Source organism: Populus alba, chromosome 1 (genome assembly GCF_005239225.2).
Source record: "Populus alba chromosome 1, ASM523922v2, whole genome shotgun sequence".
Taxonomy (NCBI): Eukaryota; Viridiplantae; Streptophyta; class Magnoliopsida; order Malpighiales; family Salicaceae; genus Populus; species Populus alba.
Genome location: NC_133284.1, coordinates 11,286,763 through 11,430,941, shown reverse-complemented (window position 1 = coordinate 11,430,941; position 144,179 = coordinate 11,286,763). Strand labels below are relative to the sequence as shown.

Below are 144,179 nucleotides of genomic sequence, written 5' to 3'. Positions count from 1 at the left end.
TACTGCTATTCTAGTTTCATAATTAAAAAATTATTTATAATTTACTATAAACTAAAAAAAATAGGGTGGTTTTCCTTTACTCATTCTAGAAAAATATTATTTATTGGAATAATGTATATTGTTTTTTTTTTATTTTATCCTTTAATAATTGAAAATTAAATTTTCTTATTTTTTTTAATTTTTTTTCTATTCTATTATTTTGACTATTTTACTTCGAGTCTATTTGTTTTTGTATTTTAAAAGCGTTTTAAAAAAATTTAAATTTTTTTTATTAACTTTAAATTAATATATTTTTAGTGTTTTTAAATTATTTGGATGTGTTGATGTCAAAATAATTTTTTTAAAAATAAAAAATATATATTAATATATATTTTAATATAAAAATCATTTAAAAAACAACTATAACCGTCACGTATTCAATATGAGTTTCTGAACTCGGGGAATGTAGGGTTAGACTAACGATAGCTTCTTGAAGGAACAGGACAGCAGGGTGGTTATCATCTCAAGATTGTCGACTCCGACCCAGACAAATCTTAGTTAGTTGTAATAACACAGTACGTAGCCCTATTTCAAAAATCAAGGAAAAAAGTGGAAGCACCATGTCTTAGAAAGTTTGAACAATCAAGCTTTAATAAATACATGCTCAAATCCCCAAGAGAAGTTTCGATGAAGAACACATGCAAAGTGACAAATGAACTTGTGATAGTGAAGAAAATCACATCAAACTACAAACATCGGAGATGGAATTAGCATGCCGTAATTTACTCGAGCTAGACATGCCACAGTAAATCTTGGGGGTTGCGACCAAATCATGCTGCCATTTCAAGAGACAATAATCTTGGGGGTTGCGACCAAATTATGCTGCCATTTCAAGAGACAATGCCACCATTAATCGTGACTTGTAAGCTCACTGAACCAGAAGAGTTTTCTTGTGTGATACATGAATCTTCTCGAGGATACCTTACTCTAGCTAGGAACGGTATTGGGTGGCGCAAATCATGCCACTGAGATTCAAATTCTTGCATGCATGTTCGTGAGAATTTAAATTAGTTGATATAATTAATGAGTCTTAATACACTATCATCAGCTATTATATATAATAAATTTACATGATGTGATTGGTTTGATTCATACGAATCTGGTGTATATTAATGATTTATATATAAGAAATGTATTCTGAGAAATACACTTAATTCAACCCAAGATGAAGGGTTTTTTTTTTTTTTTTTCTCTCCCATTAATGCACAAATAAACACGTGAAAGGCAAGAATAAAGTTGGACAAAGAGGATAAAGATGGTTAGTTTAATGTTTAAACTAACTAGTTTGTTAATAAGTCATCTACAACTAATTAATCTACAGGATGAAACTATTTGTTAGAATTTATGGACAGCAATTAGGGATAGCAATGAACAAATTTTGGACGGACAATTCATTTCCTAACTTTTTTTTGTAATATATAAGCCTCCAATGATTTTATTAATTCAACCATAAAGCCCAAACTTAAGATCACGGGAAAAATAAATTTTTTTATCCCAAACTCTTACTACTAACTATCATATTAGCTAGCTTAGTGGTTAATTTTCTAACTTCAAATCCCATAACATACTTGGAGAAATTGCTCGAAAGAGTTTTAAGTTCTACATTAGATTCTGAATAGAATAGAATACAATTAATTCATTGTCAATAACTGTAAATATTAATTATAACCAAAATATGTGTGTGTGAACGCGTGATGTGGCTGTAAAAAAGTTTTAGTTGTGTAAAATCAAAATAAATATTTTTTTTAGTGTGTAATTAGTTTTAATTGAAATTATCTTTTTGAAATTAGCAATTAAATGATATAAAAATAGTTAAAAAAAAAAATATTAATTTTGAAAATGATAACAAAATGTAATTTTTTAAGGAGTAATCAAGAAAGAATAAACAAGTTTCATCTCGTCTTGTTCGCCCTAGATGCTTTAGGTTAATTATAGATAAGAAATAGAAAAATCAATTTCAGTTTTCGTTAAAATCTCTTCAGCTTTCGTTACTCCCATTCTAGATTAGAAATAAAAAAATCAATTTCATGGCATCAATATTCTTTTTTTTTTTTTAAAAAAAAAATAGCAACAGTATTTATTTTAATTTTAGGCAAGCCCATGTACTTTCCAAGTTCTGGCCCGGCCACCTCTTTTTAACGCAAAAAATCAATTGCTATACAAGATAGTTTTTTGGAATGGAGTTATAATTATTTTTTAAAATATTTTTATATTAAAAAATATTAAAATTTATTTTTAAAAAATTATTTTTAAAATTAACGTATCAAAATAATTTAAAATATAAAAAGAATTAACAAAACTTAAATTAATATTTTTATGAAATCCCAAACGTTCTCGAGTTTAATAGATATTAATTTGAATGAATATTTCACACATATACATATATCATACATATATACATTATGTGTGTGTAATATTTATAATTTTTTAGATAATGATATGTATGTAGATACATAAAATCCAATAAATATAATATGAATATTTAATTTGTTATCTGTTAAATAATAAAATATGAATAAGGGAGAAACCCGACCCGGTGCTATCCGCCCTACCTTCCAACCTCATGATAATAAAGGCCTGCCTTTCCCTTTTATCAAAGTGTTGGATATGTTAATAAACTTGGGAGCCCATGGCCCAATGGCCAGTCCCAAGAACTGGACCTCAAGCCTCTGAGTGGGTCGCTGGCAAATCTAAAACAAAACATTCAACTATTCAAGAGAAAGTGCAGTCTTAAATAACAAAACATATGTATATATCATATTGTACTAAAAAAAACATTAAATATTCTATAAATATATCTATATAATATAAATATATATTTATTGGAGCGATTTCAAGTTAGATTTGACAATATTAATGCTATATTCATTACTTATCGGACAAAATTACTATCTAAAAAGTACTATTATTAAAGTTCATCGAGATTCGTATCAAATTGCCATTAATGCTACTTACCGACTGCATCAGCCTGAGCAGAGTAGAAACAACAAAAGAGACGGGCATGGTGCTGCAACATAGTGGATCGTAGCCCTTAGGGCTGCAGTACATGTTGCAGGCACATGGTGGGACTCGCCACAAACAATCGACGGCCTTCCACATTTTGTTCTTGGGGTTTTATAATTTCAGCTCTCCCACTCCTGTTTAAATGGGCCTGGTGAAAAGGACTTGTTGTTTTTCTTTAGGGTTAAAGTTAAAGTTTTGCTAACAATATTCCAGCTGGACATTAAAGTTGTTTATTTCTTAAGGGAAAAAAAAAAAAAAAGGAGAAGAAAAAAACAGAGAGCGATGACGAGAAGAACATCAGAGAGTTGACTGGATCCTGGTTTATACACGTATTGATCTTGACTTGTATAATAATGGCACATGTACATTGTACAGAGCACTTCAAGTAAAACAGTGGTTTTGGACAGAACACGCAGACATCGAATCAAAGGTTCTAGATCGACATATACAATAGATATAAAAAAAAAAAACCTTACTAAGCTAAACCTGTTAATTCGTTAAATATTTAGGTCTTGAGAAACGGTCCAAATCTGCATATCATAAATAAGTGCTTATAAGAAATAACCTTTGTATCACCTAATAAATTGAGTCCTAATCATGGATTGATTAATTGTTTTTTAATGTGTAATTATATATATACACAAGTTCTTTTTCAAATGTCAAATGCTATCTATTTGCTATTCATCTAAAATATTCATTTTGCAAGTGTCTAATGGATCCACGGTGAGAGAGGGTGCGATTTGATTGAAGCAGAATTTGTCAATTCCCTCCTCCTGAAAGTTACAGTAATGTTAAAAAAAATGATGATATTATTTTTTAAAATATTTTTTATTTAAATTTATACTTAAATAATATTTATTTTTTAAAAAATGATTTTTAACAGCAAGATATTAAAACATTCTAAAAACTTGAAAAATTATTTAAAAAATAAATATCATTTCTAAGGCAATTACAAACTTTGAAGATTGCAACCTTGCGTATATATTATAGGATATTCGAATCCAGGCCGCCCGCCTTCATTCATAAATCTAATTGTTCCTAGGACGCAAGAGTATGAAAGTGAATGGTCATATTATTTTCTGTCTATAATAATTAAACTCATGTTGGTCTTTAAAACCGTAATTTGAAGGTTTATTATATATATATTGTGTGTGTGTGTGTCATGTATCTCTCGTTCTCTCTTTTCCTTTATTTAATATTTGTAATTCTATGGTGTTTGGCCCTGTGGTTAAATAGAAATATTCTCTTCTTTGATTTTTTAGTTTAGATTTTAAGATAAGTAGTTATTTTTATTAATTTATTAACTAAATTAGAACTTTAATACATAATATTTATTCCTTTTATGCTCCATAACTGAACCGGGCCTCAAGCCTCTAAGTAGGTCGCTGGCAGATCTAAAACAAAACATTCAAGGGAAAGTGCTGTCTTAAATAACAAATTGTGCAACTGGTTTCTTTTATGTTCTATAACTGAAATTTTTAGCTTCTAATGTATATATTATATATATATATATCATGTTAGATTTGTGGCAGGATTCGGGACAAATTTAATAATATTTATATTCTATTTATTATTTATGAAGTAAAATTATTATCTAAAAAGTAATTTCAGAATTAAATTGCCATTCCTACGCTACTTACTGCAGCAGCCAGAGCTGAGTAGAAACAAGAAAGAGATGCACTTGAGGTCTTGGTTCAGTAGTGGAAAGAACTTGTTTTTTTTCTCTGTATCCTGTGTTCAAATCTTACCATGCACGTCTGTCACCCCCGCAGTGCTTACATGTTCACTGGATTTGTAGGATTTCAGTGAGCCGTGGAATTAAGTCGTGGTGCGCGCAAAGCTGGACCCGGATACCCATATAAATAAATAAAAAAAGAGAGACGGGCATGGGTGCTGCAACCGTCTTCAAAACCAACTTCATAACGTACCAGTTCTGCTGTCTTAATTCATTTAATTTAAACGGATTGGTCTGAAGGAATTCAGTGATATATAGTGGTTTTACCAACCATAACTAGAGGATCGTAGCCCTTACGGCTCCAGTACATGTTGCAGGCACATGGTGGGCCTCACCACATACAATCAATGGCCTTCCACATTTTGTTCTTGGGGTTATATAATTTTCATCTCTCCCACTCTTGTTTAAATGGGCCTCTGGTGAAAAGGACTTGTTGTTTTTCTTGAGGGTTAAAGTTAAAGTTTTGCTACCAGTATTCCTCGCTGGATATTATTAGGGTGGGTTTGTTTTTTGAAGTTAATTTTTAAATTTTTATTTATTTATTTTTTTATTAGAAAAATAGGGTAATAAAAAGTAATTTTTGGTCAACAGAAAATATTTTTCTATAAGATAATTTGATTTTATTTTTATAAATGTGTTTTTTTTTTATTTTGAGCAGAAAATACTTTTTAAAAGTTACGAAAAAAATAAAAATTTAATATTATTTATTGATTATGTGTTTATTATTCATTGTAATAATTTTTTTTTTCTTTGGTTTCTATTTTTAATCTATGTTTTATTATTATTATTATTATTATTATTATTATATCTTTCAACATTTAGCTTATTAGAGATTGAGTTTCCATGATTTGTTGCGCTCTATTTTGTATATAGTTACTTTAGTCTCGTGACTCGTATTTGCTAATTTAACGGGTTAACTTGCCAACTTGGTTTTTTTCATTTTTTAATTGTTATGTTTTTCAACTTTATTCTTCAAAATTAGATTGATCATGAAATAGATTTTGTGATTTTTTTAAATTTATTTTCTATTAGGTTATCTTAGTTTTATAATCCAAATCACAAGTTTTTAATAATTAATTTCAGTTAATTCAAGTTGTTATATTTGCATTTTTTTTTTAGATTAATTTGTTTTTCAATTTAATTTTTTATAAATAAATTAATTGAAAATAGTGTTTCCTGTATATTATTTACATAAGCTATCCTAGTTTCCTTGATATTTGCAAAAGTTTTGGAAGTTTTTTTTTAAAAAATTAAATAAATATGCTTTTCAAAATCTTAATTAGAGTAGAAAACAACACCTTTCTGGATTAGATCTGATTCATTATTTTTTTTAATAATCTATTAAACATCTAAAAAAAATAATAATAATAATTTCAGGCAGTCCCGCGACGACGCGCTGCCACGTTTTCTAGTTTTCGTTAAAAAAAACAAATCGTAGCAACCGCGAGCCAATAAAATATTGGACGAGAGGATGTAATGCATCCTCAAATTACATGTTGACAACTCAGCCACTCATTGCCACATTGAATCTCGGAAAAAGGAAAAAGATCATGTCCTCGTCTCCACTCTACAGAGCCGCAGAGATGACGATAACCATTATAATATACATCTCAGGCGCCGGCAGACAGGATGCACATTCAACAAGATAAGTTCACACCTCCATGCATCATGCCAGACAGGCACCCATGTTGTCTCTTAGCTCAAATTAGCCATCAATAAAAGCAGCGTTATTGGCTTTTCTGACCCACCAAAAAATTATGATATCACAGAAAGGAGGCCGTGGCCGAGTAACGTTTCACCTCTAGAACTATAAATGATTTTTGAAAGAACGTCTATCGTTTTCTCTAGGACATATAGGACATATACTGTATTCATAATGTAATTGTAGTTGTTTTTTATATAAATTTTTATGTTAAAATACATGTTAATAATATTTTTTATTATTTAAAAATTACTTTTAATATCAGCACATCAAAATGATTTGAAAACACTAAAATCATATTAATTTAAAATTAATAAAAAATTTTAATTTTTTTCAAAAACTTTTTTAAAACGCAGAAACAAACAAACCCACTAAAAACGTACTCGATCGGAGTTGCCACCACACTAGCTCTTTTTTCAAGTTTTTTTCCTCTACATTTTGAATTTTATGGACATCCATCTTCTATTTTAGGAGGTGATATTCTTTATTGTCATGATAGTGTTCACGTTAAAAATAATAAAATTTCTTTTAATCACAACTAATACCTTAAAACTTGTAGTGATAAAAGATGTAATGGATAAAAATTTTATAAAATAGCCTAGCTCTCGGTTTAGCTTTAGTGTGGTTAGAACTTGTGTGATAAGCACCTTTGTATGGCTGACTTATGATATGATTTTTTATTGTTATCTTTGTGTGGCTAAGGATGAGATCTAGGTAAACAAGTGTATCTATATATCATATCTTAAACTTTTTTTTATGGAAAAAAAAGATATATCATTAATAAAGAAATTGGTGTATTATAATAAGCTAGCCATGGTATTTATATTGGTTATTGTATCATGTTATAATTATCCTGTCAAGTGTATTATTGTGAAAATAACCGTTAATGTAGAAAATAGTGCATACAATGCACATAAAAACATGTATATATATAGAAAATTATGTACATTAAAAGTTTGTGTGTGTGACTCCTAAAATTTTAGTCATTCAACCTAAATGGATGGAAAATTTCCAGTTATTTAGGTAATTCCCGAACAACTAGAATTTTTTTTTTATTCTGCCCTAGAATTATAAATTAGAAAGCTAAATAGAATTATATAAAAATTTAAAAAGTTGCGTGAGAGATGGATTGAATTGTTAATTAATTGCCAAATTTAATACTCACTTCCTTTTCTTTGGATGCGTGGGCAATTTGACAATATTTAATCAAGTTTGGAAGCCTAAAATCTTACAACTACTGCACAATGCAACGATCCATCTTTTGTCCCCGTTTTTTCTCTCTTCCCTCATCCATAAATTTCTTATGATAAAATAAATATTTACTTTATCATCGTTAAAGTTCCCTTGGCAGTAAAGAGATACAAAATGAAAAGTATCAGTTTTTTTTCTTTATCAAAAGTATTAGGCAGCCATAAATTAAGGATCTCGTTTACACAAAACATATGTATTAAACATCGATTTTGGAGCTTTAATTTTCATTTTTTTTTTCAGTGTATTAAGAGGTTGAATAATAAAATTATATACCATAAATAAATACAACAAACATCAATGTTCCAACTAATCATTATATATATATTATATATATATATATATATGAGTTTTAAAAAACTTCATACTAGATTTAGGTTTTTCACGATTGTATCTTGAGTTGAGACAACTGGTGTAAATCTTGTCTAATGAGTGTTTATTTGAAAAACATATACCTTGTTAAAATATGGAATTCTCTTGTTTTTAAGTTAGTAAATGTAAAAGGAGTGAAATGTGTATAAAAAGAAAGTATATGGAACATGAGAGCAAAGGTGTTTTAGGCACAAAAATAATGGAGTGATGCAGCATGAGTCTACTTGTATGTGCCTCTATTCTTGTTTGGTGATATGTGTTATTTATAGATACTTGGGTTCATATAAACCTACCTAACATGATGGAGAATATTTAATTTTTAAAAAAGTTAAGTTATTAGTTAGTGTACCATATTTATTGGTAGTTATGTTGGTACTTGAGAGTAAGTTATTGTTGATAAAGATGGTAGATCATGAAAGTTGGTGCAAAGTCAAGCTTAAAGGTTGTTACTATTGGACATGATGAGATTTATTTTCAAGAGTAAATTTTATACAACCAATCATTCTTGATAGAGAAGTGTCTTTTAATTGCTTTAATAATGTTGGGCTACTTAAATTTAGATTGGCAATGTAAAAATAAGTAAAATTTTTAATGTTATCAGTATTAGCCCATGGGTCAACTTTGAGCTCAAATTTACATTTCTTTATTGCATGGGAGAATAAATTTATCTTATATGGTTGTCAATTTTAGAATATGATCTTTTTAGATTATCCAACCATATATACATTAGAGTTATGTGTAAGAAGTTATGGTTGCTTTAGTTTTCAAACTTTTTTTATATATGTTTGTGTTTCTAATAGGTCAAAAATGTGTTAATTATTTATCTAGTTTTATGTCAAAGCTAGTTATTTTTATCTCAATTTTATCATTTTGGGCTTTTCACTTTAAATTATGAGTGAAAACTATATATTTATGGGAGTGAAATGTTTTTAATATTCTTACGATCCTGTATCATTTCAAGTTGCAAGCTTAAGGACATCCATATGATTAATTTCTTTATTGGAGCATCCAAACAAAATAATAAGAAAATTAACAAAAAAGAAATAAAATAATCAAAGGAATACTTTTCTATAGATCACCGTTTTAAGACATTATATTAATTTGGATATTCAAAAAAACCACAAATATCTACCCTAAAAATGTAAGAAATAAGCATTACATGTTGGAACTAATACATACCTGCTCGCTGTTGATTTACTTTTTTTCACAATGGTTCTTCTTTTTTTTTAGGTCATTTGTACGTGAAAAAATGACAAAAATATGTCATAAGAAACCTAAAAGCAAGAATAGCAAGCACGAATAAGACATTTTCATAATTATATTGATGTAGCTCGGAAAAAAAAAAACAAATATTGGCTGATATTCGGATTTTTTACATTCCTTTAGGCATGTCCGAAATTCTCAAATGGCCAACAATTCGTAACTCTTTTTTTTTTTTTAATTACCTTATTCCTAGTAGAAATACTAGTGTGGAAAATTAAAAATAATTTTAAAAAAATTAAAAAATTATTATTTTGATATATTTTTTAAGAAAAGTATTTTTAAAAACAATAATAATATAAATTTGATACATGCATGGAGAATAGCAGGCCTCCGAGAGGAAGAGCATGGAACAGGATATTAACTTGATTGAAAATTAATTACAAGGCTATAATTATGCCCTTTATGCACACAGTATAGTTCCTGTTATTGTGTATCAAAAGTACATCGTATCGTTCGAACTCCATTAGTGGGCAATGTTTTCTTTCTGTGTCTTGGATTTGGTAGAAGAGTGGATTGGGCAATTAGATTATATGACGGCCATTAGGACCACTAGCTCCACCATTGTGCACCACAAAAAGTCGGGGAGGCCACCAAGCAGGGCGGTGGTCCTCTCATAAGTCATAACAGACTGATATGCTGCTAATAATCTTAGCTGCGTTGACAATGAGAGTGGGAGGGGCCATCACCATTTATACCCAACCTCTATCTGGACGTCCAACTAATTAGTAATTATTATCGATGATAACGCAAGGATGTGGATGCCTCTTACCTCCTTTTCTTTACCGTTTTACTCTCTCTCTCTCCCTCCCTCCCCTCTTTTCAAGTAGTTTTTACCTCTTGGTGCTTTAACTTAATTGGTCATGCCGAACGAAGAAGCACTAATTGAGTAGCGGAATTCACCGTTCATCTCCACCCATATCACAATATTTTTTAATTGATTTTATCAGCTACATCCTTGATTATAAATTTTATATTTATAATTTATTTTTTATAAGATTATTCTCGTCTCATGGGTTTAGCAAGTTAATTTAAATTAACACGAGTCATTTTTTTTGTTCTGTTTTAAATTAACTTTTTTAAAATATATATTTATAATTCAACGTTGGATTGATTGTAAATTTTAATTTATAATTTATTTATATTTTTTATAAAATTATTACGATCTTATGATTCAGGTTGAGGATTTAACGGATTAACTTGAATTGACCCAAGTCAATCTAATGTGTTGCTAACTTAGTATTAAAAAAAATAGATGTTATGTTTTATTTTTTTATATATATAATCAAAAAATATTTTTATCAGTTATTCAATTTGTTTTTTTAACGAAGTTGTGTTGTAAAACTTGTCGTCGGCTTGCAATTTGTGCGCGTGTTTATTTATTCCGTTATTATTATTGTATAATTTTTATTTTAATGATATTGTTAAAATTGAAGGTAAATATTAAGATAAAATTATTATGGGGTCATTTTACTTTACTTTTGCATCGTTGTAGTCCTCCGATTGTTGCTGGAAAACCTCTTTGAGGATTTCAACAACAACATTATTAGGAATTGCATCAAATAGATTTTCAGCATTTGATGTTGATTAGTTCTTTAATTTGACATTTTTTCCCTCTTTCTTCATTTTGCGACTTCTTATGTAGTTTGGTATGAAGTTTTTGTGAAAATGGTATGGAATGCAATGTTTTAATATTCTTTTTTATAGTGTCATGGATATACTAGGTTAATGGAAATCATCGTGAGAGATTTTATATACTTGTACATGTTTAACATTCCTTTTCCTTTAGTTTTTGTTTGACTATTAATTTGTTTTATGAAATCAAGAAGGTTTAATATACAAAAGTAAGAGAATTTAAAATTAACTATGGAAAACATTGTAGCTCCACACTAAAAATTAGTGATCACTAGAATAATATAATGATAATTTTGTCTCTTCACCTATAAAATTTAACATTGATTTCCAAAAGCATTAAAGTGGCTCGTTATACTTATTACCACATTGACCATAAACAAATAAGTTTTTTTTTTTTCATTGAATTATATAGTGAAATGACCACAATGCTTTTGAAAGAAAAAAAATCTGAACTGATATAAAGGGATATTTTTGTGTTTGTACATTGATTTTTTAGTTATTATAATTTATTATTCTTGTAAAAGTTATAACTTTATCTCGTAAAAGTTATTATTATTATTTTTTAATTTTATCTTTTAATTCAAATTGATAGTATTATATTTTTTATTTTAGTTCTTATTGTTTTGATATCTAATATTTTTCTTGGTTTTCTTATAAAATTTATTATTCTTTTTAATTTCATCTTTCATTTAAAAACTTGTTTTTATTTTTTATGTCAATTTTTATCTTCATCCTTTTGATTTTTTTAAGGTTAGTTTTCTAAATTGATTTTTTTCTTTTCAATTTACCCCTTCAATCAAATATAAAATTTATTTTATATATAGATTTTGATTCTCATTCTTTTAATTGTTATTTTTCAATCCTTTTGTATAATTGAATTTTATTTTTTAATTTCATCCTTCAATATTTGATTTATTGGGATTTGAACTTCATGGTTTTTTTTAAATATGATGCTTCAAACTAAAGACCCAGGTCACATGTTTAAAGTGTTAAAATGAGTTTTTTTTTTTTTTTTATTTTAAAAAAACTTTATAATTCTCTTAAATTTTTTATTGGGTTATTACAATCTCATGATCTCGGTTGCGTGTTTGACGAGATATTTCAGGTTGGCTCAACCCTGATTACTGAGGTTACAGGTTTGTAATGCTAATTTAGGTTGATCATAACTGATTTTTTGATATCCTTTTCTTATCTTATTTTATTCTTCAGTTTTTAATGGGGTTGAAATCGAGATATTTTGTTTGTTCTCTTTTAAGGAAAATGTTTTTTCTCAAGTTATTCTAATAGCGTTTCTTTTCAAACTTGATCCATTTATTGTTATTTCTTTTCTTTTTATCTAATTTTAAATAAATCTAAGCTTATTCGATCTAGTCGGGTTCATGATTCAAGCCACACATTTGTCATTTTCTTTTAAAACACATTTACAACAGCTAAGCATCTGTTTTTATACAAAAAAAAAATTAGTCTGGCTCCTCGGCAAAATATAACCACCAAGATTAGGATATACTGTTTTATGTTTATATTTTTTTTTATTTTCTTATCCAATCATAACTCTATTTTTTATCCCCTTCATGTTGCTTTTTTCTTTTATCCAATTTCATGTACAAATACAAATTCATTGTAAATATTTTTTTACTTCTCTTTCTCTTTGTGAAAGTTTATATATATTTTTTCTAAAATTTAAAAAAATCCTCGAAACTTTATCAAATATCTCAATACCTTTTCTTATGAACTTTCTTTTCCTCCCAACTTTGTACATTTTTTTCCCCATGACATTAAAGCTTGGACATAAATCCTAAAAAGATTCATTGATGTTTTATTTCTTTTTTATTTTTTATATGCACAAATGACATGGAAAAAAAACATCAATCATGAGTTATCAAACACGTTATAGAAAAAAAAACATATAATTTGATACGAAACTTGTGATCACACAACCCATAATTAAGATTGAGATCTGATCCCGGAAAGCTGAAATAGGTTTGATATGAGTGTGACACAATGAAAAACTACCACAAGGCACCAACACTATTTGAATGAGTAGAATAACACCACGAAGTCAGTTAATCTTCGATAAGTCAGATTCAGTTTGTTCAAAAACTGAAGAATGCAAGAATCACGCTCACACGTTAAAACTGAAAAATTCAAAAGTAATAATTATCAGAGCTGCTAAAATTTTGGCTTACATGAGTTTAAATAGTTCTTGAAAAATTAATCCTAATGGATCTACCCTTGTGGGTTGAACTAACCTCATACAAAACTAACCCCAAAACCCTAAACTAAAAGGCCCATAATCTGATCCAAACAAGCCTTGGACCCTAGCTCAAAATAAAGTTTTAATTAAGCCCAAACATGAAATAAAATAATAAAAATAACTAATTTTTCATTAAATACCACCAGTCCTTCTTTCCTTATGTAACTATGATGAATAAGGAATCTTTATAAGAAAATGATTCTGAAACATTAACGAATTCTTGCCACATTTGTAGATTATATTGCAGCTCATTAAAGATCTTTGTGGAACTAGAAAATTTTCAAAACCAGCTAACACATCCTTGTAGGAAAAGAATCATAACAAAATAGAAAGTGTACAAGTCAAATGAAAGTAAAGAACAAAATGCGTATAGCCTCTGTTGACCAATATTGCGGTGCCTTCTCGAATTTTGATTGATTTGTATTTTTAACCTAGGGTAGGCAAACATGTTTAGAGAGTCCACATAAATTATTACCCTGATCCAATGATCGGATTGAAAATTGTGATTGTTGCTGTGAATCTGAAGTGTTGCACTTTTTATACTAAAATCTAAATTTAACTTTAGTTGGATTGTATCATAAAATTTACTTAGATTGTATCACAAGGCTTAACCGTATAATAATCATTTGAGAATCAGCATAACAATTTCTAATTTTAGGTTTGCCTTTCCTGTAGCTATTTTTCATTCAAAACTAAGTCTTCCTAGTAAGTTTTATTCAATTTTATGGGTGCAATTATACTTTTTTAGCAATTAAAAACACGTCAAAACTCCTGAATGCCTGCCCCCCACCGCGAGAAATAAAGTTTGAGGCTTGAGAATTTGAAAGTCAACAAAGTACAAGTCACTTGTACTTACCCTTCAGAACTTTCCCCCCCTCCTAGAGGCTAAGCACCTAGCAATTAAAGAACATTTTAGAGGAGGATTGGAAAGAAACAAGTTTCATCGATTTTTTTGACATTCTAGTTTACTGAGTAAAGTTTAGAAGTCAACACATAAAAGACACGTGCACTTACGCTTTTAAAATGGATGAAAACTTAAAACAATCAATTTCAAATAAAAAATAAGACGGAAGGGAATCCAATTCAAAATTGAAAAATTAGTTTGCAAGTAAAAAATGTTTTTTATTTAGATATATATTAAAATAATATTTTTAAAAATTTATTTTTAATATCAGCATAATAGAACGATTTAAAAATTAAAAAATAAATATAAATAAAAAAGTTAAATTTTGACAAACTTTTATTCAACCTACTTCCAAGTAGCCGGATCTGTTTGGGAGTATGGTTATGGTTGTTTTTTAAATTAGTTTTTATTTAAAAATATTAAAAAAATATATTTTTTTTTTCAAAAATAATTTTAAAATATAAAAATAAACAGGACATAAATGCTGTGTCATCTGACATTTTCATGGCTAATCTGCCTTGAAATATGAAGTGAAAGCACGTGAGGGTCTGAAGATTCTGAATATCTAACCTAAAAACAAACAAATCGATGGATATTATTCATGAAATTAAGTGCCTTTCTTAACCGGCTTGGTTTTACACACCGTATAAAAAAATTTGGTCTTGCATATGATTTTGCTCGCAATACTGATGCATCTTACTTACAGGGCTCCATGTTTCTACTGATTACCAACTTATAATTAATTTCCCAATCACCAGCATCGATTTCAAGGAGAAGACAAGGGATACAGGTCATACAGATTTAATACCTCACGGTCTATAAATACTATGATATATAATAAACCAAAAAATATGATCGTTCACCTACCAATTCTACTCGTTAATATTTAAAAATAAAAGCCAATAACATATAGTCTGATCTTGGATCGAGTTCTTCAATAAAAAATGACGAGCATATATTATTATTAAATATAAATCTTATCACAGCCCCATAAATATGTTCACATGTAAAAAAAATGCGTTCATGTATGGCAAATGATTCAATACAGCTCAATTAATATAAAAAAATTAATATAATATAACCAAACATAATTCACAACTCACAAATTAAATTATGACAATATTCAACACGCATTAACGAATCAAAACCCAAAAAAATCACAAATTAGGCTCAAAACTAACCTTCATGAATCGCAAGAGATGACCGGAATGAGAAGAAAGTTGATGGAAAAATAGAAAAAAAAAAAAAAAACACTAGGACGTGGGATGAACGCACAATGAAGCTATCGGTGTTGTGGCATGTTTTTCTCGTGCTCCAATGAGTCTACGGCTGTCTGAGCTGGTCCACCGGTTGCTCCTCTCCGTTTTACTTCATACATTGGCGATGTTTAGTGTGTGAGATCAGTGGCTACAAGGTTCTGGTTTCTTCTTTTTCAACGGTGCACTATTTTTTGTTGTTGTGTTTTTAATGCCTTTATGTTGCTCTTGTTTCCACTGCTGGCTGATGGGAGTAATTGCCATGAGTGGTGCTTAGTGGCTGCGTGGAGGTTGGCCGGGAATGGTGGAGTTTTTTTGGTTGGAATCTTGTTGGGTTTATCGCTTGATAGGGATGGTTGGGAGTGTTTAGTAATTGCCTTTTAAAGTATTTTTTATTTAAAAAAAATACTAAAATAATATATATTTTTATTTTGTTATAAAATTTTATTTTAGATATTAACACATCAAAATAATTCAAAAACACTAAAAAAATAATTTAAAATAATTTTTTTTAATAAAAAAAATTTAAATTCACTTCAAAACACCTAATATAGACTAGTTTGTTTAGCAAGCCGTGGGAAAATATTGAACAATTAGTTTTTTTTCCTTTACTTTTTTTAGCTAGGGTTTTTGCGAGTATTTCCTTCTTTAATTTGTACATGCCTCTTTTATTTATATTGGCTAGGATTATTTGCAAAACAAAAAAAAATTAAAAAAACAATGTTATATTGTTTTATTCTTAACTATAGATTTCTAATTAATTGAATTTTTTTAACGGATAGGATCTCTTTCAATTTACTTAATTTCTTTTTTTATTTTTATTTCTCTCTTTAATTTGTATAATACCCTATTATTATTTTTTAGTCCATAATAACATCACTCTGTGGACACAATTTTCAAAATTTGTGTTTCTACACGCTCTTTTTGGTCTCCTTTTCCTTTTATCTCCCTCCCTAAACTCTCCTTTTTTTATTATCATCATGATAGAAATTAAATTAAATACCAAAAATAAAATTATATTGAAAATATAACTTTTAAGAACACATAGAAAAACTAACCTGTTATTATGGTTTTGTTCTTTTATAATACTTGTGACATAAAGTCAAAAACTAACAGGTCATCATGACAGTGGTATTCTTTTTATAATTCTTATGATATAAAATCATTGAAAAATCTATATATATTTTTATTTTATATAGTAAGTGTATAAATAAAAATAATAATAGAATTTTTTTAAAAAAATGAAACAGTCTTCTCACTAACCTCGAAACAATTTTAAAAAATCAGAACATGAAATATTTAAACACCTCTTTTTTGTTAGTATATTCTGTAATTGTAATGTACTTTCACTTTTTATAATTTTGACGTACTCTTTATTTTATATATCAAAAGGCGTGATGTCCAATGTACGTGTGATCTCGTCATCAGATTAATTTCTGTGGACTAGTTCTGATTAGTTTAAAGCACGCAAATCATGGTACAATCGAACTTAAGCGTTTCCTCCGACCGTCGTATTAACGGTGGTATTTAATAATAATAATAAAACCGCATGTGGTCATTAAACTAATGGTTATGGAGGTATCATTTCTGGGTTATGCATTTGATAAATATTAATTGCACGGAAATCTATAATTTTCATATCATTGCTCGTTGCTTGATGCTTGGATCTATGCCGTTAGTACGATAATGATTATTAATTAATTACTTGGTACAGTTTTTTTAAAAAAATATATTAAAATAATATTTATTTTATTTTTTAGAATTTAAAATATTTTCTTAAAAAAACAGTTCAACCATAATTGATTTTGTTTGTTTTTATATTTTAAAAATATTTTTTTTCTTTAAAATAATATTTTATAAGTATTTTCAGATCATTTTAATATCTTAATATTAACAACAATTTTTAAAAAATAAAATAAAAAAATTATTTTAATATATTTTAAAATAAAAAATACTTTTAAAACTAATTATAACAATAATACGAAACACCACCTGAATGCTTGAAATGACAGCGCGATCACGTTGCAAGATGTTTTCGAGGAACTTTTATCTTTTTCTTCCTGGGAAAAAAATCTTCCTTGACTTTCGTTCTCCTTGCTCGATCTATCGAGATCACAAACAGTGATAGCAAGAGGTTGGCATTATCTTTTTTTTAAAGCTCTTAAGTTGCCGAGTAATGGTGTTCCATTTAGTCTATCAGTTCTACACTTGTCAACGGTTTCACGATGGAATATGCAGTCCCGGCGAGCATAGACAGAGTAAAGAAATTTAGAGAAGATGATATAATTCAAGTGAAATCTACATCCTTAAAAAAGAAAAAAAAAACCCTAAGTTACAAATTATTGATAATAATAAATTCAACTTTGAATATAAATGATTAAATTCTAGTTTATCACGAAAAAAAATTGTCTATAGAAACTTTGAAATTTACAAATTATTAAAATTGGATTATAAAACATGTAGACGGAATTATATATGAAGTTTACTCATACCGGATATTTTAAATGATGTTAAGTTTTGTAATTCAAAATGAATATTTTAACATGAAATATTAACATATTTTAAAAAACCAATAAAAAATGAATGGAAAATTATTTTCAAAAGACAATTTATAATTCAAAACAGTTTTTGTGAATTAGATGATGGATTTGCAAGCTCATGAGTCTAGGCTTGTGTTTGATTAACAAAAAAATATTTGCTATTAAGTTCTTGTTTGATCAATAGTATTTTTTAGTTATTAAAAATAATCAATACACCAATAAATACATTAATTATGTGGTGAGAATGAATGTTATCATGGATAATTCATTAACTATAAACACTCATTAATATTTTTCATGAAAGATATGAATATTTATCATAATTAACAAAAGATCATGAACTATAAAGATAGATGAATGATGAGAAATTACTATTTTGATTCTCAGTCTTATAAATAAATGTTTTGGATATGTAAAAAGTTATATAAAATCAATTTAGTTTTTCTTGTACATGCTTTTCTATTATTTTCTTTATTTGAGTTTATCAAATTTTATTTAAAAGTGTTTATAAATAAGTTAATGCAGCTTAGATAGTTAAAAAAAGTAATTTTGTAAAATTCATCTACTGAAATTGATGGATTCCAAGAGAAATGTAAAACAAAACAGTAAGTATTTGTTCTAGGGGATTGAAATATTAGTAATAATAATAATAATAAGTATTTATTCTAGGGGATTGAGATATAAGTAATAATAATAATAATAATATTAATAATAAAAAAAAGATGAGAGTCTAAAATGTGAAGGGAAGCAAAATCCTGAATTTTATTTTTTTTCCGTGTCCTTTTCCCTTGGTTGGATAATTAATGTTTAATGGATACTAATGCCTGTAAAATCTGGCTTGATGCGACGGATCAATCAATCCACAGCATATCAATCCGAAACCGGAAACCCAATCTACAGGTCATCTTGCACCTACGGATACCGGGGGACAGAAAGCTCTGGCGCGGCCAATTTTTGTGGACCCATCAGCATTGATAATCACCATCCAGGCTTCCATCACGCGCCCATAAAAGTATCTTCAGGCCACGTTGAAGCAAGTAGGGGGAATAGTGCGTGGAGGGTGGGAGGCTGAGTTATAAATCGTAGATCTGCGCGTGGGATGTTATCGCGGCCGAAATTCCAGAAAAGGCAAACGGCACTCGAAAAACGCCAGGTCGTTTTCCAAGTAGGAATTCTCGTTGCAATGGCAACTGGGTTCCGGCCGAAATGCTCGGAATATTCTTTTCAAGTCGCAATTATTCTGACTGAAATTTGATAAACTCCAAAGTTTTGGCGCTCAATTTTCTCTTCAATTCTCTGCCATCTTAATCATATCTCTATCATCATCTCTGCTCAATAACTTTTAGCGGCACAGAAACGTGATTTCTTTTAAGAGTGATCTCTTGAAAATCATATTTCAATCCCTATCGTGTTTATTTACTGCTAGGAAAAAAGATTATAATTTTTTTAATATATACAAGCATTTTTTAGCAATGTAAAAGATTAAGAACATTTTTTTTATTTTATATTTAGCTACTGTCATAAATTTAATATAAAGATCTTTAAGTTAAAATTATAATTGTTTTCATGATAATTTTCAATTCAAATGAAATAAAATTAATTTTTTATAGCTATATTACCACAAATATAGCATATTAAAATGGCTATTATAAATCATGATTTTTTTTTAATAAAAAATAATTATAATCTTGACGCATTTTTAATTTTTTTTAGTGAGGAAATTCGTTTTTGTTTTTTTACAAATAAACATGTTTTCAATTTCTTATTAGAAAAGGAAAAGAAAAACTAAAAATTAAAAAGGAAAATAGATTTTTTAGTTCCTTAAGCATATCCTATATATCTAGAAATTATCTATTTATGTTCAAGAGCAAACAAGGCTAGATTGTTGATTGAAAAAATAGTGATTTCAAATTTGACTGTCATTAAAAGATGCTTGGAAAGACGGTTTAAGATGTTCTCACAAAACTCATGTATTATGAAAAGCACTAAAAATAAAATAAATAATGTAATTAATTTTTATTAAAAAATGTTTTTTTATTCGAATGACAGGAAATTTTATCTTGACATATGAACACAACCTGCGTGCTAGTGACTTGGTATCAGTCAATCGTTTCATGCCATATATGAAAACTTTAAGGGAAAAGTGTTTTATAGCATCAAGAATATATGTCAAGGGGGTGAATTTTTTTATTGACAAAGAAAAAGGGAAAAAAAATAGAGGGAATTGATGCCTTTTTATTTGGAATTGTGGGAATAGATTAAAAAAAAAAACAAAATACAATAAACTTAAGGGATAAGTTAGAAAAGTGTTTAAAGGGGCAATCAAACAAATTTTTATGTGGACTTATGTGGAAAAAAAAGTACAAGGACTAAAAGAGAGCTTGCAATTACCCCCTTCTTCACATATATTAAAATTGATTGAAGAGCTATAAAAACTAAATCAGAAAAAATATATTAAACTTAACCGTAAAACAAATTTGATAAAGTTTATAATGTGAATGGTGAATAGAAGAGTTTAAATATACAATATTTTTCAAATAAAAATAAAAGACTAGTTACTTGAATAAAATGAGAGGATATTTACTGTAAGTTATTTTTAACTTTTTTATTTAAAGTAAAAGAGAAGATGTACTAATATTAAAAATATTTTTTTAAAAATAAAAATAATATTATTTTGATATATTTTTAAGTGAAAAATAACCGCAACTATACTTTTAAATAGGCTTTTAAATTAAATGATAGTATAAAATAATTATTACAAATTCTAAAAAAAAAGGGGGAGGGGAATCATATGAGAGTACTTAAAAATAGCAAATTTCTTACCTAAGGTTTTTGGCTGTTAATCAGTTCTTATGCCCCACTGATTAACTTGAAATATACTAATCCATGTAACTCCGTCAGACAACTCAGAAAGAACCTTCCCCAGATACTTATTATGTCATCATTCCCTTTGATTTCCTTTTTTTCTTCAATTTTGCTATGCAAAACTCCTTCAATCATTCAGTAATAATCAGTTAAAAATAACAAGAACCAAATAATCAAGAGAAAAGAAAGGTCATAGCCAATCTTCCAAATACAGACAGAAAAGGATAAAAGCTCGTTGCTTATGCAGCAAAAACTCTCCTTTTATTCGACTTCTTTCTACACAGTCCAGAACGGCACCTAAATTTTTGTTTTTTCTCTCTGCGTGTAGTAAATAAGCTAACAGCAAAAAAAAAAAAAAAAACCATTGGCAACTGCATCTAAAGCACTTCTTCCCTGGCTCTCTTTTTTCTGTCTTGTTACAGAGTCCCTTCGTCTCCATCTCTCCGCCTCTGTACCTCAAAACCCGACTTGGGTTTGTCAGTCTCTGGTCTTCACTTCATGGGTTTATGGTAGATTTTTATTACGGGTTTTCTTGGTTCCTGTGGCTGAGATTGAAGTGACCCCACTTGAAATTTAAAGCGACAAAGCTAAGAAATTTATCTCTGCTCTCATCACTTCTTTTGTTGTATGAGATGTTTTTGAGCTGCTCTGTCCTGAATTGAGTGTCCCTGTTTCGTTGGATAATTGGATTTTGCTTCATTCACAGCTCTCTTTCGTTCTAAAGTCTGTAGTCTTGTTTTCTTTTCAACTTCTTGATGCATGTCGATTTCACAGCTTAACTTTGGTTTTGAATAAATCAAGTAAATATTACTTGTTTATTTTATACCGAGTTACTTTTCTTTTCTTTTCTTTTTTCTCTATAGTTTAGTGGTGAGTTTGAATTCTTTATTGGATTTGGGATGGATTTCAAGTAAAGAGTGGATTTTTAAACTTGTTTTCAATTTTCTTCTTTTAAAAAATCGTATTAGTTCTCGTTTTTTGAGATTCGGAATATTGGTGCCGGCTGGAGATTCTTGCGTGGACTTTATGGTTTTTAGTAGAGAGAGAGAAAGATAGAGATTGGATTGTTTGGTGAAAGATAGAGAATTCATATGGAATTGAGTATGGGAATGACTTCAAGAGTGGAGGTCGAGGAAGACAGTGACAACAATAAAGGAAGTATGTGGGATTTAGATCAGAAACTTGATCAACCCATGGATGAGGAAGCTGGAAGGCTCAGAAATACGTACAGAGAAAAGGTACTGTAGTATTACAATTTCCCTTCTCTCTCCCTCAAACTGCAAACTAATAAATGGAGTTCAATTGTGCTTGTTGACGTCGGACAACACATGCTCCTTGTTAATGCCATTTCCCCTTCCTGGGATGAACTGATTTAGAGACCAAAACACTTATATCTGCTTGAATTTCCATTTGCAGACCCGTTTAACCTTTTCCTTAAATCACAAATGAATGAATTTAATCAGCTATAATCTCGTAACAAGGATGCTGACATTTTTGGATATATACGATATTTCTAATTTATAGATGCATCAATTATTGTTTAATTAATTAAGTTGATTTTGGTGATTTGATGCTGATTTCTATTTTGTTTGCTAATACAATTTGGTTACTTTCAGAAGTTCTCAGCGCTTTTGCTTCTACGGCTTGCCTTCCAGAGTCTTGGAGTGGTTTATGGTGACTTGGGAACTTCTCCCTTGTACGTGTTCTACAATACATTCCCTCATGGAATCAAAGATCCAGAGGATGTGATTGGAGCTCTTTCATTGATCATTTACTCGATCACTCTTATCCCACTCCTTAAGTATGTCTTCATTGTGTGTAGAGCAAATGACAATGGTCAAGGTAAACCAGTTTCAATGCATATGACTTAGGAGTTGTGTGTTGTGCTGATTGCACGTAGCTCTGATTTTGTGGATTTATGATTTTGATTAGTGAATTTGTGGTGCTATACCTAATGATGTACTGGGATGATTTCTTCCATTTTTGCTTACCTCCGAATCCCAATCATAAAGAAAATACTTTTAGAAGCGTGGATGCTATCTTGCTATTTTCTCCTTTTTGTTGCTCGAATAGTAGTGGTCTTCATCATTTTTCTTTGTTTTTGTAGTTCTCCTTGCATTGCTACAGACTTTGATAGTTAACCATGCCTGTTCCCAAGTGATCAATTGTTTCCTTCATAATTTTTTCAGTGGGTTTTGTCTGATATAGCCCAGTGAACTGAAAGAAAACATTTTGACCTCATTTTAAACATGCACAGTATAGTGATGTTCTCGTAAAAACTCATGTAAGAATGTCAGGTTTCAACAGTATATGTAAAAACTCATGTAAGAATGTCAGGTTTCAACAGTATATTTTAATTTGAATGTGTGCCTAGCGGAGCTTGCATTTGAAATTTTTTCCTGCCTCGGCTATGATGAGGGACACAGTACTCGAACTTATCCTCTTCATGGAACAGGTGGAACATTTGCTCTATATTCATTACTTTGTCGGCATGCTAACGTAAGAACTATTCCAAATCAACATCGGACAGATGAAGAGCTTACAACATACAGTCGTTCCACTTTCCATGCACAATCTTTTGCTGCTAAGACTAAGCGATGGTTGGAGAGATATGCATTCCGAAGGAATGCGCTTCTTATTCTTGTCCTTGTTGGCACTTGCATGGTGATTGGGGATGGGATTCTCACTCCAGCAATATCTGGTACCTTGATGCCTAACTCGTAAATTTTGTTTGTGTTTGTCTGTCCATATATAAAATGCTTATTGCTTTGACATAAAATGGATGGGTGTGATTGCAGGTTTGTGCATATGTAAAAACCTTTCAAAAATTAGCAAGATATCTAGTTCTTATCCTGAGAAGAAATCATAGTGGTTTGTTTAATGTGTATTTTACAATTAATTTTAGTAAGTGTTCTCCAAGTGCTTCAATGTTACAACATATTTTTATACATTAGAATGTTTTTGATTTATTATTATGAAAATGTCTTTGGATGCTTGGGTTACTAATGGGATCTGTTGGTAAAGAAATCCAATTGATGTATTTACACCTGAAGAGCGATTAAAGGATAAAAGTTTCATGCGATAATCTGGCTATTAGCATGTACTTGTGGTATATCTGGGGTTAGCCTGTGTTTCTTTACCCATCAGTTCATAATAGTTTTTATTTATTTCAATTCCCTTGGAAATGCTTAACTACACTTCTATGACAGTTCTTTCAGCATCGGGCGGGATCAAGGTAAACCAACCCAAACTGAGTAATGGTATCTTTCTACTCCTGACAGTCAACAAAACCTTGTCTTTACTTTTGCCTCTCTGCAACAAATTGTGTTGTTTCTTTGCCTTGATTTTCTAGCAATTTTGAAGTTTTGAATCTTTAAACCAATTTGTTTTCTTTGGTGCAGATGTAGTCACAGTTGTTGCTGTTGTAATATTGGTGGGTTTGTTTAGCATGCAACACTATGGGACGGATAAAGTAGGATGGCTCTTTGCCCCAATCGTGCTGCTTTGGTTTCTGTTAATTGGGGGTATCGGCCTGTTCAACATCTGGAAATATGATACTAGTGTTCTGAAAGCCTTTTCACCTGTATATATTTACCGGTATTTAAGAAGGGGAGGTAGAGATGGTTGGACCTCCCTTGGAGGGATTTTGCTCAGTATAACTGGTAATTATCAAAATGAATTGGTGGCTCCATACTTGTTTGAAGTTTAAGTACACAAATCCTTTTCTGCCCTAATGTTTAAACCTTTTAACATTTGTTAAAATAAAATCTAAGATTATGGCTGCATACTGATTTTTATTCTGAACTGTTACAGGTATAGAGGCGCTTTTTGCTGACCTCGCCCATTTTCCGGTTTTAGCTGTACAGATTGCTTTTACAGTAGTTGTTTTTCCTTGCCTTCTTTTAGCATATTCTGGACAAGCTGCTTATCTTATGAAAAACAAGGAACACGTGGTTGATGCATTCTATCGTTCTATACCAGGTAAAAATTCTTTCACAGTTGAATTTCCTAGACTTCTATTGTTGCTTCTCTTTTTCTCTGATTACTTTTCATCTGTCTCCTGATATCTTGCTTCATTTCCCGCAACTTCTTATAGTGAGTTATTTTTTATGTAAGCATTTTACTGATATGCAATTCAAAAATAGAGCAAGATGAGTAATGAGTGCACAGAGTAACAGAAGAAGTTCTCTTGTGGGCTGTGAATTTTGAGGCCTGCACTTATTATATGTAAGAAATGAAAATTTATAAGTTCTCCTTCAAAGAGAGATCTTGGGGATTAAGAATACCTTGCAACTCAAGAGAGAATGGGAAATCCAGTGTTTAAACTCAAAATTTTCAATTTACAAAATTTTATATGTTGGGCTCACTGTTAGGCTGTGGTGAAACTCTCAGATATGATATGATAAAAAATGATTCATGGTCACAGAAAATCATTGTTTGAAAATTTATTATCCCGGTTGTTTGAACAAATTGCTAGAATAACTTTCATTTGGAGAAGCACAAAACATGTATGAGAATTATAAGTCCCGTTTTGATTTTGAGATTCATGAAAAGTGGCTAATGTGGGAATTTCAGATCTCGTTTATCTGAAATAAAACCTTAGTAGTTATTCAAGGATCTCAGAAAAGGAAAAGTCCATCAAGAGCATCCAGCTTTATGGAATCCTCATGGATTTGCATGAAGTTATCCTAAATGCGTGTAATATGGAATTAAAAAAATCCACACGGCGTACTTTACCACAAACATATGGTTCGACCATAAAAATTTTGGGGCCAAGCTCAAAGAACAATTTCCTGTGTTGGCCACAGTTTTTTTTTAATACTCGTGACTGTTCAGGCCTTTGTAGCTCCACTCCCCGATGAATTTCTTATTGTAGCTTGAAGTTCTTAGTAAGGTTGTGATACCATCCTCACAATAGTCTTGCTCTTCCCAAAGATACAAAATTTTGATGAAGGTGTGTCAATGGACAGATGCTAATTCACACTTCTTTCTTTGCAGATAGTATATATTGGCCAGTGTTCATTGTTGCAACTGCAGCTGCTGTGGTCGCAAGTCAGGCCACCATATCCGCAACTTTTTCAATAATCAAGCAAGCCCTTGCACTTGGATGCTTCCCAAGGGTCAAAGTTGTACATACATCAAAAAAGTTCTTGGGCCAGATATATATTCCAGATATGAATTGGATCCTTATGATTCTTTGCATCTGTGTCACTGCTGGTTTCCAGAACCAAAGTCAAATTGGTAATGCTTATGGTAAGTTTATTAAAGAGTGTGATTTCTGTGTGGGTGGACAAGTGGTATGAAACTAGCCTGATCCTGTGTGATTTCGTTCTGGATTTTTTTTTTTAAAAAAACATGAAATCATCTTTTGTTTTGCTAACCTTTTAACCATTGCTATGGCGCTTTTCCTAACTTTTTTGGAACGAGTTCCAAGAGCTTCATAAAATGAGTTGTGGAGAGTAACAGGCTGTCCTTTTCCAAGTCTCTTGCTTAAAGTAGCTCGTGATTACTTAAGAAGCAGATCCAAGCCAAATTTCTCTGGCCAGATTTTGCTCATATATTTTGTTTCATTAAAGTGTTTCTACAATATGCTGGTACATTTCAATTTATTGTTTATGACGCATTGCTCTAAATTGAAAAAAAAATCTGTGCAACAACAGGGACAGCAGTTGTGATAGTCATGCTGGTAACCACTTTGCTAATGATTCTAGTCATGTTATTGGTATGGCGCTGCCATTGGATTCTTGTCATGCTCTTCACTGGCTTATCACTGTTGGTAGAATGCACCTACTTCTCTGCTGTGCTCTTCAAGATTGATCAAGGTGGCTGGGTTCCCCTTGTGATTGCAGCGGCCTTTCTTGTCATCATGTATGTTTGGCATTATGGTACATTGAAACGCTACGAGTTTGAGATGCACAGTAAGGTTTCCATGGCATGGATTGTAGGGCTTGGCCCCAGTTTAGGACTGGTGAGAGTCCCCGGGATAGGACTTGTGTACACCGAGCTTGCAAGTGGGGTCCCCCACATCTTTTCTCACTTCATCACAAATCTACCTGCCATACATTCTGTTGTTGTTTTTGTCTGTGTGAAGTACCTCCCTGTCTACACGGTCCCTGAAGAAGAGAGATTTCTTGTCAAGCGAATTGGACCAAAGAATTTTCACATGTTCCGTTGTGTTGCAAGGTATGGATATAAAGACCTTCACAAGAAAGATGAAGATTTTGAGACAAAACTTTTTGATAGCCTCTTCTTGTTTGTTCGTCTCGAGTCAATGATGGAGGGATGCTCAGACTCAGACGAGTATAGTTTATATGGTCAGCAAACTGAGCGGTCAAGAGAAGCCCTTATTAATAATAATGGAAATATAACCTCATCACTTGCAGATCCCACTATTTCATCCATTGACTCGATCGTGCAGATCAAGTCTCCATCACATGTAAATTTTACCGTGAGGTCGTCTGGTCAAACGAGCGGCCAGACCGAGGTTGACGAGAGAGAATTTTTGAATAATTGCAGGGATGCTGGGGTGGTGCACATAATGGGGAATACAGTGGTGAGAGCTAGGAGGGATTCAAGATTCTACAAGAAGATAGCTGTTGATTACATATATGCATTTCTTAGGAAAATTTGTAGGGAAAACAGTGTGATTTTTAATGTTCCTCATGAGAGTCTCTTGAATGTCGGACAGATATTCTATGTATAAATATTTTTTTTCTTGTAAAACAGTAATAAGAGCAAGTATGCCGTCTCGTATTTTGAAGGAAACAGGCAATATGCCGTCTTTGATGCCTTTTAAATCTTGAGAAATACTGAATATTAGCTGCGTGATAGAGTGCAATGAGAAATGTTTTTTTTTTTTGCAAAAAAACAAAGGCGTCCTGGAGTTTTCGCTACAAATTTGGACTAAAACGAATAAATCAATATTGATAACCAGTCTCGTATGTTCAGCAGAAAGCCTTCCTTGCCCTCAAGTAACTTAGGACCAGAGACAAGTGAGAAAAACATCAAATGAAGATCTTATTTATTTGTTTTTACGTTGAGAGATTTTTATGTTCTTTTGGGAGAGGGGTCGTGAGTGCCGTTGTCTCTGTTCCCAAACAACATGAAACAGGTTTTAAGTGGCTACAATTTGAGATCCTAAACCTGTGGGTTGGTCTCGAGTCGACTTAAGCATTTCCCATTATGATAGTTGCAAGGTAAGGCTAAAGCTGATGCAGTTAATTTAAGAACAAGGCAAGCTTTTATGGAGAGAAAGGAAAAGGAGAACAAGAGGAAGCTGAGGTTGACAAAGAGAAAGAGAAACGCAGACACAGATTGTTAAAATTCATTTCATTTTTTCATCATTCTGTTTACGTACTTGTATATATACTTTACTAGTCTCTAAAGAGCACAACTCAGAGTCTAAGTCCACTCTAAAATAGGCCTATATCTTCTATTCTAGACATTTAACTACATGCGTCCATGAACATGCATCAAAAGCTTCTTAGATAATAGTCCTGCCCTGCCCAATCTTGCATTATCTGCAGCTTTGCACCTTTATAAGACGAAGATTTCTTTTCCTTTTCTTCTTCTTCTTCTTCTGACAAGATTATAACACAGGCAAATATGTTAAAAATATATTTTTTATATAATTTTTTTTGACTTATTTTAGAAGAAATCAACAAGAGAAAATAGCTCAAAAACATAAAATAGGTATTTGAATAATCAAAATGCACCAAAAACATTTTTTATTATTTTTTTTTTGAAAATTTTAAAAATAAAGGGTCAAAATTGGTCCCAAAAGGATCGCTTCTTGTGTAGTTAATAATCTCATTAGGCTGAATCGAGGCCTACAAGACATAAAAAGTATAAATAAGAGCAATGCCACATCGGCTACTAATCACAACTAAGTAGATTATTCAAGAAAGTTTGGTGATTTCATAAGTATTATCCAGGTTATAGACTCTCAGGACACCATTAGTTTCTCATGTTAACTTAAAACAATGTGTGTCAGAAGAGTGTTGTGTAGTGGGTATATGAGTGTAACTTCATATCCAATTTGGACGAATCAATAAAAAGAAACAATGCATGAAATGAAAGCACACAAAAATTAATCAAATAAGTATATATATATATATATATATATATATATATATATATATACACACACAAATATCAAATCAAATAATAACAAGCAACAAACACACATTAATTAGTTTAGGAAGATAAGTACAACAAAGGTATTCAAAGAATGCATCAAAGCACAACTACCACACTATCATTGAAAAACAAACAAACAAACAAACAAATTTTAGCCCTAAACCAGGTCCCTAGTAAAGTCTCTATTCTATTGTAAGGGGTATCTTAACCAATTATATGTAAAAAGAGTAATTTTAAAAAAATAAATTGTTACCATCTAGTTTTATGATAATCAAAAAATCCTAACTAATCTTTAGAGGTTCTAGATAAGGGGTTGATTATATAACAAAGAAGATAACAATCATCTTATTTATTCTACCCTAAGATAAGCTACTTTATAATTGTTTTCAATGATAAAAGGTACTTATTGTGCTTATATGCTAAGAATTTACCTTCACTCTTATATGTGGTTTTATTATTAAGAAGTTAAATATTATTATGACCTATGATAGTGATTAATGACTTCAATTTACCTTAAAATTATATTTACAAACCATGGTTTAGAACAATATTTACAAAATGTTTATTATATGTAATTTTTTAAAAAATAAATACATAAATGTTGTTACTTTCAAAGTGATCCCTCCGATAGGTCAGTGGTTGATTGGATAGTCGAGAAAGTAGATCAAAAGTATATTATCGAGAGCACTCTAGAACTACGGGATCTAAATTCACACATTCAATAAAAATAATATATTTTAAAAATAATATCATGTATCAACCATTCCCATTTTTCTTTCAAGATCCGTGGACAAGATCAATTTAAAGATCATGACATCCCTAGGTTGAATTTTAGATTAAAAAAAAAAAAAGGAGCAATTAATATATAAAATTGGAGAAATAAATCCCATCATAGGAATCCAATGGCCTTGAAATGAATACTTTAGTCATGTATCAACCACTTATATTATTTGTTAGACAACATAAAAAAAAAAGGGAAATATAGTGGAAATAGTTAAGGATATTTATATTAAAAGAGAAGTCTAATTTGACACCCATGAAATTTGAGACGTAATAAGAATTGGTGGAGCCGATTGAACCATGTACGTGATGTTTGTTTAAGTCCATAAAAAGATTCATGAAGTTTGCATACAAAAGAAATGTGAGGATCAACAAAACCTAAAGGCTACTACATATCCAACTAATAAATAAACTAACTTTTAGAAATAGCAATATCCAAAAACCTAATTTGATAAATCTTGTCAAAATCAATATCCTTTTTAAGAAAGTTGTGCAAGGAAAACAAAAGTCTTCAATACCTATAAGCCCGTCTGTTTGAGCTTGATAATTATTGCTGCAAGTAAATTTGGTTGCTTGTTCAGTGTGGTACTAAATCAATATCTCATTTCTCTAGTTGATTAAGGGTTTCATTGGGATTCATCGTTAAAATCAATTTGCCAAAAGCTAAAAACACCGACACCCTTCATCTCAAGCCTTTATCTCCTTGATCTATCAATCTCTAGCACCGACAACCTTCATATTTAGTTTGTGCTTCTTTCCTCTTTCTTCCTTTTCGATCTTTTGCAATTACTTATAAGAAAGAACTTTTGAGATTTATGCTAACAAGCCTTTTTCTCTCTCCTTGTTATGCATGTTATGATTATGGTTATAGATAAAAAATAATTTGTGGTTATGAATTAGGCTGAAGTTTGTAAGTAGGAATTTATATAACTTGTTTCTTTTTTTTTTTGTTTGATTATAATAAACAAAGCATACACATTTTTTATTGGTCAACTAAGTTCTCATCACTTTCTATTTCTTTGTTATCAAGGATGGGAACAAAGAGCTTTTTGATATATATATATATATATATATATATATATATATATATATATATATAGACCTGACATTGGTGTTGTGTTTTAATGGATGTTTATGGATGTCAGTTATCTAAGAAACCATTTAATATCTGTTGATTGGGTTCGATCGAACATTCATCATATCCTAAAGATATTTATTTTGTTGGCTAGGTTGTTAAATCATATATGCTTCCTAGAACTAAGAGTAATATTTTGTTTACTTTTGGCACGGACAATACCACTGACTAATGGCAAGAACCCAAATAGGCTATGTTTATAATTATGGAAGGAAATTTCTTCAGTTTTGTTTAAGATACTTTTGTTTAACATGATTTATCTTTATCATTCGTGATCAGAAATAAATGTATTTATTTTGTGTTTTTTAATGTCTATTTATTGTCGAGAAATATGCCTTATGTTCTTCATGTTTATATTTGTAAGAGATAACTAGATGTCAATTAATATTTTGGAGATTTAAACTAGCAAATTTGATCTATTATTGTTGATATTTGGATTTAAAGGTTGAGCTGGTTTGGTTTAAAAAGCTCAATACAAAATATTTGTTAATAGAACTTTTTAAAAAATCCAAGCCAATAAAAAATTGTTAAAGACTAATTTAAAACAGGCATATTAAAAACAAAATAAAAAAAAAAACATTAGGTTTTCTGGTTTTCAAAGGAAAAAAAAGTCAAACTAAGTTGAATCAGTTCAATTTAAATTGATTTTCGTTCGATTTGAATCAAGATTTCCGAAATTTAAAAAAACTAGTTTAGCTAAATTATTTTTATCTCAAACCGAATTGTACCAAAATATGAACACCTCAGTCTTATTATAGATACCTTTCACTAACCATGTCCTTACTTTGTGTCTATTCCGTGTATGGGTTAGAAACCCAAGTTATTTTATTTGATGTAACTTGACTTCAAGTCGTTTTATTTATTTTTTTAATATATTTTTTCTTTTAATTAGAAATTCTTGTGTTTTTTTAGTCGGTTATTAACCATTTTCAAAATTTACTATATAAATTTTAGAAGAATATTTTATTTTTTAATGTGGGATTTAATTTAATATATATATTTTATGTTTCACAAGAAAAAAATTATTTTTAAATGTAAGATTTGAAATCCTGTAATATATATACTATACATTCACAATAAAAAAAAGTTATATTTTTTTAATATGGGGTAAAAAGTCTTTTTATTTTAAATAGTTCAACTTAAAAAGATAATACAATATCTTTTTAATATGGATAAAAAAAACCTTTTAAAATAAATTTTAAACTTTATTATTTATAATATATATATATATATATATAACTTATATTTACATGTATTATTTTTTATTTTTTTATATAAAATATTAAAATATTAAATATATTTTTTTTAATTTTTTAGATTAATTCAGATTTATCCATATCATGTAACATGAAATTCAATTCCTTATCGATTCAATCTCTAACTATGAAATTTACTCGAAAAAAAAAAGTTGATGCATTTGTAGCAAGTTCACTTCGGTTAAAAATAAATGAATATCTACATTGGAGGAATTGCATTGGTGCACTCGCTAACAATTCAATGCTCCTCCACAGAGTTCTTCCCACTCTCATTATTACTTCCAGTTCCAGTACAGTTATGGAAAAATTTCTTACACCCCGAACATGGAATTCTCCGTACCAAATGAGCTGTTTCACCAGTAAAAAATTAAATACTTGAAGTGGATCGTTGGATTGGAACCCTTTTTTTACCCATTCAAACCGTACACTGCAGAGAAGTCATCATCAACTTTTGAGATGCTGAATTTATTATATATAAAAAAAAGAAGCCATCTCAAAATTACTAGATGATGCCGTCATTCACGAAGATGTTACAGATTTGTGTAAATATTATATGCTGTTGATAAAGAAGTATGTGGAAGCTGTTCCGACATCTATATTAATAACAAAAAAATGCTGATGCTTCTCTAGCAAAATACAAAAAGGCCTGATGGGATGTTGTGCAAAGCCTTTGCTGAAGTTACAGGAACCTTTATAAAATACATTACACCTACAACGTTTTTTGCACTGGAGCACCAACAAAACTAGACACTGAAATTTTTCTTCCTTCCCTTGCGAAAACTAGGGTTGAGTTGTCTTCATTTCCTCCTTTTGCTTCATGGGTTTTTGGATTTTTGTTGAATTTTTAGTATCTTCACCTTGTTGGCACTGAATTAATTAAAGATTTGAACTTTGGCTCTGAAGAAAAACTGAATTTAGTGAACTCGGTTCTAGTTATCTGTTTTCAAGGTTTGAATATCTTGCTTTATTTGCTGAAATGGGCCCATTTTGTTTACTCTATAGATATGTGATTGCTCTTTTGTTTATATATCAATTGGGATTTCATTGGTTTATTTGAACTGAAGAAGCAACTGCATCTTGGATTTGGTTTATGCATTGTATCTTGTAGTTGAGGAAATAAGAATTTTGGGTCCTTGTATCATTTTCTTCATGTTGAATTCATTCTTGTCTGATTTGCGGATTTTGAGTTGTGATTGGCTCAGGTATAAGCATGAGGAACAGACAGTGACAGTATTGGACTTGGGGGTTGGTGTAAGTGTAAGGACCGTTTAATTTCTGCTGCGAATGGCTACTGGAGGAAAGAGTAATGAAGAAATTGATTATAAAAGTAGAATCTGGGTTTTGGATCAGAAGCTTGATCAACCCATGGACGCAGAAGCTGAGAAGCTTAGGAACAAGTATGAGGATAAGGTATAATGTCACCGTTTGTTCTTTTCAATACCTTGCCAAGCGAACTGTTTCAAAAGCCAACAATATATTAAAAAAAAACAGTTTACCGAATTAGCTTGTTTATTATTAATGTAATAACAACAGATGAAACTGTAGGAATGATATTATACATGTTGTTGAATTAAAGTTTGCATTGGAGTCGATGGCATGCTATACAGGCAGGCCAGCCTGCACTATGAAAATAAGAAGACTGACAATGTGGTTGATTTGCACCCACCCTGCTTTTATTCTTTGTGCTAATTCTGCTTTATTTCTTTCAGAAATTCTCTCGATTACTGCTTATGCAGCTTGCTTTCCAAAGCCTTGGAGTGGTCTATGGAGATTTAGGCACGTCTCCTTTGTATGTCTTCTACAATACATTCCCAGATGGAATTGAAGATCCAGAGGATTTAATTGGAGCTCTATCATTGATCATATATTCCCTTACTCTTATCCCGCTCCTGAAGTATGTTTTCATTGTTTGTAGAGCAAATGACAATGGCCAAGGTAAATCATTAACTTGTTTTTATTGAAATTCAATTATAGCAGTAAAAAGAGATGAAAAAATTTGCTTACATTACAATGTTGACTTTAGTTTAGTATGCAATGACAGGATATTTTTGGAACTATGAATATTGTTATGGTCCCGGCTTGTGTATATAGTGGAAACGATCATTAATAAAAACAAAAGTACTTTTATTTGGTACATCTCTTTATTTAGCTGGAGGAGTGTTGATCTTTTACCACCATTTTAGAAATTGGTGGCAATTGCCTTCATGGTAACTCTAACCCCAGACAGTTCAAGGAAACCTTAGTTTGAGGAAGAAAGAAAGTGGAGGGACACAGTCAAAGATGTGAAACTTAACATGCTCAAACATGTCAACATGCAATATAAAACCAAATGCGCATGATTAATCAATACAGGGTGCTTTAGACTTCCGCTTGTATGTATGCACAAAAAAGAAAAGAATAATATCCAACCAGCCATCTTGAAGGCAATGATGTTCTCACATTTTTTTTTCTGGTTATGTAAATAAAATGTATAGAATATTAGATGACTTTTAAAAATCTTAATGTAAAGGAAAGTTACGTATCTTCATACATCTTGCTGTGATCTGACAAAAGGTCCAATTTTCCAGACTGGTTGGACTGATTTTCTGTAACTTTCTATTTTCTCTGATATTACCATGTATTCAACGATTTCACTTCCTGCCTAAAAAGTGAAGCATAATGCAGCAGTATCCTTCTTTTAGTGAGGAATGTATTTGTATCTGAAGCCAGTAAAGAACTAGTAAGTTTCTTGGAACTTATCCCGTTCATCATGCAGGTGGGACATTTGCTCTTTATTCGCTACTATGTCGACATGCAAAAGTGAAGACTATCCCTAATCAAGATCATACAGATGAGCAGCTAACTACTTATAGTCGTTCTACATTCAATGACAAATCTTTTGCTGGAAAGACCAAGAGATGGTTGGAGGAACATCCCTTCAGGAAGAATGCGCTTCTTGTTCTTGTTCTTGTTGGCTCTTCCATGGTAATTGGTGATGGGATTCTTACACCAGCTATATCAGGTTTCCTTCCCTTAGAACCACTATCTGTCCTCCTATCTTTTTACCAGAGATGTTTGTTTCATGGAATTGTGATAGATAAGCACAGTGTATCTATAATCAAACACATGTATATGCCATGAAAATACAAGCAATGAATTGCAGGGTGTGGGATGGTTCCTGGATGAGAGAAGAAAAATTCATTGTCTCTGATAACAATTTTTCACCGATAGTTTAACATATGGATTTTGGTCAGTGGTTAGAGTAAATTAACTTCTTTAGTATTTGCAGAGATACGTAGTCATGTTTGTTTAAATAACTCAGCAGAGCACAAACAAATTGTCATATAGTTTCAGATTTCACCACCTTTGAAAATATATAAAACTCAAAGTACCATCAAATGTGACAAAATTACTTAACCATCCATCAAAGTCATCCAAGGCAAACATAATGCAGGTGCTTATGTATGTGCGTCAAAGGTTTAAAATAAAGGTGGATTAGAAGTCCTTTGCTTTAATTAAAATAACTAAATGATGCAAAATTTTCATTTGTAAGAACACATTTCAAACTGTGATAAATTTATTTGCATCATGTCTGGTTGCAAAACATAATAGGAGTGCCATGCTAAAAACCAATGGAGTGATGAAGAGTGCATATGCTCAAATACCCTGGTTTATGTTCTGGACTAATTGAAACGTTGCTGTCTTTTAGTGCTTATGCATATAAGTCCACATATGGAAAACTTCATTCCAACTGTGATAAATCAACGACAATTATGTGGCTAATACATGTATCTTTCTTTCTTTGCTACATGTGGCAGTGCTGTCTGCTGTTCAAGGAATCAAGTTAGACCACCCCAAGATGAGTAGTGGTATCTTCCTACTGAAATTGAACAATTTCCTGCATTTACATCAACTTTAACATTTGTCCACTAATATTATGTTTTAAAGTATCAATCAGTTACTATTTCTCTGTGCATCAGATGTAGTCGTGCTTGTTGCTGTTGTCATATTAGTAGGCTTGTTCAGCATGCAACACCATGGCTTGGATAGGGTTAGTTGGCTCTTTGCACCAATTGTGCTCCTTTGGTTTCTCTTGATTGGAGGAATTGGCTTATTCAACATTTGGAAATATGATACGGGTGTTCTGAAAGCCATTTCACCGGTGTACATATATCGTTATTTCAGAAGGGGAGGGAGAGACAGTTGGCTGTCCCTCGGAGGTATCATGCTTAGCATAACAGGTGAACTCTGAGTTTTCATTTGATTTATTTTTGCTTTCATACTTTTTAACCCATTTGACATTCATCAAATTTGTGTACAATAAACTGGTGACTTGTCCTGAAATATTACAGGAACCGAGGCCCTCTTTGCCGACCTATCTCATTTTCCTGTACCGTCTATACAGATTGCTTTCACAACAGTTGTTTTTCCCTGCCTACTTTTTGCCTATTCTGGACAAGCTGCCTACCTCATGAAGAACACAAGTCATGTAGCTGATGCATTTTACAGCTCTATTCCAGGTTTACAATGACTTCCTCCATTTCTGTTTTCCTAGGGTGCCTGACTATTGTGACTGGAATGGCATGGAAATGAGAAAGAAAATTAGGACCATCAAATAATATGTAAACATGATTTTTGTCATCAAAAGTCAGAAAAAACTGTCGGCAAATGGTGCTTACATGGATAGAAAGCACTGGGAACAGAGAACAATTAAATCCATTGCTGTGAAAATATTTACACCTAAATCTGTTGGAAAATTGCGAGCTTATACAAGAATCTCTCTTATAAACACTAACAATTATTACCTCCAAGAAGAGTACATGCGTTAATGACAAACAGCAAATCACTCACTAATGATAGGTACATCTTCTCCAAAACTCTGAGAGAAGTAATTCTATAAATTTTTGAAGAGGTTTAATGGAGCTGGTTCTGTTTATTAACTGAATTACTTCAACATGTTTACTATGTATTTTAATAATTTCCTCTTTAGTAATTGACAAATTGAATAAATGAATGGGCCCAGCACTTTGTGTAACAAAAACCCAAGAAAGCAGTCTCTGATAGTATGGTTTAGTTATTAATCCAAAAACATCTTTTCCTGTTCTGTTTTTACATAGATTTTTTTTTTCGTGAAAATCTACAGAATTTTGTCAAATATGATTGATGGAATTTTTATAATTTAAATCTGGTAACATTTATCATTCTGCAGATAGCATTTATTGGCCAGTACTTCTAGTTGCAACTGCAGCTGCTGTTGTTGCAAGCCAAGCCACCATATGTGCAACTTTTTCATTAATCAAGCAGGCCCTTGCACTTGATTGTTTTCCAAGGGTTAAAATTGTACATACATCAAAAAGGTTTCTAAACCACATATATATTCCAGACATTAATTGGATCCTTATGATTCTCTGTGTTAGTGTGACAGCTGGTTTTAAGAATCAAAGCCAAATTGGAAATGCTTCTGGTATGTTCATGCTTTGTTAAATGTTATGAAGTTAATCAGATCTTTTATATCTTTGGTTAAAAATTTGATAAACTCTGTATATTATTTCATGTCATAACAGGGACTGCAGTCGTCATAGTCATGCTGGTGACCACATTGCTAATGATTCTAGTCATGCTATTAATATGGCGTTGCCATTGGATTCTTGTCCTGATATTCACGGGTTTATCACTGGTAGTGGAGATTACTTACTTTTCTTCTGTGCTCTGTAAGGTCAATCAAGGTGGTTGGGTTCCTCTTGTGATCGCCTTAGCATTTTTTATCATCATGTATGTGTGGCATTATGGTACCAAGAAACGTTATGAGTTTGAGGTGCACAGTAAGGTTTCATTGGCATGGATTCTTGGGCTTGGTCCCAGTTTAGGACTAGTTCGTGTCCCTGGAATCGGACTTGTATACACTGAACTAGCAAGAGGAGTGCCACACATTTTTTCCCATTTCATCACAAACCTACCCGCCATCCATTCAGTAGTTGTATTTGTCTGTGTGAAGTTCCTTCCTGTCCACACAGTTCCTGAAGGAGAGAGATTCCTTGTGAGGCGAATAGGACCCATTAATTTCCGTATGTTCCGTTGTGTTGTAAGATATGGGTATAAAGACCTCCATAAAAGAGATGAAAGTTTTGAGAAGAAACTCTTTGAAGTTCTCCACACATTTGTCCGGCTTGAGTCCATGATGGACGGGTGTTCAGACTCGGACGACTACAGTATATGTGACCAGGAAACTGAGCAGCCGAATGATGTTCCTCTGAATCACCCCAGCAACACACTGCCATTGAACATGGATGGAACGATTTCATCAGGAGATTCAATCGTGTCTCTTAATGACCATATGCATAATAACACTGCCATCGAATCTTCTGGTCTTCTAAGCAACCCAGCTGAGGTAAATGAGTTAGAATTTTTGGGTGTCTGTAGAGATGCCGGTGTTGTGCACATCCTGGGGAATACAGAGATTCTGGCACGCAGGGATTCAAAGTTCTTTAAGAAAATAGCAATCGATCATATATATGCTTTTCTTAGGAAGATATGCAGAAAGAACAGTGCAGCTCTCAATGTTCCTCATGAAAGTCTCTTAAATGTAGGACAAGTCATTCATGTATAGCCATTTTGTAGGGTAGTAAAAGAAGTGTGATTCATGTTTGCTATCTTCAACTGGAATTGTTTTCTTGGAGCATAAATTTTGAACCCGAATTTGTTCTTTCATTGGACGGGAGCCAATTGAAGGTGTCTCGCAACTTTAACAGGCGTTGACACTAGCTTCCATGATTCCATAATTGACTCTCTTTTATGATTGGATTGATAGCTCTCAAAATTAATTAATCAAAAGCTAAAGAAGACAAGAGAAGGCTGGTGACTAGCTATCACCTGAGCCAACAGTAATGTTGATCGCCGATGTGGTAGTGTTTGGCTTCCCCCATGATGATTGTATATATAATATGACCTCGGACAAATAAACAATTGAAAGATTAATACCTGTCATTTTAAATACAAATAGTTTCAGATAGTAATCACTACCAGGAAATTCTGGGGAAGAAAGAAATCCGTATTTTCAGGAAACAAATCTGTATATATACATAACCTTAGTTTCTGTGTTCTTGTTTGAAAGCATTTTTCCTCGTCCAGGTCAGGTGATTTTCATGTTTTAACGTTGCTCTGACAGATTGATACAATGGTTTTCATGTTTGGAAATATCCTTAAGTTGCACATATGTCAAGTAGAATTTTTAAAATTTTAAATTAAGAGAGAATTAAAACTTAGAGTTCAATGTACTCTAGTTAGTGAGTGCATCACAAGAATTAGGTTATATATAAAAAATTCCTATTCTGGTTAAAAAAGATATGAATTTTTTTTGTGTTTTTCATTATACATTAACCCTAAAGTTTGACATAGATTAGAAGACTCTTTATTCTTGACAACACAAAATTTTCTAGACAGATTACTTGAACATTTAATTAATCATGGCAGAAAATATATATCCTGTTAATTTTCTATTGTGTTTATATGTTTATATGCTTTGTATATTGAAATTATCTTACATGATTTTCTTTACTGTTAGAAGTAATACAGTTAGCATAAGCATGTATAAATTGTTTACGTATTTTGATATTGCGATTCTTTGTGAAGAAAGAATAAATATTTTGGGATCGATTAATATATTTATTTGTAGAAAATTGGTAAAGAAAAAAATCAAGATGCAGTTTATATAATTATTAAAGTATATCAACTTTGAATTTTTTAGTCGATAACTAAATATGTTAGGATAAGATTGTGATGTTAATTAATTAAAAAATAACCATAACATCTTAAGTTATTTTGATTATCACATTAAAATTTATTAAATTAATGTGCTCATAAGTTACATAACTTGATTGCAATTATTTTATAAAAGTAATGACTTTAACCAATAGAGAGGTTGTTATTTTTATGATTTAATTGAAATAGAATAATAAATAGACATTAAAGAATAAATTTTATTCTAGGCCTTCAGGTGTGAATAAATTTTATTCTTGATATTTTAATTTATTAGTATTATTATTATTATTAAATAATTAGTAAGTTCTACGTATGATGCAACCTTTACTCACAGGGAGGTTAGAATTTACTACAAAATTGACATTGATTAATTCATATAAAGTATATGTTTTATATCATTAGTGTATTTTTCTTGATTATTACAACCTTTCTACTATTTTTATTGACACATCTAGTATTCCAATGTTATATGGTGATAATGTTGTTTACTGTAAGAAAAGTATTTATTTTTCATTAGGGTGTGTGGATTTGGCTTTACATGTGGATGAACCACATATCCTCATGAAATAAAGAAATGCTTAGAAAAAGATTGATTATGAGCTATGAAAGCGATCTAATCGCTTAAGTTTAATGCTCATAAAATCTTGTATAAGTAAGAATATTTCAAGTTTCATCTCTCAATGCTCTCAAGCAAAAGATTTCTTGAAAACTTATAGATGAACAATTTATTCATTCCTGATTAAAAATTGGCCTAACACCTTAATGAAGAAGTTTTTAGATAAGTTATTTGACTATTACAAGGGTGTGTGCGAACACATTATGAAAATGAAAAACAGTGCTAACATTGTTGATTTTAGTATTTGTGTAGATTGCATAAAAGAAAAGTAAAATAAAAGACCACTAAATGTGTCACAAGGAGCTCAAAAATTTTAAAAATCATACATACTGATATTGATAGAGCATTTAATACTTTATGCTTGAATGGTCAGAGATATTTTATCTCATTATTTGTGGATCATTTAATATTTTATGCTTAAATGGTCAGAGATATTTTATTTCATTTATTGATGATCATTCTAAATTTATGTATCTTTATCTCTTATTTGATAAGACTAAAGTGTTGATGTTTTTAAGACCTATAAGGTTGAGGTAGAGAAATAAAAGAAAAAAGACCATAAAGATTGTAAGGTCAGATAAAGGTGGAGGGTATTATGGTAGGTACACATAAAAAGAAACAAATGTTAGGTCAATTTGCAAAGTTTCTTGAATGAGAGGATATTATTGCATAATATACAATGTACGTCACACTACAATAAAATAATGTAGTTGAAAGAAGGAATCGTACATTTATGGACATGGTAAGAAGCATGATTAATAATTCTAGTATACCATTACCTTTATGGAGCATGCACTAAAGATTGTTTTGTATATTTTAAATAGGGTTTCTTTCAAAGCTATGTCCAGGACATCTTTTTAATTCTAGAATGTATGGAAACCCAATTTAAATCATACATATATATAGGGTTACCTTGTTGAGGTAAGGATTTATAATTTTCAATTAAAGAAATTGAACCCAAAAATAACTAGTAGATATTTTATTTGTTATACAGTGAGCTCTAAAAAATATAGATTTTATTCTCCTTATAATACAAGAATAGTAGAAGAGGCAAGAAATGCTAAATTCTTTAAGGATCTCAATTTCAGTGGGAGTAATTTTTCTAGAATGATAGAATTTGAAAAAACATAAAATTCAATTGAGTTGTGTAAAGATAAAATATTTTGGTTATTGTTTAAGAAAATCATTTAGATAATTTTGAACAATAATCAATTCAAGGGCAACCAGTTCAAGAACAAGTAGCTCTTGATGATGTAAACCCAATGAAAAAAATGAATTAAGAAGATCTCCAAGAACAAAGAGACCAACAATTTCTAATGATTATGTTATGTACCTTCAAGAGTCTGACTTTGATGGTATGCCTAAAGATGATTCAAATTCAATTTTATAAGCCATTAATGGAGAAAATTATACCTATGGTATAATGCCATGAAGAAAAAAAATAGAGTATGAGTCTAAAATCAAGTTCGGGACCTTATCGAATTACTTGAAAGTTTTAAAATTGTTAGTTGTAATTGGGTTTATAAAACTAAAAAAGATGTTTTTGGTAATATTGAGTAATATAAAGCTAGACTTATGTATAAGGTTTATACTCAAAAGAAATGCATAGACTACCATGAAACCTTCTCTCTAGTTTCTAAGAAGGATTCATTTAAAATAATAATAATAATAATATCATTAGTAGCTCATTATGATTTAGAGCTACATTAGATGGATGTCAAAACAACATTTCTAAATAAAAATTTGGATGAAGAGGTCTATATGAATCAGCTTGAAGGTTTTTGTGATTATACAAATAGTCACTTATTTTATAAGTTAAAGAAATCAATATATGAACTAAAACAAGCCTCCCGACAATGATATATTAAATCTCACAATATTATATTCTCATACAGTTTTATTGAGAATATTATTGATCAATGTATATACTTTAAGGTTAGTAGGAGTAGATATATCTTTCTTATCCTATATGTAAATGATATTTTGCTTACAAGCAACAACTTGGGTTTGCTATATGATACAAAGCAAATCTTTAAAAAAAAAAATTGATATGAAGAATTTAGATGAAGCATCTTATATCATTAACATAGAGATTGACAGAAGACATGTCTCAAAGGTCAATATTGAAAGGGTTTTGGAAAAATTCATGATGTCAAACCGAGTACTTTTAGTAGCACCCATTGTTAAATAGAACAAGTTCAATCATAATTAATGCCCATAAAATGCATTGAAAAAGAAGTAAAAGAGTAACATTCTCTATGTATTTACAATTGATAGTTTGATGCATATATAAGTTTGTACAAGACCTAACTCTACAACAAACCAAGGATTATAAGTTGATTTACAAACATACTGATTATCTTGGGGTGATTAGTATACTTTAGGGTATATTTTTCTTTTTGCTATAAAAGTTGCATGTTGGAGAAGTACTAAGAAAAATATTGTTACTTTATCTACTATGAAAGTAAAATTCTTTGCATGTTATGAAGTAACGACACAAGCAATTTGGTTAAGGAATTTTATTTTTGGTCTTAAAGTTGTTGATTCCATGTCAAGACTAGTAAATATATATTGTAATAATTCAATTGCAGTATTTTCCTTAAGAATAATAAGAGTGGAAGCTGAAACTAACACATTGATATAAAATATTTTATTATAAGAGAGAAAATGAAAGAACATGTAAAGCTTATTGAGCATATTAGCATTGAGTTAATGGTTGTAGATCTCACAACTAAAGCGCTGACAAAATAATATAGAGATCGTGTGAATTGTATGGGTTTATCTAACCCATTTTGTATTTGACTTCATTTTGTTTAGTTGATTGTCTAAACAATTTTCTTTATATTATTTTTAGGTATTAAAGTGATATTTTATTCATATAAAATATTATTTTTTATATTTTTGGGATATAAAAACTTAGACCTAAATGAATTATTGAAAGTTCATTCATAAAGTTTTTTTTTTTTTGCTAATTAAATGCTTATTTTGAGGATACAATATATTATAGAGTATGATCTTATGATTTATATGTTGTATTCTTGATCTAAGTGAGTGTTTCCACTTATTACATATTTCTAAAATCAAACTAGACATCCCTATTTATTCTAGTTCTAGATCTAGAATCCTTTTATAGAAAAATAATTTCTAATTAAAACTTACATAACTAATAAATCCATTAAGCATTAAGATTCTTAAAGAGTAAAATACTAATTAAATTAAAAGTCATAATCTAAATAGGAAAATTAGTTCAAATACAACAAGATAAATAAAGATCATCTCACAGGATAACTTCTAGGCCTTATTTGAAGCTTTTTATTATTATTATTATCTTCAATCATCATGAAATTTTTAACACAATAAATAAAAGGGCCTTTAGAATTTTTTATATAAATTTCAACTCGATTCAATGGTAGGATTAAAAGTTATATTTAATTTACCAAACTCCATCTTGGGCTTTTCTTAAACTCCTCAAAATCTAAAAATCTTAACCATTAATGAAATAATACAATAAATAATATTATTCCAATAATATTGAAGAAAGTGTCTCACGTCAATCCTCTTTATTTTTGAAAAACTTACTCTCGAGTTATTTGTCAAGAATTGAACTCTTCCACTCCAAGAAAACAAATACTTTAAATACAACATTATAGCCAAAATATTCACAAAGTAGCATGTCTTTGACCTATGAGCTTTAAAATTTAATTTATGATGTGTATATGCTAAAGAAGAATACATATCTAATGTTATACTTTTCGTTTCTATAAAGTCAACTTGTAATTCCTTCACGCATTCTTTTTCTTTAAACTTGAGCTCATCATCATCTATGACTTCCAATACTTCAACCTTTGTATATAAAGAAACTTCAAGATAATATTTCATAATATCTTTAAGAGAATTGTTAGAAATTATCATGTCATTCTTGTCCTTGTTAGCAAGATTTTTATTCTTAAATAAAATGTCATTGTTAGCCATTTTATTTTCTAACTTAAGGCCAAAAGACTGAAATTGTTTGTCAACACCCTATTTGATCATGTTATCTTCAACATGATTAGATAACTTTGAAATTTTGCTTTCACAAAACTCCTTTTTATTTTTCCTCCTTACCTCTTAAGAAAGTTGAACATAAAAGCAAATAATAACAATCTATTTGTTTATCTAACCAATATAAAATCTTCTCATCTTGTATAAACTTCAAAATTAATGATTGTCTCAAATCTTTCAATGATGGAATTAAAAGCTTATCAGCACGAGTTATATATATTTTGAAACTTTGAACCACCATTCTCTAGTACTACAAAAAAGTATATATGATAAGCCATATTTTCTAATAACAAGGAAACTTGTTGAAATAAAGCAAACTTTCAACTATATCATTCAGTTAACAAATTTTTTTTACAAAAAAATTTCATCTTAAAAAAAAATCTCATCGAATCCATAAATAGATATAGAGTTCAGCTTAACTTAAGATAAATCTCCAAACATGTTCCTTTTTTTTTTCACGATCATTGTTTGTGCTTTCCATCAACCGAAGGACTCGTTCCATTCTTATAGACAACAAGGACAATATGCAATAATCATGCCATAATTTGCTCCAACTAATTATACAACATTTTTTAAGACCACACAACACCTCAAATAATCTTCACTCGGGATATGTTGCTACTGTCTCTGTCAATCAAATAAACCAACTTACTCTAATACCAATTGACATGACGTATAGCATGGATAACACTAGTTCTCAAACCCTAAGATTACATACTTAAGTTGTAGAGAAATTTAAAGAAAAAGCTTTAATATTTTATAAAATTTAAATCTTAATAATAGTATAAATCTTCTAAAAATATACTAAACATTCTTATTTATTCTAGTTCTAAATCTAGAATTATTTATAGAAAAAAAATTCCTAACTAAATCTTAGCTAACTAGAATTCATCTAACATTAGTATTTTTAAATAGTAAAATACTAAGTAAATTAAAAATTTAAATTTAAATTAAAAACAAATACAACAAGATAAATTAAAAAAATATACAAAGTAACATCAAGATTTTTTTTTTAAGGCCTTTTCAATTTCCAATCATCATGAAATTTTAACTTAAGAGGAAACAAGCCTTCAATCAATATCAGCTCGATTCTGCTTGATTTATCAATATATATCCTAAAATCTTAACCCATTAATAAAATAATACAATAAATATTATTATAACAAGAATATTGAAGAAAGTGCCCCACGGCATATTCCAAAACTGATTGATCCAAATCTGATCGAACTAATGAATATTACTATAACAGTAGACTTAGTCGTCAAAAAAAAAAAACCCTTGGGGCTTGTGTAAGGAATACAGGGGCATATGCTTTTATGGATATCTTCTCCTATTCAGCTGTCTTGCTGGCCTTGTAGGTGTTTACCAATTGCATTTGCACATCCTGAGAAACAGGTGAATGTTCTTTATATTCCATTGTGAATTCCCCTTTCCCCTGTAAAAATGAAAAAGATCAGTATGCACAGACAAATATTGAGCAAGGAAACACTTCGCACTTCCAAAAGGAAAGAAACTTGAATCTCCCATTCAGGTCACCTGCGTCATTGAACGTAGAGCAGTCGAGTAACCAAACATATTGTTCAAAGGCACCTGAAAAGTCAATCACAGGAACTCCTCAGAATCAATTAGTTTGGGGTTAAATTATCACCAAAGATCTCATGATCATAGGATACGCTTCCACTCATCCTTGACTTTTTTTCTTTTATCAAAGTAGGCCTCAGATACTAAAAAATAAAGGGGAGAAAGCTATGCTTACATGGGCTGTTATGATAGAGTCATCCCCATCCTGATCATTTCCAACAATCACACCTTTCCTCCTATCACACGACAAGACAAGCAATTTGAGTACTATAAAAAGCAAAGAGAGAAACAATGATAATGCATAGTAAAAAAAGTCACTCACTTGTTAATGTCACCTGCAACTGTACCCTGAAACTCTGTTGGTACTTTCAGTTCCACCAGCATTACAGGTTCCAGTATCACAGGTTTTGCAGCAGTGTAACACTGTTTAATAGAATTTTGAAAAAAAAAAAAAGAAAAAGAGAGAGAATCAGAACTAGAAGCCTCCAAATACAGCCAGCCCATGTATAAAGAAATTCACCAATAAACACAGGATAAGGGAAGTACCTGTCTAAAGGCATATATTGCTGCTAATTTAAATGCAAGTTCGCTAGAATCCACAGCATGGGCAGCACCATCAGTCAAAGCAATTCGAAGATTTTCTACCGGGTGCCCTATTAAAGAACCACTGTACATGCAAGTGCAAAGAGGTCACAACTTTATCATCTGAAATCACACATGGTGCAAACCTTTATATTACAAATGGAACGAAAAAGTAGCATCAACCTAGTTCTCAAAACAAACAATTCTAACACCATATGTTAAGACTTCAAATAACTGTAGTTATAAAGTTCTCATTTAAGTTTTCAGCATGAATTTTTGTTGTGACCCGAGGGAGGGACTAAAAAGAGGGAACTTCTAAAACATTTCCAGGATAAAACAGGAACCTTCTCATAAATTACAAAACAATGATCATTATTCTTGCCAAAAGCTACTCACGAATTGGCAGCTTCTTTGAAGCCCTTCTCGATTGCAGGAATAAAATTTGATGGTATAACCTGTCCCACGATCATGTTATCAAACTCGAACTTAGTCATTGACCCTTGTGGAATTGGCTCGATGTACCTGTACATGGAAAAATACAGCAAGGCAATCCCAGGGATCACAATTATAAAGTTGGTACTTCGGTTGAAATTGATCATATAGTTCTGGAAAAAACAAAGTAAATCCAAACAATTAGCACATTTAACTAGGCAATAACAGGAGTGCCTAGGAAGCAGCTTGACACTGTCCATACATAACTACTGCATGGATAGATATACTGCCAAAAGGTGGCTGAAGCAGATAACTTTTTTATTATAATATCATTAGGCCAAATTAGATACCACAACAATTGGATTTCAACATGGGAAATTAATACTGAACACTCACCCGCATACTCGTCCATATTGTCCTTGCCCTCCACTTTGCTTCTTATGTAAATAATCAAATTCAGCACGCTGAGTAATGGTTTCCCTGAAGTTCACACGAGGTTTCCCAACACTTGCATCAACCTTTTCAGGCAACAGTTGTGGAGGAACATAAATTAATAAAAAGATCATTTCTAACCAGAATACCAATAAAATGGAAATAACTATCATAACAGGCAGAGATACCTTGTACTCTCTCCTAATCCGTTCCACATATATGTCCAAATGCAACTCTCCCATTCCAGAAATTATGGTCTAACCACAAAAGCATCATTACATCACACCAACAGGTTACTGTATGATTAAAGAAACAGTGCATGTAAACATTTTACCAAAACAAACCTGAGCACTCTCAGGATCCAAGCCAACACGGAAAGTGGGATCCTCTTTCTGAAAACGATTCAAAGCTTTTGAAAACTGCAAAAATTCCAAAAGAAAAATGCAAATAAATTGGAGGGAACAATATATCATGCAAATATTGAAAGAGGCTCCAAACTTTTTCCCCCTAAGACCCTGATGTCATGGTTATAATTTATAAATTGAGTTCAACAAAACCAGGGGAAAGAAAATACATTTCCTTAGTACTTACTTGTCCTCCGGAATCTTTTGAAACTGGTTGAATGGCCAGTGACATAACTGGCTCAGGGACATTCATAGATGTCATAGTGTATTTAACTGATCCATCTGTGAAAGTATCACCTGTTTAACCGATAAAAATAGACATATTTAATAAAAAAATATTGAATAATAACGAGGAAAAGAAACAATGATGCATTATATAAGACGAAAGTCTCAGCTCCCATCCCAACTAATTACAGGATCTCAAAATTTGTCCCATGCCTAAGTATAGAAGTAAGAACTTCTATTTTTCCAGCAACAGACATTTTACTTGAAGTGACTTCCGACTGCCATGGACATTCTCCTCAAAGAACCATGAAAAAAATTATAAAAATAAAACAATTGGTGACTTGGCATGTGAAGGATTGACCTGAAGCACAATCAACACCAAATACAGCAACAATTTGCCCAGCATGTGCCTCTTGAATGTCCTGTAACATAAAATCCCCCGAAGAAGAGAAAATGTATTAAGCATATAGTAGAAGACATGTAATAATCTTCATTCATATTGACATAAATACAAAAGGAAAAGGTTCATTTGGACAGACTACTAAGGCTTGTTTGTTTCATGGAAATTGGTTTTCTAGAAATCACTTTTCAAGCTTTCCCGTGTTTGTTTATCATTATAAAAGTTAGTTAATGAAAAACACTTTTCAATCAAATAAAAATTTAATTTGGTTTCTAGAAAAATGATTTTTTTTTATTTTAGGCGAAAAACACTTTCTAGAAGTTGTAAAAAAAATAAAAAATATCATGTTATTTATTAATTATATCAAATTCGATCATCAATCTTTTGATTGTTATATATTTTTTTAAAAAAATATTTTTTTTTCAATTCCGTCTCATAGAATTTGATTTAATTTTATTTTTATACCTACTTTGGTCCTCATTCTTTTGATAGTTATTTTTTTTTCTCTTATTCTTTTCTTAATTGAATTTTTTTATCTATCAGATTTGATCCTTATATATTTATTTTATTTGAAATAATTTATGAAATTGATTTTTTTTCAATTTCATCCTCTTTCAATTTTTTATTTGTTAAATTTGGTTATTATTTTTTTAATTGATATTTATTTTATTTGAAATAATTTATAAAAAAAAAATTTCAATTTCATTCTCTTTTAACTTTTTTATTTGTCAGATTTAATCTTCATTTTTTTAATAAACTTGAAAAAAACATTAACAAATCATTTTTCAACTTATTTTCCATGACACCACCAAACATCAAAAAGTAATTCACTTTCCAAAAAGATATTATTTTCCAGCAAATAAAACAGGGCCGGAGAGAAATGTCAAAGTGCAAAAACTTACCTCCATTTCATTAGAGTGCATCCGAACCAAGCGAGGAACCTGCAATGATTTCATTAGGATTGTAACAAGAATGAAACAGAAGCCAGATCACATTATGTGCCCAAGACTTACCTTGATCTTCTTGCCTGTGTTAACATTAACTATAAAATCACCCTTGCGAATTACACCCTCGTAGATTCTTCATTCAAGAAAAAACAAAAATAATAAATGTTAACATGTCTGCTGTCCAGTACTAATCTAGCAGATCATATTCATGCAAAACTTGCAAGATCATTAAATGAAAACTAAACCAGCAATAAGCCATACCTTAGATATGTCAACTGACCAAAACGCCCTTCTTCTAATTTAAAAGCCAATGCCACGAGTGGTCCATCTGGAGTTCCAGACAAGACAACCTACACACCGCTTGATCAGTATTTTGAGGGGGAAATAGTGGGAAATAAATTGAGATTGAGTTGTTAAACCAATTACCTTCTCTTCATCCTTGGTTTGGTCAAGAGCATAGTTACTAACTTCAAGGGGACAAGGCAAATAGCTAAGCACGCCATCTAAAAGTGGCTGCACTCCCTGTAGGTAAAAGGTGACAAAATATGAAGAGACTATGAATAAACAGCAAAGTAAATACAGCAAATAATTACCATCAATTATACCCAAGACCCAAAGATACAGTAGTAGAGAAAATAAAATACCTTGTTCTTGAATGCACTGCCCATGAATACAGGAACAAATTTCTTTGCTACAGTGGCCCTGCGAATTGCCTCCTACTCAAGAAGATAAAAAATTCTGAAGTTTAAGACCACAATAAATACATGCAATTACAAAATGAAATTCATTGCAAGGAGCAATGAACACATCTTTAGAGCTCTGCATTTGTTGATGAGACATTTGACAACAATGACAAACAGAAAATTTAAAGTTAAGCCCACCAACTGAAGAGTCAAGGAAAAGAGGAAAAAATGATTTAGGAGGTTGGATATCTTGTTCCTATACTAGATGATGAGGTGCATGAAAAATCATTGTTCATGAATATTTACTTTTCTTTTAGAAATACATTTTTTGTCTTTGGATATACCTCAAGGTCAGAGGTTGAAATAGATTCATCTGCGAGAAAAGCATCTGCAAGTTTATCATCAACTTCAGAAACTGTTTCTATTAATTCACGCCGTTTTTCTGCAACCAAGGCCTCAATCTCAACCGGTATTTCTGCAGTGACAATTTTTTCACTAAAAGAGGAAATGAATAGTAAGAAAAAGAAATTAAATTCTAAAAAAAAATTACATGACAAATTAAAGTAATCCAACATCATATGTTCATGTACTCACCCATTTGAGCCATTGAAATAATACGCTTTCATCTTTACAAGATCGATAAGTCCTTGAAAATCATCTTCCAACCCAATTGGAACTTGAACTGCTGCACTATGATGTCTTAGTTTAGACCTTGCCTAAGAAAATGAACCACAATAGACAGCAATGAGAGAGACTAACAAAAAAAGGCAAAACCTATCAATATATCTTTATATGATACATGTTTTCATATCCTTGTATAAAAAAAATTAGTATAAAAAAAATGACAGTTTGAATTTTTTTTTGGCAAAATAGCACAGTTTAGTACATGTTGCAATTGGAAAATGCGAAATTTAAAATTGCTGTTGATGGGAAACACCACATTTCAAAAAAATTGTTAAATGAGAAGGCATAAATTACAATGACGAGGAAAAAAAAAAAAAAAAAAAAAAACCTCGCAAGCACACCAAAGCTCTGATTATAACACCATTTGTATCATCAGAAAGATTTCGACGAGATGAATCCAACAACACTAAGAAAGGTGTTGGTGATCTGAGTGGGCCACACTCTTTATTCAAAGGCAAGTGAATAATTACAATGAAGAGAAAGGAGAGAGAAAAAAGAAAAGAAAGAAACCCCTAGGGCATGTTGAAGCTCCAATTACAAAACCACTGGTATAATTGGAAAAATAACGACAAGACAAATGCAATGACACCAAGAAAGGTCACCGGCGGTGTATGAACAGGCCACACTCTCCATTCAAAGGCAAGTAAACAATTATATTGAGAAGAGAGGAGAGAGAGAAAAAAAGACTCTAATGCATATTGAAGCTCCAATTACAAAACCACAAGTATTGTCGAAAAGATCTTGGCGAGACGAATGCAACAACACCAAAAAAGGTCACCAATGGTGACCGGAGTGGGGACCTTACTTGGTGTTGTTGGTGACCTTATGGTGACTATAATTTGAATAACCGCACTATAAACAATAAACAAAATAAAACTTCCATTCATTAACAAATCAAATTTAGTAAAAAACTAAAGAATGACACTAATTAAGTTTATTATTATAAAATAACACCCACAATACACTAAAAAGAAACACAAGTTTACCTGGTTCAAAACTTTCCAAGGATCAGCTCCCATTCGATCAAGTTTATTAATAAAAGCAAGCCTAGGCACCTCGTATCTCCTCATTTGCCTATCCACAGTAATAGACTGGCTTTGCACTCCACCCACACTACACAAAACCAGAATTGCACCATCCAACACTCTCAGTGCCCTCTCCACCTCTATCGTAAAATCTACATGTCCTGGTGTATCAATTATATTCACCTACACCACCACAGAAAAAACCATCACTATTTTAAAACAAGCTCTAATTCACCAATAAATGCTTCAGAATCTGTTAGCTAATAATTGCATAGATTACCAGTATAAGAACAGTTCAGAATGCAATATGCACAAAATTCAACAAATTCATACTCAAAACATTCCAAATTCATGTAAAAAAATTTCAAAATGTTTCAAATCAAAACAATTTCCCAGCCATATTCTGTAAGCACTAGACTCAACAAAACAAGCTAACAATCCAAGGTAATACACCCAAACCGCAAATTCTTTCTCTAACTCTCCACCCAGTCACTAATTTGCCCATTGACACCACTTAGCTAACATTAATCCCCTTGCAAAGAAAATCTAAATCCTTCATTTCATATTACCTCAGACTCTCATACATGTAACTCAATTAACAGAAAAATAACATGCTCTCCAACCCAAAGAACAGATCAACCTAAATTTACCAAATATAACAAAAACGCAAAATTCTCTTCTCCAAAAGCTGCCTCTTTTAACACATAAGCTACCCAATCAAACCGAAAAAATCCAATCTTTTCAATCCCAAATAAACAAAACCCTCACAAAACCCACAATTGACAATGACAAAATCCCCAAATAAAATAAAGAAGACAAACATTGAAACTGCTCATTGTTTGTAAGCTAAAACAAGCACAAACTCACACAAAATTCGCAAACGTTTAAAAATTGAGCAGAGAATATTCGAAACGTTTGAAATGTTGGAACACCTGATATCCATTCCAAGTGCAGTAAGTAGCAGCGGATTGAATAGTGATCCCTTTCTCTCTCTCCAAATCCATGGAATCCATCTTGGCCCCAACGCCATCACGGCCGCGAACCTCATGAATCTCGTGAATTCGACCAGTGTAATACAGTATGCGTTCAGTGAGTGTGGTTTTACCGGAATCGATATGAGCTGAGATACCAATATTTCTTAATCGTTCCATCGAGTCCTTCCAACATGGCTCCTTTTCTTCTTTTGTGGTGGCGCTTGCGAGGTTGGAGAAGTGGCGAGAGTGCTGGATTTGGAAGTTGCCCTGGAGGAGAGCGGTGGTTGGAGACACTGACGACGTCGTTTTGGAGCGGGAGAAGGTGTAGGAGAGGAGGCGTGATCCATTTTGGAATCGGGTCATGATGGTGGATTGATTCCCGATGTGGTAGAACCCTAAACCCGAGGAGGAGTGTGGAGGTTTAGGGTGCGGGGGTTTAAGGTGGAGATAAATGTAGTGGTAGAAAAAGAGAAACTTTAGCGGGTCGGGTCGGTTCGGGTCGGGTCGGGAAAATGGGTCTTTCTAAATACCTGTACTAGTTTTGGGCTAACAGAGAGTGTTCGTATATATATTTGATTGATAGAGTAATTGGAAAAAGAAAAAAAAAACCTTGTAAAATTGAAGAATTTAATTTAGGTAAATAGCTTAATAGGAAAAAAAAATACTAATTTATTCTATTTTACATTTTTTTTTAATTTTATAAAAACTTTATATGGTATAAAAAAATTCATAAAAAATATCCAAATATTTACAAGTTTGTTATTATTTTTAATTTGATAACTAAATAATTTATCGTAAATAAGTACTTTATTTTAAACCAGAAAAACTTGAATCGAATGATTGAATCTTACTCAATGAAAGCGTTGATAAAATTTCTCAGCTTCTGTAGTTCCTCATAAGGGGAAAATCTAGGGTAAGTAGCTGCTAGGGGATTTTAGTCTTTCTTGGACACTCTTTTTCATTTTGCACAAAATCTTTTTTTTTTTCTTTTCTTTTTATTAAATTAAATATTTAAATAAATTTACGCATATCTTAACTAATTTATATTTTAAAAGTTAATAATTCATATAAACTTTCTAATATTTCAAAAAAATTTAAACTAGTAATTATTAAAAAACAAACTCAAAACCTGATTAATTAAACTTGGTTTTTTCCACACAATCTTGATTACCATTGCTTGCATAAGGAATCTTGCTTCAACCATACCTTCATTTATGATCTTCACCATTTGCAATGAATTTTAGTTTCTTATTTAATTCGGGAAATAATAAGAAGAATCACATGGTGTTTTGAAGTTTGTGAAGGGCATTCCAGATCCATCCTAGAGTGTTTGTAGAACTACCTTTGTTATTTTCCTTACCATGTCCAGTCATGGGTTTGTTGCTTCAAAAACTCCATCGTTTACACTCGATGAGAATGAAGTTTTGAGCTACAGCTCCATTGAGTTGTGTATCATCATCATTCACATTTAGATAATTAATTATTTAAAGAGTTCTTTGCACATCTGGCCTGAAATATAAATAATTTTAAACTTATTTATGTTCTTGTCGCTGGACCATCAAAACCCACATTAAGTAAAATATTTGAAATCATAGTTCTATAAACAGTAATTCTAATTTTTAATTTAGAGATTTTTAAAGATTTACAAGAAAACAAGATTGATTGTTTCTAGCAATTAAAAGCTTCTTTTGGATTCTGAACAACAATAAAAATTGAAACTATTAAGGGTTTTATGAGGTTTTTATTTTTTTTTCTAGAGAGAGTGAAGAAATTGTAAGATGAACAGACAGAAAGGGATTGGGTTTTGTTTCTCTTGGTGGGTTTTATGATATAATTTATGCAGGTTTACTTTGAATTTTTTTTATTGAGGATGTGTTCTGTAATATTTAAAATTATAAAGGTAAAAGGTAAAATAAAATAAATTATAAAATGCTTAATGTAATATTTTTTTTTTGAAAATTACAGTTTATAAGCTAATAACACTTTATAAGGAACTAAAAAAAAGATTATCATTGTATTATAATTAATGATTAAAGAGTTTTTTTTATTAAAAATTACAACTTTATCGTTAAATTAAAAAAAATCTTAACCATCACTCTCTTATCCCAAACCTAGATCTCAATCAACAAAAGAAAACCAGATAGGATTAACTTGTTTTTTTTTTTAAAGTGTTTTATAATAAATCAAACTCATTTTTTACTCTTCTAGCAAAAAAAGTAGGTGCAAATAATGCCTTATGTTCATTTATCCACGATTCTATCCTTTTCAATTCTTCCTCGCATAACTCGAGTTCAACTCACTACGAACTTTACATAATCAATAATTGGCACCTATTCCTCATGTTGTTTGACTGAACTAGACTCCTCGGTTGAGCTGAGATTGTTCAAGGAAATAATCCATCTAGTGTGCTTGAGTTGGCACCTATTCCTCATGTTGTTTGACTGAAGATATGACATATTATCTTTGTAAGGTGCATGATCAAGTTAAAACAAACAATTTTCAAGCAGAAAGCCATCACAAGATGGTCACTTTTGAGGTTGGTGACTTGGTCTGGGCTCGGATTACTAATTACAGGTTTCATGTGGAGTGTAAGTAGCTTTGGGCGAGAGAGATTGATCCTTTTAAAGGTACTACAAGAGATCAATAAAAAGGCCTACCGGTTTCATCTTCCTGTTCATATGAAGAGGCCAAGCTTAAGCTCTTTATTTAAGTGAGAGTTTACATTTTTTTTTTTTTTTTTAAGTGATAAAGCAAAGAGATGGCAATAACTTTTGACATACACTTCTCCTTTTCAATATTATCTTTAATTGAATGACAAAAAGTTGTTAAGTATCTATCAATTTGACAGTCTTCAGTAATAATAGTTATTCGATCAATTTGTGTTCAAGAGTCGATATCAGAATGAAGATTTTCAGAATTTATGGTATACTTGAATTTTTTATTATTATTATTTTACGAATCTAACTGCATACTAAAAGTGAATGTAGAATGGAAATTGGAGAAGGCAAAGTGCTGTGAGCATGGTAGCCCGATGTTCACCTAAAGCCAGCAGAGCAACACAGACGTGAAATTGAAATTATCCGTAGTTTGCTTCCAATCTTCCCTCTCTTGCTCTGTATTGTTGAATTCCCTCACACTAAATCCCAAGCCCTTGCCCCTCTTACATGTATCATCCCCTATAGTTACTGCTAATGCAGTCCATAGTCAGCTTGCAACAGAAAAAAATCAACAGTTGCTTCTAAAAATTTGGTGGGGAGCCAATAATGAGCCAGAAGAATGCTCTTCACCTTATGCACAAACACCGAATGCAGAGCGAATTAATTACACATGGAGCTCAAATTTGAAGTTTGTATTTACTATCGACAAAAATAATAGCTTTACATTAAGTTTAATTTCTCCAAGAATTTCTCCATGTTCCTGCACAGCACAAAACTCTCGGTCACCTTCACATTGGGAGCCCCTTCTCCCTAAACATTTAGAAATAATACACACGACCTTTTATGAAATAAATAGAAATAAAATCTTATGATTGTATTTCATGACAATTGGCCAAAAAGGCATAGCAAAGGGATTGGCAAGTATCACTACTTGGGTATCTGTTTAGTTTGACATGCTGCTGACATGTCACGTAAGCGCCTGGTAATCTCTGTGAATGATGGGCGGGCCAAGGGATCAGGTGCCCAACACTGCTCCATTAGCAATCTCCATTCAGAGTCACAAAAGCTCGGTACAGGTGGTCTCAGAGTGTTGTTAACTATGCCTCCTGCAAAGGAGAGGGTACACAGCAAAACAGCAAAGAGACATGTGAATAACAAAGCAATTCCAGCATCAATAAAAAGTTGTGGCACATTTATCGGCAAACAACAATTTATAGAAGAGGTTATAACCCTCAAACCAATATTCATAAACTCTTAAAAAAATCTAAAATACAGAAAATATTCGATAAAGAACATGGAAGGCCCAAACTTCAGCACCTGTGGAACATATTATCACGCTGTGTGCAATGGAGCATCAAAAGTGTAATACTCTGATGTAACCAGAATGTTTCATACATACCTATGATTGCTCCGTAATGCATATTGGCATAAGGCTCTTCACCAGTGAGAATCTCCCATAAGACAATGCCAAAAGAGAACACATCAACCTGCCAATAAGTGAAGAAGCTACAAGCATTAATTGCATAATTACTGTTGTGAATTGACCAGGAGAAACAATATGCCGAAACTCATGTAACAAAGTCTCATGTCCTTTTATAAGCGTCTTGATAATTTGCCTTGTTTGAAGGGAAAAAAAATCATGGTAAACAAAATCTGACAGGGATGTAAATATGCACTTCAGGCAACATGGAAGAGATTTGTTACTTGCCTTTTCAGAAACCTTACTGCTGCTACCATTCAGGAGTTCTGGAGCCATCCATGGAAGAGTTCCCCTTACACCACCAGTAACCAAGGTATTCCTTTTGATTTTTGACAAACCAAAATCACCTACCTGCAAAAACAGAAGCATTTGTGTTAAACATTAGATTCGCTAGACCACCTTGCTGCTTGCCAAGTAAATAAGATTTCTGAAATCAGGCTGTTGGATAAGAAACATGTATCATAAATGGAACCTACTCAAACAGCAACAGTATCACAGCTACCTTGCAAATAGGTCGTAAAGGATCTTTCAGGTTGACAAGCAAGTTGTCACATTTCAAATCAAAATGCACAATGTTCTTTGAATGCAAATATTCCATTCCAAAAGCTGCATCCATTGCAATAATGAGACGCTTACGATGATCAAGATGCCTAGACATTCATGAAGGTTAGATTAAACAACAACAACAACGCTAACAGAGAGTGAAATGAAAACAGTACAACATCCACAAACACATATAGAAATCTTACCTGTCCTTGCTAAGTAAAACATGTCTAAGAGAGCCATTTACCATGAACTCTGCCACAGTGGCAAGTGTTCCTCCTGGCCCATCCTGAACCACTCCATAAAATGCAACTACATTGGGGTGGTGAAGCTTTGAGAGAATTTCAGCTTCACGCCAGAACTCCACGGTCTGAAAAAAATATAAGTACTGCTTATTGATGCAGAATGAGACAAGTATGGAACGGATCCCTGTTCTTCTTGATATTCAGGCAGATAGTTTACCATGTTGATCAACTTGCACATAATTGTGTAAAACTCCACTCATGAAAACCACACCCACTCTGTTCACTCACGTGAAAAAGAACCTAACCTTAAACAGGCAGTATGAAAGAAAATTCCCGTTTCTTTCATCTAACTGAAGGTTACTGAAACATTAGAGCAGCAGCTACATCAAGCTAAAAGTTAAGACATTCAAAGTATCTGAGATGGATCGCATTCCAGCCTTCTAATCTAAATTTGATCTTGGACACAAAAAATAAGGTTTAGCAACTGCCTTACTATTTCCTTACTTACAAGTCAACCATTTACATGCTTACTTGTTCATAACAAAAAGTCACTGGAATGAAAGTCAGCTCACCAGTCTTTCTTGTTTTACATCTATTCTTAATCCTAAATAGAATGTAACAATGGAGGGATCCATATGTAATGTTTACAGTATTTTTTTAGATACAAATGACTTTTCTTGTAAATGAGGATGTACGCAAGGCTACTCTAGTCTTGTCCGGTTTGAAATGATCTTATAAGCTCTTATAATCAAGGAATTGACTTGATTATTAGATTATAGTTTATAAGTTCATAAACGTTTTGAGAAAAACAGATGTGCTAATTCTTTGATCCCAGTTAGTAAGAGGGATCTTGAACTAATAAATAGTCCTAGAAACTAAAAAATGAAATATTGAGCAATTTCAATTGTCAGTCTCATTGATAATCACAAGTAAAACTGCCTTATTTACAAAAGTCAACTATTTTCGTGCTTAATTTCAATTAAAAAATCAATAGAAAGAACAGAAGCTCACCAATCTTTCTTGTTCCGATGAACGACCTGTGAAACAGCTCTTTTTTATACGCTTAATAGCAACATCCGTACCTCTCCATTTTCCATGAAAAACAGTACCAAAAGTGCCGGACCCCAATTCTTTCAACTCTTCCAGGTCTTCATTTTTTATGATCTGTGATGACAAAAAAATTATACAACTAAAAGAAATCCTCAATAACAGCTCCAATAATAATGAAGGTAGGGAGTCTTAAAAAAAATAAAAATAAAAAACATCCAATATAATGCATGACTAACAGCAAGTCACTAGATGTCTCATTATGCATCTATATGTGCAAAAAAGTGAATGAAACAGCAGGAATTCGAGTCCACTAGGTCATTCAAAAAGGATGTCTGGATATGCCAAAGTGATTCCAAGTGAGCATGAGACATCATATTGTTTCATATATTTTTATTCATAATTTAAACTGCGTTGGACTTCCTGAAATGAGCTTGCAAATGCAGAGCATCACCGTAAACAAAACACCAAAATTCTCTAGTCAAACATTGCCAGTGTTAAGGTGCATGTTACTATATCCACTACAGTGAAGAAAGCAGTGTCAGGAGGGAGACACAACCCGTGTTACTTCACATTTGCCACCCCAGAAACAACACCTCCAGTTGGTTGAACTGTCAACCATGGGTCTCACCCTCATGGAGGAGAGTGGGTGGTGTAAAACAGTCCATTTCTCCTTTTCATTTCTTATTGTTTCTGCAAAAGACAACAGAGCAGATTCTAGATACAAGTTTTGCATTTCCCCCTCCTGGAGGGCAGTAGGTGGTGCAAAACAGTCCATTTCTCACTTAAAATACTTATTTTCTCCTTTTCATTTCTTATGGTTTCTGCAAAAGACATCAGAGCAGACTCTAGATACAAGTTTTGCATTTTCCAGTCCAACAATGCTTTATCAATACTCTTCTGTTCAACTAGAATAGTACCTTGGCTAAACTATTGAGATTTTCACATATGAGAATTTCCAAACAATAATCTAATAAAATGCAAAATGAGTCTGCAACCAACAAAATTTTCAGCTTCTGCCACATGGCACAGCCATAGTTTAAGGAAAATTGAAAGAAATTACCTGCAAGGTGCTAATATCAAACTCTCCTGGGGAAAGGTCAACAAGATGTGCACCAGTGTTTCGAATGTCCAACTTCCCACCCTGACAGCATTAAGAAAATCAGAATGTCTGGCGAAATGATAGCAAGAAGGTAAGACACCTGGATTATCAAACAGATGATAAAAAAAAAAAAAAAAAAAAAAAAAAACTCATCAAAGTACCTCATACTCTGATTCTGGTATTCTAGCATTCACCCCATCCAATTGCGCACTCTCAGTTTCCTTCAGCTCGAAATGACCATAATCTGCATGGGAATCCATGGTGTTCGGCCCAACAACACCAGATGTCTCTTGTTGAACATCTTCCTCAATGTGAGGCAAGGTAACTCCAGCAGACTTTAAAGGTGGATAACTATAATCAATGAGCGTCCCTCCTTCATCATTTGTAAGGGAGGATGAGTAACCCAGATGGTCTTGGTCTATAAGGGAAAAATCTTTCCTAACAAACTGATCTTGCAAGTTCCGAAAGTAAGACCAGTGTTTCGGATCATGATTCTCCATGTTCAAGCTCAAGCCCGCTCCATCAACAATTGGACTGACCACATTCTCATGGATTTTGGCTTGTGAGAAAATATCAGAGAGGATATCAGGACGAAACCGGTCATTTATATCGATTCGTATGTCTTTCTTCTCAGGAGTGCCAACGCCAATGCTGGGATCCCCCTCAGATACAGCTCTAACTGGGCTCTCTGCCCATGCCAAAGGCTGCACATTCACCTTAGTGTTGTTCCCATTATTATTGTCAGAAACAGTCTCAGTTCTTTCATACTCTGGAGGCCCCAAAGCAGGATCTTCTGGGTGCTTACTGGAAGTTCCCTGACTTGCTGTTGGATGTGTCAACCCAACTGTTTCGTTATCATTGATAGAGAGATCAGTATAGTTGCCTTTAACCTGGAAACCTTCATAATCATCCACTGGATTAAAAACAACACGTCTTGATTCAGATTTCTGCACATTTGACCCAAGACCTTGAGCAATGCTGGGATTCACTGTACTGATGTTATCAGCAAATTCTTTATACTTCTCAAACCGTGCAAGTCCATCTTCAACAGTCTGAGGCTTTGCATAACACAATTTTGCAGATGAGTGGGGCTGGTCAGTCTGGGAAGCCACATTTCCTTCGTGCAACTTATCAATTGATTCTATAACTGGTTGAGAACAACCAGAACGTGCTTGAGTTATTATAATCTGAGGATCAAAGGAATCCTCGGATTTTGACAAGCGATTTAATTCTGCCTGCTCCCTGGGAATTCGCTCAGAATGAAAAACCCGATGAGGAGCCACAGATGGTTCAAAGTAGCTAAAATCTGTTGGATCAGCCTCAGAACCCCCATATCCTGGGGCAAATGGATCGCCAGATGAGTGAAAATGGTCATCCCCGTTATTCTTTATCCCTTCAGTCACAATTTCAGTGGACATCGAATTCAGTACAGGTTCATGGGGGCTTTTATTATTTTTCATAAGCAGCAGACCTGATCCTACTTCTGGTGTTGAATTGGCAACCAATACTTCTTCTCTAGAAGTATAATTTGGAATGGAACTATCATATGGATGCAAGGAAACAGTATCATTTTCCACTGCCTGAATTTTAACAGTTTCATTAAGCTTCTGGAGTGAATCATCTCGTTTCATTTTCGATTCCTTTATTCTTGCCTCCTTATCCAGGGTTTGAACTTTCTCAGGTTCATTTATTTTCTGTCCTGAGCTCTCTCTTTTCAGTTTTGCATCCGTTACAGATGCTTCTGCATTTTGCACATGAAAGCCATTGTACGGTTTCTCTTCTGCCAAAACCCCCTGTTGAGTTGGATACATGCGGAAAGGCACTCCCATTAGATTTTCCCCAGCCATTGCATGGATAGGGAGATGTGAGCCAAAACCATACTGAATTGGGACCGGCAATGGATTGGTTCCCTTTTCATCCATCTGGGGGAAGCTCTGCATAGGTTGCATGGAGGACACTGGATGCTGGCTGGCATCTCCATGATGCATCTTCTGGCCATGGTAAGGCTGTGAATTAGATTCTTGGGCACTAGATGAACTCGTCAGTACTGGTTGAGAAGATTGGGTTGTTGAAGGCAGCATATTAACAGCTGAAGATGGAGCATTACTTCCAGTTAATTCAGCTGCAACTCCACTGCTGCCCCTCTCAACATTAAGACTGAGTAACTCATCCAAATTGTTCCCCGATGCGCTTACCAGATTAATTGAATTCTTCCTTGAACCCAAGTCCATACCATTTACAGCAACAACATATTGAATCTCAGAATTGTCACCCTCTCCACTTCCCAGGCCAAATTGGGAGTCCTCTAGATCAGTGCTAGAAAACAAGAACATCCTAGGCTTCTTTGATCCCCCATCTTCTGATACATTGCATTCTTCCATCATGTTCTGAAGATCCTCATCACAGGATACAGAAACCAAAGCGTCAAGATCTTCACCGGGAAGCTGATATTTTATAGTGTGAGATTCATTGTAAATTGCCAAAGTTTTCTGCATAAGCTCCTGCCAGGAAATATTCTTGCTTATCCGGATAATGCGTGTTTCACCCCCAACATATCTCAGCTTTCCATCACTTGGACGGGGCAAAATTGTACCACCGAAGCTGCAGAGAAACTTCACCTTTGATGATGAACTATCAGAGGCTCCTGAAGATGTATAACCATGAATTCCTCGACTGCTGTCATTTCTTGATGAGGTTTGTGGTACCGGTCGGGCAGGATCATAATAACTTTGGTCTTCATGCACAGAAGATCCCTTCCGGTCAAACTCCTGGTTCCGGGCTTTTTCTACTGTGCTTATTGTAGAGATGTCAGGCCCACTTTCCGAACCCGAATGAGATATTCCCAATATGCCCTTTAGTTCCATATAGCTAGTTGTGCTATTAGGATCAACATAAGCATTTGGAAAGAGCTGTTGCCTGGGGTTCACCCTCTCCCGCATAAATTCAAGAGCGAATTCCTCACCAGTCTGAATGGAGTAATTGTGCACAGGCCTAGCTCCAATTGACATGTTGTAGTCAGGAGGTCGCATGTTAGTATTAATATTAGCTGATGGATCATGGAAAAACCTTTGGTTTACAGACCCCAGCCCTTCATTTCTAGCTTCCATGTTATTATATCGAACTTGTTCATAGTTTTTCTGCTGATCTGTCATGCCTTTTCCCGGATTCCTGTCCATTTGGGTCAATTTCACCAGTAAGGCAAGCCAATATTGCCATATCAGTACAGAATCGCTTGTATGGGCAACCACAAACTTTGTTTGCAAGATGACATATTTGCAGGAGAAAACCTGAAATGGGAAATAAGCTCTTGCTAATAAGAATTACTTGGTTAATTAGAAAGCAAAATGCCTAGCATGAGCAATCTTTAGGAAAAGAAAATATTAGGAGCAACAAGACAAAAAATTTCAATCATCTTAAACAGAAACAAATACATGATCAAGAGCTTATTTAGTATCAAATTTCAGTAAGTTTTACAGGAAAGCTCCCCAGTGATGGCAGAGCTGCACAAAGTAACATGAAATAGATAGATCTACTCACTTAAATAAAAGAAGAAAAAAAAAGGCATTAATCTACACAAAAAGAATACAAATATGCATGCCTTAGGACAAAGATGGATCTGCTTTAAGAAAAATCGTGTGGACTTTGAAGGTCATAAGATTAGCAGGTGCTGCATTTCCATGTCCTTGGCAAAGCGGACTTAATATTAAAAACTTGTAATCTCGTTACTTTTGCTTTCTTTTCTTTGTAGCCAAACAAATAGAAAAGTACCAGTTACATTCAAAAATCAAAGATGCTTCCACTAAATTACTACATCTCATTGTACTATGAATCAATCAAATGTTAAAAACACCAGACTTAGACAACTCATTACATAATAATCACACCCAAAAAAATGCTTAATTCCAAAATTCCAGATGGACAAAAATACAATCTGTACACGGGAAAAAAAAAGATTGAAAGACAAAAATCATACTTAAACAACTAAGTTATTTAAATCCACTTGAAAAAACCTGATCATAAATAAAAGACACATCAAACCCTAACAAAAAACCAGCAAAATTGAAATCAAGCTCAAAGAGTAAACTTTAGACTCTTAAGAACCCTAAACTCAATACACATAAAAAAAAAAAAAAAAAAAAAAAAAAAACCACATGGAATCCTCACTCAAAAGCCCAAAATTCACTCTGATTACACCTCAACTCGCCAGAAGAAAAAACAAAACAAAAGGATGGGACCATAATTATAAACTAATCACGACCACAGCTTAACCAAATGAAAAGGATTGAAACTAAGAAGCAAAAAAATGAAAGTGGATGAGAAGCGAAGAAATAAGAAGTACCAGAAAATAGAAGCAATGACCGTAAAAGCTTAGGCAGCAGCCAGAGTCAGAGCTCTCTTGCTTTCTCTCTCTTGATTTTATAGCATGTTTAATTATTTTTTTATTGTTTTTGTGCGTGTAGATGTTGCTAGATCTATAAATCTTGTTGCCTTTTTCTAATATTAATTTTGTGATTTTCTTGGGGTTTGAGGCAACTGTGTACTGATGATTTTTATCTTAAAATAAAAAAAAGTCGGTATTTGCGGAGAGTTTAATGAAACCCACGCGTGCGTGTCGTCTACGTTTTTTACCACGGAGTCATGCTTTGCTTAGTTGTGTAGGTCCCACTTAATAGTTAGCTTAGCTGGTGGTTCTCCCTTTGGATTTGGATGTGAGAATTCCAGGAACACCCTTTTCTTTTTTTTCCTTTAAAAAAAAAAAAAACAAATAACATAATTTTATTTTATTTTATTTTATTTCATTTGTTTTCTTCATCCCTTTCTTTCTAGGAAAACGAAAATGAGAAGGGACCTTCAACAGGCGAAAAATATCCGATTTCTTCGCCATGAAAATGGAGGTTACAAAGGTTATAAATTATGTTTTACTTAAAAATATATTAAAATAGTATTTTTTTTATTTTTTAAATGATTCAAAAATTAAAAAAAAAAAATTAAGATAGTAAAAATAATTAAATAAATATGTTAATCTAGTGCACTATGAAGAATCCTAGTTCTATTTCAGAGTGCTGAGGTAATTTAATGTACTGTGTTAGAGAGAGTAAAATAGTCCCTAAGGGTGTTTTTGCAACAAACTTTTCTTCTTTAAATTCACGGTTGAGATATTAGTCAAATGTTGGCACCATTACGGCAAACATAATTAGTTTCAATAAATTGACTTGACAGGATACGACGCTATAAGAATAAGCAAATAGCATAAATACTATGCGTGTGGCAATATAACTAGAATTGTGAGGATAAATAATCTTCCGAGGAACTTGTAGCCAGATCACATCAATGTAATGTTATAAGAAACCTCAATTATTTAAATAACTTTTTCATTAATAATATTTTTTTTATTTTTTAAAAAATTATTTTTGATATCAGCACATCAAAATAATTTAAAAATATTAAAAATAAATTAATTTAAAGTTAATAAAAAAATTAAATAATTTTTCGTGTCAAAATCCATGCCAATGATGTTTTTTTATTTTTTAAAAATTATTTTTGATATCAGCATATCAAAATAATTTAAAAATACTAAAAATATATTAATTTGAAATTAATAAAAAAATAAAAAATAAATAAATATTTATAAAATATTTATAAAAAAAAAATCCAGCCATAATTAATAGACTCGGGGTGGAACTATGATTTCATAAAAGAGGGTGCCAGAATAAATGTTACTTGGAAGAATCTCTAGACCGGGGATATCTCTGGAATTGCAAAATTAAGAAACTAAAAAGGACGTGGATTCGGAATAGTAAAATTATGATATGATTTTACTCTTCTTGACATAAATAATTGCCTTGGCAACAGGGTAGAAAGGCTTTTTTTTACTGTTTTTTTTACAATAAAATAACTAAAATATCTTTGAGGGGAAAATAATTGCACTGGTGAGCAGGGGTTTTTTTATTTTTTCAATTTAAAAGAATAGTAAAATAACTACATTATCATGATTTTAAATTATTTTTAATTTGAGTTTAGGGTTTATCAAGTTTGATTAAGGGAAATTTGGTATATTAGCATGTATAAAATATTTTTTAATATTAAAAAGTTGATGATATTAGCAGTTTACATGAGCGCGAGCGAATACATCCATGCTTTTGAAATATATATGATGTTATCCAACAACCAAACACCAGTTTTAACGACATCGTTTGAATCCTCAAGATAGCCCCTCAATCTATAAGCAACGCATGTGACCAACAAATCTTGACCTTTTCACTAGTAATTTTTTTTTTTTATTTCCTCTCCCTCCTTCATTTTTCATGTATGTCGCTACACATTTTCAAAGCATCCATTTGATTTGTATTTCTTTTGTATTTGGTCACTATTTTTTTAATTGTTATTTTTTATTTTAAATAATTAATAGAATTGGAATTTTCTTTCAATTTCATCTTTCTTTGATTTTTTTTACGTATTAGATTTTGTCTTCATTATTTTCATTACTGTTTTTTTAATTATTCTCCAAATTGAATTTTTTCTCAATTGCATCCCTCAACATTTTATTTCATTTTATTTTTATGTTAGACTTGGCCTTTATTTATTTATTTGTTATTTATTTATTTATTCTTTTTATCATGATTTTTTTCAATTTCATCCCCTGATATTTTATTAATTAATAATTCTGACATCATGATTTTTATAGTTATTATTGTTCCCTTGACAAATAAAATGGTTAGACTAGTTCATATTGATAAGGACAAATAATCAACCAATTTCTATAGATTATCGATTATCAGGTGTTCATCTTAAATGAATAAGCGGTTGACTGGTTCAACTTAAAACTTAGATTTAATAGTTTTAAACCTGATGAATTTTAAACTGACTAAATGCATATCAATCCTATAATGCAGGCAATGTGAGATATATGCGTTCATTTTCATGAAGATTTATATAATTAGCATGTGAATGAATCCCTAAGAACCAAGTTGTTACTTACTTTGTATCTTGAACTTGATAATTTATTTATTTAATTTTTCATGTTTATTAATGATCTTTGTATAAATATAATTAAATTTAACCTCAACTAAATATATCATTAGTTTAATTTTATTCAATTTTTATTATTCAAATATATAAATATCAATATGTGACCGAAAGACAACATGGTGATCACTGATAAGTTTACCTAAAAAAAATTTAGTAACATTAATGAAGATAATGTTTATCATGTCTCAAGTGTTTCTTGGAAAAGTTTAACATGCCGAGTCCAAATTTCAATACTCAACACCTGATAAAGGAAAAAAAATAAAAGAGATCAATAAGTATCCTGAATTTCAAAAGTTAATCTCTTAAGAAAAAGAAATTAAAAAATCAACTTGCCAAAAAGATGTTGTAAACAAAGCCAATGAGTAAAATATACAGACGATAGTGATACTAGATGACTAGATGGCGATAACAAGAAAAAATGTGATGATAAGCAACCGAAGCAGATGAAAAAAAAAAAAAAAAAAAACTACGAGAGATAATTGTATAAATTAAAATAAAACATAAAAGGGTTCGACGGACCAAAACTTGATGTTCGTGAATGTAGGGTCTCAGCTAAAGAAAAAAGAAACTAACCGCTCACCAGTGATTAAAAAAAAAAAAAAACCAACAATAGAAGCTATCTAAAAAGTTAAAAAGCAACCCCACAACAATAAAGGCACATTCAGTTAGATTTTTTTTTTAAAATAAAATTATTTTATTATTTTTTATATAAATACTATTCCTACGTATCTTGGAAAAAAATCTAAAATATTATTCATTATAATAATATTTTTTACTAGTTTTTTTATTTTTTTAAAAAAATATATGTTTTTTATGAGATTATTCTGGTCTCATGACATGTGTCACAAGTTCTGAGAGTTTACACGGGTTGACTCGAGTTATTTTTTTAATTGATTTTTTTTTTTAATTTTATGCTTTAATATTAGGTTGATTGAGAATCATACGAAGTTGTATTAAAATCCATCAAGTTAACCAGAACATATCAAATTATTAAAATAGTTGTGTGTTAAGTATATTAAAATACAATTGGTTTTTTCTAAATAGTTTTTTTTTTTTTTTTATCATTGAAGTGCACACAAGTAAAACTATATTTATACTATTTAGATAACCATATTATCAACTTGACTTTTCTAAATGGCATTTGCAACTCTAAAAATAGAATTTGTAAAAAATAGCAAAAAAAAAAAAAAACCCTATTATATAATGAATTTGTAATAAATCAAGTCTATGTAAACAATGAATGAATAATGAAATACCACGATGCTTTAGTTGTTTTTAGAATTAGAATTAGAAAACCTAATCTTGACATAAATTTTGATGGAGCTTTATTTATGACATTTTTAATATCATTATAAAGATATTGACATGACAAGTCTAATTGCACCTTAGAAAATTAATGGTAGGAGTGCTTTGCACATGCCGCTCATCAATGACATATCAACCCACTATCTAGGGCATGTAATACTCACACCAAAAAAAAAAAAAAAAAAAGAGACCATTTTTAGATGTTTCAACCAACCTAAACATCTAGAAAGTGGTCCAAAAGACTAGGTTTCTTCTTTTCAGCCTTTCACACATCTTCTCCTTCTTTTCCTTAGCATATGAATTGTCCAATATGTACACAGTTGAGCATTTTTTTAGGATTTATAATGCGATGTTGTGCACCGTTTATGTCTATAAAATTTTATACGCCTAGCTAACAAATTCTTTGTAAATATACATTTTTATATAGGGTTGACACCATATTTCTAGCAAATGATAGAAGTGCAAATACACACCATATGTTTTTGCAAAACAATCGCTTCCTTTCCCGTTAACAGTTATTCTCTACCAAGATATCACTGATAATCACCAATCTTTCCACCAATGGTAAGGTCAAACACTTCAATCAATGGTGGACACAGTGTTTTCATCAATTAATTATCTTATAACTTTTAATATTATGAGTTGAATTGACGTAACCAAGATCTATAAATATCCTATATTTCAAGACAAATAGAATGAGTTCTTAGATTGACCTATTCAAACACACCACACACCTTTTCCAGCTCTTTATTGTGCATTATCTTTTCCTTTTCATTTGCTAACTTAAATATAAAAGAATTTATTTTTTAGGAACAATGAAGCACAAACATAAAGCGAGCAAGTGAATTTGATGTGAGGTTATCTAATAGCTACTAATCTCTCATAACCAACCGCAGTGGCACTCAGTAGAATACAAACTCATGAATCTACATAGCGTATTAGATATTGGCTAAGTGTTAAAAGTGTGTTTTTAGTATTGCATATTTTTTTGTAAAAGTATTTTTTAATTAAGAATGTATTAAAAAATTTATTTTTATTTTTTAATACTAGTATATCAAAATCATAAAAAGCAATATCAATTTAATATCATTTCAAAAGAAAAACATTTAAAATATATTTTGAGAAGTGAGTTAAACTACAAAAATAAATACACCTTAACGGGAAAGTATGCTTGCAGATTTTATGTGACATTACATATTAGCTTCATAAACTACCATGATAATCAATGAGGTGTTACCTACTAAAAAAAGAAGAGGAGCAATTAAATTACCAGATTCACAAAAATAGATTCTTTTCACGCACCATTGTAACAATAGTGTATTGATCTCAAGAGAATTAAAAAAATAGGAAACAACAATAGAAAAAAAAAGTCATTTTCCAACCTGAAAACTGCTCATCAATCACAAAGAATCTCAATCCACAGAAGATCTAATAAAATCCTGTTCCATTGAGAGAAACAACATCCAATGCATAGACGTGGTAAATTAATCATTCATTACAGTTACCATACAAGATTATAGTCATGTCATGTTCCATTAAGAGAAATCACGTGCACTGCACAACTGTAGTAAAATCATGCACTTCTCCATTTACCATCACATATTTTGATAGCTATAGCTATTGTGTAAACAAGCGAACATTGTAACAGGAACAATACCACAAGAGGATGTCTAAAAGCAGAGGGGAAAATAGATGTGCAGATAGTCGGATCGGACACTTGACCAGAACCGTTCCCTCCAAAATCATGTTACTGTAGGATTAGTTGCCTCGTGCCCGTGAATCATTGTGCAAAGAGCAACGAATAGTTGTCTCTCCATTTACTCGCTCGCTCTCTGCATTTTCTTTCCATTAAACGTTATGCAACCAACGAGAGAGTAAGAGCTTGTTGTAGTAGTGTGTAGAAAGATTCACAAGATCAAATGAGGAGAAAAAGGAAAAGAAAGGAAGGGGAGGACAAATTTTGGGAACATGAATCCGGGTGGTGAGACGTGGCAATATATAAGTGGGTAGGTGCAATTTGACGGGCTTTGGCTAGCGCTCTCTCTCTCTCTCTCATGCGCTGCCATGTCAGAATGTAACCCCGTCCTATGACCCCGGCGAAACCGTATCATTCTCTCTAAAAAGATTAAAAACCTCTCTCTCTAAATTGATTGTGTGTGTGTGTGTGTGTGTGTGTTTATATATAAGAGGTGGTGGGGGCTTTTATTATTTTAGTGTTGATGTTATTGTTGTAGTATCGTGTCTTTGTGTGTTGTGTCTTTGCCTCCACCCCCCCTCCCCCAACCCCCCACACACCCCCCCCGTCTGTCTCTCTCTTCCTCGTATCTCTTATATCTTTCTCTCCTTAACTTCTAAGCCCTAATCCCTCTCTATTTCTATAGTATGTATCTTGCTTAACCTGTCAATTTCTGAGGATTCTAGACAGTAAAGATTGGTTTTTGACCCACAAGAAAGATTGGTGAGCTTGTTTTCTTGTCTGGGTACTACTTATTTCCTTGATTAAAGTTGGTTTCTGGGTTAATTCTATGTGTTGCTTTGTTATTATGTAGCTTGAGCTAATTTCCTAGCAGTTTTGATGCGTATATTGCTTGATTTTGGAGTTATTGTGCTTCTTATATTGATTGGTGCTGAATTGTTTGGTGATATGGAGTTATTTGGTACATGGGTTTTGAAAAGAATGTGGTTTCATCAAATAGTTAATGAAATGGGGTTCTGGGTTTTGAGCGAGTGAATGCATGTGCTTGGTTAACTTCATTATGCTTGGACTCTTCAATTTTGGCACTCCTTTTGGTCTTTTGTTTGACATATCATGTTTTGATTGTTGAAGTTCAAATAATTAGTTGGTTTCATTACGGAGCTTGTGGTGGCTTGATTCGGCTGTGTTCTTCTAGTGCAGAGGTTGGCTTTTGGTTTCTGTATTCCTTGCAGGTGTTTGTTGATGTCGATTCCATTGGGGCATTAAAAAATGGAGCGAATGTCTGTCATTCTTCTTCTATTAGGTGAACTTATAGTTGGTTGGTGATTAGTCAAGTCATTGGTTTTGGTTGATTGCGCTTTGATTCTGGTGGTGGGTTGATGTTGCAACACTTACCTTTGGATCATTTCGGCAATTTGAGCCTTGTACTTTACTGAAAGTAAAGTACATGGTTACACTTTAGTGTGAAATGCTGATTTTCAATTTTCAATTGCGTGACTTGATTCTGCTAGTTTAGTGAGAAGATGCACCCCTTGCTATTGTTACCTTGTTTAGGACTTAAATCTTTGATGGTCTGGTATTATATCCTGTCCTATTTGTGCAGAATTTTAGCTTTCTCAGAGAGAAATTAATAACCTAAGCTCTTTGATGTAGCAGACATGGATAAATACTGTGATTGGCCAATTTGAATTCAAAACCTTCCATAGTGCTTATTGCTTGTGCTTCTTTCATTGGAGATATCATGTAATTTTAACTTTTTTTTTTCTTCTGTGAGGATTTGACAAGGTCGGATTAACTGTATTGAGCACTGATCATGCCTCACACTTTTCTCTGCAGATTGCTGTCATAGCCTGTTGGCAATATGAAAGCTAGTCACCACTGTGGTTCATTCTAATTTGTTATTCAATGTTGCTATTTTCTTATTGGAGCTCCTTCAAAATGTTTAACAGGATGCTGAGGGTTTGTAGTGGCTTAGATTTCTCTTTTGGAGCTTTGATGCAACTTCCTCACTAATGCATGGCATGCTTTGTGGGCACGCTTGTGGTAAATGTAAAATACAAGATTGAAAGATGAAGGATAACAGTTCAACAAGTAGTAAAATGATTAGCCGAAACTGGGTCTTGAAGCGAAAACGAAAAAAGATTCTGTATGGACGAGTTGTTTCTACTGGTAAAGAAGATAACTTGGAATCTCCAAGGAATACATCTGCTGCTAAACGCCAGCCAAAGAGTGAACAAAGTTCTGATCTATCTTCATCCAAGAAGAAAGGAAATGATGGGGTGAGTTATCCTTTTGTTCTGTTTAGCTTTCTGTTAGATAGATGTTTCTTCAGCTCAGAAGTATATTATAAATTCTTGATAGAGATAGTTTGTGAACACATTTTGCTCTGATTTTCAATTGAACAGGCAGTTTACATCTCATCTTTTTGAACTATAAAACCTTTTATGTGAGCAATAGATTATGGAGCACATTTTAATTGTATTATTTTTGTCACATGTCTTCTTCTATGCCCAATTGCACTGCTGTTTACGTTCAACATATGGATCCAATTTGTCTAACAAAATTTTTCATGTGGGTTTGAAGTCCTATATGTTTGGAACCAAATTCCCTTTACGAAACAGGCTTTCTTCCATTCAAATTTTGATGCCCTCCGGGCATTTTTTTTTGAGTTAGCTCTTTCTTTTCTTTGAGAAATTGCAAATACTATTTCATCACGGGTTGAAATTACATATATATTACTGATATGGGATTTTGAAAAAGAAAACAACACTTAAACATATTTCTAAACTGAAAAAAAGACATCTTGGATGTCCCTATCAGGGTTAAATTTGGCTGTAGAGTATGTGCTGTGAAAAACAAAGATCCTCTCAAAATGCTTGTTTCAAATCATGACAGGAAGACCCCTTTTGTGAAAAATATTTACATGATACATCATGAATTCTTTCCATTCAAATTTAATTTTAAGTTTTTAAATGAAAGAAGTTTCAGGTTAAACCCCCCCCCCCCCATCAATTCCAATAAAATTAAGAAGTAAGTAATTAGAAAAAGCAACCTTTCCTAGCATAGTCTTTTCTCCATTTGAACATAGTTGCTGTCTTTGAGCAGAATAATGATCCAAGGATCCTCTTTTCAGTTGCCTCTAGCCTTTCTTGGAATTATAAATTTTATTTATCAACTTGGGGGCCTTTCAAACTTGAATACGATGCAAGGTTCCCATCTGGTTGTTTTAGTGAGTAACTTTGACCATGAATAATATGCGAGAACAATATGGGAAGTTTTTTTGATCTCTTTAAATGGAAGATGCATGTAGCTTGTTCACAATCTCTCTTTTTTGTTATATTTTCAACAATACCATTAGGATTCAAAATCTGAAGTTGAAATCACATGCCAAGAAAGTTCATTTATGTTGTTCCTAAAGTTAACACCTTATTTCAGTGGTTAATCCTTGTAGTTTCAGCAAGCTACTTATCTTTACTGCTATTTGGAGTCAAGTGTCTTGGCTATGTGTTAGCATTCACTAACACCTTGTTGCCTTTTATTCAACTTTGCCTTTCAGTATTACTATGAATGTGTAATCTGTGATCTTGGTGGCAACTTGTTGTGCTGTGATAGCTGTCCCCGGGTGTACCATCTACAGTGCCTTGAACCACCACTTAAGGTATTTTCAATTGTATTGAAGCTGCATGCTGATATTTTCTTTTTGTTCCCTTTTCTTTCTGCCTGATTTGTTGATATCAATGACTGTTTCCTCTTATTAATTTTTTTTTGTTATTTGTGTTCTGAAGCGCATTCCAATGGGGAAATGGCAATGTCCAAAGTGCTCTCAAAAAAGTGACCCACTGAAGTCCATTAGCCCGCTGGGTTCCATTTCAAAACGTGCAAGAACAAAAATAATCACTACAAATTCTAGAACTGGATTTAAGTCATCTGGCACTGACAAAGTATCTGCGCTTTTCGGAAGCTCCATTGTCTCCAAGAGAAGGTCTTCCAGCAAAGGGAAATCGACTCTAACAGTTGGATCCAAATCCATTGAAAAGGAACCAGATTCGTCCTCCGATGTATTATGTAGCACCAAGTCATGTGATCCATCTGCTGTTAGTTCTGTAGATGGTACTTCATTGCATGTGAACATTGATGATGAAAAGAAACGTGATGCATCTCCAAAAGAGTCACCTGCAGGGAAGAAAACAATTTCCCTTGCTGATGAACTCTTGTCTCATTCTAAACTTCCTGAATCCAAGCCACATAATGAAGGTTCTGGTGAGAAGCATGTCTTGTCTTGTGATAATGGATCTCCAAGAAAGAAAATTGTTCTTGCAATTGGTGCAGCCTCTGAGAACATGAAAAGAAAGCTTGAAGGCAATAGTGTGGACAGTGTTAAGAAGCCCAGGACCAGCAAGGGAAAGCGCACCTCCATAAAATATAGATCCAAAGCCAATGATGCAAGTTCTGGAACTAGTAAATCGAACCAGAAACGGAAAACCATTAATCATGAAGTTTCGTTACTTTTGCCAACGGAAGATGTTGAAGTCAAGAACATAGAATTGCAGAAAAAGGATGAGGTATGTTTATTCTATTATGATTTTTCATTTTCCTGTAATAGATTATGTGGATATTTCATCTTCCAAGGAGATACTCACGATATTTCTCCTCAAGCATACAATACTATGGTAGATAGTACCAATAATGATCGGTAACTATGACTATGCTCCAGTACCTGAGGCCATTTTGTGCTTGCCCCATGTTATTGGTTCTTACTACTCTAAATTTTCACTCTTCTTTAGTTCTTAGCACTGTGACAATATACCACTTCCATCTGTCTAGCTTTGCAGTATTTTGTGCTGATGTTATGTGCAAGCTGGTGCTATAGTTTGTTGTTTGGTGGTGTTCCTACTGGCACCATCTACTGTGGGCAGATTATTTCTCTCCATCATCATGTGCAAATACAACACTTGACGTCTGCCTATCTTGGATGTTTAGGCTTCACACTAGCAAAACCGATAAACCATGCAATCCGCCCAACCAGATACCCCTACACACTCAAGTTCAATATCTTACAATCATTGTCATCTTCTTCATGTCATTAATGTTTCTCATGTTATTCTCAGTACTGTTTCTCTTGGCATTGTCACTTATTACTGTTCCTGTGCATATCTTTGGTGTTATGATTATTATGATTAAAAATATTTGTTTCATCAGAAGAATCCTGTGGAAGTTGCACAACCATTAGAAGAGTCGTATAAAGCAGAGGTTCATGTGGATGAAACCCAGAAATGCGAGGATATTGTCATGACCGAACTTCAGCAGGTGAATCAGCTATTTTCAGAAAATCTGTAGGCTTTCTTCTATTAATATCTTAGACCTAAAATGCTTTCTGCTTGAAATATTTGAATTTATACAATAGAATATATCCACATTACAGGTTGATCGGGTATTGGGGTGTCGGATTGAAGGTGAAAATGCAAGCTTGTCATGCTGTACATCTCTGATTTCAAAAAATGACCGGCCTTCTGATGAATTGCTTATATCAGAGACTGAAAATGGACACTTGGAGGAAAAAGCCGCTGGTGACACGTATTCAGATCTCGGGGTTGCTGAAAATCATGTTGAGGGTCATCCTGGTGTTATTGAAAGTTCTGAGAAGGATGGAAGTGTGAAGAATGACATTAGAGTGGATACAATACGTGTATACAGAAGATCTGCTAGCAAAGACTATAAAGGAGGGAACAACAAGGATTTACTGGGGAAAGATGGAAAAGATTCAGGTTCTGGAGGCATTAGTGGTAAGGATCAAGATGAATCTGCAGTAACAACAGAAGTAACGGTGAAAAGACATGAAAATCCGGTGATTGAAGAAACTACTGATTTTTGTTTGAAAAACTCAGATGCAGATCAAATTTCTGAAGTTTGTGAAATGCACGTCTCTCCTGAAACCGAGGACACAAAAGAAGAAGATACGAAAATCAAAACTTCTAGTATTGAAAATAAAGTCCCGGAGCCTGCCATGGAAGAACTAGCATGTGCTAACAAAGAGACAACATCATATGAATTCCTAGTTAAGTGGGTAGGGAGGTCTCATATACACAACAGTTGGATCTCAGAATCCCAGCTGAAAGCTCTTGCGAAGAGAAAACTAGAAAATTATAAGGCTAAGTATGGAACAGCTTTGATAAATATCTGCGAGGAAAAGTGGAAGCAGCCCCAGCGAGTGATTGCTCTCCATGCTCCCGAGGATGGCAGCCGTGAAGCTTTTGTAAAATGGACTGGTCTTCCTTATGATGAATGCACTTGGGAAAGTCTGGATGATCCTGTTCTTAAAAAATCAGTTCATCTAATCAATCAGTTCAATCAGTTTGAGCGCCAGACATTGGAAAAAGATTCTGCGAGGGATGATCTACAAAAAGGGAGGCGTGATGGTCTGCAAAATGAAATTGCTACTCTGATGGAGCAACCGGAGGAACTAAAAGGAGGTTCCTTGTTTCCTCACCAGCTTGAGGCATTGAATTGGTTGCGTAAGTGTTGGCATAAATCCAAAAATGTAATACTTGCTGATGAGATGGGGCTGGGGAAAACAGTATCTGCTTGTGCTTTCCTTTCATCTTTGTATTTTGAGTTCAAAGCTTCTCTCCCGTGCTTGGTCTTGGTTCCACTTTCAACAATGCCTAACTGGTTCTCTGAGTTTGCACTGTGGGCTCCCAACTTAAATGTTGTGGAGTACCATGGGTGTGCAAAAGCAAGGGCCATGATTCGCCTGTATGAATGGCATGCTAGTGATCCCAGTGAGATGAACAAGAAAACCACATCCTACAAATTTAATGTTCTTTTAACCACTTACGAAATGGTTCTTGCGGATTCCACTTATTTGCGTGGAGTTCCTTGGGAAGTTCTTGTGGTTGATGAGGGCCATAGACTTAAGAATTCAGGGAGTAAGCTGTTCAGCTTGCTCAACACGATCTCTTTCCAACACCGTGTTCTTTTGACTGGTACCCCTCTTCAGAATAACATTGGCGAGATGTATAATTTGCTCAATTTCTTACAGCCAGCATCATTTCCTTCTCTAACTTCTTTTGAGGAGAAATTTAATGATCTCACAACAGCCGAAAAAGTGCAAGAATTGAAGAAACTTGTTGCACCACACATGCTTCGAAGGCTTAAAAAGGATGCTATGCAAAATATCCCCCCCAAGACAGAACGGATGGTTCCTGTTGAGTTGTCTTCTATCCAAGCTGAATATTACCGAGCAATGCTAACGAAGAATTATCAAATGTTACGGAATATTGGGAAAGGAGTTGCACAACAATCGATGCTAAACATTGTGATGCAGCTGAGAAAAATTTGCAATCATCCATATCTCATACCAGGTACCGAGCCTGATTCTGGGTCACTAGAATTTCTTCATGAAATGCGAATAAAAGCTTCGGCCAAGTTGACTTTGCTGCATTCCATGCTCAAGATCTTATACAAGGAAGGTCATAGAGTTCTGATTTTTTCACAAATGACCAAGCTTCTTGATATCCTTGAGGATTATTTGACCATAGAGTTTGGCCCTAAAACATATGAAAGGGTGGATGGTTCTGTATCAGTCTCGGATCGCCAGACAGCAATTGCACGTTTTAACCAAGACAAAAGTCGATTTGTCTTCTTGTTATCAACGCGCTCTTGTGGCCTTGGAATCAATTTAGCAACCGCAGACACAGTCATTATTTATGATTCTGATTTCAACCCCCATGCTGATATCCAAGCTATGAATCGAGCACATCGAATTGGGCAATCCAAAAGACTTCTGGTGTACAGGCTTGTTGTTCGAGCCAGTGTTGAAGAGCGCATCTTGCAACTTGCTAAAAAAAAACTAATGCTTGATCAGCTCTTTGTCAACAAGTCTGGGTCTCAGAAGGAAGTGGAAGATATTCTACGATGGGGAACAGAAGAGCTTTTTAGTGAATCTTCTAGCATGAATGGAAAAGATAATAGTGACAATAATATCAACAAAGATAAAGATGACACAATAGCAGATCTGGAGCAGAAGCAGAGGAAGAGGAGTGGCGGCCTTGGGGATGTGTACCAAGATAAATGTACAGATGGTGGCAACAAGATTGTGTGGGATGAAAATGCTATATCAAAGTTACTTGACCGCTCAAACCTCCAGTCTGCGTCAACTGATGCTGCTGAAGGAGATTTTGAGAATGAAATGCTTGGCTCGGTAAAGGTGAGTGCTGTTACTTTATTTTACTGGAATATGTGCTTCTGCTTCATCAGAATCTTCGGTAGAAATACCATTTCCTTGCGCCTTGGTGCATCTCTCAAAACTGCAGTTTATTTAAATTTGAATTTGTTGAGTTAGATGCTTTGGGCTATGTTCTGATGTTACAAATGGTTGAAAATGGTTTTTAGTTTATAGCTGGACTTAACTCACCACCACAATTGCCAGTGATCATCACTGCAATGGGATCAATGAAGTCGACCTATTTGAAATTTAACTGGCTGCCTTAATCCCTGTTGCCTGCATGTCAAACTGGATAACCACTCTTCATGACTGAATGGTGTCTTTTTGCACCCAATTTTAGGATTTAATTATAGCAGGACTCTATGTATTGTTGGCATTTGATTCAGTGTAGTTTCTGTTTAATACATTTCATTTTATTGGTGGGTCTCTTACAATTACTTCGTCTAAAAGTTTGGCTGTCCTTTGTAGAAACTAGCAATCTTATTATCCAGACCTTATTTTATCTGTTGCAACTGTTTGTTGCATCTTGACTCAAATATGATGAAATGATATGACCAAGTTATGTGGGAGAGAATAGCCCGTAGGAGTCAGTATTTAGTTCTTTTCTTAGTTTTGCTTGGTTTTATTTAAACTTTCCTTGTTCCTGTTTTTTAGCCTCCTAAATTTTTCTTCTTTAAAATAGCTATTTGATGAGACTTTCTTTCGGTTTCAAAATGTTTCTGAATATATTCTTTGTATTGTTTTATTCTTGCCTTTTTTGGTTGCAACTTATTTTTTTTTTCCTTTCCCAGAATGTTGCATTTATAATGATTAATTCTACAGAGGAATACCCCAAACAAAATCATGTTTACTGTTGGTTTCAGTTAAATAACATCTCTGCATTGTTCTAAGCAGGCCTTGGAATGGAATGATGAAACAACAGAAGAGCAAGGGGGAGCTGAATCACCAGTTGTGGTTGATGATACCTGCGGACAAAATCCTGAAAGGAAAGAGGACAATGTGGTAAATGTTACTGAAGAAAATGAATGGGACAGGCTTTTGCGTTTAAGGTAAGGAAATTTACCTGTGCTCACGCTGTCTAAATTTTATTCTATAATACGTGAAAAAATGAATAGATTTGGTTGGTGAAGTGCTCACGCTGTCTAAATTTTATTCTATAATACGTGAAAAAATGAATAGATTTGGTTGGCGAATGTACTGTTTCACCAAGATTGATCTATGTTCCCAGGATTTGATAAAAATGTGATAATTATAAACATGCTCATTTTATTATTATTTTATCATTCAACTGCTTATCTATCCATGCCATGCGATGAACATTTTCTGGAACCCATCAGCCTGTTTCTCAATTTCTTTGATCAAAAGACTAGTTAAAACTGCTGAATTCAGGTTCTTGATTGGGTTTGTTTTAATGAAACAGTATTAAATCAATCCATTTGGTCAATTGGTAGATGGTGGGAAATTCAAATGCCTTTTGTCATCCCTTGGTTAGTTCCCATATTGATCAGGGCTATGAACTGATTATTTGCTGGTTCTTGATCTTGACTTGCTACTTATTTATAGTTCCAAAGTGAGAATTCAGTCCAATCTAATATTTTTATGGGTAAATGTACCGGTTGTTAATGTGTGGTGCTGTTATCCTGAACTGATACAGGCTTTGTTATCACATAGCATCTTCTTAAGAATTGAAGCGATTTCACATTTTTTATTTGTTTCAGCTGATTTTGGGATACCCTAAGTAGTTTTTGTGACACCTTAAGTAGTTGTGTTCTAAGAATTTCTATTTGTACAGTGAACGGATTTGATCTTGTTTGACCTTATTATACTGCCTTCTGTTGTTGAACTCCACAATTAAATTATGGGCACCCATCAAATTTTGAATTCCTTTACATTAAAAAGTGCCTTATAGTAATTTGGCAATTTCTCTCTTTTTATCATAGTTATTTTATTGTTTTGATTTTTGTTTTAGAAGTGTAATGGAGTCAAGTTTCCTTGATGGGCCGACTTCCAAGTGTGTTATAATAGAATTTACTTTTTCAACAGTAGAATTTACCTCATTCTCCTTCAACAGTTTATAAATGTAGCATTTCGAATGTGTTCTAGGGATGTATTTTTATTTTGTTTATATGGTTCGGAGTCTACAAAGAATTGTGATTCTTTTGAAGGAACAAAATTATATGAAAATTTGTCTTAAAGGGTGTTTGGGGTTGAGTTGCAACCCGCTTTTAACCAAATTTTGATTTTTTTCCTTAAAATTATTATTTTTTTATATTTTTGGATTGTTTTAATACACTGATTTTAAAATTTTTTTGTTTTTAAAAAATAAAAAAAAATATTATTTTGATGTGCTTCTAAATGAAAAGCACTCTGAAAAGCAATTGTTATTATACTCTCAAACACCCCGGTAGTCTTGGTGTTGAGGAGTTATCTTTTTCTCTTAATTCCTTTTCATCACCTTTCTCACTTCATACCTTCCTCTTACATCTCTTAACTAGAAAAACAATAAATGCAAATTCCCAATTCTGATCTGTCCAATCAGGATTACATCTCTTTCATTGAAATGCAACATTTGAACATAATTTCTCTCCAATACGTTAATATTTGTTTCTTCTTTCTCCCCATTCCATATCAACCACATGCATAATTCAAATAATTCACAATATAACAATACAATTCCTCACATATTCTGTTCGGTGAAACTTATTTCACAGGAATGCTTATTTAAGTTGTATGTTTTGCTGGGTTTTAGATGGGAGAAGTATCAAAATGAGGAGGAAGCTGCTCTTGGTAGAGGGAAACGCTTGAGGAAAGCTGTCTCATACAGGGAAGCTTATGCCCCGCATCCAAATGAAACTTTGAATGAGGTACTTTCATTTGCTTCTGAGGTTTATAAATTCAAAGCTGGTCTATTATGTTGCCTCTGAAGATTGGACCAGTATGGTCTTTACATCCCATGTGATTTTTTATTGCTCTACAGGCTGATTTAGCTTTTCCCTTGTCCTTTTCCTTTTTCTTTAGTGTTAATACATGTCTGGGTTATTATATCCCTTCCGGATTAGTATTCCAAACTAACCAAATCCCCACTCCCCTCTCAATATTTCATAGGAAGGCATTCATTATAAATCTTCAAAAATTGGAAATGGTCTGAAACTATGGAGATTGGTAGAATAGCTGCTTCTTATTTCTGTGTTTTTTGCTTAAGTTGTCAAGCTGGCCTCTTGCAGTGAGAGTTGAACCTTGGCTGCCATTTTGGTCGTTGATGCTCACTGCAAGCCCCAGTTCAGTTTCATTTTCTTTGCTCCAGTTTACTCTCGTTGTCTCTCCTTTCAAATGTCTTTCTTTTTTCTTCCTTCTCATCATATTTCTAGTGCATTCAGCTTGAAGCTGCATGGATTGAGATTTTATTTTACATAAATGTTTTTGTTTTGATAAATACTAAATTCATAAATGATTTTTATTTACTGGACTACTTTTGATTCACTTGCTACTTATCTTTTCAATGCTTCAGTGGATCTCTAAAAAATGTAACCTTTCTTGTTTTCCACCAAGCACAAATCATTTGTTGTCATAGTTATTCTCTTCTTTTTCTTTTTGATAATGGATTTTCATAGTTTCGGTTATCAACTTCAACTTTAAATGCAGAGTGGTGGTGAAGAGGACCGGGAGCCTGAAGCAGAGCCTGAGCGGGAATATACACCAGCTGGAAGAGCTCTAAAGGCAAAATAGTAAGTCAAATTTCTTCACCCAAGAAACCCAAAGTTCTCAAACACGAGAACTAAATAAAAATAGAAATCTAATTGCTGTAGTGAAGGATTGGTATGGGGTTGAATTGGACCCTAGGTTAAGATTATTCTGAGATCTTCCGGATCAAAAAAATAAAAGATAAAATAAAATAAAATCGTCTGACTTCATATTCCTGAAACATGTGGAAAATGTCATGCTACTCGGGCAAACTTGATAGGAAATATGATTTAGACTTAACTATTTGACATTGTTATTTCAATTTACTTTTCTTTGAACAGCACTAAGCTTCGCTCTAGACAAAAAGAACGCCTTGCTCAGCGGAATGCAATTGAAGTATTTCATCCTAATGAGGGGCTTCCTGTACGTGAGTTGGTTCTTCATTGCCCTCCAACCAACGAAATAGACAGGGATCAGGCCATGGAGTTTGCTCAACAAGGCAGAGAGAAGTCGTTTGTAATTAACTTGGAGGATGACGAGTTCAGTCAGCAAGATGCAACAAAGAGAAACGCCGATGCAACCATAAAGTTGGGCCACCTATCCAATCATAAATTGAGCAGTCATCTGGATCTTTCTATGAACTCTCTCGGACACCCCTCCTCTGATACTTTCCTTCCAACTCACCAAAATCACGGCACAGGCAATAAAAACTTGCTTTCTTCCAACAATCAGTTACCTGTTCTGGGACTCTGTGCTCCCAATGCTAATCAATTGGATTTGTTGCACAAAAGCTCTTCAAGATCGAAGGGTCAACAAAGCAAGCCAGTGCCTGGACCAGAGTTTCCATTTAGTCTACCTCCTTGCTCTGAAACTTCAATTGAGATGGATATAAAACATCAGGAGACTACATCAGACAAGCCAAAATTGCCAGATGTATCAGCTGAGATTTTGCAACCACGTCTTAAAAATAACTTCTCAGATGGTTGGCACTCATTTAGTCCGGTTCTCTCTCTCTCTCTCTCTCTCTCTCTCTCTGTTCATCAAATTTGTTAACTTCTAAATAGAACTCTATGTATGCATGTGATTGCGATGCCGCATTTTTTTTTTTTTAATTTATTTATTGCAATGCCCTATTTAGTTATTTATTTTATCATTACTTTTGCAGTGTCCACATATATTACAAGGGAAGGATTCTGATCACTTGGCAGGTTCCAGTTCTAGTTTTGCTGGTTTCCAGGAAAAGATGTCTCTGCCAAACTTGCCTTTTGATGAGAAATTGTTGTCCAGATTTCCACTTCCTTCCAAGAGCATGCCTAGTAACCATGACTTATTACCAAGCTTGTCACTGGGGAGAAGACTTGAAGCTATTAATGACTCTATTCGAGACCTTCCAGCAATGCCATTGTTGCCCAATTTGAAATTTCCCCCTGAAGATGCAACAAGATATAATCAGTTAGAGAGGGAGGTTCCTCCCACACTGGGTTTGGGTCAGATGCCATCTGCTTTTTCATCATTTCCTGAAAACCACAGAAAGGTGCTTGAGAACATAATGATGAGGACTGGCTCTGGATCTAGTAGCTTGTATAGAAAGAAATCAAAAATAGATGTTTGGTCTGAGGACGAACTTGATTTCCTTTGGGTTGGTGTTCGGAGATATGGAAGGGGTAATTGGGATGCCATTCTTAGAGACCCCAGGTTAAAATTCTCGAAGTACAAAAGTTCAGAAGATTTAGCAGCTAGGTGGGAGGAGGAACAATTCAAGTTCTTGGATGGGTCTGCCTTTCCATTGCCAAAGATGATGAAGCCAACAAAGTCCTCCAAACCATCCTTGTTCCCAAGCATTCCTGAGGGAATGATGACACGGGCTTTGCATGGAAGCAGACTTGTTACCCCGTCAAAGTTTCAGTCACATCTGACGGACATGAAATTGGGTTTTGGTGATCTGTCTTCTAGCCTACCACATCTTGAGCCGCTGGATCAATTTAGCTTGCAGAATGAGCATTTTGGACCAATTCCAACTTGGAATCCGGATGAGTTGCGGGTAAGTTTTGTTGGAGATTCTGCAGTGGGACCATCACATGTTTCCTCTGAAAAACCATTTCTGCTCAATTCTTTCGGAGCTAGCACCTTTGCAACTCTTGGATTGAATTCCTCAAGCAACTTTGATTTACATCGAAGAGAAGAGGAATACAATACCATGAAGTATGGGAAATCACCTAACCTTCTAGATAGATCATTACATATATTGCACGATTCCCATAACAATGTGGGAAGTGGTGAATTAAGCAGTTCAGCATTGTTCTTGGACCCAAATAAAGTGCTGAATCCATTCCATTCAAAGGGCAAAGAAGTAGTTGGAAGCACTTCCTCGAACAAGCTGCCTCATTGGCTTCGGGAAGCTGTAAGTGCTCCTCCTGTCAAACCAGCTATTCCTGACCTGCCACCCACTGTATCAGCAATAGCTCAATCAGTTCGTGTGCTATATGGAGAAAATCAGCCAACTATTCCTCCTTTTATTGTACCCGGTCCACCTCCCTCCCAACCAAAGGATCCAAGAAGGATTTTGAGGAAGAAAAAGAAGCGGAGGTCACATATGTTCAGGCAGTTCCCACTAGATATTGGGGGAAGTAGCCAGGATTTTAGAAATAGCATCCATGGCAGTAATGTTGCTTCGACCTCTATCCCACAAGTCCCACCATTAGTTCATGAAACTTCGGGCCCATGGAATGAATCTGACCTTAACCTGCCTCTTCCCAGTTTACACAAGATGAATTCGTTGACTTCATCTATACAGAAGAAAACTACCATGGGATTGTCCCCCTCCCCTGAAGTTCTTCAATTGGTAGCATCCTGTGTTGCTCCAGGCCCTCATTTATCCTCTGGTTCTGGTGCAACAAGCTCGAGCCTCCATGAAAGTAAAGTACCCTTGCCAAAATCTCCTGACCAAGTTGGAATTTCAGATTCACTAGGTGCTTTGGAAGAACCTATGGACACAGAAAGGTCGCCCCCTCAGGTGCAGTGCCTTCCAGAGAAGAGACCGGACCAACCTGATAGTGGCGACTCTAGCAAGACCGAGTCAGATCTTTCTCCGATCAAACAGCCTGATGTAGAGGACATATCTTCTGAGGGAACTCTATCAGATCATCCTGTGAGTGACCAAGAACGATAGTTAAGTATCGGATTCAAATATGGAACATCATTATTCTTTGATGCAGGCTCTCCAGTTAAATGCTCGAATTTTTGTAGGCATGACTCAACAAGCGATGAACTAGCATATATAGGATCATTTAGGACATCTTGTGTAAAGTTATTGCAAGATAAAATGAAATATACAGTGTTCCTTGCTGGTATTGCTGCCTCTGTCAAACGTGCTTCCAAATCTAAGGGTTTTTCTTCCTCACCCCGTTGAAAACAATCGGGTGGATTGCGACGATGTAAAAGTGATTCATACATTATTTCTCGTTGTTCTTGGCTCATATATCCATCATTTAACATTTAAACATAGTATCTCCCTTAAACTGTACTAGTTTATACGCCCGCTAAATAGAGGAGAGTTGTTGTTGCTGTTTTTATTGCTATGTGATGATTAAAATAAATATTTCCAAGAATTCAAACTATTTCATATTCTAGAGAGAAAATGTGGTTTTTTTTAGTAAAAAAAATTATTTTTAGTTATGCATTTCTTATTATTCTTTTAACGTAACACGTCTATTAACATGATGATTTTTTTAAACAAAAACTTGAAGTAAATAAAATAAATATCCCTAAGAATCTCAATGGTTTAAATCAAGTAAGAAAAAAAAAATTATTTAGCTAAAACTTTCCTTTTTTATTCAAATCTTTTTAATTTTGATGAAAAAATGTATTTTTTTATATTAAAAGCATGTTTTTTTTAAATAAAAATTTATTATTATCTAAAAAGCAAGTTTTAAGAAAAAATAAAAAAAAATTGTCTTGATAATTTTTTACGTGACTGAATAAGAAATAAAAGTATAACTAATTTGAGAAGGCTATATAAAAAATTCACAAAAAAATAAAATAAAAAGAATTATATATTATTCTCATCAAATATTCATATGCAATTTTTTTTTAAATTGTATATTAAATAGGTTCATATATAATTATTCATATTATCTATAATTGCACTGCAGCTCTACGAATATATCCAATTTTTTCTTTGGGTTTGGAAAGTATTTTTATAAAAAAAAAATATTTTTAAGTTTTTTTTAATTTTTATTTTAAAATTATTTTTATATGCTATATCAAAAAAAATTTATAAATTTTTTTTAAAAAATATATTTTTAAATAAAAAATATTTTTAAAAAAGAAATATAATCACAAGATTGTTTAGTTAGAAACTTTGAAAACAAAAACAACTTTGGTCAAATGCAACGGATCTAAGTCTATTCTAACATGAGTAGCATGTATACTTTCTTTAATTAATTATGCAAAATCATCGTTGTGCCTGCCATTAATTATGGGATCTTGTCTCCCATACAGACAAGTTCATATGTACAACGATGTTCTTTTATAATTTTACTTTGGAGTTGGCAGCTCACCTTGCACATGTTCGTAACACGCCCCTTAATAAATAAATAAATAAAAACCTCTCTTTTTTTCGTACATGAGAGAACATGGTTGTTTAGAACATATTTAAAAGTATAATTATGATTATTTTTTAAATAGATTTTTATTTGAAAATATATAAAAATAATATATTTTTTATTTTTTAAAAATTATTTTTAATATCAGTATATTAAAATAATATAAAAAAACTAAAAAATATTAATCTGAATTAAAAATAAAAATATATTTTTTAAATATAAAAACAAATAGGATTTTATATTAACACGAAGTTTGATTTGACTTCTAATTTTGTTAATTGTCATGTATATCAAAATGCCATTATTTTAAACAAAAATTATAAAAATAATTCATAGGAGTTAACCATTTAAGTTTAGTCAACACCAAATAAATCGTAAGTTGATACATATCCAATTAACTTTTAAATTTAACCAAATTAACTTTTAAAAAAACTAAACTATGAATTAATAAGTTATCATGTCCATGTGATGGGTGGTAATGCTACGGCTAGAAGATTAAAAAAAAAAATTAACTTTTTTAATTTTGAAGTACAATAAAGCCCATACCTCATTTGAAGCTCCAGCTCTCTTTCTCCCCATGGATAAATAATTAACTCTCTCTCTCTCTCTCTCTCTCTCTCTCTCTACCTAAAAGACTAAAACTTTGGATTTTATCATCCATTAAATGTACAAATTATGCCCGTTACAAGCAACCAAAACCTAAGATCGATACATTAACTTTCGAAACTAAAAGAAATTAAAACATGACAGCAAAACTTGGGACTTGATTCTAGTAGTAATTTATATTCTGGTGAGAAGTGGTCACTAGTATTCTTGAAGAAGAAGACGAAGATGTACTGCTTCTTGATGGGTTGGCCACAAACCTTGAAGTGAAAGCACAATACTGGTAGTAATCTTCGTCATCTAACATGCTTCCACACCCACTTGTATCAAAGTTGAGAGAATAACTCAATGGATCATACCGGCACTGGAATGAAGATTGTCTACTTGCGGTGGCAGTGAGTAGCACTCTCCCTCTCTTCCTTAGCTTCTTCAAAAGCTTTGTTAGACACCCACAAAAACAAGTTTGGGTACTACCAATCTTTTCGACTATCTCCCTGTTGGTGGCCTTAGTGGTGGCGATGGTATCAACACCACCAGCGCCAATCTTGGTGGTGGTTTTTGGCCACCAGAGGAGCCACATCTGTGCCATTTTGTCTCTGGAGTGGTGTTGTTTGCTGTGACTTGAAGTGGGGGAGAAGAGACTGGGAGGTTTTGACTTGTGAGGCGTGGTGAGGTGAGGTGGGCAGAACACTACATATAGGGAATCATGGGAGGTGTAAGGACGCTCCAAGAGGGGGAGGGGACCTTTTTTTTTTTTTTATGCAGTGAAAAAATGGTTATTTTTAACGTGGAATTTCATGCAAGGTAATACGTCAGGTGAGGTGATAATTATGTCATCATTTGAGGGAGGTTTTTTCTTTTTCTTTTTATACTTTCTTCCTCCTTCTTTTAATTTGTAGGTTACATGGATACAACTAAACAATACGAGGACAGCTTTGTCTCTATTCTTTTTTTCTCTCCAGAATTTATATCAGGAGTTTTGTGGATATAGTTTCTTGAACCACAAACGATTTGGACTAACACTTCCTCCCCTCCATAAAACTCATCTCAAAGATTCAAGTTGCCATCATTTTTTTTCCTGCCATCAATTAAATTTCTCATCTGAATTGAAATTGTAATTCATAAAATTGGCCATGAAGGTTTTAATAATTTGCAGTCGAATATCCAGACGAAACTGTTCATCTTAGTAATAATATTGTTGATACACCCATTTCTTTTTGATCACCGAAAGTTGGTTTTGTCGTAAGTATACAGTGACGCTAGTAACTGGATCTAAAACTCATCCCATATCATAGCAAAGAGCTAAAATAGCTTAGTGTTTTTATTTTATATACTTTCATATTAATTTGAAGTAAAAAAAATAAAAAGAAATTAAATTTTTTTATATTATGTACTTTTACATTTTAATGTGGATTTCTACAATAAAATTATTGTTTTACCCTTAACAATTTAAGTCTTATAACAGCATTTTGAGGGTAAGATAGTATTTTTCATGGGATCCATTTACTATTACAAGATTAAATAATGTAAATGAGTCTTTTAATCTTTGATTTGCACAATGTAATATTTAAAATACCCTTAAAAGTTAAATTTTCTTGACAATAGTTAAATTTTCTTGACAATATTGGCAGGGGCATTTTCAATTTGTACTTTTTCTTGGCACAATATACTCCATGAAGTGCCCTTAGAGTCAAATAATCTAAGGCGAAGATTAAGAGGTTTTTTTAATCCTTTTTATGGTTTTTTTTTTGTTAATATTGCATGGGATTAGGGTCAATTTAGTATTTGCATAGAATGAATTAAAAAAAAGAAAGTTGTTGTTGTGCGTGTGGGGTGTCAACGCCTTTTAGAAGGGGCGTGTGACGCCTTCCGATCGCCGAACACCACATTTAAAGACAGTGTTCAATGTGTCGAGCCAAGTTTTAAAATAGTAGCTTTTCATATGCGGTACTTTTAATTTAGTCATTAGCTAGAGTCATATGTTTGAAAAGTTAATACAAGTTGATGTTTTTTTTTTATCCTTTAAAATTTGATTTTTTTAAAATCAATTTTTTTTTTCATGTTTTGCTTTCTATTTGATTATTTTGTCTGCATGATCCTGCTTGTGAGTTTTGATGACCCCGCACGGTTTTGCTAGTGCTTTGTTTTTTAAGATTTCTGTTTTTATTGATTATTTTCCCAATTTAATCTCTTTATATTTTGATTCTTGGGGATTAACTAGTATTTTTTTTTTTCAATTATCTTTTTATTATGTTGAGCCATGAATTTTTTTTTTAATACACAAGCAACACATAAACATCATTTTTTTACTCTGGAAAAAAAAAATCAGCCCGCAGGCCATATATATAAATGCCTAGGCTCCCAAACCCTTTTTTAGGTTGGGATAGGAACAAAGGCAGCAAAATTTGCCTAGCTACGGCATCGTTTTGTTGACATGAAACATTGACCATCTTCAATGGGATTGTTCTTGGTTAGGCGTTGAATCAGTCAAATTTGCAGCTTCCCATTTCATCAGTTTTGCCGTGCTGGTCCGGGAAAAAAAAAATCGTTGTGCTGTCCGTGGCAGTGTTACGGTCTTTTCTTCTCCTATCAATAACTATCGTTATTATTTTGAATATTGCTATTTAATTAACTCCAATAAATCAATTGGTTAAATGTGAGATTCACTCATGAATTGTGTTGATTGAATGATGAACATTTTCCAAAATACCAATTTAATGCCCAGATTGTTGTAAGAAATTAAATACACACAAATACTTCGAGAAATAATTTGTGTTATAATTAATGTATCTATCATATATATATATATATATATATATATATATATATATATATATATATATTACGTGAAGGGGATTTTCTTTAAGATTTTCCCCAACAAATTAATTATAAGGCAAAACATCACTGTATGAAAAAAATATTTGAAAGTAACAATTCGAATCAGCTTTAAGATTATGTTATGTGATTTGAGTAGAGATGGCAATATCATCAAATTTCGATGGCTACCTAGATATATTCGGGTATTTTATGGATAGTTATTATTCAAATAAAATTCGGGTAATGCTTGACAATATAAAATTATGTTATAAAAGGCTACTTAATTCAAAACCTGACTCAAAATTTATTTATATTTTAAAATTTTTTAAAAAATTATATTAATTTTTGCATACTAATTGCCCGAACTCTTTGCGTGTAGCTAATTGGAGTTTTGGTGAAACAATATAGTTTGACCATGTTATATTTTAGAAGTGCAACATGGTCAAATTCTGCTATTTTTAGCTCAATTAGTCGATTGATTCATAATGATTAGTGAAACCGGTTAATCGGTTTTGAATATAATAAGAAAAATCTCAAAATTGTCAAAACTAGGGGGCCTTAATGGAATTTTTGATATCTAAAGATTCGACAGTTTGTGCAGCGACACAATGACTAAAATATGGAAAACAACCTTAAAAAACTTCTGTAAAAATTTGATCACGATTCAACAGTTGAAGCAAAAGTTATAGATATTTTGAGCTGTTATTATGGTCTGGTGCGACCAATCCTCTTATTAGACCTAAACCTGTCGCATTAGTCCATAAATACATATGCTAAACCATTCACATAATCTATTTGAGACAAATCCTCATTTAATTATAACACATTCATACCTGATTGTTCATAATCACATATTATTGTATGAATAATAACTTTTGAGATTTTAAATGGAATCTATTTTTTAGTTTACAAGTCGGATAAAAATATACATTTTGACTCATAAAACATATTTGAAAAAAAAATTCAAAAAATTATTATTTTTGTGTGAAATGATTGAGTAGTTAATACAACTGGATCCAACTAGTTGAGGCAAAAGATTGAAGTTCGACCATGTTGCCTTTCAGAAGTGTGACATTCATGCTTCTAAAATGCGGTATGGTTAAACTGTGTTATTCCATCAAATCTTTTTTAAAATATATTATTTTGTCAAATTTTTATGTTTAGTGTACTAATTTTACAAAAAAAATCCCATTTTTAGTATAGTCTTTCTTCTATGTTGCCTTCTCTTCTCTCAGTCGGTTACTGCTTACCAGAGCACCACCTTATTTGCCCAATTTGGTCTCCTTGAACTATGTTTCTATCTACAACTTGTATTTCTTTTGTTTCACGCGCGACCACCCTATTTACCAAAGCACCATCCTATTTTAGGTGTGACCTTGTTGACTTTACAGGTTCAAAAACAACCCGAATAACCCATAAAAATATAGTTTGACTTTTTTTTTTTCTTCAAGATGACAACTTTTTTTAATATTAAAATAACAACATATTAGACCAACTTGGGTCAACCTGGGTTAACATGTCAAATCTGCGACCCAAGTTATGAGACTGATAACTTTATAGAAATCAAATCAAAATAAATTATGAAACTTAATTCCCAATCAACCCAATATTGAAGAATAAAATTTAAAAAATATTAAAAGAGACCTAGAAACACGATCCAAGTTAACTTGTCAAACTCGCGATTCAAGTCACAAGACTGGAATAACTTTATAGAAAGCAAATCAAAACAAATAATGAAGTCCAATTAACTCTTTAGAAAGCAAATCAAAACAATAACGAAGTTCGATTCCTAATTAGCCCAATGTTGAATAATGAAATTAAAAAAAAAAAAAATTTAAGTTAATCCACCAAACTCATAACCCAAGTGAAGAGACTAAGTTAACCTTATAGAAAGAAAATAAAAAAATGGCATGATTTAACTCGAGTTAACCTGCCGAATCCACGACTCTAGTTATGAGACTGAGATAAGTACATAAAAAGTAAATTAAAACAAATTATGAAGCTCGATTTTCAATTGAACCTATTGGACCCAATATTGAACAATAAAATTTTAAAAAATTAAAATTAAAAAATGACACAAAAATAAGTCAAGTCAACTTGAGTTAACCCATTAAGCATTATTCACGGGTCATGAGATTGAGATAATCTAATATAAAGTAAACCAAAACAAATCATGAAACCCAATTCTTAATCAAACACGATATTAATTGATGAAATTGGGGAAAAAAACCAATAATTACAACAAGAAAAAAAAAACTGAGTCAATTGGGTTAACTTACCAAACTCATAACCCGAGTCATGAGACAAGAATAACCCAATAAAAAAAATCTAATGTTGAAAGACCCATTATCTAAGTCATGAGAACGAGATAACTTTTTTCAAAAAACAAAAAAACAACATGATTTAACAGGGTTAAAATACCAAAAATCACAAACCTAATCATAAAATCAAAATATCCTTATAAAAAACAAATTAAATAGATCCTATAATTTAATTCAACCATCTAATGTTAGCAAATATATTTGCTACGTTTCGAATTGTTGTATAGACATAGTTGCGACACACATACTAAGGTTTACAAGTGAATTATTACGATCCCCTTCTCTACATGATTGGAAGTGATAATGTAACATGATTTGATTCTAAGAAAGATGCAACATGCATTTTTCGGAGATTGCATTGATTCGTAGAGATTTTATTTATTTCTATGAGAAGTTTTCATCAACAAGAACGTATAACTTTTCTCTCCAAAGGGAGGGTTGCGTTTCATGATTCGTGGTTTGTGGTGGTGGAAATACGTTGATCGGAGTAAAATTATGGTGAAAAATAAAAATAACTCTCATCGTTAAAAAGAGCTAGCACTTATGGGAAAATTACTATAGCTTCACATCTATTGTTATTGCTCACGGAACAATATAATAATGTTTTTATCTCTTCATTCAAGAAATTTAAAACGAGCTTTAAAGGATGTTGAAATCTTTTCGCATGATGTATTTATTATTATCAAATAAAATGGAGATAAATAATTATTTTTCAATCTTTGTTGCATTATAAAACGACCCAAATATCATTAGAAGCAAAAACTCAAACTTAATGTTAAGGGGTATTTTTTGTATTTTCATAATAATTTTGTTTTGCTATTATAATTGAAGTTAATGGACACTTTGATATTTGCACAACTATAAAATATAATAAACAATTAAAATACATAATAAAACTATCAAAATACCCTTAAAATAAAAAAAAGTTTAAGCATGAGATAAAGGGATATTTTTGGCTTTTCACATTGATTTTTTTTTTTTTGTAGTTACAAATTCAACTCACATGAAATTATATATTTAGATAAAAAAAAAAAAAAAAGATGGGTACGCGTGGACCACTTGAAGTGCGTGACGCCTCTCAGCGTTCAAAAATGCCCTTTCGGCATATTGTTAGAAGCTTTGACATGTTCTCTTTCTGTTGGTACGATGTATGTCTCCATTGGAGGTTCTTTTTTTTTTTTTTGCCCCCTCCTCCCCTTCCAAAAAATTACAGCTTGATTTTCTTTACCATTGACATTTCAACTTTAATCCTTATTCTTTTGATTGTTAATTTTTGGTGTTGGCTCTTTTATAGAGGTTTTATTTGTTTTCAATTTCATCATTCAATCACAATTCATCAATATATTATATTCTTTAATGTGGTCCTCATTATTTGGATTTTTAATTTTTATTCTTGGTTATTTTGTAAGAGTTTTAGTGACTTTCAATTTTATCTTTCAATTCAAATTGATTGTATTGCGTTTTTAAATTTGGTCCTTATAGTTTTTATTTCTTATTTTTTTCTTAGTTATTATTCTTTTCAATTTCACCCTTTAATTATAACATTGTTTTTTATTTTTGTATGTCAATTTTGATCCTCATTTTTTAAAATTTTTTTTTGTACTTTTATGAAAATTGATTTTTTTTATTTCACCCATTAATTAAATATAAAATTTATTTTTTATTTTAATTTTGATTCTCATTCTTTTAATTGCTGTTTTTTAAAATCTTTTTATATAATTAAAATTTTGTTTTTCAATTTTATTTTTGACATTTGATTGATCGGGAATTGAATTTCATGATTTTTTCAGATTAGATACTTTATTAGTTCTAATAACTCGGGTCATTTTTTTTTTAAAAAAGAGCTTTATAATTTTTTTTTATTTTTTAATCGAGTTATTTGAATTTCATGATCTGAGCTACTGATTAAGTAGAATATCCAAAGTTTACTTAGTTCTGAACAAGGGATTATAGTTTTGTATGACTGATTGTTTTGTTATTTTTTTTAACCTTATTTCAGCACTTAACTTTATTATTATTATTTTTTTAAATCTAGCCCAGCCAGAATTGTGTGCATCAAGACTAGTGTGAATCTATTCAAGGATAGTATATATACACGCACTTCTTTTATTATTAAAGAGCAAAATTTTCATCATCCTTGATTAGATTAACACTAGTCTATATATATATATATATGTGATGATATTTCTTTGCCTGGTTTTTTAAATTTTAGCACTGCATAGCAGATCAAAGGGTGGAGCCAGAGAAGGAGAGGAAGCACGTGGTTTAGATTGGATTAGAGATATGTGTCAGTGTGTGCATAACGTCGTGACATTCACTTGTAGACATGAAGACCTCCCCTCTCTCTCCTCTCTTCTCTCCATTTCTCATCTGCTTCCTGTTGGCAGAGCTTGTAAGAGAATAAAGAAGGAAATTAAATCTATTTCATGTTTAAAGGAAATATTTTTTCTTATTTATGATCATTCTTTGCATCTTGGTGTTCTTTTGAGAGATCTATTGTTGCTTTCAAGATGAAGCTTTTCATGAGTATATGTTTTCATCAGATGAGCGATGAGGAACATGATCATCGTGGAAATAACAGGAAAAAAAGGGGACAGAAATGCTTTGATTTCCTGCCTCGAAAATCTACCCAGACGAGAGGACAACTTTTTTCATCGCACTTTTTCCACATGCATTTTCCTCGAGAAGCTCGCTTGTCATGGTCCAAAGAGCAACAACAAACCAGGTGCAGAGCCTACCTTAAAATAAATAAATAAATAAATAATATTTTGACTTTTCTTCACTTGATTTCCATACTTCAAAAAAATATATTACATTTTTAAAATGATATTTTTATATATCTAGTAAAAAATATCAAAACACTGTAATAGCATATTGTTTTCACTATTTTGTTTTTTATGTTTTTAAAATTTATGTTTTTTTTTTTATTTTTTTTATAAAATTATCATGATTTCATAATCCATATTATGGGTTTTCATTTTGTTAGATAATAATATAAATCATATTTTAAAATCACACCTAACAGCTTAAGCTTTTGGATTGAGATGATTCTTTGACATGGTATCAGAGCTTTAATGACCAAGCGGTCACGAGTTCGAATCTCACCATCCCCATTTATTTAATAAAAATTATGCACAAGGTAATATAGGCTTGTGCAAGTTTCAAGCCCACTTGAGAGGGTGTGTTAGAGAATAATATAAATCATATCTTGAAACCTCACCTAACAGCTTAAGTTTTTGGGTTGAATTGGTGTTAAAGAACCATCTCAACCCAATATCTTAAACTGTTAGGTGGGGATTCCAGATATAATTTATATTATTTTCAAACACACCTGAGTTGTTTTTTTTTTTTTTTTTTTAATTTTGAGTTGATAAAGAATTGTTAGGTTATTTTTAAACTCGTCATGCCAACCATATCATATTATTTTGTTAAAATAATAATATAATAAATATATTAAAATACATTTGCTTTTTCTAAATGATTTTTCTATATTGTTGGAGTGCACAAAAAAAAAAAATTCACATTATTTTAAAAAATCATATCATCAATTTTGCTTTTCTAAATAACATCCTTTGCTCTAATTACGCTTTTTTTTTTTTTAACCTTATTACTTCAAAAATTAAAAGATAGATCAAAGATTGCTTGCAGGATGGGTCTGGTTCTCCTTTTAACGAGTCCGAATGATACGAAGGAGGAGCCTAGGGTTTGCAAGAAATTAATTATTCATGGAGAGTGTTTACATTGCTAGCTGAGGTATATCATGTGCTGAGAACATGTCCTTGCAATTGCAGCCATAAATAAAAGAGAAAGAAATATACCGCCTCTTGGTGTCAGTATCCACGTGATTTCAGTTCAAAGCTTCCCGTGGGTCATGATATTACAGTTGTTTTCTAATTATTGTTTGGTAGATCTTTGAACTTCAATGGTTTTACTTCTCTTTCAGTTCCTAGGAACTTGACCAAAAATGAAGGAGTCACATATTTTATCGTTTTTTGCTTTGGGTAGTTGCCATGGATCAAGGACAGAAATTAATTATTTCAAATATCCCATTTTAAAATTTAAAATATTATAATTTTGTTTAGAAGAATGTGCATACACTATTTTAAAATACCGAATGAATCTAGTGATATAGATAATATGTTACTCTCTTATGTTATGTGTAAACTAACTAACAATATTACGTATATGTATTACAATCTTGTGTTGGTTAATTTTAGAGTCTTGAAGGTATTAGTTGAGTTATGCGTGCAAACTGGTTCAAATACTCACGTTAATTAAAAAATATATTATAATCTTGTGCACTAATTTTATCAATCTCTCTACAAGTTTTTTTGACATCTTTGTTTTTATTAATTGATATGACCTAACATATAAAACTTCAAACATTATTCTACATGTTTATCAATTAGTTAAATTTGCTGACATATAAGTCTTTTTTTGTAAAAGAAATAAGATATATTTTCTATGCTTTGATTTCAAAAAAATATTTTAAAGAAAATAAGTCTTTCATTTCGATGAGGTTATAAAAATCACAGAGAATGTTCTAGGGTGATTTATTCCTTGAAATCACCCTACATTCTTTATGATGTATTCAATGACCTTCACTTTAAGACCACGCAGGCTTTTTCTTGGGCAAATCTTTATTCTAGGGGAATATCATCTCTTTTTGGAATAAATACCTGCATAAAGTCCCTTGAGTGTGTTGGTGGGGGACCCTTCGAAGATCAAGTTAATACCAAGTATTTTTTATGTAGCAAAAGACATTAATAAAAGTATTAATAATCTTTTATGAAGATAGAGAAAAGGAGAAGGAAAAAGAAACCGAGAATGTGTTTTGTCTCTAAGTATAAGGTTTTTCGAACCCCTTCATGTATATTCATGCTTCTTTTTATATTACCTGACTTGACTTGCTTTATGCAACACAGGAGGTGTAGAGATGTAATCTTGTAATAGTAAAATAATATTATTCTACTACTCGTGTCATCACATCTAATTAATATAAGCATGGGCTGCTTGTTATATTTAATGGTATTATGATGGGCATTATGGTTATCAATTCAGGTGCAAGGTATGGGGGGCTTAGTGTAGAGTGACTCTTTAGCTTCACACCCAATCTAAGAGATGTTGGGCTTAATTCACAATCCAAGCCTAAGAGATAGCCGGATGTGGTCGTGCCTAGACCCAACCACGAGATTGGGTGTGGTCGCCCGCGAACCTAATGTGGGATTGGGCATGGATGCGTCCTTGCCCAACATGTGTGTGTTTGGGAGTGTTGTTGCGATTGTTTTCAAAAGTGTTTTTTATTTAGAAAAGTATGCCAATAAGTTTTTTTTATTTTTTTAAAAATTATTTTTTAAGATCAGCACATCAAAATAATTTGAAAACATCAAAAACATATTAATTCAAAGCAAAAAAAAATTAAATTTTTTCAAAAGCGTTTTTTGAAAACGCATGCCAAACACGTCCTACGAGTTGGATATGGTCGCGGCCGGGCCCAGTAGTTGGACTAGGTGTGGACGCGTCCGCACCCAACTTAGAGTTAGGCGCAGTTGTGCCTAGGTCCAATCGTGTGTTTGGACACCTAAAAAGGCATAACCCTATTTTAGATTATGACTTTCCCACATTATCTCTTAAATGAGGTTAATTTGAAAAACCATAAGCTATCACATTTTAAATTATTTAGCAAATAATCTTGTAAAGTTTTCCTTTTTTATGATCATTTCTTGTAATCATTTTTATGTGTGTGTATATATTAAAAACAAAATTACGGTAAAATTTATATTGAAACTCGATGTTTGCTTTAATATTATTGAATCAATTACTACCAATTCTTCGACAAATTAATTGTAAAATTAAAAGAAACATTAATTAGTAATCGAATAAGAGATTGGTCTAAGCATCCTGAAAAACTTCATATATTATAACTTTAAGAGCTGGAAGTCCCCTTTAAGGCATTAGCTAGGGAATTCAATGATATTATAATTTTTTCTGAAGTATTATTATTTAAACCATTATCATGAATTATATCTAGAGCAACATAAAACGACTCCATTAATTATATAGGTAAATCCAAGGAAAGCGAGATGATAAGGTCAATAGTTTGACGGTGAAGTCATGTGCCTTCAACCTCGAAATCTGGTCTGGTTCATTAATTCTTAAATAAATTATGGAAAGCCTAAATTGTGAACATGACTTGTGTGGGTTGAAAATGTAACTAGCCGCTACTGGTTTGCTAATTCTCCTTAATGCATCCTCTGTTGAATATATATATATATATATATATATATATTAATGTGGGTGTCCGGACCAGCTTGTGCGTACCTCAACTAATCCCTTACGGGCCTTGAAGTTAACGACCATGTAAGCCTCTAGTGGTCATCATATGAGCAACTTAGAGTTTGAACCTGAGACCACAGAAGGAGCAGACTTCTTGATCCAAGCTTTTATTACTGGACCACCACGTAGATGGTTATCCTCTGTTTAATATTGATAGCACAGTTTAAAGGTCATTGTCTTGAAACTCGTACTTGCAAATTCCAAATATTAATATTTTAAGATATTTGGTAGTTAAATAAAATATTTGAAAGAAAAATGCACTCTTTTTTCCTCCCATTTTTTTGCGATAAAAGTTATTTGGGGTTCACTTTAAATGTAATGATGTAAGTTATGAAAAAACTTGGATGGAGTTGTGAAAAAGCTTCACATGAAAATTGTGTTTTTCTCATATTGCCATCTTAGGCCAAAATTTGTGAGCCTTAATATAGATTTGGTATTTGAGATTGATTATATCTGAAAAATAAATACTTCCTGAAACGAGAGATTCTTAAATAATTAAGTCAATCAATATAAGAGAGAAATGAGAAAAATATAAGAATGACAATATAAAATTGAGTCTAAAAAAATTATGACTTGTGAAAATCAATTATATTTATTTGGATAACCTAAAATATTTATAAATTTTGATCACATAATCTTATTTAGGGAATTGCATGAAAATTAATTAGTAAAAAAAAAAATGAATTAGAAAATAGATGTTCGTAGTAAAGGTTTTTTTGAAAGTGTGATAAAAGTTATGTTTTAAAGTATTTTTTGCTCGAAAATATATTAAAATAATATTTTTTATTTTTTAAAATTTATTTTTGATATAAAATATTAAAACGATATAAAAAACACTAAAAAATATATTTTAAAATAATTTCATTATTTTGGATGATATTATATTTTTGTTTTAATTATCAGGTACACCTCTCATTATTGAAAGTGGAACTACTTTCAAAATTTTTTGTTGAGATTGGATTTCCTAGGCTTGTTACGGCCACCAAGACTCGACGCTCCAAGCTCTTTGCCTTTTTATCGTGCGGGCTTCATGTTCTTATCATTTCTTCCTCATCCAAATCTGCGCTTAGTTGGGTTATAAAACTCTGTTGATCCAACAATAAAGCAAGACAAGCAGGCACAAATTGATACTTAGGAAGGTAAGAAGAATTGTTTTATAGACACATCTCATTGCATCCTGACGACCATGTACATTAAAGCATCACCAAAAGCCATGTAAATGTCTAGACTAGCTTGCGTATTACCTCAACTTTCACAGGCTCTAGAGTTAACAAACCTTTAGTAATCCTAAGGTTTGTGAAACTCAAATAAGTGATTTTTTAAGAGGCACCCTTAAAATTAATGACATTCTATTATTATTCATCTAGAAATTAGCTCAGTATTTCTTTATTTTTCATATAAACTAACAAAAATACCCTCAATTGAGAAATTCAAATCTCCACTTTAGTTTATTAAAAAAACGAATTATTATATGATGTTAAAATTCATTTTAATCCATGGTTAATGTCACTGCACACGAGCATTATCTCATGCCGATGCTTAGAAGCTACACATGCATAGCAAAAGTCAAAATGAATCTCACCATAACCTTGCATGAAGCTAAATAATTGTAGAAGCTGCACCTATAAAACAAAAATCAGATCTGAAATCAAGTTGAATTGGAATAATGAAACTTCCTTGGTTGGGATTAGCACGCACATACAGGTTAATCTGAACCAGCAGTCAGCATAGAAATTCAAAGACATCTTGCCGTAAGGGGCTCAGCTAAAATTTCTATTTAACGGTCTAGCTGTTTTCTAAAATAACAGAAACATTCTGGAACAGGTTAGCTCAAATCTAGTTTTTCTTCTACGAATCCACCTCCAGAGAAACATGATCTATCTAGCTGCTATGTACCAATAAAATAGCCACGTATACATGCTATCTCGTGAATAAAGAATCGCAGGCTGGGAATTTCTGTCAATAAAAACTCTAATAATGCCTATTCAGATAAAGATTCATCCACATTTTTTAAGTGTTTGATCTCCAGTCTGCATAAACGCAGACGGAACACATGGAACAGGTACAGGTACAGGTACAGGTTCAATTACAGAGTAATGACTTTCTTTGCTCTCTTTGACCACTTAGATAAAATGCATCACCTTCATCATCAAGTGATTTCCCTGCAACACTTCTGCACCATTTTGAAGATGCTGGTGCAAAATCATGAATTATGGTAAAAAGGACCACACTATTTACTCCATGGTTCTCAGATTGCTGTGAAAGTTGTACCTGAATTTCTGAAGCCTGGATTTACAAGAACAATAGTGAGCTCAAGACGAATAATCTCCATTTAACACTTCCATACAAATTGTGAGAATCTCACAGCCCAGCTATTAACTATATCCATTTACAGAAACCAGGACCGACCTGCATGGGAAGGGGAGAACAGTCAATCTGCTGACTACTACTTTCTCCAACATCTAAATTCTCAGCGATTCAAACAATAGTTAAGGCATGCTCTGTAGGCAAATCCAGAGCATCTAAATACAAGTATACAACCTTCCATGCAATAAAATTAGTTGGTTCAACTTAAAAATAAAAAAAGGAGAATAGAAGGTCAAGGCCACGAGTATGTGAAAATCACATCAACAACTATGAGAAAAAGGGGAAACTAAAATATAACAGCCAAAACTACAAGGTCATGAGTGCTTCATAAGCCTCAAACTCAGGCTGTTGTTTCACATAAGTTAAGCATATTAAGCCCCTGAAGAAGAACTCAAAATTATCTTTATAGGTTTTCACAAATCGATGGAAAAAGATCAACTAGATCAGAGAGGAGAAAAAAAATACTTGAAATGAGCCATGAAACCCTTTAAATAAGTAGGTTGAGGATCTCAACATTGTCCCTTTAAAATTCATTGATTGAACAATAGATACGGAACTGCACTGAATTTTAACAATGTGATAAAATGACAGCAAAAGGGACCTTTCTGAGAGACAACAAACACAAACATGTAATAGCATTCGAAATAGGCATGCAGTCTCAACAATTTCTGGAGAAGATAGAAAAATACAGACCAAGGTAAATGCTCAACTGAGCTTCCACAAACAAATGCAAAACTGCACATTTTAGGCAACAAAATATGATAACTGGCATCACTATTTCAAATCAGGTAACTCAAACCCTAGAGATGCACAGGCTCTTCGATTACATTAAACCCAATATTCATTTTCCATTCAGAAGAACAATGCCCAAATAGGTGATTATGAGATGACAAGTCAGGATAAATGAAATTAGCACAATCACACTATCAAAAGGTTCTCAATGTACTCAACATTTCAGCTAAATTAGAAGTGTGAAATATAATAAATTCAAGCATCACTATCAAGCATGTGGCTGCTATATAATCTAGGGCAATATCATTCTCAACAGTAGCACATGCCAAATAAACATCAGTTGCAGATACTGTTTCAGCCGTATTTTCATAGAACCACTTTGCTTAGATCAACTATGAGCTAACAAACATTTCACAGGAACAGGATAATATAAAGGCTGAGAACAAAATGCTAATTTCCAGCCACATTTTGCAAAATACAAATATATTGTTAATAAGAGAGCCAAAACATATGGCCTAAGAACAGAGCTCTTTTCTTGTCCTCATGCTGACCTGAATTTTCAGTAAACAGACCTCCTGGAAAATCCTTTCTCCTTCAAACGAGATCCATCTCTTCGGCTCTTCTCTACCAACAAAGCTCTTTCCCTCTCCTTCTCGTGCTTCTCCCTCTTCAATCTCTCATCCCTTAACTCTTCCAAAGTCTTCTTGCCACTCTTCTTCCCCACCTCCCTTTTCCCTCTTGTCGACCCATCATCTTCACCCCTCTCCTTATTATTCACCTCATCACTCCGCCTCTCAAGGTACCAAGGCAACTTAACTCCTTTCCCGGCAACTCCATATCCCAACCTATACTTCTCATCCTCTGCAGTCACAATCCTCACCTCCTCTTTCTTCATCATCTTCCTTTTCTTCTTAGACCCTTCTCCCTCATCACCTCGTTCTTTCTCCAATCCCATAACAGGGTCGAAAATCTTAATCCCTTCAAAGAGATTAATGTGGTTGGATTTAGGTTCCGATATGGAAGCCTCAGCTTCCACCACAGGCACTGGCTCCTCAGGTTTTTGCATGGGAGGTAAGCCACGAGCAGCACGAAGGCGCTCAAGGCGAAACTCAGCGTCACGCTTTCTCACCTCTTCGCGCTTTAGTTGCTCATCTCTCGCAGCAGCTTCTTCATCTTTCCTAACTTTCTCTCTGTTCTCGTAATTGTAAACATTCCATTTCTTTTGAGGAAGAATGTTAAGACCTCCATGACCTCCCATAATCTAACTAAAAAAAATATAACTCCAAATCACCTGCAAAATTTAATTAATTCGAGATTACACAATCCATAATTACCAAGAAAGGAGCAATTTTCAAACCCTAGAGCATTGGAATTGAAAAGGTCACCATTTTTTATTTTTATTTTTGTGTTTAGGGTTGAGCAAAGGAAATTAATTAAAAATAAAGTAACTGAGTGAGATCACAGAAAACAAAAAATTGAATGAATTAGGGGAGGGATTTTTAACTTACTCTCAATGTCTGACGATAGTAATATCTCTGATTGTTAAAGTATCGATCGATCGAAGCTTGAAGCAACGAAAAAGCTAATTGGAATTTGGTTGGGTAGAGTCCTCCAGGGCAGGCTAGTGTTTTGGGTCTTTTTTTCTCTCTTTGGTTGGGCTTTGCGTATACATTCCAACCTGGCATCTGCCTTGTCTGGGTTTCAAAGAAAATTGGATGTGAGTTCATCTCGTATGACCCCGCTAACTCACAGGTGCATTAATGATGTAATTGATCTCGTTAAAATTTTACTTGAATTTTTTTAAAAATAAAATAAAAATAATATCAGTTTAATATTTTTTATAAAAAAAAATACTAGAATAATGATGCTTTGGATTGACATTGAGAAATCTAAATTAAGCTGATTAACTCGTGAATGAGGTGGTCGCATTTAGAGCCCGTTTGGCTATGCGTTAGAAGTTGCGTTTTTTCAAAAACGCAAGAAGCAAGTGTTTGGTTAACTAAAAAACGCTGCTTACTGTGCATGGTCCCACATCCAAATCGCGTGAGAAACGCAGGAAAATGAAAGCAGGAAATGCTGCTTTCGGGAAATCCAACCATGATACACTGTTCACTGAACAATGTATCATGCACTCCACTGTTCACTGAACAGTGGAGCATGTAAACAGTGCAAAAATTGCACTGTTCACGTGAAATTCTTTTTTTTTTAAGTGTTAATTTTTTTAACATTTAGAAAAAAACATTAGTATAAAGTGAATTTATCGCACTGTAATATCAATTTTATACCTGATAATATTTTATCTACGCTCAAAAAATTATAAAAACTGTAGTTCTTATCTTTAATGGAATAATAAAAAATATTTTTTATAAAGTATTTTTTATTTCATGATGTAATAGGAGTAATTAATTCTACAATATTTAAATTTAAAACCATTAATATTAATATATATTTTAAAATTATTTTATAACCTCAATTTTAAAAGCATTTTTAACCAAACACATTAAACTGCTTTTTCTTCAACTTCAATTTTAACCACAGTTTTAACCAAACACCTATTTTTTCAAACCAACCTCAACTAAAAGTACTTTTTATAAAACAACTTTTTTTAAACCACAACCACAACAGCTACCACAATACCAAACAGACTCTTAATAACTTTGCTTTTTATAATTTATTTTTATTTAATTATACAAATAAAAATAGATATTTAAAAAATAAAATTATGAGGATAAATATTTTTTTCAAAATTATTTTTTATGATTTAAGTAATTTTTTTTGTTTTGACAACAAAAAGATTTTTGTTATTATCAACATAATTCATTAAATAAAAAGCAGCAAAGAAGAAAATTAATATACATACATACATATATATATATATATATATATAATAGAAAAATCTAATTTTCTTATTCATGCATTTCTTTTTTATTTTGAAAAAAACATTTTTTCCCCATGAGAAACATTATTTTTTAAGCTAAAACTTATGAAAGCAAGTTTCAATTATAAATAATTCAATCATTTCCATTCATCTACATGAAAAACAAGTGAGTCACATATTTAACTAATTGAATGTTATTATTTATTTCTCGGACATCATAAATTTTTTCCTCTCTAATTTAACGATGAAGGAAATACCTCTACTACTACTGTAGCAGAAATTGATAAAATTAACAAGATGGTTTCTTGTTTGGATGCACGAGAAATAGTAACAACAAAGACAAGCTTTCAACTTTTTAGTTCAATAAATAACAAATTCATGAATAATACTATTTGAATCAGTCTTGAATGAATGTTTAAGATATGATTCAGATAGCCAATTGAGTAAGTTTATATTAATGGCTTGTTTCTACTCATTTTGCTAGCATCATTTCATAATGAACAGTATCATATATAAACATGTAGATGTCTAAGTATTTGTTTTTTATGAATAATTTTTTTATATTCCACTACATCCCTTTTGAAATGAGTTTAATTCACTCTTTCTCCATTATAGATGTGCACTTGGTTTTTAGATTATTGAATCAAAAGACATAACTTTTGATATGATTCTAAATTATATTGGCTAAGTCAATTAATGTCACTTTTAATTCTATTTTATAGAACCGCTGTTATAAATGAGTTTCCATCTTCTTTCAACTTTTAATAAAGTAAGGTGGCAGTGTAGAGAACCACTGAAAGGTTATGTTAGTTAATGATAAACCAATTAGTCTTAGTTTTATGAAGGGATTTGTTGCACCATTACCATATTAATTGGTGAATTTGACAATGTATTCCCTTGTTGATTGGTTATCTTTCCTATAAATCTATTTTAGAATTAGTTATATTTATTCCTCTACAAATCAAGTGCAACCTATTAACCTATTCTAAATATGAACAATTATAAGTAGATCTAGATGTTCATCTAAATTATTGACTTATTTCCATTCAAGTATTGGCCCTGTACAACCCTGTCTATCATTCCTCTTATTGTTGATCATTAGTAAAAGCTTGTTACGCTAGAAGATTGGGTTTCCTCTAGTGCAAAACAATATATGGGATATTAAACTACCTTATAACATGTTATTATAGTTGGTAATAGGGTTACTGAGCAATGTAATTGACATGTGGTTACTTGTATACTTACAAGACAACTTGTGTATTAATGGTGACCATTGTTTAGGCTTCGTTATGGTTGTTATAGTGTTTAATAGATTGGCATGTTATACCCTACATAAACCATTGTGCTTTGAAACACCCCTTAATAGAGTACTTATAACTACATAACTTACTAAAACTTGTTTTCTAGGTGTATGAGTATATGAGATTCTAGATCTAGTTTGTCATAACTCGTTTTGAATCTAATTCAATGTATCATGTAGAGCTTGCATAGTTTTAATGAGTGACTTAATATTATTATAGTGATTCGTATTCATTGTGTTCTCTATTTTTATTTAAATGATCCTCATATCAATATCACAAAGATTTAATAAAGGATGCCTACGTAGGAGGAGCTATGGCTAGTTGGTACTCGTTATACACTGGATACTCATAGGCCTATGTGTTGATCCACATATGCACCAACATACTCGTTTATGGTTGATTATGATGTTGTCGTTAGGAATCGTAAAAACATGAAATATTGTATATGGACATCATGGTTTTGTCTAAATGTAGTTTTATATTATAAAAACGAGTTAGACAATGAAGATTCATCTCATAGCACATTTAATATTGGTTGTTCCATAAAGACTTTGTGGTGATGGTGGATTATCAGGTTCTTTTCAGCCAAAAAAATGGTCTTTATTTGCTAATTATAATATTTTTTTTATGAGGTGTTAGAACGATAAATTTATTTATATTCTTTTTTGGTGGTATAGTTATTGGTTAATTAGAATAAATACTTAATCTTATCATACTAGGCATGTTGATATATTAATTTGACATATAATTGTGTGATCTATCATCTACTAATCAACTAATAAATTATGAATCTTCTAATCAATTATATATATATATATATATATAAAGAGATTAAATAAATTGTAGAAATAATATATATGGGGTTGATCGTAATTCTTATTAGATGGATGATCCTACTTCAATTGGTATAGTGTTTGAATCCTATCTAAATATCTAACTCATATTCTAATTCTAATTATATATAGGTAACCTATATCAAATAATAAGATATATTAAATCCTAATGCAAACTAAATTATTCATTCGTTGATAATCACATCAATCATAAGTAAGTTATACTACTTAGTTAGTTTAACTTGTCAAGCTAGAACTTCTATTTTAGTTAAGATTAAACGTTATGATCATTTATGTAAATTTAAAATTTTATTATTGATTATTATTTAGTCAAATGCTTTCTAGTTTTTTTTTAGTTAATTATGACTCTTCAAACTTGATATATTCCACTTGTTGCAATCAATTTTATCTTTGGTTTTCTTTTGATAATAAACAATTAGTATTTTTACGTGAATGCTCTTTTTTTTCCAGGTAAATATCACTGACGCACCTTAAGCCAACCCTTCCTGAAACAACCAGTAGATTGACGAGAATTAACCGGAAGTGGTGGAATGCTCCAATAATTAAAAAAAAAAAAGAGGCTATCCCACTTGACCAAAGGTCACGGCACCATATAAAACAATTTGATTCTTAATCATCGAGATTGCCCGAAAATTTGGGTAAATATATTGCAGTAAAATATTCCATCTGACAGCTTCAAGTACGTCAGCCATCCTCATTCTTACAATTGTGCGGTTCCACCAACTATCATGATATGTCGACTGAATACTTTAAAAAACAACAACAGTAAAATCATTAAAAAAAAAATTGATATTGCCGATTTACATTGTCAAGCCGGCAGCCTGGCCTCCTTTTAATGCAGCATTGCAAGGAATTGACTTCAGGACCACTTGGACCCAACGAGATAATTTTCAATACTGGAGGTTCTAAAACAGTTTAATCTACTGGCTACCATTACAAGAAAGCGAAATAGAACAAAAACACCCTCCTGCCCTGAGGAATCAAAAGCCAATACAAACGATTGAAATATATCCAACAGTGATTCATTGTCACATACAAATTAACTGGAGAGCATAGGATGTCTAGAATAAAGCAGGTAAGAGAGCTGCAAACCTGAAGCAACCAGCCAATTTGGCGGCAAAACCAGACTCGCTCAGTAAAACACCGGAAGTGAAACATATAGATGGGGAAACTGGGCTGTGGAATCGATGGGGGTCTGAATGAAGCAAAGTTCAGTGAGCCTATACCATGGATTGGTCTCTACATAGCAGTGGCATCTCTGGCCTGTGCAATTGCTATGGCCGCGGATTTCATCCGTGGCTTCCGCCAACAGAAGTTCTGGTTCCCGAGCAAATTCTTCTCCATTAATGCCACTTCACTGACCATAATAGCTGTGGCAGTCAAATTGTCAGTGGATCTAAACACTGCTATGCCTCGCCGCGTTGATCAGCTCGCAAAACTTAGCAGTGGTGCCTTGCTCTGTACAGTAATGGGTAATTCTATGCCTTCTCTAGGAACGATGGACAACAATGATTTATACACAAATATTATTGCTTTAGGAATACTCGTTGTTACTGTTATTGTTAATACGGGAATCCAATTAGGCACTGGTGTAATATATCTTCACTGGAAAGAGCATGCTTTTATTATGTTTCTCATGCTTATTTTGCTTGCAATCCTAAGCTTTTCGGCTTTAACTGTGCCGGTAAATACAAAATATTTCCAATATAAATATAATAAGAAGTATGGTATGGCTCTGAAAGAAGACTCGAATGAAACCAGCAAAAGGGAAGACAGGGAACTTAAAGAAGATATAACGAAATTCTGGTTGATGGCTCATACCTGCAACCCCCAGTTCGTGGTCGGACGTTCAGTTACATGCACGGCCGCAGGTGCATTCTGTCTCCTTGTTGCTATGACTTTAGCGGAGGCCATGCTGCGATCTTACTTGATGCCCTGGTCATTCAAATTTTGCACCGGAGAGTCTGACTATGAGTGGTCGACCATCTTAATTCTTATTACGCAGACCATTGCAGTAGGAGTTGGTACTATTGCCCCAGCAATCAGATGGTTCACTGCTGTAAACTTCAGGTGCCCGATCAGAAGGAAGAAAAGCGGCAAAAGAAAATGGACAGTAGAAAGGTACTGGATCCAGTTGCTTGTGGAGATGAAAGAGTGCCCACTAAGCATACGATTCGAAGACCGGTTTTGCAAGAAATTTGCCCATGGTGTTAAAAACAAACTGTTGGACCTCTGTATTGGAATGCAAACGGGAATTGTGTTGGGAAGCAAAGTGATTCAGTTCATTTCAGTTTACTTCATGATCCAGATTTTGTTATTCTGTGATTTCTGTAAGAAGTTAAAAACGATGAAACCCAAAAACGGCATTTCATCTGACTCGGGATCAGAATCACGATCGACTCCAAAACCAGATCTCAGACGTTACGTTATGCATCTTGAAGGTGAAGACGAGCTAGTTGAGTTGATGATGAAGAACAACTTTGATGCCACTGATCATTGGCTGCGAAGGGGGGAAAGGAAACAGCCAAAGCATCTCACAGAACTTCTGGAAAAATCAACCTTTGCAGAAGGATTTAAGGGAGTGAGGGAGTTTGACAGTGACCTAGTTCTCTCTTTAGTTTGTGATGAACCTCCTAACTGTTGGGCTCTTCCTGTAGTAACTCTGACAGCCATTGCAGTTGCACTTCCAAATGTCAGTGGTAGTTTAATGAAACAGTTGATGCGCAGTGTAAATGAAGGCCTCATGTATGTCAGACTCGTAGAAGATAACCTGGACGCAAAGGGAGAATTGCTTAACATCAGGAAAGCAGCAAATGTTGCATGGGTAGGAGTCGATCTCTTCCACAAGTGGCTAGATGTGGACCTTCGAAAACTGTCCTTCCAAGCAGAAAGCACTAAGGAAATACTCGAGAAACTATCTGATGCTGCAAAGAACAGGTTGGAGGAGTTTAAGAAGACACCCATGAATCAATGTCTGAAGGAAGGACCTTCGAAGTGGCCCATCAAGATACTGGCCGCTAATTCCATGTATAGGATAAGCCAAACTCTTCTGCAGAATTGTGAAAGAAGAAATGACTTGATCGACGAAAGATTATTTGAAGCTTTAACTGTCATGATCTCTGATATACTGGGCGCTTGTCTAACCAACTTACGGCAGGTCATATTCCACTGTTTGAGCAGGGCTGTCACTGATAGAGAGCACTGTGTACGCAGAGCCGTTTTCATTCTTGGAAAAACAGAAAAGATTCGGAAACTTCTAGATCAGCAGCCTATTTCCACTTTAGATCCAGATCAAATGGCCTCCATTGATAAGTGGCGTTCAATGCATGATTTGAAGATCTCTTTGCCCTCCATTCCATCTTCAGCAAAGCGTGAAACAGCCTTATCCACTTCGAGCGACTTGTATATAACCATGGAATAAATTTACTAGTTGCTTGGAGTTGCCAAAGATGAGCAACTCATGACTATGCTGTGTAATATTTGAATTATTACTTGCAACTAATGTCAACATGTAATGAAGTAGAAAGTAGATTTTTTGTGAAACTGAGGATGCAGTAGGCATCCCTTGATCAATTGTAACAGTGCAATGAATCTATATGGTAGTATATGAGTTGAGATTACCACAAAGCATCCAATTGAACGCTTTTTAACTATTAGGTGAAGAGAACTAGAACATGGTGGATCTGTGGAGTTAAAAATGCCATATGGCTCATTCAAAAGCTTCAGAATCTTGTATCACAAAAGGAGACTCGATTTCTTCCCAACTTGTTCAGCCTCTTGAACTTCAATTCTTAATAAATACACAGCCATATGACCTCACCTGTATGAATGATGACAATTAAGCGTGGATTGCTTCTATAATTTAAGCATTTCCATTTTGACCAGAACCAGAAACTTCCATTGTCCACTGATCTACGTTGGGTCAGAATGTCTTGGGCATCGTATAGACAACTTTTGGGGAATCAATATAGCCACAAATGTTAGAAATTTATGCTTAAAAATTCAATTACTTTAGAAATTATCTGGCAACAGCAACTACATTAGCTTAACATAATTCTTCCAACTGTGTCACAACTTACAAAAAGATTGTCATAATATTTACTGCTACAGCATCAAGACTTTCATACACAAGCAGTTGTGATGTAAGAAATTGACATGCATAAAAAAAAAAAACAATTCGATGTGCCAGGATTTTTTAACTCAAGCTAAAGTTTAACTAATCAAATCCCTCGGCCCCTGAAGATTTGATGGGAACTAATATCCATTTAAGGAAAATGAAGCCTTGCAGCTTAATTATACAGCAGCATTGTGCCAGCAGGATTTTTTAACTCAAGCATTTTAGCTTTGTGTGACCAGTCTCCCCACAATGAGTGCAAATGTATTCTGATTTGGCCTTTCCAATCTCGTAGCTATTATTATGAAGTCAAGATGTCCGAATGATAGGTCCTGTACTGGTTGATCGGTATATTCTAGGCTTGGCTAGTCGTGCCATCATCGTAGATTATTCACCATGATCAGTTTCATTGTTTAGAGTGATTCTGCGAACAATATCACAAGATACGTATGCATAGGCTTCTTCAAGATCCAATATTGGATCTTTTCTGATAATCTCTCCTTGTATTTGTTCAAATTCAGCATCCAATCCGTTCAAGAAAATATGTACTCGTAATCTTTCAACAAATTTTCTATAGGTAATGACATTGTCAGGATCTTTCATTACAGTTCTATCACGATGATCAAGTTCTTGAAAGATTTCCACAAGATCACCATAGTATATTGATAACGGGCACCTCATCTGTTTCAAGGAGAAGGCTTTCTGATTAAATAAGAAAAGTTGTGTTTCATCTGATCCATTGTAAAAAGCTTTGGATAAAGCATTCTAGATTTCACATGCAGTGCTTAGTCGGATGTATCTCTTCATTATGTCTAGTGACATAGAAGTTAACAGCCATCCCTTAACCTTTTGATTTTCGGCATATCATTTTGCATAAGAGGCATCTATATCTTAAGGGGGTTGTGTTTTGCCCGTAATATATTCAAGTTTCTCCCTTCCTGCAATTTGCATTTCCATAATCCGCGAGCATATATCGTAGTTAACTTCAGTAAGAATAACACTGGTTGTGAACCTAGTGTTTTTGGTTTCAACGTGAATAATTGGGGTGGCTTCTGTTTTGTTATTCATCATGATGCAAGATTTTAAGAATATGAGAAAAACTATAAGACAGAGGACGGGATGAAATAGAGAAAGACTATAGAATTAGTATCAAAAATATGGTTTCAAGAAGGATGGGAGGGGATCAAGAACAAAACAGATGATCAAGAAGATGATGGTTTTGGAAGCGGATGAAGAATACCGAGATTTTGAGAGACAGATGAAGAAGATAAAGAAGGAGGATTCTGTTTATTAAGGAATTCAGTAGTGTTTTAAGGGATACCAAGCTCTAATACCATGATAAATTCAGTATACAGTATTGTTCTTTTATTCAGTATATTCAATTGAATTATAATGTTACAATTGCTTCCTCTTTATATAGCAGCAGAGGTAGTTTATTTACAGAATTTACTAACTAATCTATCCCTTAACCTTACGGAAAGATTCCTATCATTCTAACAGACTTAATACTAGTTGATTCTCAATATAACAGTGATGAAGAAATATATACACAGAATACAGTAGGCTTGAATATCTTGAATCTTCAACAATTTTAACTTGACCATAGACAATATCCGGTGCAAAGCAGATAAGAGAAGGGCAAACTTGAAGCAACTCGATCAACACATTTGCCAACAAAACCAGGCCAAGCAGCAGAGACCAAGCAACTCGATCATACTTGATGCCCTGGTCATTCAAATTTTTCGTTGGGGAGTCTGACTATAAGTGGTCAACCATTTTGGTTCTTATTATGCAAGCTGTTGCAGTAGGATTTGGCCCTATTGCCCCAGCAATCAGATGGTTCACTGCTGTAAAATTCGATGCCCTAAAAGAGGGAAGAATTGCCACAAATGAGAATTCAAAGTAGAAAGATACTGGATCCAGTTGCTTGTAGAGATGAAAGAGTGACTATTAACTGTACGAATCCAGGACCAGAGCTGCAGGAAACTTTCCCATGATGCAAAAAATCAATTGTAGAACCTTCGTATTGGAGTGCAAACTGGAATTGTGTTGGGAAGCAAAGTGTGTCAATTCATTTCTGTTTACATTGTTCACTGGATTTTAGTATTCTCTGAGTTTTGCAAAATAAAGAAGTTAAACCCCAGCAACCGCATTTCAAGTGACTCGCGATCAGAGTCACGTTCCGGTCCCAAAATGGATCTCAGCCATTTTGTTTTGCATCTTAAAGGTGAAGGTGAACTAGTTGATCTGATGATGACGAACAACTTTGATGTCACTGATCATTGGCTGCAGAGGGGAAAAAAGAAACAGCCAAAATATCTCATAGAAATGTTAGAAAAATCAACTGTTGCAGAAGGTTTTAAGGGAGTGAAAGAGTTTGACTATAACCTAGTTCTCTTTCTAGAATGTGACGAACCTCCTAATTGTTGGACTCTTCCTGTGGTGACTCTGACAACCACTGCAGTTGCACTTCCAAATTTTAGTAGTAGTTTAATCAAGCAGCTGATTTGCAGTGTACATGGAGCCCTCATGAATGTCAAACTCAATAGAAGATTACCTGGATGCGAAAAAATATTTTATTACATCAGGAAAGCGGAAAAGGTTGCGTGGCTAGGAGTTGATCTCTACCAGAAGTGGCTAGATGTGGATCCCTGAAAACTGTCCCTCCAAGCACAAAGGATGTGCTCAAGGGACTTGCTGATGCTGCAAAGAACAGGTTTGAGGATTTTAAGAAGACACAAATGAATCAATGTGAAATTGAAAGCCCTTCAAAGTGGCCCCTCAACGTTTTAGCTGCCAATTCCATGTATAGAATAACCCAAACTATTCTGCAGAATTATGAAGGCAGAAATAATCTGATGGGTGAAATATTATTTAAGAAGGTGAAGGTGAAGGTGAACTAGTTGATCAGAAACTATCTGTCAAGATTTCTGATATACCAAGTGCTTGCCTCACTAACTTGCAACATGTCTTATGACAGTGTTTGAGCAGGACCAGTGTTGAGAGTGAATATTATGTGCGGAAAGCAGTTTTCCTCTTTGGAAAAACAGAAAAAATCCTGAAAATTATAGATCGATGATCAATGTCCAGTTTGAGGCCAGATCAAATGGCACGCATCAATCAGTGGCGTTCACTGAACAATATGAAGAACCATTTGCCCTTGATTCCATCTACAAAGAAGAGTAGCACAACCTTGTGTACCTGACGATTGATTAAAAGTTGCTAGCCTGGAGTTGGAAGGTATAAGCGGTTCGTGAACATGCTGTGTAATCCTTCAAATTAATCAGCTTTATGCTTCATGTGTGATGTTATATGTTATTTCTAGGTAAAATTTCTTTCAATCAGAATTCAGAAGTTTAAAGCTCTGTTCGTTATTCAATTGTAATTGAACAAACCAGGAAATGTATGCACCAAAAGTAACTCATGCCATCCATGTAAGGAGGTAACCTTCATGAGAATTTAACAAGTCATTCTTATATAACAGCACCAATGAGCGCCATCGTCTAGATTGAAAAGGAGCTATAGTCAGTTGAAAGGGATTCAAATGCACACCAGAAGTGCACATGACTAGCTAGCAGAGCCAAGCACAGCAGTCATAACCTGTAGATATACTAACAAAGAGATGGTTGGAGAAGCACAAGAGTCGGGAATGGAAGTTGTGACTTGTGAGGTAGAAAGAGCACCAAACCATCCGGTGCTGGAAGGATGCCCCAGTCAAGTTAAGAACCTCTCCATTGCATAAGAACATAAGAACCCAATTTTAGTTTATCCTTCTGGGTATAATTTTAAAACCGTGCAGCAGTTTTATTCACCAAAATAAGAAGCAAAACTACTGAAATCGATATCAAGCAAGGCAAACAGGTGTCCTAGCAACCTATGCATTTTAATTTTAAGCATCAATTCAATTTATGCATCCCTCAAATAATCAAATTGCGAGCAACAGTACAATTTGTTTTGACATTCATTAATTGCAATCCCAACCACATTTTGTTTTTGCTCTTGTGAAAAGCACTAGGCCAGTATCATCAATTTCCAGTAGTAAGAAACAATTGAAGAATGATACGAAAACAGAAAAATAAAAATTCTATTAATTCAAAATATTGATTAAAACAAAACTGTTCCAACTAGAAAACCCAAGATCTTGCTAATCCCAAACAAAAAGCTCGCAGAACAGCCTACGAAGCACCCTAAAACCACTAAACAGAAAAGAAAAAAAGAACCTGTAATCCAAAAACAGGGAATAAGTAATAAAAATCAATCATCGCCGTCTCTCTTCTTGGGCTTCCTATAAGTTTCCTCGATGTGATTGGCGATTAAGAGACCAGTATTGGTAATCTTCCTTACGTTTGGAACGTTGTAGTTTTGAGCAACGTAGACGCCGAACACCGTCCCTGCGATGAACGAGAACCCGCTCCGAATTATCCCCATCTTTACTTTTACCAAACGAAAAGAGGGTTTATTTATTTAGATCTGAGTGGACCGCGGGAGAGAGAGAGAAAGAGAGGGTTTTAGACTTCTCTAAACTCTTTATGAAAACAGAGGAAGTTAACAGTGATGAATACAATGACGACAACTGCTGGTGTTAATTTTTTTTTTTTTTTTTTTTCAATTGTGTAAAAAACATAACCTATTCACCATGAGTGAAAATATCGTGCTGACATGTTCGAGTTTCAATTGGATTATTAAAGGTTTATATAATTATTAATTTTATAATTTATAAAATTAATTAAAATACATGTAAATTAATTTGAAAATTAAAATTAATTAAAAAAAATTACCGTTCACTTGTAGAAACACATACAGAGAATTCTACTCTCTAGAAAATTTACTTCATCATTCTCTGCTATAGGTCTCAATTTAGAGTGCTGAGAAACCTTATAAAATAGAAAATAAAATCACTCAATGTACTGTCAACCAGGGGCGGAGCCGAGAATTATTTTAAGGGGGGCAAAACTAGGAAAATATTTCGAGGGGGGGTAAATTTAACTAGTTTTGGTCCTAAAATTTAAATTTTTCTAGTTTTATGAGGGGCGAAATATAAATCTATTTTTTTGCAGGGGAGGGGCGGGGCTCCCACCAGCCCCCCTGTCCCCGCCACCATTGTCAACCCTACCTACCTTGCTGTAAGCTCGGCGGATCTAAAGAGGAGCCTCGCTGGAAAGTCACAAAGCAGAGACGAAAAGGTCTTACAGGTGCCAATATGGGAGGGAAGGGAGGTGCATCCGTAACCTGGGTTCGATCTAAGAATTCCAATCACCGGCTACAAAACCACTAGGCATAAGATGCGCTCCTAGCCTCGTGACTTTCCTTCCTCTAGCAAGGGTGAGATTCGACAACCCGAGACAAAGGCTGTAGGTCTAGGATTCCTTGAATTTCCCCTTCTATAGGTCTCTTTGATTCTTTCCTTCTCCATTAAGAAACTTAAATCTTAAGAATATTGTGGTCAAATGTCAACTTGTCTCTATTAATGAAATGTGCAAGATCTATTTTTTCCTTCTTAACTCCAATGAAATATATAATTGATGATTCTTTCAATATTGAAACTCTTGGTGTGATTTTATTTGAATCTCTATGTTCTATAAAAGATGATCCTGTAATTAGTAAGAAAAAAATGCATAAAAATCTTAAATTAATATAATGTTAGTCCTTATCAACTTGCTTTTTGTATCCTGCCTTGTTTGTGATCTACAATAATAAACATATTAATTGGTTGGATGTCGTTTGTAGAAAAGAACACGGGAGGCCATGAAAGTGACCTTTCTACGAATGCTTGTTGACCATTGTTGAGATCACGTAAAGTTTCAAAGACAAGGTTGGAAAACAAAGGAGGGAAGTGGGGATAGAAAGATGGAGGGGAAATCTCGGATTTGGAAGCCGTCCAATTAAGAGTTTTGTGGAACCAAAGCTCCACTAATAAGTTGTATGGTCCAAAGAAAAAGGAAAATGGACCAATATGGCTGTGAAAATGAGATAGAATGGGAGATGGAGATGGGAGAGAGATTTGAGGCCTGCATTTCAATTACTTTTTGTCATGCTTGAGTGCTAACTTTTGTGTTTTAGCATAAAAGAAAGGGAAATCAAGGACTGCGTTTTTCTAACGCAGACAAGGACATGCCTAAAGAGAGAAAAACAATGGAGGAAACTTGGAGAGATTGGATGGGAGAAGATATGGTGGCAAAGCATCTACAAAAGACAAGCAAAAGGTTGTGTCATGTGTGACAACAACCTGAGCTTTTCTTGCATACGCATAGCAATCAATCCATGTCTTTTTTCTCCTTCTTGTACTTCAGCCATTTCGCCACTTATTGTTCTATTTTGGCTTCACTGTCATGATTATCTGTTTAATTTAGTCTTATGGTTTGCAAATGCAGAGGCAACGAGGCGTGACTTCCACAAAAGCCTCAGCCATTTATTTATCTAACCAAAAGTCATCGTCTCATGTTAGAACGGAATTTGAGAGCCAAGATCTGCAGCGGGCTGCTCAGAGTCCATTGACTCTGGAACCTGCTTGCATCCTGGCAAGAAAAGGAGGAATGTTGATTATTTCCATTTGCTTATTTAATGCATGTTTACTGCGATTGTTAGAATGGTTTGTTAAATGTGGGCACGTTTGCTCTGTTTAACCAGGGACACCAACATTGGGTTTAGAAATTGAATAAGGTTTATTTGGTAAAGAAAAAGGAAGGAAAGATGACAGGTTTGAAGCTTAGAACTAAAGTTTTTGATTGCTAGGTTGGTGGAAGAAAACTGCAGACATGGTTGGCCAAGCAGAGCGTTGATTGAGGGTGACCCACTCTACATTTCCTTGCTCAACATGATCAGAGGAGGAGAGCCAATTTCCAGTTCATGAGCCCATCCATCTTGTCCAAACCAAACCCTCACTCCTAGGAGGCTTCCTGATCACAAAAGCATTTTGGCACATGAAAATGAAAAGTGATGGATGATTACACTTTACACGAGAAAATGTGTTTTAGAGCTTCAAAAATAAAGCTGGAATTGCTAGCTGGTGAGTTGTGTCTAGAATTTTGTCTCTCAATCTTTTCCTAGTACATAACATGTGGAATCTGTATTGTTTATTAGATATGAGCTGATGATGATTTGCCATGAAAGCTGATGGGGTAAGTTTTCAAGAGCCCCTCACAGAGTGGGGTTTTTTTTTTTCCTGCCCTTTCTCTCCAGCCGTTGCTTCCCCAAAATGTGTAGCATTTTGGATTTATTTTTTAATGATCATCATGAATTTCAAGTTTTTTTTTTTAAATTATTAAAAATTTATATAATTATTAATTTTAAAATTTATAAAATTAATTGAAATATGTATAAATAGACTCGGATATCCATATAAAAAAAATATATCATTTTTCCACTTTAGAATATGCAAATGCACTTTAAATTTAGCCCGACCATATTCTTCGATTTACTTAGATTTGAAGCAAAAGGGAGCCACAGTGAATGTTTGTTTACATAATAGCTTTAGCTTTTAAAACAAACCATATAAATATCATGTTTGGTAATATTAAAAAGCAATTTAATGTTTGTGTGGAACCCATATATTTTATATTAAAATTGCCGGCTCACACAAAGCAAGTGAGAGCAGCTTCTTGCATCTATACTAGGTGAATTAAACCACCTGGCACTTGAAGTGAACAGTGCTAAGGTGAAATTTATTCACCTAGCAATGTTCACGGGAACAATGTCATGATTCACGTGAACAATGTCATGATTTTAACTACTTGACAGTATTTATTAGACCGCGTGTAAAAAAATATTATTTTTTTAAATTGTGTTTTACTTAAAAAATTAATATTTAATATTATTTAATAATACTATATAAATTAAAAGAACATTGTATGATGATGTAACATTTGTGGAATTTAATTACAATTCTAATTTTATTTGTGATGATATTTTACCTGATTTTATTGCAAGCTCAAAAAACCATTAAAACTATAGTTCTTATCAGATGAATTTCATACATGATGAAATTGTAGATAAGTTAATGAAATAATAAAAAATATTTGATGTAAAGTATTATTTATTTAATGATATAATAATAATAATTAAATCTACAATATTTAAATTAAAAACAATCGATATTAATATATCTTTTTTAATTATTTTATAACTTTAATTTGAAAAGCATGTTTAACCAAATACATTAAATTATTTTTTATTTAAACTCAATTTTAACTAAATATGTATAAATAACAAACTAATTTCAACTAAAAATATCTTTTATAAAATATTTTTTTTCAAACCAGAACAATAACAAATACCCTCTCGTGGTACTTTAACCAGAATGACAGCGTGATTGATATAGATCTGACATCATTAGGTAATTTTTTTATCCAAGTTCTGTAGTTTTAATGAAGTTCCTTCTTTTAACTTGGAACAATCTTCAAACTCCATCTCACAGGTACATTTACATGGAAAATATTACATGGATCAGATAAATAAGACTAAATATAAAGCCAAATAAAAATATTAATAATAAAAATTTAAATATTGAATCAGACTCAAATAACAAAAAAAATATATATATATATATATATATATATATATTTGTTATTGGATTATTACTCGAAAGTTGTTGTTTTTTTAATTTTAGTATTTTTCTATTTAATTTTGAGTTTTAATTAGTTTTTCATATTGAACCCTTTAATTAAGGGGTTTTTTAAGATTTTTATATAAATAATTGAAGTTTTTATTATTATTCAGATTATTCAAAAAAATTTATAACATATCAGTTATCTTTTTTATTATCATGCAGTATTAAGGTTTGAGAATCCTGATTTTTATCTAACATTATACGCTACACATCATACATACAGAATGTGTTTAGAAACGTCGTGCAAACCGCGTTTCTTCTAAATTTAATTTTTTTTTTAATAAAATTGAGTGTTGTTTGTACTTTTTGGATCTTTTTAATGTGTTGATGTCAAAAATAATTTTTAAAAAATAAAAAAACATCATTAATATGCATTTTGGCAGGAAAAGTTATTTGAAAAGCAACCACTACCACACTACGAAACACACTAATAAGACTTAAAGAACACCATGACACTGTTACAAAGGATGCATGGCATAGAAAGCTTCCTTTTGTTCCATGGCATGGAGATACCTTGCTCTCCGACTTCCAAAACTTGATACCTAATTTGTTGTCTCCTGTCTCCATTTATGTTTAAAGGCTATTTTTTATTGAATTTTATTTATTTTTTTAATGTTTTTAAACTATGCAAATGCTTCCAACATATTGTTACGTAATTAATTTGTTAAAAAATATGATAATTGAATTATGCTTCCATGGAGTACAAGTAATCGTTTCCTTCAAGCAAAACGCCAGAAAAAATTCTCAGAATAAATAACAATAATAAGGTATTTTAAATGTTTTTTCACAATAAAATGGCTATAGTATTATTTATTTTATTTAAAAAAAAAAAAGAACATGAACTGTCATGCATGCTGACATTGTTTCGAATTTTCTCTTTCAATAACACAGTAAAAAGGCTATATATTAGCAAATATCACGAGACACCAATCTATTAAAATAATATTCTGGATGGCTCGCATCGACGAGTCGACACGTCTCTGTCAATCGATGCAGACGTGTACTAACCCGTAAAGGTTACTGGACGCTTTGGCTGGGCTAAAGGTCCGGGCCTTGGATTCTCTATGAACTCTTTTCCCTTCAATCCTAAAAATTAATGTCTCTTTCAGGCAACCTAGGTCAAATGTTTAAAGAAGACAAACTTTTGATTCGCTTGTATCCCTTCATTTAATTCACGTTCTCTAAGACGAAGAAGGTTTCTTGAATTTTCTTTTTTACTGTATATATAAGTTTTCTTTAGGGTTTCAGTTCAGCTGATTCTTACTTCTATTTAGCACTCTAACGAATGATTAGCAGATTATATATATATACACACACAATCGAGCCTAAACCCAAACATATTTTATGATGTTATTTACAGAAATGTGAGCCTCCATTTGGTTGATTGGCTCATCCTTGACCTTGGAGCCAAGAGACAAATTATTACAGGCAGGTGGACGAAAAATCATTTCAAGAAAGCGACTGGAGCTAGGGAAGGGCACGAAGAATTCTCGCCTTTATTCATGTTAAATTAATGGAAGTTTTCAATCTTCTCTTCAGCGGATCTTGAGCCCCTGTGGATTGATGGAAGTGATGACGAACGCATCAACCTATTACACCAACAAGAGACTTAGTGGAGCTACATGACCCACACAGCCCCTTATTATACTGAGAAACTCAGGATTATATTTGTTTGATTAGATAAAGTTTCCTTTATCAAATTAAATAAATCTCTTACCCCTATCGAAGTTGGTGGCAGGGATTTCTTTAGGAGCGAGCTCGTTTCGGATTAGAAACAGCGAAGGCATCTTCTCCTATTGCTATGGTTTGCTTTACTCTCCTCCTATTCAATTATTAATGTCCACATGATTTAGAATCCAGAATCAAGTGGGTCATGTTGCTGTTTTACCATAAGGTTGCTTTAGGGAGCAAAAACAACCTTTTTCATTTTTTTTGACTACTATTACTGTTACCAATGGTCATTTGGGTATCTTCGAGCTAATTTCTTCAGACGAAAACCAAGAATCCACACCCAAATTAATTTATCCGCAGAGAACTCGCCTGCAGAGACTTGACTCTTCTCAATGTGGTAAAAAAAGAAAAGAAAACTCCTTTGAGCTATGCTTTTGAATGATAAAAAGACGAAGACTGCATGGATGGCAGGAGGGCGTTCACCAGACACCCAGCCTATTGTCCGTGTCTAACCACCACAAAGCATATGTGACTAGACAAGGCAAGACGTATAGAAAATATGGGATTAAACAAAGCGCCAACAAGGTCAAATACAAAACAAGGATGAGTAAAGTAAGCAAGCAGAGCTTCAATTATTAGATGTAATCCCTTAAAAATAGCAAATTCATTGACAATGAATTTGTAATACTTGGGAACTCAATAATAATAATAATAATAATGTAGCATTTTGATTAAGAAAGAATGAGGAAGACGCGTTACGTGTTGTTGGGTGCAATACATGCAAAGTTTTCAGACACGACCAGATTCTACAAAGCCATGTGCTGTTATTTTAAATGGTCATGATTGCTTTGGAATGCTATGCTAATCTTAGGTGTCTTTGTTTTTTTTTTTTTTTGCCGCTCAAGGTTATGGCGTCCAATCGCCTCTGTGAATTTATCTATTATCATTGAAAACACAGAAGTCAGCTAATCGAATATCATGCTTTTCTAGCTTTACTTCTCTAAAGCATGAAGGCAATGAAGGAACCCTAGCCAGTTCCAGTGACAGAGAGAGCAGAAATTACAGTGTAACGATGTCCTTCCAGCTGGGATTTCCATCTATCCTCGGCCATCATATACTAATCAGACAGCAATACAGCCAATCAAGGGATTCAACAATTATAAAGAGTAACTTATCTAGGCAAGGATTCATTTCCTATAACTTGTGTTTGAGATAAGGCATAAACGTTGTGGTTTTTGAATCGTGCTGCTACCATAGAAAACATTCAAAAAGCAGAGTCAAGAGATTGCAATCACATGAGATTCTGACATCTAAAACTACCAATAAACACAGATCACACCCGAGTAGAAAACCCAGAAACAAGCAAACATGGTTTTTTACCACGATCTTCTTTGCAATGCAAGGAATCCAGTGAGGCCAGAAGTTATGCATGAAGGTGCAGAAACTAGTTTCAGGTTTCTAAAGTTGTAATTTGCAGCTAGCTATGAGATATCGATCATGATTTCAAAAGCATCCAAGGCAGCCATAAAGTGTATTTCATTAAGTTGCAACATGAACTAAACAACACAGAGTATGTATATTGATTCACTGAAAGGATAGATAAGTGGTGTAGATCCTGCTGTGCAAGGTCCTTCGCTGCTTCAGACCTTCGCTACACCATCATCACATTTGACAGAACAGACTAAAATTCAGGGCATTGCAACAAGAAGGAAATGGGCTCAACCTCCATACATGGGAAATCTGCAAGGGTTGAGGCGCGCAGAAATTAGAGAGTGCTTCTAAACAGTAAGACGATGAAAGCTCTCGAGAGTGAATTTACTGTAGCCTAATTAGACAATATTACAGCAATTTGAGTTTACAACATTTCACTCACCCCTCCAGCGAAAATAAACTCTTATGCCATCCACCTTTAGTGAAGGACGACTGAGCAATCGACAGCACACGAGCGCACCTTAATTGATAACAATGATCACAAGAACTTTAAATTATAGTATATTTCTCTGCCCGTAAATGCTCAATTTACTTATTAATGGTGAAGCAACCCAAGACACAAAAGTGGATATCTTGAGACTCAAATGATAACAGCACTGGATGTGTATTTCCTTGGTTTCTGGCTTGGTTTATCACCTTATCTCTCTTATCATGCTCTAATGAAACCTCTACATCATCTCTATTACTTCCTTAAATGCAATGTCAGTAACAGTAGTGACAACGGGGAAAACACAAGAGTACCAAGGTGGACATTAGGAAACATAATGCCATATTGTTCACTTAAAAACGTTAGAATTCTGGTAATTTCGTTTTCCATTTCGAATTCTCATCTGTTGTCAAGTACACAACAAAATACAACCATCTTAACAGACACAAAAGAACCATTTTGCCATAATAACATCAAATTACTATGCAGCAGATATCCATTTCCGAAACAAATCATACCCTAGATTGTCTAATTAGATGTTTTGTTCTACTGGGACGAGATAAACACAAGCAGAGGAGACTCACAAGCTAGACAATTCATATTAAGTCATTAACAGAGGGACCAACAATAGTACAAAATTTATTGACACAAAACCACATTTAGTAAATCGAGTTGGAACCTCTAACAAACTGTGAGCTGATAAAAAAACCAACCTCCTTGCTTGTCATAATGTTACTGCTCAGCATCTCCATGCTGAAGCTGACATAAGCTCTCTACGCTGCCAACAAAGCACAAGCAATGCCTGCCGCTTCTCCACATGAAATCCCCTCACTGGAGTCCTCTTCACCACGCATTCTGCCTGAGTTTCGGTGAAGTTACTGAAAGCTACAGGAGAAAAGCCAACAGACGCAAAGATTGTCTTCCAATTTGGCATCTTTTCTGGTGCACGAAGACGCCCCAACACAGTACTTTCAATCCTAGGCTGGAGCAAAAACCTCTCAATCTTGTTCACTGCATCCGTAGTTGCATTAACAGCATCCAATGATTCCAATAGGTGTACATAAGATTGGAGGGCATGGAGAATATGTTGTGGGAACGGAAGATCACTTCTGTCACACCCTCGGTCCAAAGACACCACGATCTTTGGTGAAAGTTGCTTTATAAAGCGCAGCAGTGACGGTAATGCAGATGGTTGATTTGAAGAGCACCAAATAGGGAAATTCACCACAACAGCCTCATTTTCATTTGTTCGGAAAAAGGGAAGAGAATAACAGTTTTGCTCCAAGGAATCAAAGTTAATCACATCAAGTTCAAAACTCAGACCAATCTCATTAGCAAATTGAGTCAAGTTATCACGCATAAGACCAAGTTCAACAGGATGGTGAGTCGAAGGAGAGGCAAAAGCAGTGGTTTTCAACGACCGGACACCTCTATTTCGCGGAAGTTCCTGCATGAAAGAGGCCCATTGAGCGCCAAATCCAATATCAAAGTCCACTATGTGAATACTTTCTGCATCATCAACTGCTTCAAGGAGAGCCTGATTGCAAGTGAAGTTGACAAATTGAATAAGTGGAGAAACCTCAGATAAGACTTTGTAAGCACTCATTTTGAAGATGACATCAAATGGGGTGGGGCTCCTAGGCGGTGGGGCAGTGACTGAGTTATTATTCATGAGAAGGAGCAATTGAAGAGCCTCCTTGAAGTAGAAAGCTGCCCTGTGGAGAGGCTTTCCAGTGGGGGAGAGCTGTTGATTGAGCCGCGCCAATATCCCTTGCGCGTGTAAGAAATTCCCAGTCCCTACCAACTCTGCTGCCTTGAAGAGCTGGTCCAACAAAGCATGTTGTTGCTGTTGCTGTTGCTGTTGCTGGACTCCTAAATCTTCCTTCTTCACCATCAACGGCTTCTGTTGAAGTTGTTGGTGAAGAAATTGTACTCCCTGTGGAAACCCCAGTTGCTGTTGTTGGTGTTTTCTTAGCAAAAACTCTTGCCCAGGAACAGAGAATGGTGGTTTAGGGATTACATGAGAGATTGGGTCTATACCACCAGAATTGTGGCGCTTGAGTTGGGAATGGAGGGGCCGATTTTCTTGCTGGGAAAATGGTAGTGGCAAGAAAAGGTTGGGATTTTGAGCGTGCGGATTATGAGACTGTTGCTGGTTCATCAATACCTGTGGATCTAGTAAATGCGGCTTCTCCTCCGAGGCCTCGATTTGTTGCTGCTGATTATGATGATAACCCATACCAGGAGGCAAAGAAAGTGGAAGTGATACACTGTTAGATGAAGAACTAAAAACTGGGCTTTGCACGCTAGAGTTGTTGTGTCCGAATCCAACATTTTTGTAATTGACCAACCCAGAAAAAGAACCAGGAGCAACCAAACCAGACCCAACATTTGAAACCCCAGGACCAGGAAAAGGAGCCAAATTAGTGCCAATGCTTGACACCCCACATGGAATTCCACTTAAGGACTCAAATCCATGTCCTTGATCAACAATCCCCAATCCACCACCACCGGCACCAGCACCAGCATTGCCATCAAATTCCAGCTGATTGTTTCCACTTTGCAACAGCTGCTTTAGCCCAAACTGTGTGTCATCCACATCCCCAGCTATCCACCTCAAAAAGGATTGTTCTTGGCTCGGCTCTGACAGCATATTCTCCCAATCTTCTAGTCCAAGTCCACATCTTGCTCCTGATGAAACAAACTCTAGTCCACTTGGGATTGGCTGCAACTCTGGAGCCCATTCATCTTTCCTTTCATTGCTCACTGGGTTCACTGCTTTATCTGTTGCCGTGATGTTAGTGGTGTTTCCACCGGCGCCGCCGTTTGAGGAGGAAGAGAGAGTCGAAACAGATGTGGGTGGGCTTTGACTTCTTCTCATATGAAGAACTGAGGTAGGTTCTTTGCTTGCAAAGCTGTTAACTTGAAGAGGTTGTTGTTGTTGTTGTTGTTGCTGCTGCTGCTGCTGCTGCCTGTGCGTCCTAGTTTCTTGTTGAGAACAAATTGAAGCAAAACCAGCAATATCTACACCCCCTTTGGCCTGCAAATGAAAGGGCATCCCTTAAATAAAATACCTAAGAAGCCAAAAGAATTTGAAGAGAGATCAAGAAAAGGCCCAAGATTTGTTGTGGTGAAGTAAAGGATTATCAATGGCGTTGGCTCTCAAGAGGGCTAACACTCAGATTTGAAAGAAGAGAGGAACTTTCTTGTTCTTAAACTCAGATTTCTTTAACCCAATATCATATCTCATTGCATGCCATGAATCTCTCTTCTTTAACTCACCCATTACAACAAAACATCTTTTTTCGCTAGTTCTTGACCACCCACCAATCCTCTCCTTCTACTGGTGAGCTCCATGATTTTTATCTAACTTTCTCCTTTCTTCAACTCCATACGAATTTCTCCTTTCTCTCTCTGTGTGTACTTGTTGTGTGGCTGTGGTTGTGGTTAATAGCTCTTTGTTTCTTCACTTCTTCTAGCCCTTCTGTCTCAACAGTACTAATGTACCATCATTCTGTGTCCTGCCATTGATGCGTGCATCATAAAAAAGGCAATAAAGTGTTCCTCTCCCCTCCTCTCATTCTCTTTCTTTTTTTTTTTTTTTTTTTTCTATTTTTTACCCTTTAATATAAAGTTATCAATATTGTTCTGTTTCGATATTCGTTTTGAGTTTTCAACAGATATGAAAATTCTCAACACCGGCTTATTTCCACGTTTCAAAATTATTATTAAAATATACAAAATAATTTTTTATCAATTTATAAATATTTATTTCTAATATATCTATTGTTCCAAGTTGTTTATAACACTTAATTACTTGATCAAACAAATATTTATCATGATACTTTAAAAACATTCAAGATAACTTAAAAATAAAAATTAAAAAAAAATGTTATTATTTAACCAATAGATTAAATTTTCATAAATATCAAACAATGAGATTTATATATATATATATATATATATTAAATTGGTTTAAAAGTAATTAATGTTAGGAGTGAAGTAAAGAATAGTTTTAATAATAAAAAAAAAAAATCTTTCTTTAATTATTGGAGTGTAGCAATTGATATACACCCCGTTTATTTTAACCATTTTCAACTCATCCATATAAAATAGAATTTTAGATAATATGAAACAAATGAATTTTTCTTTTCAAATGTTACCTTGATGACCGTAACTTTTTGATCTGATTGATTGTTAGATTAAATTAAAAATTTTATAAAAAAATTCTCAAGATCCATTTACAAGTGGGACACGCTTTATTAATTCATTTTCTAGATAGGTTTTTAAAAATTAGGCTTAGAATATCCTTTTTGGGTCAATTTTTCTTGTTTTTCATGGATTTTATGTTATTTTTCTATATCTTTAAGGATTTTGATTTTATTATCTATTACAAGTCAATTTTCTAGCCAATTTAAAGAGATTGTAAACCTCTTTAAAAGACAAACTATATAATTTAAAAAAACAAAACTATAAATTTAAAGTTCGAGTTAACAACCCTTTCACCCATCAATTTCACCCATCAATTATGTCTTTATATCCTTATTTATTGTCCTTTATGCTTTCACCTACATCATTCTTTTTATAGGATTATCTTGATCTTATGAATTAGGTTATGGATTGCTTTGACTAACTCGAGTCTTTTATTTAAAAATTAATATTTTATTATTTTATTATTTAATATTGAGTTGAATCGAGAATCGAGTTTTGTAATTTTTTATATTTCTCTTTCTATTAAGTTATCTCGTTCACATAATTCAGGTTATAGGGTTCGGTGGACTTGCCAAGTTTTGCTGGTGTTTTTTTAGTACATTTGTGTAATTGAGGCTCTTTTTTTCAGCCCTTCACATTGGGTTTATTGGGAATTGAGTATCGTGATTTTTTTATTCAATTCTTATGGTGTTATATTGGCCTCACGATCCGGGACATGAGTTCGACATACTAACTCATGTTTAATCGATAATTTCTTTTGTTTTTATTTTCTTCAATTTCATCATTTAGAATTAGTTTGGATAGGAATTGAGCTTTATAGTTTTCTTCCTTTTGGCAAGCTTTTTTTTTTCAAGTCATCATGGTCATTTTCTTTTTAATTTGATCGATATACTTTTTTTGTTTTTGTTTATCATGTAATTAAATGAAATCAAGTTTTAAACTAGCTAGGTTTATGACCCAAATCGTGAATTTCTCTTACTTCTTTAAAACATATTTCTAGCACTTGAACATTTTTTGTTTATGTTGGGAAAAGATTTCAATAAAGCCAGGGATTAGTATCTTAACTAATAGAGATGATCGCAACAAATGAAGACCTCTTCAGACTAAGAACAAGCAAATAGTATGTAAGTTTTCATGGTAATTATAACAAGCAAAAAAAAACTAGTTGAAATTGGTAATTCATATTCTAAGACAAAGGCGAGGATAATCCTTCTAAAACAATCTTACAATTGTATACCATTATCTATTTCACTTTATTATTTTACAGAGTAATGGAGTAATAATAAATGTAAATTTCTTTCCATATTAAAAAAAATACATATAAATTTGTTTACCTTTATCTATTTCACTTGATTGTTTTATCATGTTTAGAAGATGAATGTAAAGGGAAAAAGAATGGAGAGATATTTTGTTCTTAATTGTTTATCATTCAAATAATTCTCGATCAATTATACAATTTGTTCTTTATTTCTTCCTATCATTAAGGAGAAACTATAATTAGAAAATGAATCTTGAATTAGGATAGATAACAATTTTATAATTCAAATGAAGTGTAAGATTCTCTACTTGATTTTAATAGATTAAAAAAATATGGATAAACTAATATAGAAAAAAACATAAGAAAGCGATAAACAAAACATAAAAGTTCTAAAGAAAAAGGAAAAATAATTTGCAAAATAAAGGTAAATTATAGAAACAAAATTATGTATATTGGAGTAACCATCATTTCTAGTAAATGGATACCATTTGTATAATGTTACAAAATTTAAATCCTACATGAATTATAATTTTTAACCCTGTACAAATTATTCATGATGGGTAAAGATTTATACAATCAATTCTAATACAATTTGAATTCATGTCCAAGTGCGTCTCCTTCCTAACAATCTTATAAACCATAACTAGACTATATTTCTTGTTAGTTTAATTTGTTGAGGACTCTTATTCTAAAAAAGACTTGATTTTTTAGCCAATCATGTGAATTATCATATTTGTGGTTAGATGTCTTTTCTTGATTGATAATGACTTCTAACTTTCTTAGACGATCATAACTTCTAATTTCATTGATCGACCGCTTTCTAACTTCCCTGATCGATTTGAGTTCTTCCTATGCTTTATTGATTTCACTATTGATTGTTGATTTTAGCCTTTCTTTTTGTGTTTGTTAGTGAACAACTATTGTTTTTACTTAGTCGACACGTGAATGTTTATTTTTTATCTAAATAATGTCCATTCATACTCTTTTATTTTAGAACAAATGAAAAAATATATATTGTCATTTAAATGCTAAGACTGATCAAACCAGTTGATCATGAATGATGTGTAAAATAAGCAATGTTACCCAAAAATATCATTTATTCTCCTTTATATGACATTATTGTTAATAAAATCATTTTAAACAAGTATGCTCTAGCTATTCTAGGCGCGATGTTTAGGTTTTAACAAACTATGTTGCAGTTCTTTTATTAATTCTCAATGATGCCCAGTTCTTCGCTTAACATAAAATCCCTAATCTTTCTTCCAAAACATATAAATTTGAGAAATTTTTAGCAATAATTTTCATATCAATGTCTTGTGCATTTTCAACCACAAGAATTTTACTACTTTGCTTTTCATTATACCCTTGTTACATACCAGTAATATCTAGTAATCCTCACAAACATTACGTCATGATGATCAAAGATCATTTTATACCATCATCCATGTTGAGCCTCATCATTGGCTTTTATGTTATTTTATCTCATTGAAAAATTAAAATTAAATTAGTAAACCTTTTGATAAGGTTTTTGTGTCACTATATGGTATAGAGTTAGTGTAAGATATTCACAGTTATAATCGACAACTAATTAGTTATAATAAGCATAAAATATCATATTACTTTTATTGATTATGCCCCTTAAATTCAGTAGTATTTCTAGACCTAGGATTGAAACCTCATATTTAGCTTTATTATTAGTGTAGAGAAAATCAAGCTAAAATGATAAGATCACATTATGACCTATTAGAGAAACCACCACTAAACCTACCTTATTCTAAGTTTTCATTCCAACAAATTATAAATCTCATGAAACAAGCTCTTCCATAACAATGTCAGTATCTCATTCCTATTCATAGTTGATATGATAAAAAAGGTGATCAACTAAAAGATCAATCAAGACTTGTTATGTGGTTGCTCTTTAAGGTGTGTATGTAAATTGAACTCAAGCAATGTCAAAGTATATTTATTAATATGACCTCATAAAAAAGGTTTAGATAAAATGTACTTTATAAAAATTTTCTTGTAATTTACCAACTAATAACATGTACCAATGAAGATTTGCATATGTAAAATATAAGGATAAATAAAGCTTTTATATTAAACTATAACAATCTCTAATATCAATAAAAACATGACAAATAATAAATATCCTACTCATGTCCAACTTTATTTTTCTATGCTAACATGCTACCAATTGATCCTTAAATAGTAGAAATGTGTAGCTTTAAAGGCCAAACAAGTTTTGGTGAGGCCAACACTAAATGTCTAGCTAAATAAGTCTTTCTGTAATCAAAGGTAGTTTGTTTCTTTTCAATCCATTGAAATTATTTTGTATTATTTCCTTTCAATGCTTGTTTAAGAAATTTCAGTATGGTATATGCATTAGAGAATGAGAAAATATCTTGTAAAGAGTTAGAGGTTAAGTGCAACGAGAATATGGAAGTGCTTAGTTAAAAAATATATATTGATTGAGGCTATGTTGACCCTTTTGATTATAAGACTAATATTATCGCATGGGTAGATTTGTTTAAAGATTATATGAATATAACACATATTGATAAATAAAGTTTGAAAAATTAAAAGGGGCTTAGAGAGCCTTGATTGGATATTTATAAGATCGAGATAAAAATAATTTAAACTAGAGGATAAGTTCTTTCCAACATGGAGAGACTGATGCATGAGATGTTGGTCAAACACGTAGCCTTATGATAATAGACATAAACTTTAATTTGATTTTTGGATCGAGTTAAAAAATTTCTAAAATATTCTAGATGTTATGTTCCTTATAGAGTAGAATTTCTCTGGTCATCTGAGATCGAGAAGGCCTTAAAATTAGGCTAAGAATATTCTATTTTTATTAGTTTATTATTTTCCTAGTTAATTTTGAATTGTTAACTTATTTTTTAGGTTTTATATTTCTTCTTTTTTATTTGAATGAGAGTTTTGATTATTCCTATCTTGAAAATTTTAGTTAAAGACCTATTTGAAAGGTTGTTATCCTTGTTTTAAGGGTAGATTATTAAAAAAATAATTATTTATTAATAAAATTGTTAATTACAATTTCTATATGATTTCTTAAAAAATTATATCTTCCTTATTTTTTAATTTTTATTTCTAAGGTTTGACAGCTTATTAAGTTCTTCTCACAAAAGTAAATCCTTACCTTTTTTAGTAGCTCTTTGTATTATCATCTTGTGTTTAAAATATAAAAGACATGGTAGCTAATAAGAAAAAAAATGTCAACAATCCGATAAAAATAAAGATTTGTCTCAATTATGATTATTAAATATTGCTAACAATATGTTACGTTATATGGCATGAATGATGGAAGGGAGGGAAACTAGTAATTTATAGTCAAAGTTCAAATAATTTGATGCTTTTCCTAGTACCTTAAAATTGAGCTCAATAGGATTTTTTTTGTTAAAAATAGCACAATAAATCAAAAAAATTTAGTGAAATAGCATGATTTGAGTTTGTCGTGATTTGAAAATTCGAGATTTCATGTATATAACGCTTCACAATCACAACAACTTACCTTATCTCGTTTCACAATTGTAAGAACTTACCATGTTGTAATTGTGAAATTTAACCCAACCCTTTTATTCTCCCCCTATAGAACTAGAAACCCTACCCCTTTTTCTCTCTCTAAAAAAACCCAAGAACCAACCCTTTTCTTCTCTAAAAAAACCAAAAACAAATCTTCTATTTCGCTATAAAGCACCCATAAATCACATCCATCATTGTCTTCAAGCCTACAATCAAGTTTTTATCATTAGAAATTGTAATCACTAACATTGTCACCACTCTTTAGTAGTGACCACCATGTTGCCACCACTTTCCGATAAAAAAAAAAAAGCAATGTAAACATTTTAGATTGCTATTAATTTTATAGGTTTTATATTGAAGTCATGATTGGAATAGTTATTATTAAATTATTATTTAGGGTTATTTTGAAATTAAGGTTTGTTCATTTTTTGATAAATTATCTATCAATTAAATTAATCAAGGTTGATTTCATGCAATTGATCATGAAAATAACACGAATTAGGTTGGATTTGATGATTTTACGTTGCTTTGAATGTTTGTGTAAGTTGCTAATTTTAAGGATTTTGTATGGATTGGTTTGGATTATCTATAAATTAAATCAATTAAGACTGGTTATGCAATTCAGCATGAAAATAACATGAATTAGGTTAGATTTTAATGAATTTTACATAGCATTGAATGTTTGGAAGAGTTGCTAAATTTGGAGATTTTGTATGGATTGTTGAGATTAGCTATAAATTCATGCAATCGAGCATGAAAATAACTTGAATTAGGTTAGATTTTGATGAATTTTATGTTGTGTTGAATGTTTGGATAAGTTGTTGAATTTGATGATTTTGTATGGATTGTTTAAAATTAGCTAAAATTCATACAATTAGGGTTGATTTTATGCTTCTGAGCATGAAATGACAAGAATTATGTTGGACTTTGATAATTTTTTAGCGATGTTAAATAATTGGATAAGTTAATGAATTCAAGGGTTTTGTATGGATTGATTGAAATTATCTATGAATTCATGCAAAGAAGGTTGATTTTATGCAATTTTGTTTGAATTGTGTTAAATTGATCGGGTTTGGTTTTATTATTATTTTTTACACAATGTCTTATAATAACTTTATGTTATATTATTATGGTTGTAGTGTTGCTCTTGATGTAAACAATAATATCACTTGTAACAGCGAAAGGCGAAAGCAATGTGCTATTAAATGTCATTTGCAAAAAAGAAACAAGTTATGTATCATGAACTTGCGTTGAATTATAATGATATTAAAGTTGATATAACTTGGAGGTGTCAAATTAAAAAACATTAGTATTATTTTGTACCAAATTACATATGATAATATTCTTAAGACAATGATTGATTCTTTTATTCGAAGTGGATTAAACAAGATGGTATTGTACATGGGTAGTTGACCAACTCTTTTTTTTGTCCTAATTTTTTATGATTTGGTAAAGGAACATCATAATTTGTTAGTCTTTCTAAGTTAGCTAGGAGTGGTCAAAACATGTTATTGATGAAAGATTTGCTTAAAATGAGTGTTGAGAGTATGTTTGATAATCTATTCACTAATCAACATAAATATAACTCATTTAAGCCTGATAAAAATAAAAATTATAATATGTCAGGCTTTAATATTACAATATATAATGATGGTGATGTTAATGATGAAATAATTTTTCTTAATCCTGAATTTAAAGATATTTCTAGATCTACATTTATTGTTTGTTATGATTGGGTAAATATTTAGTCATAAACATTCCATCAAGGATTCTGATTTGATGATTGGATAAACATTGTACAGTAAAAGTAAATTAATTAATGCAGTTAAATAATAATACATTATATAATTGCTAAAATTATGTTGACATAAGGAGGAATGTATTTACTAGTTATATCATGTGCAGTCATCTAAATCTCAAGACGTTAATTAAACTAATTATAGATTTTATTAAGATAGGTAAATTAGAAAAACTCCCCCTCCAAGAAAGAACTATATATGAGAATTTTATCTCGTACAGCACAAGCAGAAACACCCAAATACTATGTATAGGTACCTTTTAAAATGATTTTTCGGTCTATGTGAATGTAATAGAGAGAGCTGCCAGTAAAATAAACAGACCAGTTCACGTAAAATTTAATGACAACAACACATTAGTAGGGCAAAATAAATGGCATTGCATGTTGAACATGTTCATCATTTTTTTTCACCGATTATGACCAAGATCAGACTAAATTCATGCTCAAGTATTTGGTGGGGTGTGCGAGTAGGTCGGGAGGGATTTTCTTGGGGAAGTAAATTCGTCCCGGCATTTTTTCTTTTTCCGTCTCTCACTTTCTTTATGTTGGAAAATGTTGCAATTAGTAGGATCCACACCACAATAATTGTTAACTAAGTCGTAATTTCGAGATCATTATCATCACCAAGTGCTTTGTTGTTTTAACCTTTAATTAAATATTTAAAGGGATAGATTTTATCGCTTTATCAGAAATTGAAAGACGAGCAGATCACACAGAACGTTCAATTCTTAATGTTATGATATCGTAATTTTTTTTATCAATCTACCTTGATCATTTACATGAAGAAAAAATAAAAACACAGTCAGGACTCCCATGGAAGATTGAGGGATTATCGTGCCACCATGGAATAATATGGGCCCTTTTGTTTGAAGACAAAGCTACCCGTGTTCTTGAGAGATGGCTATTTATCATCATCATATGCATCTGCGTTCCACTATTCATTACCCACAAATACAAGGATGCATATAAAACGACATTGTGCATGTCATTGTCCAGGCCACTGCTCTATAGAATGTTTTCTCTTTTGTTTTGTTTTGTTTTGTTTTTTGTTCAAACTGAGATGTATGATTATTAAAAGACGATCGAGCCACATGTATACAGAGTTTCAACTTTCAACAAGATCACATGTACCAGGCTGAGGATTTTTTCTTCGCTAGATTTCGTCAGCTTCTAAGATGACAGATTACATGATTATTACATGAATCCCTCCCTCCAATGTTGCTGTCGCTCCCTTCTGTTTCTCACTAGGGCCAATCGAGGGCTATAACGATAGGTTGAATGCATCAATGAGGACCCGTTGCAGACTTTGTAGTTATCTCAATCTGGCTTCCTTCATCATGCGCAGAGAGAAAGCGAGCTCCAATTGCATGGTAGCAGGTTTTTAGTTGGTGGGAGGAATTCCGGTCAAACTATATCTCTTCAAAATTAATTAATTTTATTTTTTTTATTATTCTGAGTTGCGTTATTAAAAATAAATTAAAAAAATACAAATATTATTTTAATACAATTCAAACAAAAAAATATTATGAAAGAAATACCTCTAACACAATAAAAAAAAACCTTGCTGCTTGTACTGTTATTGTGTTTTTATCATTATTGTTATTAATTCCATGGAAGCAAATTAGAATTACTAGAATTTAAGAAGACCTTTGAAGCTCCCTTGTGATGATAAATAGTTGAAAGGACCATACAAGCTGCACCAAATGCAAAATCTATGAATGTAAGAGATGCATAAATGGCCAGATATGTGTACTGCAGGCATGCATATAATCGATGTTTTCAAGTGTTTCCCACTGTCTATGAAGGTACAATCCTAGTTTGATTGCACTTGTCTTTAACGTACATCCACACTGTCTCTTTTCCTTTTATCACTGTCCAGGAGAAGAAACAATACTAGGAGGAACCCAAAGGGCTCACACAGTATATTAAAGCGAAACGAAAATTTTGTTTTTGTATTAAATGTTTAGAAAAACCATGATTAGAACATGCCAGGGATAGCTTAGATTGTTTTTGGCTAAAAATATAGTGTTATTTTGTTTTATTATTTAGTAAGGGTGAAATAATTTTTTAATTTTTTCTGTTTAATTTATATATAGTCTTTTTGTATTTAGGTTAAACTTATTATTTTAATTGTTTTATGCAATATTAATAAAACCCTAACTTTTTTCCGGTGTTTCTCTGTTTTTTTTTTATTATTGTTGTTTAACATGATATTAGAGTCAGATTTCATGAAACGAGACTTTTAATGTCAAACACAACTTTCACGATTCTAACTCCATTGTGAGTTGGCTAAGGATTTACAGGGAGCAGCACGCCGATTAGCTTAGGGTTTCACTTTTAGTTTTTTTTTTTTTTAGTGATTGTACAATTTTGAGAGAGTATTCATTCAATTTCTGCAATTTGGTATTTAATTTTCTTTTTTTTTTTTTTTCTTTGTTTGTTGATTATGACTACTAAAAGAAACAAATGTTGATTATGACTATTGAAAGAGATGATTTGCTTTAGTCTATAAGTGTGATGTTGGATGTAAAGAATTATTCGTATTAGAGTTATGTAATGAGAAATTTTGTTATGGGTAAAAGGATGTAGAGATATGTTAATGGAACTTCTGTGAAACCTATGAATACTGATAAGGGTTATGCTGCTTTGATAGATGTTTGGGAAGCAAACAATGCAAAAATTATTTTTGGATTAACAATTTTGTTAAGTATTTCATAGATACATGGTTGGTGAAGTATGAGACAACAAAGAAGATTTGAGATCACCTGCAAATGTTATTTACTCAATCAAATCTTGCAAAGCAATGTCAATTAGAGAATGACATGTAAGTTTTTCACCAGAAGAATATTAGTATTCAAGAGTTTTATTTTGCTATGATAATTTTTTTAGATTAATTGGCTCTTACATAATCGATAGAATTAAAACCATGTGGTGTCTATATTGCTTGTAGAGAGCATCAATGACTAGTATAATTTTTAACGACACTTCACAGTGATTTTGAAGGACTTAGAGGTTTAATTTTGCATCATTCTCCACTTCCTTCTATTGACTCAGTTGTTAGTGAGTTATTGGTTGAAAAAATACGTCTTTAGTCTTATTCTGAAACCAATTGCAACAGCAATCTCAAGCTTGGAAACATGACAATCAACACAATCTAATGCTCATAATCCACCTCAGGGTTACAAACCACTATAGTCTAATACTGCAGTCATAGTTTCATCAAGTCCTTTCACCGATCCTAGTACTTTAACTAAGAAATTTTAGAAGTTCTCTCCTTACAGCCACAAGCTATGTCTACTTCTTTTTTCGTATGTCAGTTGCCTCTTAATTCTTCAAGTATGTTATATTTTGAATGAGTATTGGATTTTGGTGTTTCGCATCATGTCTCTAGATTTTTCATCTTTTGCTTATGTGTCTCCTTTGTCTTTTATTCCTATCATGACTGTTGATGACACTCTTATGCCTTTAAGAAGTGTTGATTATGTTATCACACCTCACTTGTATTTCTCTAATGTTTATCTTATTATGAAACTCACATTGAATCTTGCTTCTATTAATTAGTTATGTGATTCTAGCAATTATTTAGTTATTTTTCCCTCTTTTTTTTATTATATGCAGGATATGAGGTCTCAAAAGCTGATTAGAACAAGTCATATAAAGGGGGGCTATATATTTTAGATGAGTTAAAAGTGCTAGTTTTTGTTGCTACTAGTATGTCAGCTGTTGCTCTTACTAGTGTTGAATTGTCTTCTTTTTGTTCAAGTCCTTTTTATTCTAGTTTTTTATTTATGGCATTCTCATTTAAGTTATGTTTCATCTTCTCATTTGGGATTTTTAACATCCACACGAGTTTTAGAAAATTTGCAAACTTATGATATTTTTTATTGTAGTGGATATAAACTGGTAAAATTTTCCATTTTACCTTTTAATTAAAGTATTTTTGTTTATTCTTCTCCATTTGATTTGATTCATTCTAATATATAAGGGACCAAAGACCTTCTCTTCTTGCCTTAAAATGAGGGTCTTGATATTATGTTTCTTTTATTGATGATCATACTCATTATTATTGGATTTATTTAATGAAACATCATTTTGAATTCTTTAAGATATATATAGCCTTTCGTGCTCTTGTCAAAATCCAGAATTCTACTGTTATTAAATGTTTTAGGTGTGATTTGAGTGGGGAATACACCTCTAATAAATTTTATGAGTTGCTTGTCCAATATAGAACTATTCACCAAACTTTGTGTACAAATACTTATGAACAAAATGGCATTGCTGAAAGAAAGTATAAGCACATTGTTGAAACTGTTTGTTCTCTCTTATTGTCTATTTTTGTTCCTACTGTGTTTTAGGATTCTTTTGTAAAGTTTTTAGTTTTTCCTCATGTAGAATGTAGCAAGTTATCCTTTCAATCTGATATTTATATCTTTCTTGGTTATGGTGAAGGTAAAAAAATGTATTGTTACTTTGATCCAATAACTTAAAAACTTTATATGTCTTAATATTATAAGGAAATATAGCTTGACTAAATTTTATTTTATTTGTATAGATCCATTTTTTAGAATTTTGATAGTTTATCATCTTAGATTCCTTGTGCTTCAAATCTCCATTCTCATGTTCTTACCTCGTTACCTTTATATTCTATTCGACCAATTCATATTAATCATTATGTAGGTATTGACACTTTACTTTCTAGTACACTGAAGGTCCCTTTTCTTCCATTGCCCCTCAAGCTCCGTATGAGATTGTGGATCACCTTTATGTCAATCCATACGCGTTCATAAGTCCACAAAGTTACTAGATTTTATCTATTCTTGTTATTCTTCATCTTTTACTTTCTTTTTTAGCTTCTATTCATTATTTCCCTGAGTCTTCTTCCTATAAAGAGACAATTCTCGTTTTTCTTTGGCAGTAAATTATAGATGAGGAATTTTTAGCTTTGTATAAGACAGATACTTGAGATTTTGTTCCTCTATCTCCTAGCAAGAGTATTGTTGGTTGTTGTTGGGTGTATAAGATTAAGACTAATTCTGATGGATCTATTAAGTGATACAAAGCTAAGTTAGTTGCAAAATGATACTCCCAATAATATGGTATGAATTATAATGAGACATTTGTTCATGTTGCAAAAATAACTACTATTTATACTCTTATTGCAGTAGCTTCGGTTCATCAGTAACATATCTCTCAACTTGATGTTAAAAATGTATTCTCGAATGAAGATCTTCAAGAAAAAACTTATATGGCATCCCCTTTTGTTGTTTCACATGATTTTAGGTATGTTTGCAAACTCAAAAAAGATTTAGACAATCTCAAGCAAGCACTTCGTGCTTGGTTTAAGAAATTTTTTGTTATGATCTCTTCTCTTGAATTTAGTTTTAATAATCATGATTCTGTTTTTTTTTATTAAGTTGATTAATCAAGTCTAAATCCCTCCCAGGTTCTATATTGATATCCCTTGATAAATAGATCGATGGGAGCTCTTTGCTTTCGTGACCTGTTCTGCACACAGATGTTTACATCTTCGTAAAAAAAAAAAAAAAAAGGGGGGGGGGCAGAAAGGAAATAAAAACAAGTCAAAGTTTGAACGGTCCAAATTATGTGACTCACGTTTTCCTTTATATTTATGATCACCATCCGTTGGCTCATAGCCTTGCGTCTGGGAAGGATAGTCCATGTTCTTTCCTCCACCTCCAAGAAACCATAGCTCAAAAACAATAGCGAGGTATATTAATTGCTTCTTGCAATAGGAATCACATTCCTTAATTATTTTTAACGGGGATTAGTCCCACATTGTGAGCTTGAAATGATACCAAACTAAGCTAACTATCCACAAACGAAAATAATGTATAAATAAACCCTTAATTCTAAATTCTTTGATGTGGTAATCTATGAGTAGTAAAGTGAGTTTTATGAATTTTAATTAATTGATTGGTTTGCTGTGAAAAAAGTAACGGCAGCCTATATTTATATGAAAAGTTCGTTTATATAGTATTGAATGAAAAAATATTGCATATTATATAATTAAATGAAAACAGCTATCGCAATAATTGAACAGAGAAAGTGGGAACGGAGGGAAATGAATGAAAAGCACAATCACAACACAAACAGTCAAAACTCTCAATTTTCAAGCTTTTAGAGAAAAGAAAAGCAAAAGGTTTGTTTCATTCATCCGCATCACATGTATCAAGCGAATGGAACATTCCTACAGCATACAAACGACGAGAAAAATGTGGAGATTATGATAAACATGAATACAAAAACCACTTGGGAAGAATGGTAACATACATGCACGGAGGATGGAGAATTTCAGACCGGATCTATCTTGTCGGACACGATCAGATTTCTAGACTGAATCGAACGTATTGGTCGGAAGAAGTATATATATATATATATATATATATATATCCTTCCCATCCCCAGTCCAATCCCATGAAAATGAGGTTTGTTCAAACGTCCAGGGGCAATGGCTCCTCTAATTCTGATTGGAGGGAAGACGTGAGAGTTAAGGCAAGGCCGAGAAGAACAGGAAATAAAAGGTGGCTGGTGGTTTTCATGTCTTGTGGGCATGGCGATATATGGATAAGAAATGGCGTGTTTGTTGAAATGATGGCCTACAGACATGTCGTCTGACAACTGGGGAAGCTGTTCACGTTAGTTGATTGGGCAGGGTTGTTCTGTATCTCATCGCTGTTGCCTGCTGGGGGCGTTATCACTCTTCCGTGATCTTACAACTCCACTCTGGTACGCGTCTCCTCCTTTTTGGAGATTTTGTAGCGTGGCTCTAAAACCTCGTCCGGTTGAACCGGTAAGAAACTGAAGGGAGATAAAAATATGATTATTTGGTAAAAAATCTAGGATTCACCTTATGACTTATGACTTGATCTAACAAAACTTGATTAAAATTTTAATTATAACTTATTGACTATTTATTTATATTTAACAAAAAAAACATTGTTTTGATGTATAAGAAAAAAAATTGTTGTAGTGCAATAATATCCTTACCCTTCATTACAACAAACAAATGACCTTTATATGTGGGTAAAATGGTCTTTTCTGAGAGATTCATTTTACATTATGAAATTAATTGAGGATATAATGATTTATTAACCTTTTTCACACAATCAAATTAAATAAATACCCTTAACATGTTAACAAAAAAAATAAAGGATAAAAGGGCTTTTTGCATCATTTTTTATTTTAAAAAAAGAGACAAATACTTCATTGTCCTTCAAGTAAAAAAATTAAAAAAGAAGGGGTTAAAGGGCATTTTAGTATTTTTATCAAGGTTTACATATTATAATTTATTTGAATTTAGGGCAAATCAATCTTTTAACATATATTAAAAACAAATGGTTGGGGTGTGCGTAGCATGCATCATTGAGTGGTCATTGCCCATACCTTTCAGACGACACATATGGCGTTTTTCGACAGCCAAAAAGATTTAACCACCGTGTCATCAAAGCATCCAATGGTGGCAAAAGCTAATGGAATGATGCATGTAGTCCAATTCACGGATGGGTCGACACTTGAGTGTTTTTCTCCCCCCCCCTCTCCTCTCTTCTCTCCCTGAAATCTGTGTTGGGTTCATCAAATTTTAGAATTGTCCTCTCATTTTGTTTTTCTTTCAATTGTGGTCTTTCTTTTGATTGGTATTTATTTGTTTTGGATTCTTTTTTTGATATTTTTTTTCAATTTCATCTCCTTCCATTTAGCTTTATTTAATTTTTATATCAAACATGATACTCACCCTTTTTATTGTTGTGTTTTTTTAATCATTTTCTTGATTTGTTTATTTTTTCAGTTTTGATCCTCATTCTTCTATCATTTTCTTTTTATTTTATTATTTTATCCTTCAATATTTGATTTAACTTAGTTTTTTTTATTCAATTTTGGTCCTCATTCATTTAGTTGCTTTTTTTTTTATCATTTGCTTTATTTATTTATTTTTTAATTTTATCCCTAAACATTTTATTTTATTAATTTTTTTTATCCAAATTTGATCTCCATTGTTTTAATTATTTTTTTTTTCATTTTCTTATTTTATGAGGTTATCTTTGTTGTAAGTTAACTAAGTTAACCCGAGTTGTTTTGGATTTTTTTTTAAATCATTTTCATCCCCTGATATTAGGTCTTGAGCTTTTGTATTTTTTATGTTTTTCCTTTATATGATGTTATCCCGGGTCGCAGGTTAGTCATGTTAACCCATGATGACTTAGGCCTTTTTTTTAAAATTTTTTTATTTAAATTTGATTTTTTTTCTAGGTCATTTTTTGAAAAATAAATATTTTAATCTCGATCAAATGTCACGAGTGGCAAGTTAATAAAGTTAATCCAGACTAACTTATGTTTTTTCTTCGTTGTTTTTTTTTTATTGATTTTTTTTTAATTTCATCATTTGAGATTTGGTTATTGAGCCTTAAGTTTTGTGGTTTTTTTTATTTTCTATTCTACGAGGTGTCCCAATCTCATATCTCTCATGCTCATCGAATCGACCTGAGTTGACTCAGGTTTTCATCGTCTAGATATATTTTTTTATGTTAATTTCTTTTTTAATTTGAAATAATCTAGTGTTTGTTAAAAAAGATGATTGTTCTGTGAGTATAAAGAGACTTTTATGGTTTTTGCAATGGAGTATATTGATTATATTTTTTTTCCAGTGTAGTGTATTTATTCAATTGATTTTACCAATTGAGTATCAGTATGTGTGTTAAGTGGTTATTAATTTTTCCACCATCTGAAGCCTGACCTTTTGATTTTATACTAACTAATATTATGAAACGATTTTCTTAAAAAAAAAAAAAAAAGTCATTATTTTCAAAATAATGCACGTTACCCAATGAATTACTAATCTGGATTAGATTTTATATTAGTATTTTTTAAAATGTTTTTGTAAAATTTTAAATAACTAAAATTAAAAATATAAAAAAAATTATTTTAATACTGAAAAGCATTTTTTACATTGCATTACAAAATCATTATTACCATAATGCTTTGATTAAATCATAATCAGGAAACACACACTGTGCTCTATTTATTTGGTAATGCTTTGATTAAAGCCATTAAACCAAAGCAATGATCAGTCATGCGATCTTTTCCCAAATACTCATATTGGAAATCATTATTACCATCGTTCCAAGTCATGATTACCATTTTCTACTCTGAAAGATTTATCAGCTCTACCGCGAGGAACTTCCATGTTTAGGCAAAGTTTGTTTTTATGTTTTTAAAGTATTTTAAAAAAGAATTAAATTTTTATTTTATTTTAAATTAATACATTTTTATATATTTTTATATATTAATGTTAAAATACATTTTAAAAAACAACTAAAACTACACTTCCAAATATTCTTTAATATTTGTTGAAATCTTTCTTAAATCATAAATCCAAATACAAATTTTCTAAGGGGATAGCTGGGAAGCCCCCGGCCCATGCAAAAATTCGTCTTTTTTCCCTTCTTTCCCTGGAATAATTATAAATTTTGCCCCTCTCTAAATTTTTATTTCTAATTTTTACGCCAAACCTAGTATCCTGCCTGTAACCATCCTCCAAAATATGCACACCTTTTCACTTTTGGGCTATTGAAAGTCTAAGAGACCATCGTAAGCCTTGGGGGAAAATCACGCTGGATTAAGCCCAGCTCATCAAAATGCAGCAATGGCTTGGACCATACCTTGCTAGACCATATCCCCAAACTGCAACCTTTACACGAGCCATTTAGCAGGGATTTATTTCACTTTTCTTTTAAAGAAAAGCATTCGCTGTATGTAATAAAAAAGTTAATTTCATGATATAGTTCAACTAATTAAATTTTAAATTATTAATTTAAATTTTATAAATTTTAATATTATTTAAAATTTATATAATTATTAATTTTAAAATTTATAAAATTAATTAAAATACATGCAAATTGGTGTTGGTGGATAACCACATTAATAAATTAAAAAAAAAAGGTTAATTTCATTTTAGAAGTATATGCGTTCTATAGATTTCTACTCAAATATTTTCTCTTTCTCATTATTCCAACCATAAGGCCTTTCCGTCCATCTCCGTTAGCAAACTAATAGAAAATAAACTTTTATGAGGGGATGTTTGGGAGTATGGCAGCGGTTACTTTTCAAATAGCTTTTCGTGCCGAAAAAGCATGTCAATAATATTTTTTTTATTTTTTAAAAATTATTTTTAATATCAGCACATCAAAACGATCTAAAAAGTACAAACCGCACTCAATTTTAACAAAAAAAAAAAGTTTGAAATTTTTCAAAAAAATAGGTTGAACCTCAATGCCAAACAGCCTCTTCAACCCGCTAAGAATATAAATAGTTTTCTTTAAAAAACTTCTCAC

General features: G+C 32.5%; 9 protein-coding genes and 1 long non-coding RNA gene across 19 annotated transcripts; 5 read left to right on the top strand and 5 right to left on the bottom strand.

The window, feature by feature from the left end:
* The first annotated feature begins 20,979 nt into the window (after positions 1 to 20,979).
* On the top strand, positions 20,980 to 27,578 carry LOC118036020 (potassium transporter 11). 3 transcript variants are annotated; one of them, XM_035041711.2, is made up of 8 exons: positions 20,980 to 22,051; positions 22,433 to 22,655; positions 23,269 to 23,514; positions 24,023 to 24,073; positions 24,215 to 24,475; positions 24,627 to 24,794; positions 25,812 to 26,066; positions 26,474 to 27,578. In XM_035041711.2, exons 1-8 carry the CDS (start codon positions 21,905 to 21,907, stop codon positions 27,514 to 27,516), a joined length of 2,394 nt encoding a protein of 797 aa, XP_034897602.1. In that variant the 5' UTR covers positions 20,980 to 21,904; the 3' UTR covers positions 27,517 to 27,578. The 3 variants fall into 3 exon arrangements, with proteins under 3 accessions (XP_034897602.1, XP_073266374.1, XP_034897603.1); XM_035041712.2 differs by having other exon boundaries at positions 20,981 to 22,051; positions 22,430 to 22,655; XM_073410273.1 differs by lacking the exon at positions 24,023 to 24,073 and having other exon boundaries at positions 22,430 to 22,655.
* Positions 27,579 to 32,649: 5,071 nt separating this feature from the next.
* On the top strand, positions 32,650 to 38,881 carry LOC118036019 (potassium transporter 10). Its single transcript, XM_035041709.2, has 9 exons — positions 32,650 to 33,071; positions 33,326 to 33,533; positions 33,833 to 34,058; positions 34,879 to 35,124; positions 35,921 to 35,971; positions 36,083 to 36,343; positions 36,455 to 36,622; positions 37,312 to 37,566; positions 37,667 to 38,881. The coding sequence occupies exons 2-9, from the start codon at positions 33,408 to 33,410 to the stop codon at positions 38,707 to 38,709; spliced, it is 2,376 nt and encodes a 791-aa protein (XP_034897600.1). The 5' UTR covers positions 32,650 to 33,071; positions 33,326 to 33,407; the 3' UTR covers positions 38,710 to 38,881.
* Positions 38,882 to 45,628: 6,747 nt separating this feature from the next.
* LOC118036018 (elongation factor G-1, mitochondrial) lies at positions 45,629 to 53,393 on the bottom strand. 2 transcript variants are annotated; one of them, XM_035041707.2, is made up of 20 exons: positions 52,845 to 53,393; positions 51,874 to 52,095; positions 50,798 to 50,919; positions 50,548 to 50,698; positions 50,165 to 50,236; positions 49,947 to 50,042; positions 49,782 to 49,870; positions 49,587 to 49,653; positions 49,476 to 49,514; positions 48,535 to 48,595; positions 48,136 to 48,245; positions 47,889 to 47,963; positions 47,733 to 47,801; positions 47,509 to 47,630; positions 47,077 to 47,202; positions 46,645 to 46,765; positions 46,421 to 46,521; positions 46,274 to 46,334; positions 46,054 to 46,107; positions 45,629 to 45,952 (listed from the first exon to the last, which is right to left on the bottom strand). In XM_035041707.2, exons 1-20 carry the CDS (start codon positions 53,247 to 53,249, stop codon positions 45,848 to 45,850), a joined length of 2,268 nt encoding a protein of 755 aa, XP_034897598.1. In that variant the 5' UTR covers positions 53,250 to 53,393; the 3' UTR covers positions 45,629 to 45,847. The 2 variants fall into 2 exon arrangements, with proteins under 2 accessions (XP_034897598.1, XP_073263221.1); XM_073407120.1 differs by lacking the exon at positions 52,845 to 53,393 and having other exon boundaries at positions 50,548 to 50,678; positions 51,874 to 52,014.
* Positions 53,394 to 56,216: 2,823 nt separating this feature from the next.
* Positions 56,217 to 64,489, bottom strand: LOC118036017 (uncharacterized). The gene is made up of 9 exons (XM_035041705.2): positions 64,300 to 64,489; positions 60,122 to 63,247; positions 59,922 to 60,002; positions 58,823 to 58,975; positions 57,773 to 57,936; positions 57,526 to 57,673; positions 57,252 to 57,374; positions 56,943 to 57,030; positions 56,217 to 56,649 (listed from the first exon to the last, which is right to left on the bottom strand). Exons 2-9 carry the CDS (start codon positions 63,134 to 63,136, stop codon positions 56,471 to 56,473), a joined length of 3,951 nt encoding a protein of 1,316 aa, XP_034897596.1. The 5' UTR covers positions 63,137 to 63,247; positions 64,300 to 64,489; the 3' UTR covers positions 56,217 to 56,470.
* A 5,866-nt stretch (positions 64,490 to 70,355) lies between these two features.
* Positions 70,356 to 85,397, top strand: LOC118036016 (protein CHROMATIN REMODELING 4). 4 transcript variants are annotated; one of them, XM_035041703.2, is made up of 11 exons: positions 70,356 to 70,752; positions 71,940 to 72,269; positions 73,547 to 73,648; positions 73,776 to 74,552; positions 75,190 to 75,297; positions 75,413 to 78,196; positions 79,109 to 79,263; positions 80,964 to 81,078; positions 81,857 to 81,939; positions 82,237 to 82,897; positions 83,061 to 85,397. In XM_035041703.2, exons 2-11 carry the CDS (start codon positions 72,060 to 72,062, stop codon positions 85,062 to 85,064), a joined length of 6,999 nt encoding a protein of 2,332 aa, XP_034897594.1. In that variant the 5' UTR covers positions 70,356 to 70,752; positions 71,940 to 72,059; the 3' UTR covers positions 85,065 to 85,397. The 4 variants fall into 4 exon arrangements, with proteins under 4 accessions (XP_034897594.1, XP_034897595.1, XP_034897593.1 ...); XM_035041704.2 differs by having other exon boundaries at positions 71,827 to 72,269; positions 75,193 to 75,297; XM_035041702.2 differs by having other exon boundaries at positions 71,827 to 72,269.
* Positions 85,398 to 100,449: 15,052 nt separating this feature from the next.
* LOC118036014 (uncharacterized) lies at positions 100,450 to 103,344 on the bottom strand. 2 transcript variants are annotated; one of them, XM_035041699.2, is made up of 3 exons: positions 103,184 to 103,344; positions 102,227 to 102,966; positions 100,450 to 100,862 (listed from the first exon to the last, which is right to left on the bottom strand). In XM_035041699.2, exon 2 carries the CDS (start codon positions 102,931 to 102,933, stop codon positions 102,235 to 102,237), a length of 699 nt encoding a protein of 232 aa, XP_034897590.1. In that variant the 5' UTR covers positions 102,934 to 102,966; positions 103,184 to 103,344; the 3' UTR covers positions 100,450 to 100,862; positions 102,227 to 102,234. The 2 variants fall into 2 exon arrangements, with proteins under 2 accessions (XP_034897590.1, XP_034897589.1); XM_035041698.2 differs by having other exon boundaries at positions 100,450 to 100,985; positions 103,184 to 103,342.
* A 4,246-nt stretch (positions 103,345 to 107,590) lies between these two features.
* Positions 107,591 to 110,335, top strand: LOC118036013 (uncharacterized). Its single transcript, XM_035041697.2, has one exon. The coding sequence runs from the start codon at positions 107,871 to 107,873 to the stop codon at positions 110,127 to 110,129; it is 2,259 nt and encodes a 752-aa protein (XP_034897588.1). The 5' UTR covers positions 107,591 to 107,870; the 3' UTR covers positions 110,130 to 110,335.
* Positions 110,336 to 114,879: 4,544 nt separating this feature from the next.
* LOC118036010 (uncharacterized) lies at positions 114,880 to 115,403 on the bottom strand. Its single transcript, XM_035041696.2, has one exon. It carries the CDS (start codon positions 115,248 to 115,250, stop codon positions 115,077 to 115,079), a length of 174 nt encoding a protein of 57 aa, XP_034897587.1. The 5' UTR covers positions 115,251 to 115,403; the 3' UTR covers positions 114,880 to 115,076.
* A 298-nt stretch (positions 115,404 to 115,701) lies between these two features.
* On the top strand, positions 115,702 to 118,355 carry LOC118036012 (uncharacterized). The gene is made up of 3 exons (XR_012170330.1): positions 115,702 to 116,209; positions 116,550 to 117,828; positions 117,903 to 118,355. It is a non-coding gene; the product is annotated as an uncharacterized lncRNA (long non-coding RNA).
* A 3,619-nt stretch (positions 118,356 to 121,974) lies between these two features.
* Positions 121,975 to 126,636, bottom strand: LOC118036008 (scarecrow-like protein 22). 3 transcript variants are annotated; one of them, XM_035041694.2, is made up of 3 exons: positions 126,299 to 126,634; positions 123,730 to 126,056; positions 121,975 to 122,838 (listed from the first exon to the last, which is right to left on the bottom strand). In XM_035041694.2, the coding sequence occupies exon 2, from the start codon at positions 125,895 to 125,897 to the stop codon at positions 123,756 to 123,758; it is 2,142 nt and encodes a 713-aa protein (XP_034897585.1). In that variant the 5' UTR covers positions 125,898 to 126,056; positions 126,299 to 126,634; the 3' UTR covers positions 121,975 to 122,838; positions 123,730 to 123,755. The 3 variants fall into 3 exon arrangements, 2 of the variants coding, with proteins under 2 accessions (XP_034897585.1, XP_034897583.1); XR_012167815.1 differs by having other exon boundaries at positions 122,972 to 126,636; XM_035041692.2 differs by having other exon boundaries at positions 123,730 to 126,635.
* Between the last annotated feature and the right edge of the window lie 17,543 nt (positions 126,637 to 144,179).

Excerpts from the sequence above, each read along its gene's own strand:
- LOC118036020 (XM_035041712.2), top strand. The coding sequence starts at position 21,905 with ATGGAATTGAGTATGGGAATGACTTCAAGAGTGGAGGTCGAGGAAGAC. Across the intron at positions 22,656-23,268 it reads AGCAAATGACAATGGTCAAG|GTGGAACATTTGCTCTATAT; the intron begins GTAAACCAGTTT and ends TTCATGGAACAG. Across the intron at positions 23,515-24,022 it reads TCTCACTCCAGCAATATCTG|TTCTTTCAGCATCGGGCGGG; the intron begins GTACCTTGATGC and ends CTTCTATGACAG.
- LOC118036019 (XM_035041709.2), top strand. The coding sequence starts at position 33,408 with ATGGCTACTGGAGGAAAGAGTAATGAAGAAATTGATTATAAAAGTAGA. Across the intron at positions 33,534-33,832 it reads GGAACAAGTATGAGGATAAG|AAATTCTCTCGATTACTGCT; the intron begins GTATAATGTCAC and ends TATTTCTTTCAG. Across the intron at positions 37,567-37,666 it reads CCAAATTGGAAATGCTTCTG|GGACTGCAGTCGTCATAGTC; the intron begins GTATGTTCATGC and ends ATGTCATAACAG.
- LOC118036018 (XM_035041707.2), bottom strand. The coding sequence starts at position 53,249 with ATGACCCGATTCCAAAATGGATCACGCCTCCTCTCCTACACCTTCTCC. Across the intron at positions 50,699-50,797 it reads TATTTCAATGGCTCAAATGG|TGAAAAAATTGTCACTGCAG; the intron begins GTGAGTACATGA and ends TTCCTCTTTTAG. Across the intron at positions 49,515-49,586 it reads ACACAGGCAAGAAGATCAAG|GTTCCTCGCTTGGTTCGGAT; the intron begins GTAAGTCTTGGG and ends AAATCATTGCAG.
- LOC118036017 (XM_035041705.2), bottom strand. The coding sequence starts at position 63,136 with ATGGACAGGAATCCGGGAAAAGGCATGACAGATCAGCAGAAAAACTAT. Across the intron at positions 58,976-59,921 it reads TTGATATTAGCACCTTGCAG|ATCATAAAAAATGAAGACCT; the intron begins GTAATTTCTTTC and ends TTGTCATCACAG. Across the intron at positions 57,375-57,525 it reads CTTTACGACCTATTTGCAAG|GTAGGTGATTTTGGTTTGTC; the intron begins GTAGCTGTGATA and ends CTGTTTTTGCAG.
- LOC118036016 (XM_035041703.2), top strand. The coding sequence starts at position 72,060 with ATGAAGGATAACAGTTCAACAAGTAGTAAAATGATTAGCCGAAACTGG. Across the intron at positions 73,649-73,775 it reads GCCTTGAACCACCACTTAAG|CGCATTCCAATGGGGAAATG; the intron begins GTATTTTCAATT and ends TGTGTTCTGAAG. Across the intron at positions 81,079-81,856 it reads CAAATGAAACTTTGAATGAG|AGTGGTGGTGAAGAGGACCG; the intron begins GTACTTTCATTT and ends CTTTAAATGCAG.
- LOC118036014 (XM_035041699.2), bottom strand. The coding sequence starts at position 102,933 with ATGGGAGGTCATGGAGGTCTTAACATTCTTCCTCAAAAGAAATGGAAT.
- LOC118036013 (XM_035041697.2), top strand. The coding sequence starts at position 107,871 with ATGGGGAAACTGGGCTGTGGAATCGATGGGGGTCTGAATGAAGCAAAG.
- LOC118036010 (XM_035041696.2), bottom strand. The coding sequence starts at position 115,250 with ATGGGGATAATTCGGAGCGGGTTCTCGTTCATCGCAGGGACGGTGTTC.
- LOC118036008 (XM_035041692.2), bottom strand. The coding sequence starts at position 126,074 with ATGCCCTTTCATTTGCAGGCCAAAGGGGGTGTAGATATTGCTGGTTTT.